The sequence below is a fragment of the Chlorocebus sabaeus genome, chromosome 2 (assembly GCF_047675955.1).
Source record: "Chlorocebus sabaeus isolate Y175 chromosome 2, mChlSab1.0.hap1, whole genome shotgun sequence".
NCBI classification, from domain to species: Eukaryota; Metazoa; Chordata; class Mammalia; order Primates; family Cercopithecidae; genus Chlorocebus; species Chlorocebus sabaeus.
This window is the reverse complement of record NC_132905.1, coordinates 26,025,020-26,152,995: the sequence shown is the minus strand read 5'-3', so window position 1 is coordinate 26,152,995 and position 127,976 is coordinate 26,025,020. Positions and strand designations below refer to the sequence as shown.

The 127,976-nt window shown below is 43.0% G+C and overlaps 2 protein-coding genes across 2 annotated transcripts; one reads left to right on the top strand and one right to left on the bottom strand.

The window, feature by feature from the left end:
* Nucleotides 1-16,451: 16,451 nt before the first annotated feature.
* TTI1 (TELO2 interacting protein 1) lies at nucleotides 16,452-67,492 on the bottom strand. The gene is made up of 8 exons (XM_008017810.3): nucleotides 67,423-67,492; nucleotides 45,379-47,721; nucleotides 39,726-39,926; nucleotides 36,176-36,324; nucleotides 32,685-32,825; nucleotides 30,212-30,416; nucleotides 29,852-29,939; nucleotides 16,452-17,077 (listed from the first exon to the last, which is right to left on the bottom strand). Exons 2-8 carry the CDS (start codon nucleotides 47,678-47,680, stop codon nucleotides 16,894-16,896), a joined length of 3,270 nt encoding a protein of 1,089 aa, XP_008016001.3. The 5' UTR covers nucleotides 47,681-47,721; nucleotides 67,423-67,492; the 3' UTR covers nucleotides 16,452-16,893.
* A 79-nt stretch (nucleotides 67,493-67,571) lies between these two features.
* On the top strand, nucleotides 67,572-125,339 carry RPRD1B (regulation of nuclear pre-mRNA domain containing 1B). Its single transcript, XM_008017842.3, has 7 exons — nucleotides 67,572-68,117; nucleotides 74,423-74,552; nucleotides 82,026-82,159; nucleotides 91,201-91,313; nucleotides 93,075-93,201; nucleotides 99,763-99,938; nucleotides 122,709-125,339. The coding sequence occupies exons 1-7, from the start codon at nucleotides 67,967-67,969 to the stop codon at nucleotides 122,856-122,858; spliced, it is 981 nt and encodes a 326-aa protein (XP_008016033.1). The 5' UTR covers nucleotides 67,572-67,966; the 3' UTR covers nucleotides 122,859-125,339.
* Nucleotides 125,340-127,976: the final 2,637 nt, after the last annotated feature.

Here is a 127,976-nt window from a genome sequence, read left to right as displayed (position 1 = left end):
TTGCCATCTATCTCATTTCTTAGGTCTAGTAGAAATTGTTTTATAAATTTGGGAGTTCCAGTGTTAGATGTATATGTATTTATAATGGTGATATTTTCCTGTTGGACTAGTCCTTTTATCTATGTAACGTCTCTCTTTGTCTTTTTTAACTGCTGTTGCTTTAGAGTTTGTCTTGTCTGATATAAGAATACTTACTCCTGCTTGCTTTTGGTGTCCATTTGCATGGAATATCTTTTTCCATCCCTTTACCTTAAGTTTATGTGAGACTTTATGTGTCAGATGAGTGTCTTGAAGACAGCAGAAACTCAATTGGTGAATTCTTACCCATTCTGCCATTCTGTATCTTGGAAGTGGAGCATTTAGGCCATTTACATTCAATGCTAGTATTGAGATGTGAGGTACTATTCTATTCATCCTGTTATTTGTTGCCTAAATACCTTTTTCTTCATTGTGTTATTGTTATATAGGTCCTGTGAGATTTATGCTTTAAGGAGGTTCATTTTGGTGTATTTTGAGGATTCATTTCAAGACTTAGAGTTCCTTTAACAGTTCTTATAGTGCTGGCATGGTAGTGGCGACTTCTTTCAGCATTTGTTTGTCTGAAAAGGACTGTATCTTTCCTTCATTTATGACATTTAGTTTTGCTGGATACAAAATTCTTGGCTGATAATTGTTTTCTTTAAGCAGGCTAAAAATAGGATCCCAATCCCTTTTAGTTTGTAGGGCTTCTGCTGAGAAATCTGCTGTTAATCTGACAGGTGTTCCTTTATAGATTACCTGATGCTTTTGTCTCACAGCTCTTAAGATCCTTTTCTTCATCTTGACTTTATATAACCCGATGACTATGTGCCTAGATGATGATCTTTTTGTGACAAACTTCCCAGGTGTTCTTTGAGCTTCTTGTATTTGGATGTCTAGATCTCTAGCAAGGCCGGGGAAGTTTTCCTCAATTATTCCCTAAAATACGTTTTCCAAACCTTTAGATTTGTCTTCTTCCTCGGGAACACTAATTATTCTTAGGTTTGGACATTTAACATAGTCCCAAACTTCTTGGAGGCTTTGTTTTGAGGAAAGAGAGAGACCCTCTCATATTGTTTTATACTCAGTACCTGTTTTAAGAAAAAACAAGGAAGTGGCTGGGCGCGGTGGCTCAAGCCTGTAATCCCAGCACTTTGGGAGGCCGAGATAGGCGGATCACGAGGTCAGGAGATCGAGACCATCCTGGCTAACACGGTGAAACCCCATCTCTACTAAAAAAAAAAAATACAAAAAACTAGCTGGGCGAGGTGGCGGGCGCCTGTAGTCCCAGCTACGCAGGAGGCTGAGGCAGGAGAATGGCATAAACCCGGGAGGCGGAGCTTGCAGTGAGCTGAGATCCGGCCACTGCACTCCAGCCCAGGTGACAGAGCGAGACTCCGTCTCAAAAAAAAAAAAATAAAAAAATTAAAAAAAAAAGAAAAAACAAGGAAGTGAAACCAAAGACAGGCAGCCCGGTGTCCAGTCCAAAACTGGGCCTGGGTCTGCCTGGCCTAAACCTCATAGTTAAAAATCAGCTCATGACTTAGAAACCAATGTTATCCATAGATTCCCGGCATTGTACAAAAGAACATTGTGAAACTCCCTGCTCTGTTCTGTTTCACTCTGACCACTGGTGCATGCAGCCCCTGTCATGTACCCCCTGCTTGCTCAAATCAATCATGACCCTTTCAGGTAAAATCTTTAGTGTTGTGAGCCCTTAAAAGGGACAGAAATTGTGCACTCGGAGAGCTTGGATTTTAAGATAGTAGCTTGCTGATGCTCCCAGCTGAATGAAACCCTTCCTTCTACAACTCGGTGTGTGAGAGGTTTCATCTGCGGCTCATCCTGCTACAGTTTTTTTTTTTAAATTCATTTTTCTTTGTTTTTGACAGATTGGGTTAATTTGAAAGTCTGGTCTTTGAGCTCTGAAGTTCTTTCTTCTGCTTGTTCAATTCTATTGCTGAGACTTTCCAATGCATTTTGCATTTCTCTAGGTGTGTCTTCGATTTCCAGAAGTTGTGATTGCTTTTTATTTATGCTATTTCACTGAAGAATTTTTCTTTCATTTCCTGTATCATGTTTTCGATTTCTTTAAGTTGGACTTCACATTTCTCTGGTGTCTCCTTGATTAGCTCAATAATCGACCTTCTGAATTATTTTTCTGGGAATTCAGAGATTTCATCTTTGGTTTGGATCCATTGCTGGTAAGCTGGTGTAATCTTTTGGGGGTGTGAAAGAACCTCGTTTTGTCACTTTACCAGAATTGTTTTTCTGGTTCCTTCTCATTTGGGTAGACTATGTCAGAGGGATGATCAGGGATTCAGGGGCTGCTGTTCAGACTCTGGTCCCATGGGGTGCTCCCTTGATGTGGTGCTCTTCCCCTTCCCCTAGGGATGGGGCTTCCTGAGAGCCAAACTGTAGTGATTGCTTTTGCTTTTCTGGGTCTAGCCACCCAGGGGAACTCCTGGGCTCTAGGCTGGTATTGGGAAGCGTCTGCAAAGAGTCCTGTAATGTGATCCGTCTTCAGGTGTTGCAGCCATAGATACCAGCACCTGCTCCTGTGGAGCTAGCAGGAGAATGAAGTGGGCTCTGTGAGGGTCCTTGGTGTTTTTGTTTAGAGTGCTGGTTTTGAGTTGGTTGGCCTCCAGCCAAGATGTGGTGCTTTCAAGAGTGCATCAGCCACGGTCTACAGGGAGGAAGCAAACTTGCCCTAGAGACAACTGGTTAAGTATTCAGGATTCTCAGGCAGTGGGCAGGGCTGCAGAGCTCCCAAGGATTATGACTTTTGTCTTCGGCTACCGGGGCAGGTAGAGAAAGACCACCAAGAGAGGGTAGGGATAGGCATGTCTGAGTTCAGCTTCTCCCTGGGCAGGGCTTACTGCAGCTGCTGTGGGGGATGGGGGACTGTTTCCCAGTCCAGTGGAGTTATATTCCCAGGGGGATTATGGCTGCCTCTGCTGAGTCATACAGGTCATCAGGGAAATGGGGGAAAACTGGCAGTTATGGGCCTTACCCACTCTTATGCAGCCTGCAGTCCTAAAGGCTGGTCTCACTCCCACCATGCCCTTCCAACAGCACTGAGTCTATTTCCAGGCAGCCGGTGACCAGGGCTGAGAACTTGCTCTAGACCCCGAGCCTCTCTGTTGAGAAAGCAAGCAGACTCACAGGTTTTTGGCATCTTAGGGAGCCTGCAGCAGTGATCCAGTTCCTTTAAAGGGTCTGTGGATTCTCTTGGTTTTCCTGGTATGTTCCTGTGGTAGTTCTTGGAGCAAAAGTTCACGATGTGAGTCTCCACTGGCTGCTCTGTCCATCTGAGCGGGAGCTGAAAGCTAGTCTGGCCTCTTACCTTCCATCTTAATCTCGTCAAATGTAGTGATTTTTAGATTAATCCATATTACTGTGTATATCCATAGTTCATTCCTTTTTGGGTAGTATTCTGTTGTATGGTTATGTCACAATTTTTTAATCCATTCTTCTATTGATAGACATTTGAATTGTTTCCAGTTTGGGCTGTTATGTATAAATCTGCTATGAATATTCATATACAAGTCTTTGTGTGGACATGTTTTCATTTGTCCTGGGCAAACACCTAAGAGTGGGATTGCTGGGTAGTATGGTAAGTATATGTTTAACTTTATAAGAAACTCCCAAACTGTTTTTCTAAGCAGGTATACCATTTTGCATTGCCATCTGCAATGTATGAGTTCCAGTTGGGGAGCAGAAGTTATTTTTAAAGCATGAAGTCAATGCCGTCTTGACTGGAGGTGATGGCAGAAACACTTTAGAATAAAATGCTAGGAATGGTAATGAAGGCTCCAGGAGGGCACAGACTCCAAGCGTCCTGTTTCCTGCTGCATCCCCAATGACTAGCACAGGGCTTGGCTCCTGGCACCCACTCAATAAATGAATCAATGAATAAAAGATTTGCCTTTGACAGACATTAACAGCTTATACGGGTTGGGTCAAAGCTTGGACCTACTGTACCTTATTTAATCAAAGGAAGTTTTAGGGGCCCTGGTGTCTCCTTCCCCAAGTTTCACAAGACACTTAATTTTCAACTTGTTGGCATTTCTACCTGGTTACTACAATATCTGCTGACTCTAGCCTGGCTTCCCTTCACAGCCTAAGATGGCCACTCTGCCTGCCATCACTGAGTATGCACTTCAGCCAGCAGAAAGGAGGAAATGGGAAGAAAACACACCCTCTCTTTACGGAGACTTGGCTGAAGTTGCAGATCATTTCTGCTTATCTGTCATGGGTCAGAACTTGGTCACATGGCCACATCCAGCTGCAGGGGGAACTGGCCACATCCAGCTGCAGGGAATACATGGCCTTTATTTGGATCAGCTGTGTGCCTAAATACCAGGACCCCCTTGCTAAGAAGAAGGGGAGGACAGACAGTGGAACACTTCTATTGAATGAATGATAATAATGGCAGGCCCTATCCTGAGCCTGGCTTTGTCCAGAACTGCTGTAGGAACTTCGAGGTAAAAATGCCACATTATTCAGAAAACATGTTTATTTCTCAACTCCAAGGAGAATCCTTTCAATTCATACACAAAAGAAAGCAAGGCTGGTGAGTACGGAAGGTGTCTCACTCAGCACTTCTCATCCCTGCCCCTGGCCACGCAGGCCAGCCACTTGGATTCCTCCTCAAGGTGGTCTGTTCCAGCTACAAGGGACAGGGAGCATTTCAAGGATGGTGCATTCAAAGAAGGGGGAGCTAATGATGGGATGGGGACATGGACACATACCACTGGCCTCTATGGGAACCAAATGGCTCCCTCTGAGTGACCTACCATAAGAAGCTCTGGTGTGCTAAGCAGACCCCAGCTGGGCCACCATGGTCTACAGACACACTTGGTAAGGGAAGCAAGTGAGAGAGAGGAGAGGATCCAGGCAAGGGTAACTAGGATGTGGAAGGGGCCTGAGATATATCTGTGTCTTGTTTCCAGGATATCTTATCATGAGTTCCTCCAGAAGCAGGTACTGAGACGAAGATTTGAGGGCAGGTAGTTCATCTGAGACCTAATTCCAGGAAGCACCAGTAGGGGCATGGGGAAGGGAGACTGGGAAAGAGTGCAGGCTCAAGGAAGTTACACCATTGGGCCCAAGTGGGGCTCAGTCCTGTGGGAGCCAGTGTAGAACACACACCTTGAAGTTACCCCGCCCGAGAGGTTGGGTGTAAGAGTTTAAGAAAGAGGAAAGAAAGATGAAATGCGGCTCAACATTAAATTGGCCAGAAACCCCTCTCAGGTTTCTCTGAAATAACCTGTCTTTGACTGTTGAGCCACATTTCCTGTTTCTTTTCTCTTTCTTTAACTCTTACATTGGGGAGCTGAGATTTTCACACATCAGTTATTGGCTACGGGTTGCTCCCAAGACCTACTTAATTCACCAGGACTTCTGACCTGTCAAGCGTGGAGACAGAAGGCCTTCCTTACCTGCAGAAAATCCTTAGGCAAAGAAATTATGTGGGGCAGCTGGAAGTTGGCTGGAGCACACTGAGGTGGTAAGCCCTGAGGGATGTGGAGTGGGCACTGGGTACTGTCTGCTACAAAGGATGAAGCCAACATCAATCACACATGCTCTTGCTCTCTGACACACGCACATGCCCCTTGCACACCTCTTACACTGGCTTTTTTCCTGACTCACACTGCTCCCTCTCAACACAGGACCTCTGCATATGCCATTCTGGATGTCTGAGCCACTCTTCTACTCTTTCTGTTCCCCCTTCCATGAGTTAAGTTCTACTCACTCTTCAGATCTTGGCTCAAATGCCCCTTCCTCTTGCCCCCTCCCACCCCAGGACAAGATCACGTCCTCCTGTTGCATATTGTCTCAGCTCCCTGGCCTGTAAGTGTGTCATTATAGGTAAGTTTAGGTGATTAATGCTGTCTCCTCCATCAGAGTGTGAGGAAGGGATCCTCCCTGTCTTGTTTACAGTGACACACAGTAGGAACTCAAAAAATGTATGTTGAATGAATGAATGAATGCCAGTCTGATTGACTAAGGCCCCCTGTAGCTAGAGAGAAGAATTTACCAGCTAAAGATCCCAGGAATAGGAGGCGGCTAATTAGCAATTCATTAGGATCCATTTTCACGTCTATAGTCAATGCTAATCACTTGTTTGTTTAAAACAGGAAGTTCTGCACTCATTAAATCCATTACTAAATGAAAATGTTTCTCATGGAAGTCTGGCCTCCCACACTGGAGTGTAAACTCAAGGACTACACCCTCTCTTTTGGGTAGACTTCCCAGAAATCAGCAAAGCCGGTGCTCACAAGCTGGAAATACCCTGGGTTAGGACCCTAGTGCTTGCTGCCAGTGGGACCTTAGGAACCTGGCCCTTCAGCTCTGGCTGGGAGTGGCCTGGCAAGGGTGAGCTCTGCCGATCATCCCTTATCCACCCTATTCCACCCTGCAGAAAAGCCCCAGAGAAGAACTTCCCTATGGCAATGCTATCCACCCATTACTCACGCACCTATTGGGTGCCCGCCAGATGTACAGCCCAGGCCCACCTCTCAGGTATTGAACAGACTGGCCTCCTTTCCAGAAGTTTCACCTTTTTCTTCAACTTCATTGCCCACTGCCCCCACCTTACATCAACACAAGCAACACCTTAAATGTGTTGTTTGAGCCTTTGTACCTGCTGTTCCCTCTGTTCAGAGGGGGCCTTCTCTGTGTGTACTTGATGGGCAAATACTGCAATGCCAGTTTGATGGTGTCTCCTCCATGAAGCCTCCCAATTGCCTTTTGGTTCAATCTCTGTGCTGCCATTTATCCTCTTGAATATCATCATCTTCGTGGTGGCGACCAACTCTGATAGAGCACTTCCCAGGGGCCAGCCAGTCCCTGAGTCTATCACTCTATCACTCTGGTGTCCCATGCTCCCAGGGAGGTACTGTTTTTATTTTCATTTCGTCAAGGCTAAGAGTCCTGAAGAGACTTTTCCAAGACCACATGGCAGGGTCAGGATTCCAACCTAGGCCATCTTGTCTCCAGAGCCCATGAGCTTAACTGCCGCTCCCTACCTCCTTCCAATGCAGACTTTTATTGCTGTCTTCTCACACTAACTTGCCTTGTTTAGCTCTCCTGTAAGCCTAGCTCCTAAGAGGCAGTATACATGTCTTTTTATCTCTGGGGCTGGCACGTAGGAAGCCTCAAAAAATACTTGTTGAAGTTTCCAACCAGCAGACTTCAGATCCTGTTCCATAAACCCTGTTGTAACTGATCATGCAACTGATCAGTAGCCTCCCGTTAGAATCCTGTCTTTGCTCTTAATGCCTTTGGATCAGTCGCTGGATATGTCAGTCATCATGACCATGAGATGAAGCGGCGAGTCATGACCCTGTCGTGTGCCTGTCAGGTGCTGAAGATGCAGAAAGGAATATGACTCCTACATGAGAAAAAGGCCGCAAGCCCCAGGCAGAGCTGTGGCGAGGGCTGCGGCAGAGGGCGGCATTGCAGTGGCCTGATTTCAGCATGGGTAGTCAGGAAAACCTCCGAGGCCTGACCTGCCTTTTTTGGGGGCTCATATGAGCTAGGGCATGGGCGGGAGATCATCTTCCTGCATGCCCACAGGGATACAATCCATCCCCTGAGAGGCATCCTCTCCAAGATTCCTTTGCTTATTTTTTTCCTTATTATTGCTTATCATTATTATTTTTTAGACGGAGTCTCGTTCTGTCACCCAGGCTGGAGTGCAGTGGTGCGATCTCAAGCAATTCTCTGCCTCAGCCTCCTTAGTAGCTGGGATTACAGGCGCCATACCCAGCTTTTTGTTTTGTATTTTTAGTAGAGATGGGGTTTCACCATCTTGGCCAGGCTGGTCTTGAACTCCTGACCTCGTGATCCACCTGCTTCAGCATCCCAAAGTGCTGGGATTACAGGCGTGAGCCACCGCACCCAGCTGCTTATTTGGATTAAGCATTGATTCCCCTTCTCCCAGCCCTGGTTCCCCTTGAGAAACGCAAAGCACAAGCGAGGGGCCCAAGATGACGTTAAGCCCAATAACACCAAATGTGAGTTTGCCGTAGGATTATAGACCCAAAAACACCTTCTATTTTGATAACTTTTTTTTGTGTGAGTGGATAAGATACACATTAATAGGGTTTTAAAATAGTATCAAGGGTATATGGGGTACTTGTGAGAAGATTTCTCACCATTGATCCTGTTACCCTTCCTAGAAGCTAAAGGCTGCCACTTGGGTGTCCTTTAAGACAGATTCTACACATCAAGTATCCCCCTTCCCCATATGTAGCAGCATTGTTCTGCTTGTCGTTTTCTTTTTTTCTTTTGAGATGGAGTCTTGCTCTGTTGCCCATGCTGGAGTGTGATGGCGCTATCTTGGCTCGCTGCAACCTCCGCCTCCTGGGTTCTAGCAATTTTCCTGCCTCGGCCTCCCGAGTAGCTGGGATTACAGGCGCCTGCTACCATGCCCAGATAATTTTTACATTTTTAGTAGAGACGGGGTTTCACCATGTTGGTCAGGCTGGTCTCGAACTCCTGACCTCAAGTGATCCACCCACCTCGGCCTCCCAAAGTGCTGGGATTACAGGTATGAGCCACAGAGCCCTGCCGCTGCTTGTCTTTTTCTTTAATAATGTATCTTGAAGCTATACAGAGAACTACATTATTTTGAAAGGCTACGTGGTACACTACCCGTGTTTATGAGGCACTTATTTAGCCAGTACTCTCTGGATGGACTTTTAGGTTGTTTCCAATCTTTCATTAATGCAAACAATGCATCAACAAACACTTTATTCATCATCTTTGCTCATGGCAAGTAAATTCCTAAAAGCAGGATTGCTGACTCAAAGGGTATGTGCATTTAAAACTCTGATAGCTATTGCTGTTTTAATTTTTATTCTTTTAAAGGTAGACTACCCCATGTAGCACCTCATTTGAATGTGTCTGGAGCCTTGGAAACTTGACTACCCTATGTTCTCCTACAAATGGACCTTGAGAGCTTGTTTGGAGGTTCTAGCAGGGGGGCTCCGCTACTTATATACCCTTGACTGAAGACCAGTCTTCCTTTATTGGGGATGGTTGTCCTCTTCAACAGTGTGCAGCTTCAGGAGGGACACACATGGAGCAGAGAGGGAGGAAGGGGACACCTGCCTGGCCAGCCAGATCAGCCGAATCAGTCCTGGCAATCAATGGAGTGATAGATGTTGCAGCCAGATCGCTCTCTCATCCAGTTTTATTCTTTTAAAGTGTTGCACAGTATTTTGTTATATGAATACCCAGGAGATCATTTAACTAGTCCATCCCTCCCTCCCGCCTCTGTTCTTTGTAATTTTGTCTTTTCTTTTTTTTTTTTGAGATGGAGTTTCACTCTTATTGCCCAGGCGGGAGTGCAATGGCGCAATCTTGGCTCACCACAACGTCCACCTCCCAGGTTCAAGCGATTCTCCTGCCTCAGGCTCCCAAGTAGCTAGGATTACAGGCATGTGCCATCATGCCCAACTAATTTTGTATTTTTAGTAGAGACAGGGTTTCTCCATGATAGTCAGGCTAGTCTCGAACTCCTGACCTCAGGTGAACTGCCTGTCTCAGCCTCCCAAAGTGCTGGGATTACAGGTGTGAGCCACCGCGCCTGGCCTCTTTTTAATTTTCTATTTAGTTTGAGGAAATAGTTAACAGTAACATTTCAAGACTTTGGAGTGCAGTGGCACAGTCAGCTCACCGCAGCCTCAATCTCCTGTGCTCCAGCAATCCTCCTGCCTCAGCCTCCCAACATGTCGAGATTACAGGCATAAGCCACCATGCCTGGCCTCATGACATTTGATGTATCACTCTTCAGTACAGCTCAGTAGAATTTCTGTGTTGTGGGAGGCATTTCAGTCTCTTCTGGATGAAGAGCTCAGCACTGTGATTAGGTTATTTCCTATCTTTTGCTTCCAGTCTTTGGATACTGAGGAAAAGCATCAAGCATAAAGCCTGGCACATACTAGGCATTCAATATTTGTGACTTTTAAAAAATTTGGAACAATGTCACAGGGAACTGCCTACGCATGTACATCTTTGTGCACATGTGTGAGTATGACATACTTAAGGGGCAGAATTACTGATCAAAAGGTGTGTCCATTCAAATTTGGTTGATACTGCCCAACTGACCTCCAAAGACCTTGTGCCAATGTACATGCCTGTCTCCCCATATACTTGCCAACATTACATTATCAAATTATAGATGCTGAGGAGGTGGAACAATGCTTGGAGACTGATTGGTTCAAACTCTTTACCTAGTAGATTGGGGAGGCTGAGGCATAGGGAGGGGAAGAGCATGCCCAAGGTCACTCGTGAGCTGTGGCACAGTTCGATTCCCTCCAGGGAACTGGGGCAGGGTCTGGGGTGAAACACGTGACTGCACCCTGTGGGGTCCATGAGACAATGAGAAGATGGGCTAACAAGAGGTGGGGTGCGCCGAGGCCTATTCCTCCCCCACACCTACGCCTGGGGAACGCAACATGTTTTATTTCATGAAGGAACTTCTGACTCTTCTCCACTACTTCTCCCTGCCTCCCCCCGCCCATCTTTTCCCTTGGAAACAGCCTCAGAGATTCTGAAAGGTGCTTCCCTTACTTCTGAGCCCGCCTGTGTGGGAGGAAGCTGAGGACGTGAGGGTACTGATTGAGAGAGCAGGTTGAGACCCAGGAGCTGTTGTGCAAAAAGAATGGCAAATTATATAAGGAGGGGAAACGGAAGTGGGTGGCGGAGGCAGCCATTCATCAGTTTTTTAACTCTTTCCTGCTGCAAAAGCAGGCAGCCCCAGATGCCGGGATAGGGCCGCGGCGAGACAGACATTTTCATAAACGGCTGGTGCTGAAAGCTTTGAAGCGAGGAGGGCACTGCTCCCTCCTCGTCCTTTGCAGACTGGCTTTGTACTCTGGGTAAAACTGTCGGAAAAGGTAGAACAGCTCCTAATCTAGGAGATGATTCCTGTGGGAAATCAGGCTGCTTTTCAAGCGTAATTTGAAAAGCCGCAGCCTCCAAACTTCAGTGGTGGAGGAGGGGAGACTGGGGGGGAGATGGGGGAGCGCAGAGAGGAGAATGCCATTTATAAAGCAATCAACGCTTCCACAGAGTCCACCATCACTCAGAATTATTTTCTGAAATTTGGCCTCTATTCCTTACTCTGGAGGAAAGGCAATACGGGCACCTGGCTTCCAATCAAGCCCAACGCACAGGACTGGGTAAGCCACACAAAAGGAGAGGGACCCTGCATTGCTCATCACAGCTGGAGTTGCGGAAAATCATTTCTAGGGCTCCTCAAATCTCCGGAACCAGCCGGAGGAAGCCTCATCAGAGGTTCCATTCATCTGACTTCTTACTTTTAAACTTTAAAGCACATATTTATGTGCCTCAAGTTGCCCATGAACCACGGCATGTCAAACAGTTTGGGGTTGATGGAAGAGGTACATTTTCTCGTCCTGGGACTTTCAGAAATACAATTTCATTGCCAGTCTCTCTCCCTTCCAATGTCTCCCGTATGCTGCCACGAGATGAATATTCCTAACATCCTGCTTTCAATACATTACTCACCTGTTCAAGAACCTTCCAAGGCCACTTCTTGATCCCTTAAGGCCGGGATGCTCAGATTGGCATTCAAGGCCTTCCATAAATGTGGCCTCAGTGCCCACAACCTCCTTACACCCACTCTCCCAGACTGCCACACCACACGTGTCACAGGCCACAAATACAGGGTGGTGAGTGCCTGTCACATATGCCCTCCCCAATCCCGGCATCTCTCTTCCTGGTAACCAAATACAGTGCTTTCTTTTAGGGGAAACCACTCCACCTCAACTCTTTCTCCATATGGTGTGGGTGTCTCCAGACCTGTCCCTGAGAATGCTGCAGTTCAGGGGTTGGCAAACTAAGGTCAGAGGGCAAAGCAAAAACAAAAAACCACCAATGAACAAAAAAACAAAGGCCACTGGCTTATTTTTTGTGAGGCCCTTGAGCTAAGAATTTTTCTGTTTTTTAAAAGATTGTGGCCCGGCAAGGTGGTTCACACCTGTAATCCCAGCACTCTGGGAGGCTGAGGCGGGCTGATTGCTTGAGTCCAGGAGTTTGAGACCAGCCTATTTCGCAATACAGCAAAACCATGTCTTTACTAAAACCACAAAAAATTAGCTGGGCATGGGGGTGTGTGCCTGTAATCCCAGATTACTTGGGAGGCTGAGGTGGGAGAATCACCTGAGCCTGAGAGGTTGAGGCTGCAGGGAGCTGAGATCATACCACTGCACTCCAGCCTGGGCTACCAGAGTAAGACCCTGTCTCAAAATACAAAACAAAACAAAACAAAAACAAAACACATTGTAGGAAAAAAAAAAAAGTCAAAGAAGATGCCAGAGAGACCTTTATGTATAGCCTGTAAACGCTAATAGATCCACTCTGGCCCTTTACAGAGAAAGTCTGCAGACACCCATTGTAGATGATCAAGTTTGGTTTGAGGCTGGGCAAAGCACCAGCTGAGCCAATGAGGGCAAATCCTAGGATTTAGGCTGAGGTGGGAGGATCTCTTGAGCTCCGCAGAGTTCCAGGTCAGCCTGGGCAACAGTGCAAGACCCCATCTCTAAAAATCCAACCCAATCCTAGGCCTTCGGCTGGAGCTGTTAGGAGGTGCCCATTCACTTGGGTGTGTGACGCTGAAGGAACAGGAGCCTGGAGTCAGAGTGAAGCCACCACTGGGGAAAGCAGCATCGGAAGACAGACAGCCTGGGGGAGCTGTGCCAGCGGGGCCTCATCGTTGTGTGTGCCAAGATATTTTTTTGCTCAAGCCAATTTTGAATTGGGTCTCCTGTCACTCCCAACTGAGTTATGATGTGTACAGATACTGGCAGGCATGCCCGCAGGTCTTTGGGCATGTTATTTTTCCTGTCTGCAATGCCCATTATTCTGTCTGCTGAAATCTACTTGTCCGCTAGGAGGTCACCTCCTCCTAGAAGCCTTCTTTGATTCTCTCCCCCTACTGTGGTTCTATTTTAGTTTCTGGGTGGTACATGCTGAGACCTAACCATCTACTTCCTCAGCTGTAACCGTCAAGAGGAGTGTGTACTGCAGCCATCACAAAGAAATGAGCAGCAGGGGAAAAAGACGTTGCTGGAGCCCCAGGCACAGTGCAAAGGCCTAGGATTGGGTTGGATTTTTAGAGACGGGATCTTGCAGTGTTGCCCAGGCTGACCTGGAACTCCCGAGCTCAAGAGATCCTCCCACCTCAGCTTAAATTCTAGGATTTGCTCTCATTGGCTCAGCCGGTGCTTTGCCCAGCCTCAAACCAAACTTGGTCATCTACAACAGGTATCTGCAGACTTTCTCTGTAAAGGGCCAGAGTGAATCTATTAGCGTTTACACGCCATACATAAAGGTCTCTATGGCATCTTCTTTTTTTTTGGCTTTAGAAACACTACTGCATTCATCCCCTCTGATGCAGCTGCCTGAAGAGGCAGAGGCAACAGCTCTATTTCAGAGATGGGAAAATGCAGTTCAGAATTAAAATGACTTGGCCAAGGTCACACAGTTACAGAAAGGTGGAGTCAGAAATGAAGCCCAGCTCTGAGGAACTCCAAATCATCCATGCTCCTCCCACAACACAGTGCCTCCTGAAGACCACAGCCACCCCCCTCCAGCCATCTCCAAGGATCCCCTGGGTCCAGGTCTCCGCTTTCCTGCATCCTCCAGGAGCCTTCTACTGCCTGCAGATCATGACTCAAACATCTCAACCTGAAATTCGAGGCTTTGCAGTATCGACCTATCCATTCTGTACCAACTCCTAACCCCAGCCCAAACAATACTTGAAGTGCTGGTGCGCCCTGAATGAAATAAGAAGCCCCTATTGCTCCACAAGTTTTAACAGGGGGAATGGAGTATTTTGCAAAGCTTATGTTAACAAGGACTAGACTGAGTCAGCTGGACAGGTTCAAAATTAAAGTTGCCTGAATATAATCATAACTGGAGATGCACTCTAATGAGATTTTTTTTTTTTTTTAAATCAAGTGCAACAATCTGCCTGCAAGAATCTGAAAACAACTTCAGATAGCTTAACTCTTTGAGGGAAAAGTGGGTTTTCGGAGAGCCATGGTGTATCCTGTTATGCCGATTATCTCCTGGAGAGCTTTCCCAGAGCCCAAGTTTTTATCAGGATGTGTGTGCACATCTTCCTGGCCTCTCAGGACAGCATCGGGCTTGCCACACCCAGGTGCTCTGTGAAGACAAGCTACTTTAATCTCACCGGGAGAGCTAAGTAATGCTCGGCAAGTCACGCCACCTCCCTGACCTGTTTTTCTCATTTGTCAGAATCTGGAGACTGAATTAGCCTATCAATTTGGGTCCCCAGTGGAATTAGGAACAATGCTGTGAATCCTTTTACCATCTCCGCAATTAGAGGCATTTCCCTCCCTTTTCCAAAGGAAATCATCCCAGAATTTTAAAGCTCAAAGAGAGTTTAAGTGATTATCTTGCTCTTTCAGGGAGTTCTTAGCTCCCCCTCTGGCCCACTCCCTCTACTTTACAGGCTGCAGAACTGAAAAAAGCCCCAAGAGAAGGGTTCCCTGAGGGTTCAGGAGCCAGACCAGAGCCAGGCTGCTGCCACTGAGACTGGAGCTGGACATAACTCTGCCCTTGCAGGGTGGAGTGGAGATGGAAGTGAGTGGGAACTCTCCAGAGCTGGCTGCGGACCCTCACACCAATACGTTCCCATGCCAGGCACCCTCTGGGCTTTTTAAGAGTTTGGGAACTATCTATGTCACTGGAATTGTGATCTAGCCGGTGCCTCACCATGCACCTGTGAGGAAGCATTCATCATCCCTGGGATCCTTCAGCACATGTGGGGGCGCTGGGGTGGGATGTGCGCCTGAATTTACATAATCTGTGTGTTTTAAATTTCTCAGCTAGAAAAAATCAAGTATTTGTCTTGCTTTTTCTTTTGAGACAAAGTCTCGCTCTGTCATCCAGGCTGGAGTGCAATGGCACAATCTCGGCTCACTGCAACCTCCGCCTTCCTGGGTTCACGCTATTCTCCTGCCTCAGCCTCCCGAGTAGCTGGGATTACAGGCAGGTGCCATCTTGCCTTTTCTATACAAACTGTACCAGTAGGTTACCAGATGGTTGATGAAAGGAAGATTCCCCTTACACAGGACTCTGGCTAAAAGCAAGCCAGCATGGCGGAATTAGAACAGCATTACTCTGCAATCACTAATGAGCGTGTGGATCCCAGTGAGATCACCATGGTTGCTAGTGACACAGTAAGAGATCAGACAAACACACCTCCTGATGGAAGTACATAACACCACCTATGGAGAAGTGCCAAAAACAAAGCTAGAAGACCCAGACCTGATCACGACTCTTACTCTGCCTCCCAACGGCCAGGAAACACAGGTGATAGGAGGGGCCTATGAAATGACTTCCATAGGGATGCAATCAATAAATCCAGATGGTGGGAAACGCTATAGGAGAAATGACCATGTTTCCCCACCAAAACACTTACAAGGAAAATGAGAGAGAGGTGGAGGGGGAATCTACATATTAAAAGAGATTTATTTTTTATTTTTTATTTTTGAGATGGAATTTTGCTCTTGTTGCCCAGGCTAGAGTGCAACGGCATGGTCTTGGCTCACCACAATCTCTGCCTCCCAGATTCAAGCGATTCTCCTGCCTCAGCCTTCCTGAGTAGCTGGGATTACAGGCATGCACCACCATGCCCGGCTAATTTTGTATTTTTAGTAGAGACAGGGTTTCTCCATGTTGGTTAGGCCGGTCTTGAACTCCCGACCTCAGTTTATCTGCCCACCTCAGCCTCCCAAAGTGCTGGGATTACAGGCGTGAGCCACTGCGCCCGGGCTAAAAGAGATGTATTAGGGAACATACTGATACCAGCAACGTACATCACTTATTTGGATCCTGATCCAAACACACTGCAGAAATTTAGACACTGACAATATCTGACAATATTAAAGGGTCATTGTTAATTTGGTTAAGTGTGATAATGGTATTGTGGTTTACATTCAAAAAGTTTCAATGTAACATCTGGGATTTGCTTCAAAAAAATACGGGGTGTGGAGAGAGAGGTACATGGGCGGGGCACAGAGGAAGCAAGCCTGGCCACATGCTGACTGCCGGGGAAGTCGGGTTCATGGGGACATGGGACTTCATTACACTATTACCCATAGTAAAAAGTTAAAAAAAATTAACCTCCTGCTTAAAAAGTATCCAAAACTTTGTTACAAGTGTTTGCCTTTGGAGAGAGAAACCAGACGGCTGGGAAATGGGGAGGGGAGATTTACTCTTTATTGTTTTCTGTTTTGTACTGCTTGGATTTGGATTTTACACCATGGTTCTATATTAACCATTCAAGAATATAAACTCATTTTAAAAAAAGAAAAAGAACCCACCCAGTTTAAAACACAAACTTCAAAGTGAGCTCTTGATCATACTTTTCATCCAAGAAGTGTCTTTATTTCTGTTTGTTTCCCAAAGAACAGGTTAGGTACAACAAAATTAGTTCCATCTCATTATTTGAAGAGAGGGAGGTGTATGCAGACGGAGGGGAACTGACCTCTTGTGTGTGTCTGTGTGTGCATGCTACCTGTGAGGGAGCTGGGGCTATGGAGATGGTAGGCTAAGGAGTTAAACGCTTAGAGCCACCAGACAATGTCACTTGAAAACACAAGGTATGAAATATAAATAACAGTCAGCTACTTTCCTTCAATCCATTTCTAAGCAGTTGTGTGACTGATCAATTTACAAATCGATTGGCTGACTAATTCACCTTCTCTGCTGCCACTGCCACCGCCTATGGCCAGGGTGGGGTCAGCCCAACTTCTGGCTGGCAGGGGAGGAGGGATCAGTGGCCTCTGTAGTGGGGGAGCAGGGTCACTGCAGCTCTGTGAGCAGATGGAGCACGTTGGCCGTGTACAGGTTTTGCTGCCCGCTGGCCCCGCGCAGCTGCACGGGGTGGAGGCTGGGGTGGGGAGGTGTGAACTGCACAGGGCAGTAAAGCTCGTTCAGGAGGAACCAGGTGGAGTCTGGGTCCACCTTCATCAAGTGGAGGAAGACGCTGTGGAGAGATGGAAAGGAGTGAGTAGAGGGTACAGGCAGGGAAGGTGGGAGTGCTACAGCCCCAACCAGGAGGCTATTTACCGGGCTATTTGAGAAGAAACCAGTAACCATATCAAGTCACTTCAAATAGTAGAAATAACCCACTTGAATTCATAAGACAAGACCAGTAGTAGGATGGTCCCAAAGCCCAACAGAAATACAGGTAACAGTTTCATATCCACTGACATACAGAAAACCAGTAATTAGTCTAAGCAGAACAATATTGACAGCAAACAAGCTCTTGGCAAAGAAAGAGGCTGAGTTCCAGAGTGCAAAGCAGTTTTCATAAAGAAGAAAAATGACAGAGTGTACTCTTTCTTAAAGGCTTTGCTCAGCTCACAGGCCCAGCCCAGGGTCAGGGGCAGGCCCAGGGCAGGGCTCCCTGTCCTGCTCGGGGGCCCTGAGCAAGCCTCATTATTATGGTCCTCCAGCATGGTGCTGAACTTGGCAGTTGGAGCCTTTCTGGCTGAGAGCCATGGATACTTGGTGGTGCGAACAGACACTCATGGCTCCCGTGTGAGGAGCCCGTTTCCTCACAGGGATCAGATCCACAGAATATGCCGCCTTTGGCAGGCTGGCAAAGGGCTCCTTTATTCTCCTGGGGCAGGACTGGCTGAGCCCTGCTCTGTAACCTTTGGCAGAGATAGAGCACTGATGTCCTCTGACACGTGACAGGGAAAGAGCTCAAGGGCCCGCGCTACTGAACGCCACACAGCCACTGAGGGTGGTTTTTGCTAGTCTGAACTTTGGGGTCATAACCTGTGCCTCTTAGCTGCTCAAATACTATTTCTGAAAGATCAGTCATGTGCCCAGGGCCACTGTGTTGGGCAGTCCAAGTGTGAACTTCATACGCGGTGGCAATTCAGTCTGGCTTGGTAATCCCTGGAAGAATGGGGCCCTCCCACAGTGGGCGGGGCCTCCCAGTCAGTCTGCCCATCTCAGCTCACAATTGCCTGCTCAGAGGCTGGGCTCCCCATGCCATTTTGCCCATACCACTGTGCCCCAGTAAGGCTGCCCCTTACTTTTCTCTTTCGGGACACCTTTCCCAGCACATATTGACTATTGATCATCTCCCTTACAACCCAAGCTCCCCGAGGGCAGGGACCAACGACCACATCTGTTCTGTAGGTTGCTGTATTTCTGGCACCTGGAATGGCATGTGGTCAGCATCCAGTTAATGTTGACTGAACAGGTTCTCATTTCTCTTTTATCTTTTTTTCCCGTGCAATATGTCCATGTAACAATGAATGAGTTCTCATTTTAATGAGGACGTGGCGAGTTACTACATTGCACATGAATGACTTTAGACGACACCCCTCTCTAGAATACTTAAAATTCTACAAAAGGATCTGAAGGAGGGGTTAAACTCTCACCATCAAGGAAGGAAGAAGGAAGATTATTAACAGGATTCAAATTATCAGAGGCATCACTAACCATGTGGCTTTGGGAAGTTATTCAACTTGCCCTGTTTCAGCCTCCCCATTTCAAAAATGGGGGATGTACTTCACTCAGGGTTTTGCTGAGGTTTAAAGCACAGATCAAGCCCTACACAGTCTAGCACACGTGACCCCTATTTACCAATTAACAGTATGTAGTATCTATTTGATAAATTACATTTTATTCTTGGCAATTATTCTGAGGAGCCTCTTGCATACTGTTCGGCATTAAATAGGAAGTTCAATGCCTGCTAAGTGGGAGTAAATTCTGGGTTTTAATTTCACTAATATGAAAGACCTGCACCCTCAGGGGATTTGGGTCTTACCATGAAGCCAGTCTTGGTATCATCCTTAGGTGTAATGGACATACACTAAAGAGGCCAGGGAGGCAGTGGGGGAGTGGGGAGGGTGGACAAGGGCACTGAATTTGCTTTTTTTTTTTGAGACAGAGTCTTACTCTGTTGCCCAGGCTGCAGTGCAGTGGTGGGATCTTGGCTCACTGCACCTCCACCTCCCAGGTTCAAGCCATTCTCCTGCCTCAGCCTCCCGAGTAGCTGGGATTACAGGCGCCCATCACCATACCTGGCTAATTTTTGTATTTTCAGTAGAGACAGGGTTTCACCATGTTGGCCAGGCTGGTCTCGAACTCCTGACCTCAGGTGATCTACCCTCCTCAGCCTCCCAAAGTATAGGATTACAGGTGTGAGCACCGGGCCCAGCCTACTGAATTTTTTCCTGGCCTGTTCTGTGCCCAAACAATTTAAGTTTCCTTTGCTTAGGATAATCTTGTGTTTATAATCTCCACAGTGGTTGTTGGAGAAGTGATTAGAATATTCTAATTCATTGTTTCCACTTCACCGCAGAAAGGAGATGAGGCCTGCGTGGGAGACAATTTTTGTTTAAAAATAAAAATATCTTTGATAATTAGAGTGGCAAGGGAAATTATGAAAAAATGCACCAAAACCGGTGAGCAGATTTCTATTTACACGTGACACAGTTGACAGTTTTCCCTGGTGCCAAAGACTGTTAGAATGCAAATGGTTTCATTTGATTTTTTTTCCCCTTTCAAGAGCTGGAACAATTTCTCAAGCTACAGCATGGCGCTCTCCCAGCTTCAAGGAATATTTTTATCTGGGCAACACCCAGCAAAGTGGTGCCACGCGACCCAGTTCAGTCATAGCTGCGCTCTGACTTACACAGCATGAAAACGCTGCAATGTTCATTTTCTGAGCTCTTTTTTAACATGCTAAATATGAATGTTGTATTCATTGGCAGGAAAGGAAAAGAAAATAAGCCACTGTCTTTGCCCTGCAAGATACCCATATAAAATATTAACAGAAAAGCAAAGGGAAAACATGTGCAAAGTTCACCTTCTTTTATTAAGCAAGAGCCAAACTCTTGGAAGGATTGTTTTGGGTCTCATTTCTTTGCTCTTAAAGGGGCAGATGCCCCAGAACGGCAGGAATGCACGTTCCGTCTCTCACCTCTGTGGCTTGGAGCAAGTTATTTTGCCTCATGAACCTGTTTCCTTTTTCTCCAAAGATGATCACACCTGGCCCACTCTCCTCACAGGTTTGTTCTGAAGCTCAGAGGAGAGGGGGTGCAGGACAACACTTTGAAGTGTGTAACGAAAACAGTATTCCTTCTTTCCTTCCAGAGAGAGAGAAAGAGAGAGGGAGACAGAGAGTCTGAGGCATAATTATCACCACCAACCTTAGCAGCATCGCCATGCCATGGATAATTTTCAGACACCCTGAAAAGGGCAAAACATTTGTCTTTTGTTTCACTCGTAACTTTCTCCATACTGACTTGGTGGCTGGGCGGGGGGGGGGGCGGGTCCCAGTTCTCAGTCAATGGTGTTCTAATTTTCCCCATTATTTTCAGGAAGAAACAGATGCAATATACTCTGTCCTCTGCATGCCTGAGGTGGGGAGCAAATGCCATGCCATGCAACCAGGTGGCTGGCAGGCGTAGCTGTGCTCTCCTCCCCCGAGAGGCATGCGGCCGCGACAAATTCCAAACCTACACCCTTGTTGGCTTTAAGCCCCCGGGAGCTGAGCCTGAGGCCCAGGAGGTCTGATCTAAGTGTTTAGCACCAGGCTTTGTTCCAAACTCTGGTGCCACTTTGTCCTGGGGCCAGTTCCTGCCTAGCCTTAGCTGGGAAGAGGGACCCCTGAGAGTGAACAGCTGAAAGCCGAAGTTGTTGAAAACTCCTTTTGCATAAGCCAAAGCCAGAAGACAAAGACAGGACCTCTGCTTTGAAGTGACTGGGGTAACTGCCTGGAAAATGTTCCCAGTACATCTTGCGATGCGCAGGGATGGCTGTTGAACACGCCAAATGGCCAGTTCCATCTTTTTTTCAAACCCAAAGAGAAACACTTTTTTAAAAATGTATGTACACCATTTAACTCCTGAACAAGAATTTCTTTCTCCTCCCCCAGGCCCAAATCAGTGGCTCCAGGGAGCACAGTTATCAAGAGATTATCTGGTCCCCAGAGTATCGGGAGGCACTCAGCTGTGCCGCATGCCTCCGAGTGTCCTGAGGCGAGTGATTATCTCTCAATAACCTGTAGGGCCGTGTAGCTTAAATGATAACTTGACTTTAAAAAATTTAGAACTCGCTGTTAGGCAGTTTCTAAGCAACCTGTTTCCATGGCAAAGAAGCCTGGTGTTTATACTGATTTTTCACTTAAAATGCGGTTTTATTGAATTTCACTCCATGCAGGCAGCCATTTGCCTGCACTTCAGCCCTATCTACAACTGACGGCTATCAGTAAGTACCTAATAAACTCCAGATGCCAAACCAGAAGCGGCTCCTTCCTTCATGATCAATATGGGGGTGCTCCTAGTGAGCAAGCTGGGGGCAAGGAGGCGGGAATGGGGAGGGAGGAAACGTGCTCCTGGAATCTGGTCAGCTGGGTTTAAATCTTACCTCTTTGTGGTTCATCAAACATTTACTAGAGCCTGGTCCAGCCCAGGCACTAACTGAGGTGCCTGTGGCACAAAGACAGAGGGACAAAAAAGGCTCTGCCCTCGGGGCTCCCTGTCTGCTGGGGTAGACAAGGGATCACAGAGGCCCATGGCGCACTGTGGCAAGGGCCATCCTAGAAGTGATGTGCGGGGTGGCACCAGGCATGGCTTCCTGAGAAGGGGCACGGCAAGTTGCTTCTCTGTAAAGAGCAGGTGGACCAGATCAGTTCTAAGATCCCTGGCAGCTCCTAGAGACCACGAGAGTTTTCAATCATGGGCACTGGATCATTATCCACCCCCACCCTCCCAACATGGCAAAACCAAAAAGAAACCCCTCTGCTCTGCTGCAGGAGCGAATATTAGAGTATGTTCTCACCATCTCTGTCTAGACAACATCTGCTCAAAGGGAGCTCTAGAAAACCACCAGCCAATGAAGGCCCAGTGAAGCTAAATAAACTGTAACTGAAATGCGGGGCTTCCTGCACTCCTGGGTGACATGCTATTCTTCCTCTGTCAATTACTTGCTTGAGGGATCTGCTGTTCTCCGTCTCTTTCTGGATTTATAAAATGCTCTCATGAGCCGTCAGGGTAAATGCCAGTGGTAAAGAACATGTGGCTTTGTGATCTGTTTGTTTGCTTATTTATTTGGGGCTTCTAAAGAAGTTACTCAGAAATGTCTCCTTAGGAACACGATAGGCTCTCTCTATGTGGGCACCGCTAAATGCAGTGGGAAAGTAAGCTCACTTGTGGGAAAGCAGGCATATCCACTAAGTTATTTTGGTGTTCCCGTTGTTCCTTCTCTGGCAGCACAGCCTCCACACTCTCCTTCTCTCTGGCCATCTCTTCTCCCATCACTCTGTACATGCTGATACTGCAGATGAGGCCGTGTGTTTCCTTTTAAACAAATGGATGCTCAGGGTGTCGATGCGTCCTAGCCAGCAAGCAGTGGGGCTATGTTTCTATACTCAGTAATTTACTCTAATGGGTCTCGGTTCATTGGTTAACCAGTATTTCAAGCCTGTCCTTTCTTGCTATTCCATTTAGCTATCTTCCCCTGCACGGAGGTCGTTTTTTGTTTCTAAATGTTGGAAATGGAGGATTATGACTTGAAGCAACGAGTTACTCTCCAAATAAATACTACCAATTACCTTTGCAGCTATACATGCTTGTTAGACTTAACTATATTTACCTGTTCAAAACCATTCATCTATCGATCTAACACCAATATGTGTACTCACACAGAGACTTATATCAAAAATATTTAAATGCAACAAGGGCAGGCTTGAAAACCATGAACACCAGTAGAAGCAAATGATGCTAACCATACCCCTGAAGTGCCACAAGATAAAGTATCATAAATGCAGAGGAATGACTCCATTGCTTTGTGCATATTTAAAAGGATATGGCACTGAGAGGCCCAATCTGTTATAGACAATTCAAAAATAAGCCAGAACCTAGGAGGGTTTAAATCCCACTGGGGCGAGATTTAAAAGCGGCCCTTTCCATCTGGCCAGTTCTCCTGCCTCCAGGAACCCTGCAAGCCTAGATCCCACGACAGTGCTGTTGGGCACAGATTTCAAAGTGGCATTCTGTGCTGAGCACTGGGAGGGCTGACTCGGACCTTTCCCCCAGCTGGCTGCACCCAGTTCCTGCCACATTCAGTTTCCTGCACCTCCCTGGAAGGTATGTACCCTTGAAGATAAAGACATCTTCATAGCAGCCTACCTATCTTGCCCCCCTCCTGCCTGAACTGTTTTCCTGTAACCTGTGCTTTGGCACTAAGCCAGTAGTCTCCACTCACGGATGCCTTCGGAAACAGCTCTAGGAAATGTACTTCTGTATTTACTGCAAGGACGTTGAGGATATTAGTCACAATAGTACCCAGTGTTCTTTTAAGATGACCCATGGAGAAATTTTCCTCAAGCCTCAGTAATAAGGAAATCCATGCTTCTTTCTGAAAAGCTTTCTTTCCTTTTCTTTTTAAAAACTCTTATTCAGGTACTTCCTGTACCATTTTCCTCTTTGCTGTCTGTCAGTATGCACAGAGCCACTCTGAAAGCTCCTCTCTGGCAAGAGTGCAGGGGTCTAACTGGATTGTCTATATTAGCCTCAACTGGGTCTCATCTTGCTTTTGCTGTTATTTTTCCGTTTAAAAAATTTCTTTGCTTCCTTCCTTATTTCTTTGTTGCAAACAATTTATGAGATGTTCCAAGTCATTTTTGGAATAAGAAATTTAAATAATGATTAACAAGTACTATTTAGTGACTTCTACTCTGTGGTGGTATTATGTGCTACCTGACTTTACTGAATCCTTGTCATCGTTGTAGTAGGTGAAATAAGCAAAATAATATATATGCTCTTTTCAGTCTTACGGATGAGAAAACAGAGACTTTGAGAAGTGAATTAATTTGTCCAAGGCTATCTTGCTATCGAACAACAATGTGAGGCCTTGGTAGTTACCTTTGAAAATCTTCAACTCTCAACACAGCACTTGGCTCATCATAAGAGACCTAATAAGAATCTTTTAAAATACACACATACAATAAGACAATAGAGATCATCTCCCTGGCTACTTTACTCAGTACTGAGACAACATTTACTTCCGCGCCTCTGAGGTGTTTGAGAGGGATGACAGAGCCTGCAGAGTGAGGAAATGACTACCCTGTGGTCGACCACAGCCTCTGACGACCGAAACCCACTTTGTGCCGGCAGTGCTGCGACCAGGCTCTATCTGTCATCAAGAGTGTTCTGCTCCCAACCTGGCACGGCCTGCACTGTGCACACACACCCCATGCTTGACTTTCCTACTGGGTGGTAAGATGGTTGACCCCAGCAGGTTATCAGTGACATGACAACACTAAGGAAGTAGGGACAGAATTGGCAGCATTGAATTTAAGTAGATTTAAGTAGTCCAGAGGTCCCTGCCTTCAGTTCTGAAACCCAGCAACCCGCTTGGTTTGTAATCTGCCTGCCAGATGTCTCTTATCTTTGACACCATGAAATCAGGCCTATATATGCAGAGTGAACAGCTTCAGATCTGAGCGTATTTTTAGAACAATGGGACTCAGAAAGAAAAGCAGCAATGCCTGTCAAAAGATGGATAATAGGAAAGCTAACTACTTGGGTTTGGATTTGTCAACTATTAATCAAGTGTCAAAAGGAAAAAATATTAGGTGTGCCCTCATTTCCATGCTGGGTGCAATCCAAGGGGGAACAGCTTTGCAGTCCAAGCTCAGTCAAACTGCCCACACCATTTAAGGCGATGAGCTACTAATTTCAAGCTCAGTTGAACTAATGGATCACCTCTGTGGCTCCTCATCCGTTCAAATATAATAGGCTCATGTGTGGGTAAAGAGAGGAGTTGGGGCTCTGACGGGGATGAAATGGATGAGCCTGTGCCAGTCTGTGTTCGTCCAGGGTTTGAAGGCACCAGCTGGTTCTTTGATGGGTTGGGATCCTACTGCTAGAAAGAGAGCAGGGAAGTCAGTCAGTAAATGAACCTTCAAACCTGGTCCTGACTTCTGCAAACCATGGTGGCACAATTAACATGAAAAAGACCTTTCGAGGTGAAATCTCCAGTTCAGATTTTAGTAAAGATGAAGCAGGCTTACAACTAGAAATTCTGTGGCCAGTGTCTATGTGTAACATATACATCATGCATCACCTATTTGGGAAATTTACATACAATGTACCCCACATAGGTGTGTACACAGATGTAAATATACCTTCAGAGCATAAGCAGAGGGCAGAGGCCCCTATCTTGTTCTAATTCCAGTCCCTAGAACAGTACCTGGAGACTCCCTGAACATACTAATGTGATTCATCCACAAGGACCCTATGAGAATGAGGTTTTCATCTCCCCCAGTTTACAGAGGAAGAAAATGAAATGAAGCTAAATCATTTGCTCAAGGTCACATGGCCAGTAAGATCTCAAACTCGGTTTGTCCAAACCAAGACTGCTGCTTTTTCTCTCACACACAATGGCGAGGCAGAGGGAGCTGGAATGGCAACCTCCCCAGCGCCCCATCAGGAGCTACAGCAATAACAGCATCCAGGACTTGTGTGGCCAGAAGGTATACCAGCTGGTCACCACTTGCTGGCACCCTGCATCCCTATCTGGGCTCTGGGGTTAGCAGGTGGGGGTAAGACTAAGGGTGGAGGCCAAGCATCCTAAAAGCTTCGTTCCTCTATTATGAGACTTATTGCGCACTGTCTTCATCCTTTTTTCTTTTTCTTTTTTTTGAAACAGGGTCTCACTCTGTCACCCAGGCTGGAGTGCAGTGGTGTGATCACTGCTCACTATGGCCTCGACCTTCCAAGGCTCAGGTGAACCTCCTGCCTCAGCCTCCCAAGTAGCTGGGACAACAGGTGCACATCACTGTGCCCGGCTAATTTTTATAATTTCAGTAGAGACAGGGTTTCGCCATGTCGCCCAGGCTGGTCTGGAGCTCCTGAGCCCAAGTGATTCTCCCACTTCAGCTTCCCAAAGTGCTGGGATTACAAGTGTGAGCCTCATCACATGGCCTGACTTCATCTTTTCAAAAATAGGTGTTGTCTAGTTTTGTTTCCTTTTAGCCCAGGGTAAAAAGGTTCATTGGATGATGTAAAACCTCACTGCAAAAGCCAGGGAATCTCAGAGTCTGCTAAGAGACTGGCCCAAGGAGTATGGTTTTAATAGAGTTCAACTAGGCTAAGTACATGGATGGACTTCAAGGAAAAACAAATTTGGGATGTATGCTCTCTTTTCAAATTCCTTTCATGTACAGGAGGGAAAAGCTACATGGCCAGAAAGGCACAGAACCGAGAAGGCCCAGGGCATGCCAGGAGACATCTTGGAGGCTGAGAATTACAATCAGCAAAGTTTGGCACTGCAGTCGGCTGAGATGGGGGCGTGGCTGATCTGACCTGTTGTCTGTAATCCAATGCCTACCCTCAGGGACACTGTCTTATTTTTTAGCTCCTGGTATGCTAAGCCCTCCTCCCACACCACAAATATGATTGGCACATTTGTTACCCATTGAAGTTACTTAACTAGAGGGACTTTGGGGGAGCTGGCTTTTTTTTTTTTTGCATTGCCAGTTAACAGTGACACCTGGTGGTAACACACAGCAAGGTCACACCCTGCCCTCACCTTCCTGCCCCTCCCCCATGCCTCCCCCAGTTGGAAGATTTATGCCCCCTCCATACAAGGCACATTCACTAGATAAAAGCATTAAACTGGAATGGCATCTCTGTTCTTAGCATTTACAACCTCGGTTATATCAACCACCCCCTGATCAATTTCCATTTCTAGAGTTTATAGCCTGGATGTAAAAGCCTGCCACAAAGGCTATATTTAATATGACAAATTAAAAAAGCAAACACTGGTTTGGTCATTCTTTGGAGCCAGGAAAAGCAAACAGGAGCAAGGAAAAACCCAAGCGTGATGCACATAAAGAGGAACTCTCATGGGGCTGCTAAGCCTGCCTCCACCCAAACTCGATGAAGGCGCCCCCTTAGAGGTCCTAAGCCCACCTGCCAGAGGGGCCCACAGACATGGCTGCTCTACAGGGCCAGTGCATATCCATCTCCTTCCAGAATGCATAAGGCCTTGCACCAGCTTCCTGCCCTGAGAGGTTCCCTCACCAGCCCTCTGGCAGACAGGAGAGCCATTTCTAAAGCAAGCTGGTCATCTGCCCAGGGTTGGAAACCCACTACCTCTGGTCTTCTCTGGCTTTTCTGAATACTAAGCCAAGGTTCCCGCTTGGGCCCTTGCAAAGAACACAGCTTTCTCTTCTCCCACAAGGGTAAGCATGTGTAAGTGTGTCATTCTGACTGCGGTATGGAGAATACCTAGAGGGGCAGGAGTGGAAGTGGGACTGGCGGTGAGGCCTGTCGTTCTGGTGGGAGATGATGGTAGCCTGGCCTGACCTAGTGGCTTAGAGGTGTCGTTTTGAGAGAAGTCATTTTGAAAGCAATTTTCCAAGAGGTAGGCAGGCTTTACTTTTGGTCATGGATGTGGGGTGTGAAGGTCAGAGAAGAATTAAGAACAAACAACGGGATGGATGGCAGGGCCATGTGCTAAGATGGGGACTCCACCTCATGCAGGGGACTTGGTTCCTCAGTACCAGTAGGTATGACTTTTCTTTGAGATGGAGTCTCACTCTGTCGCCCAGGCTGGAGTACAGTGGCACGATCTCGGCTCACTGCAACGTCCGCCTCCCCGGTTCAAGCGATTCTCCTGCCTCAGCTTCTTGAGTAGCTGGAATTACAGGTGCCTGCCACCACGCCAAGCTAACTTTTTGTATTTTTAGTAGAGACAGGGTTTCACCATGTTGGCCAGGCTGGTCTCGAACTCCTGACCTCATTATCTGCCTGCCTCGGGCTCCCATAGCGCTGGGATAACAGGCATGAGCCACCCACCGCACCCGATCGCCAGGTATGACTTTTCAATACTAAGTGGCCCACCCACCCACCCCTCTCTCCATGCGGTAATGAGGCTCACAGAGACCAGGCTTCCTATTGTCTCAAGCTGCTTCTCCCACTTAAAGAGATTATTAATTTTGGATCAAGGACAAGACTGATTTTCTTCCCCCCGACTTCAAGATAAGTTTGCAGGTGATATGTGTGAAGCAATCCACCTAGCTCTTCCTCCCGCTCCCTGCCCGTCAGGAGGGAGGCCATCTGACTCAGCCGCTGAACGGAATGTGCTGGAGCAAACAAAGGGAGCTGCAGTCAAGTGGTGGGGCTGCGTGTTCCTCCACCTGAGGCTCCCTGAACACCAGCTCAAGATTCAGCAAGGTCCAATTCTGGGTTTAATTGCTTTCAGCGGCAAAAAAGAGAATTAGAAATGAAAAGATAATGAATTGAGAATATTAGCTTATTTGATGGTTCTAAACTTGAAGGAAGGGATGGGGTGGGTGTAGGAAAAGTAGAATGGAATGGGGAATGTGAAAATTAGACCTTTGTAACTCTTGGTTGTAATAGGCATCTAAAAGAATTTACTTCAAGATAAACTCATTATGTTCTTGAGTTGCACTTTAGGCACAATCAGCTCCAGGGGCACCGCCCAGGGAGAACTATTTTCACCCTATGTTGATTCTCTACTCTACGGAATAAAAATGCCTGGGGACAGAAGCTGGTTAGGATGCGCCCCTGTGCTCACGAAACTATGACTGATTCTGGGACTAAGGGATGTGATGGGAAAGGGACAGGAAGAAAAAAGGAAATGGGAAATCAAGAGCAAAAAACAGCAAAGGACAATAAATCAGTTCAAGAAGATATTACCATCACTCCCAGGGAGTGCAAGGTTTATAAGGGGTAAGCTGGCTCTCCTCACTGCACAGTCAGAGCAGCCTTTCCGCCCCTCAGGGAATGAGGTGACTCCTAACTCCCACCCCACTGAAGAGGATCAGGGATGTGCCTCGAGAAGCTAGGAAGAAGCAGGGATTCTGCTGCAGGCATGAAGCTGGTGAGGCTGGAGGAGCTGCAGGGCCCAGAGTGGCACACAGTGCCAGGCCCAACTTTCGCCCCAGCAGCAGACATCCTGGGATGGCAGTTCCAGGATGCAGGCTGCTCCCCCCTGGAAGGAAAGCTGGGAGAAGAGGGGCAGAGTAGATTTTGGGTCTCACGTCTGGGGAATGCTGTTGTGCTCAGAGAGTTTCAGCTCTTAGTCCTAAAGTAACCAGCAATAGCTTCTTCTCCTAGAGGTGATACAGCTTTTCTCAAATAAGCATGGTCAAACTCTTAGAAATTGGAATCACCTAGTTTCAGAACCAGAAAAGGCCCTTTAAGCCATTAGTCTGGCAGCTCTTAATATTCTTTGGGTCACAGATTCCTATTAGAACCTATGAATGGTTCCTATTAGAAAAAGGCACATGTGCACCTGCCTGCACACGAACAATTTTGCATGGCACTTGTGAGGGTTCACGGCACCAATGCCCATCTAAGACCTGCTGTGGAGTCGACGTATGCCTTATCAGGAACCCAGCACTTTCACTTTGCTGTTGAAGGAGCCAAGGCATGAGGAAGTGCCAGGCACCTGGTCTCCAGGCCTAGAAACAGATTCCCCTCCAACCAGGAGAGTGCTGAGTCTCTCTAGCACACCGTCTTTCTGCTTCTTGACCCTCTGGAATTGTTGCTGACTTTGCAGGAGAGGAAAAGGTTACCGGCAAAGAGAAACACATCTAGTAAAAATACCATCTCTAGTGCTGGCATAGTTAAAGAAATTATCTTAACCTGGCAGGGAGAGAGAGAACAGCAGAGATGCCTCAACTCTGCTTGCCATTAGCAAATCATCTGTAATTTAGAACAAATGTAAAGGGACGTGGGTGATCAGGCAGACGTACCTCCTGGCAGCCTCTTGTAATTTCACGGGCTGTTTGGCGCTGAGGTAAATCAAGCAGGCATCAGCCACTTTATTCAGGTCACCCTCACCTGCAGAAAAGACAAACAAAACAAGCGTCAGCCCTCACACTTCATTTGGGACAAGCAGTGACCAACTGTGTCTGGAGAAACTGCAACAGCTAGGCAAGATGCTCTGGGCTCTCTACTCCATCCCGCCAAAGAACACATCAAGATAAACAGACAAATGAGGCCAAAATAAGATGGAAGGAGGTACCTGGCGGGGCACAACTGAGCAGAGGGCATGATGGCAGGGGTGAGACAGATGCTGAGTGTGTGTCCAGCTGGAACTGCCTGGTACCCACCTAGGTCCAGTCTCTCACAGAGGGGGCCCAGGCCCTGTAGGACAGCCAGCTGCAACTTGAAGGCCAGTGTGTGCGAGTAAACTGGTCCAGCCCTGGCACTGATGGGGGCCTGGGTGACTAGGGAGCCAGCCAGCTTTGGCAGGACATCTTTGCAGAACCGGCTGCGTAGAAAGTCGCCACACTTGCTTCCCAGAGTACGTAAAACCTGCAGAAACAGCCCCCAACCTGGTGAGTGAACATCGCCAAGGCAGCAAGAGAACTAAAGAACGCTTGGTAATTCGATTTCATCTAGGTCTCTGCTTGGAAAAAAAATACAATTACTGCTGTTAATTCCTTGCCCATGGTTTGTGATTCTGACAGTTATGAATTTGGAGGTCTTTGCTCCCAAGGCATGGTTGCTTCTATCCATAAATACAGATTACACACCGAATAATTCAAAGGAATCTTGGGTTGGATGAACAATATGATTAATATCTTGATTTCCCTCCCATTTTTGTTCAAAAAAAAAAAAAAAAAAAGAGAAGAGCTTAAAGCAGTTCACATAGATCATTTCTTGAATCTTTCTAACATCCCTTGCGAAAATACATATGCTTTTAACTCTAGCTAGCTGAGCAACCACGAACACTATGGCCCAGCTGCTGCCACATGCAGGCATCAGGAGGTTAGTGACTGGGTCAAGGTCCCTGGGCTGAACCAAGGCAGGGTCCCTGAAGTCGCAGCCGACTCGGTGTTCCTTCTGTTCAGCTGTACAACCTCTTATGCACATCACCCTCATTCTATCTTTCAGAACAGATAGTTTCTTTGCATGTCTTGTTTTACACTTTCTCTAGCAGAACATATTGAAACGTTTTGCCCCGCTGCACAAGACTGAGTATACAGGATAATAGGAATTTCTTTAAAAATTGGTAAGCAAGGCATAACCAGCACAGAGTGTTTGCTGATTTTGCAGAGAACAAGGCTCTCATTTCAGGTCCCTCAGCTGAACGGCACAGCTTCTATAGACCTCGGTGTCATCATTGTGTCTGTGCATGGGGAAAGCAGCCTCAGTTACCGTGCACACATCTTTATTTTTTTTCATTTTTCTTTGCTTGCTGTTATTTTAGACAACCTAGTCTCACCAACCCCTCTCACCCCCCAGTACATCTGGATAAGATTTAGCAATACCTACCTCCCTCCCCCTTAATCTTCCTCTTTTTTGTTTTTTTTTTTGTTTTTTGAGACAGAGTCTTGCTCTGTAGCCCGGGCTGGAGTGCAGTGGCCGGATCTCAGCTCACTGCAAGCTCCGCCTCCCGGGTTTACGCCATTCTCCTGCCTCAGCCTCCCGAGTAACTGGGACTACAGGCGCCCGCCACCTCGCCCGGCTAGTTTTTTGTATTTTTAGTAGAGACGGGGTTTCACCATATTAGCCAGGATGGTCTCGATCTCCTGACCTCGTGATCCGCCCGTCTCGGCCTCCCTAAGTGCTGGGATTACAGGCTTGAGCCACCGCACCCGGCCAATCTTCCTCTTTTTTTGGCACACATACATACACAAGCACGCGTGTCATTTTGTGAATTTTGTTTTGGGAAAAAAACATTAATTTTTAATATTTTAATTTGGTCTAGTATATGCTGAAGAATTTACAGAAGATCAAACTACTTTGGCCAACTGTATCTGGTGCATTACCAGTTTCATTTTGTGTCCCTACACATCTTTTCTCTCTGCTTCATCTTACGCACCTTCTTCTAATTTACGGTAGCTTGTTGTGGTATGTATCTCTGTAGGTTGCCTTAAGGGCTTTTAAGAACAAGAAAGGATATAAATAAGCTAAAATATCCATGCTAATGTAAGCTAAACTAAGCCAGGGAGAATAATATATATACATACATATAGGACTTACATATATATAGGACTGTTAGCTTTTCAAAGCATTTCACCAAACAGTCCCATTTTATCCCTGACAACACTATGAGAAAGGTGGGCTAGGTGTTCCTAGCCCAACATGAAAATGGGTGGTCCCGGGTTTTGCCAGCATCACTCAGCTGGGCAGAGGACACCCACTGCTAGAACCTCGGCCCCTTCACCTTGACTCCTGTGCAGTGCAAAGAACATGGAGTGAACTCACTGCTCTGGGTTCCTATCACTTACTAGCTGTTTGATTGTGAGAAAATTCCTTAACTTCTCTGAGCTTCTTTCTTCCTTTGCCAAAAGTAAAGACAATATACCTACCTTGCAAAGTGGTTTTAAGGAGACAAACTCCTGTGTGGAGGAGTGCTGAGCTTACAGCCTGGCCTTTTCATCTACTAGTTCATCTGCTTCAAATTCAAAAGGAGACTGTTACCTTCTTCTTTGTGCTTTTCTTATGTTTCTATACTTTCTTCACAGTATGTGACATTGCAATCGGGTGAAGAGAACCAATCCAAAAGGCCCCAGTGAGCTCTGCGCCTACTAACTCTACCCTCATGACAGACCATGGGGGATGCTGGTGCAGTACCTTGAAGGCTCTAAGCACTGCCAGGGGGGCATCCCGTGTGAGTCGGTGCACGAGTGAGGGCCAGGCCCGATGAGCCAAGGGAAGCAGCTGGTTCTTGTGGGACTGCAGAACAACCACACACAGATCCAGCACATCCAAGACCTGAAAGAGACATGATTTCAGCAGATGGTACAGGCTTGAAAACAGATACCCGGGATCAAGTCACCGTTTTCAAAGAATAACGTTTAGAAATGTATTAATTGGATAATTGTTTTCTGAGTGCTGACTACATGCCAAGCACTAGCTAGGTACTGAGGGGACACAGAGGGACAATATACACATTTCCTTGCCTTTGCAGGGTTCATGGTCAGCTAGGGAAAGACCTTAATTAGATAACGCCTAAATGAAGTGATGATTAGCAATTGGGACAAGAAGGAAAGTCAAAGGTGAAATGCAAAGAAACGAGGGGAAGGATCTAAACCACAGACTGTTGGGAAGTCTTCGCCGAAGAAGGAGCTTCTAAAAGAAGACACAAAGGATGAGCAGGAGTTAGTTCTGTGAAGATTCATGCAACTGGAAACCATGATGAGGAAGACTCAGAGGTGGAACAGAGCTTTCATAAGAAGTGAGAGAAGGGCAGCGTGGAGCGTTACAGAGAAGAGGTAAAATGGGGATCAACTACAAAGGGGTTTGTTAGGAACTTTTTTATTTTGTACTAAGTGCAGTGAGGAGCCGTCAAAGCGTTTTAAGCAGGAAAGTGACATGATACAATTCATGTTTTAGAAAGGTCATTCTGGCTGCTGAGTAGAGAAGAGACTTGAAGTGGGAGAGAGAAACAAAGAGGCCCTTTAGGATCCACATGAGAGACGCAAAGTGATGTGGCCACATGATGGCGGCAGAGGAGAGAAGTCAAAGGACTGGAGATCTGTTTTGGAGATGACATGGCTTAAATTGCTGAAAGACTGGATACTGGGGAGGGGAAGTGAGGGTTTTAAAAGAGCTGCTTCGGTTCAGGGGTAGCAACTGAAGAGATGCATGTGCCACTGAATGAGATGCGGAGCATGCAGGAGGAGAAAGTTGAGTGGCTAGGGGAGACCGAGTTCTGTTACCACTACATGGAGAGGCCCAGCTGGCAGTTGAGGTACAGGCTAATCTCACCAGAAAGGGTTGGGCTACCCTGCATGTAAACGGAATATCAGTTACCTTCCTTGTTTCCTGATCTCTTACATCTCAAACTCACTGAAAAGAGACGGCCTGCATCAGTGTTGCAGCGGCCAGTACAACGGTCAGCGCAGGCTTCCCTCCCGCACAGACGGCCAACCTTCACAGGGCAACTTCTCGTTAGTCAGCAAGACAGAGCAAGCCAGCCAACACGAAGCAGTAAACCCTGCTGGGTGCCTACTATGTGCTGGTCCACACTGAAATTAGAACAGAAGAGGCCCTGCCATTGAGAGTTGAATAGTTAGGCAAGGGAGTAAGAGAAAGCTCGGCTGCATAGCGGGGAGCAGGGGAGCAGAGTGGAAATGGCTGTGGTATCACTGACAGGCTTGGAATTTGAGCTCTGTTATTAATGGGACAAGTTACATGACATTTCATTCACTCAAAGATGCACGTTTCCCCTCTGCCTGGAATGTTCTCTTTGCATCTTTGCAGGACAGGTTCCTTCTCAGCCTTGAGAAATGTTACCACCTCAGAGAGGCCTTCCCCGATGACCTCAGAAGGTAAATCAGAAGGTAAGCTAAATCAGAAGGTAAGCTCTGTCTTAGTCAACAGGGTTTTGCACCGAGTAGGTTCCCAACACATACCTGCTGCATGGGTGAATTACTATTTTCTATCAAACAGAACCTGCCTCCTGGGCCTCTCCATGTAGTGGTAACAGAACTTGGTCTCCCCTAGCCGTTTAAGTTTCTCCTCCTGCGTGCTCCCTGACAGCCTTTCTCCAACATGTATGAATCTGTGTATTGCCTCTCTCCCCACAACAGACACGGAGTTCCGTGAAGACGGGGATCGTGTCTGCATCATCCCCTCTACACACCCTCCACCTGACCTGCACTAGTCCTCAATAAGCATTTAGTACATGAATGAGTGTATGTGTCTTTTTTAATGCTGTTTTATATTTATAATCAACAACTCTGTGAGGTAGGTACCATCATCTTCATTTTACAGATGAAGATGCTGAGGCTCAAAATGGTGAATTAAGTTACTCAAGGTCACAGGGCTAATAAGAGGCAGAATCAGGATTTGAACTGACTCAGGTATGTAGGTCTGACTCCAACGCTGATGTTCTTAATAACTATGGTATGTATACAGCTGCTACAAATCCTCTACAAAACGGAAGGTCTTGAAGAATATACAGGAGTATGTTGAATGCATCAGCCAGGCACCCACATTAAAGCTGTGCAGGTAAAAGGTTAAGTGCTTGCTGAATGGAACAACAGATGAATGCTAACAGCTGTCTCGGGAAGACTAAACAAACTCCACAAAACACAGACCCTGAGATTTGAGATAATCTGTGATCAGGGTTTCCTAGCCCATCACCCCTGAGCAAGGCAATGTACCCTCATCACTAACAGTGAGTCACTAAGGAAGTTGTGTTTCTTTTTTTTTTTTTTTTTTTTGAGATAAAGTTTCGATCTTGTTGCTCAGGCTGGAGTGCAATGGCGAGATCTTGGTACACCACAACCTCCGCCTCCTGGGATCAAGCGATTCTCCTGCCTCAGCGACCCAAGTAGCTGGGATTACAGGCATGCACCACCACGCCCGGCTAATTTTGTATTTTTAGTAGAGACGGGGTTTCTCCATGTTGGTCAGGCTGGTCTCGAACTCCCAACTCAGGTAATCCGCTCGCTTGGCCTCCCAAAGTTCTGGGATCACAGGCGTGAGGCCCTGCGCTCGGCTGACAGTTGTGTTTCTCACTCCTGCCTGGGGTTAGGGAGGAATGCTGTTTCCCTTTGGGTGTTAAGATCTTCTCCAAGGTGATTCGGAAAGCCCTGGCCCCCACTTCTACCCCACCCCACTGTCCTGTTATTGCAGTCACTACTGTATACTTCCAGCCCTTGCTGATGGGGGTGCTGCTTGGCAAACTGCCAGCAAGTCAGGCTATATTAGGAAGTGTTCAAGTTTTCCCTAGGATGAAAACAGAAAGAGAGATAAGGGCTAGTGTCAGGCTTGGAAGAATGATCTCTTTAAAGTATTAAAACCTGCATCCTACATAGCTGAGAAAATAATATCCTTCCCAAAGCACATGGCTTTCTTTTCCTTGGAGATTCAGTGAATCCCCAAAACTTGTGGTTTTTAATGCAGGAGATTCAGCTCCCTTTGGCATCTGAGCAGACACAGAAAGATGTAAAACTGTCACCCCACAGACAAATTCCTTTGGATGCCTTCTCTTGGGCACCACACATAGAGTAGGAGATAAGGGGAGCTACGTGCTCATACGTGTAGCCACTGCCAACCAGGCCACACCTTAGTCCTGCTGCTCTGAGAATGCAGAGAAGCAGCTGCGCACTGACCTTCAGGCGGATTTGCAGATTTTTATCTGACAACAAGTGGATGCAGCGTTCCATCACGTCCATGGCTATTTGGATCTGCAACGGCAGTGGTGGCTCCACATCTGGATGGGTGTCATTCTCGTCCACTTTGGGAGAGACTGACTGTTCCTCTGGAAAAAAAGCACAACTGGGGGCAGTGTTGTATGAGTGATAAAACAGAGATACCTAAATTTCTGTTCTTTATAAATTACTCAGTCTTAGGTATTTGGTTACAGCAGCACTGTAAATGGACTGAGACACCTCCATGCAAGGGGGAATGATGGGTACAGAAACCATGGTATAGCCATATAATGGCATTTTATGAGGTCCCTATTTTTTTTTTAGAGACAAGGCCTTGCTGTGTCCATGCTGGAGTGCAGTGGTGTGAACACGGCCCCCTGCAATCTCAAACTCATGGGGTCAAGTGATCTTCCCACCTCAGCCTCCTGAGTGGCTAGGACTACAGGTGCATGTTACCATGCCCGGTTAATTTTTAAATTCTTTTTACAGAAATGGGGGTCTCACTATGTTGCCCAGACTGGTCTCCCAATTCCTGGGCTCAAGCAATCCCCCTGCCACGGCCTCTCAAAGTGCTGGGATTACAGGTATGAGCCACTACACCAGGCTTAGCATGGGTTTTAAAGACAAGAGAAATGTTTATAAAATAATATTGTCTTAAAAAGACAAAAAGCACAACACAAAATTGCATATGCAGCATGAACACTACTACATATGTTTTTGCATGGGAGGAAGTACAGCAAAATATTAAAAGTGACAAGGTAATGAGACAACAGATGACTTAAATTTTTTCCCTATGCCTTTGGTCTTTTCTAAATTTCCATTAATGAATATTTAAGATAAAAATAAGATATCTGGGAGGTTGAGGCAGGTGGATCACCTGAGGTCAGCAGTTTGAGACCAGCCCGACCAACATGGCAAAACCATATCTGTACTAAATTACAAAAATTAGCCGGCCATACTGGCAGGCGCCTGTAATCTCAGTTACTTGGGAGGGTGAGGCGGGAGAATCGCTTGAACCCAGGAGGCAGAGGTTGCAATAAACCGAGATCATGCCACTGCACCCCAGCCTGGCAACAAGAGCAAAACTCCGTCTCAAAAAAAAAAAAAAAAAAAAAAAAAAAGATAGGGTTCTCGTGTGGAGCCTTGAAGCTGGGACGTTCCATGGCTGGCCTCTGCTCTGTCCTTCACTTTTTCATCTCCTCTTGGTTCATCCTTTGATTAAAAGGGGTGCACATCTGTCTTCTCCACCAGGCTGTAAGAACTTCTGATGGCCAGAATCAAACCTTACTTATCTTTGTAGGTGAGATAATAAGGGCAGCTTGGTGTAGTTCACAGGGCATGGAGTTTGGTTAGAGGAGGTTGGATAAGTCTTGCCTCTACTACCTATTAGCAACTTCTTTCATCCTACATTACCTCATCTGGAAAAAAAAGGGATACAGCATGTATACCTCACATGCTACTGAAAGCACTAAATGAGATATTACCAGCCATTATCATTCTCACTGCCTAGAGTGCTGCGTTGCATGAGATAGATGTAAGTTTGTAAATGGAAACATCACAAGATTTGAGAGTTGCATGAAACCCAGGCCAAAATCCCTACCCTGAAAAATTTTCCTGATCTACTTACAGCCCCAGCCTCATTCCAACCCTGATCACCAGCTGTGCTCATTTCCACTGAGCAGAGCACTGCTCCCTTAACTTTTTCCAATTTCAGTTCCCTCTGCTGGAAAGACAGACTCTTACAGTAGAGGATGCACCTGTCTCTAACAGATGCTGAAAAGACAAATGAAAATGCATTTGTAGAATGCTTGGATTTCTTGGAGAAAGGGACCTCAGATATACAAGGTGCTTTTATGTGCTTAAAACAAAAAACTCATGTCAAGCCAGCACTGAGGCAAACATTCCTTAGAATGCCAAGTGTGTGGTGTGTACTTGATGAATGATAAGCATAAAGATGATAGACCTGTGCTTTTTTCCCCAGAGGGGGATTTGTTGTTTGAAATTCACCTATTGCAGAATGTTATTTGAGGGATGTGGATTTTCCTGGTATTGGAAGAAGGGTTTGACTCTTTCAGTCTGCTCTAAGTGAACATCAACTAACACTAGAAGATCCTAATCATGAAGGAATGGATTCACTGACAGTGCTCAAATTTTGAACAAGAATGGCAAATCTGGATTATGAGGGATCAGAATGCCTCCACTGCTTCAGCATTTCCAGGTTTGGGTGAAGGGTGTAGTTCACGAAAAGGATTGGGTTGGCTCAAGAAACAAATCTGAGAAGAAAAAGCCTGATAGATTTCTGATCAGAAAACTCTGTTCTTGGGGAGAGCAATGACTCAACTCTGCATAAATCCTTATTTGGGTCCTGTGATGCTTCTCTGCTATTTAGAAGGCATTTGTTGCAGTGAGTTGTGTCGAGCTACTATTTCATGTTATTCTGTTGGAAGTACTGGCTTCAGTTCACCAGAATCTCACAGTGGAGATCACCAAAAGGAGGAAAAAAACAAAAAAAGGAAAAGAAAAGAAAAAGAAAAAGAAATCTGTTTTATTCCAACCTAACAAACTAATTTGGGACTCAGTTCGATTTAGGAAGGTTCTGAGACCACCAAGCTCATTATGACCTGGCATTTTATATTTGCAGAGGAGATTCTAATAATTTATTAATCCTTCCGTGACCTGAAGCTCCAGATTGAGCTTGTGAATAAAACAACAGGCCAGAGCTTCAACTAGCCTGAACTCCCTTCTTTATCATATAAATTGGTAAGAAAAACACTGCAATCTCCTCCCACCAATAAACAAATGGACAAAGCATATGAATAGACAATGGGCATAAGGAAAAAACCTGTTAGGAAAGAAGCTTATAGAAAGACATTCAACCTTGTTGGTAATCAAAGAAATGCAAAGTAGATAACAAGAACCATTTTTCACCTATTAATTCAGGAAGAAGTAAAACTGGAAATAGCCAATGTTGGTAAGGCTGTGGTGAGACCAGTATTGATCCTGCACTGCCAAAGGAAAAGTATAAATTGACACAACCATTTTGAAAGGCAATTTGGCAAGCATTAAATTATGTTCACATCCTTGACCCAGAAATCCTACTTTTGGGAATTTAAAGAAATATGCAAAAAAAAAAAAAAAAGTCACATGCACAGAATCATCCACTGCAGCACTGTTTATTAGTGTTATTATTAAGCCAGAAGCAACCTAAATGTCCTACAGCGGAATGGACACTTAGTAACAGCCATTAAAGCATGAATTATCAAAATTCAACAGCAACAGAGTTGCTTATAACTAAACACAAAAAGGGTACACAGCTGCAACCACGTAAAAACAGTTTTGCAACAGAAAAGAATGGAAAAAGATTACACAAAACAGGGGAACAGCTATGTTAGCCTGGTAAGGTTATGAGTGACTTTTCTTATTTCTACCCTTTCTGTAATGATGTTTCACCATTTTTACAATAATCTGTTTCAGAAAGAAAAAACCAGCTAAGCCAAAAAAACCAAGTTACCTTCTTCATTATCAAAATCTGAGACATTTCCATCTGCCACATCCTTCTCTTTGAGGTAGTTCAGCAAAAACTGTTCGATGTCTTCAGCTGTGGTGGTGCTCTTCTCAAGAGTTGCTGGTCTTTGGTTCAAATGACTTCCCTCCTCTCCTAAACTTTGCTCTTGGAGGTGCCTGAGATTACCTGTGTCTGGGAACCACTGGGCTGTAAATAAAGTGTTACAATGATCACCTTGGCTATTAACAGCAGGCATGAGTACTTCACACAGAATAAGCTCTTTGCCCTGGCCTGCACAGCCCCCACATGATTCAGTCCCTGCCTGGCTCTCCGGCCTCCCAGTTGACCATTAACCCATTATTTTCCAGTTCCCCCAATGCAGCAAGCATTTTCGTGTTTCAGAACTCTTGCATATGCTGTTCTGTCTGGAATTCCTCCCATCCGCTTCACATCTGGTTAGCTCCAAGTCACATCTCAGAACACATAGAACTTGCCTGATAAGGCTCTCCCTTGACTACCCTGTTTAACTTAGGTCACTTACATGATACCTTATATAGCTCTCTGCTCTTTCCCTTCATATCAGTTCATCACAATATGTGATTATATATTTGCGTATCTATTTATTTGTGTGTCCTATTCAGTGTCTGAGTCTCCCATTAGACTCTATGTTCCATTGGTCACCACTGGAAATCCAATATGCCCAGTGTGGGATCCAGCATCTCTATTCCTTCAACCAACTCAGTTCTAACTGCAAATCATTTTTGTATGTCAGAGTTCCACAAAGGCTCTTAGGAGAGCAATTTGATACTCTCTCAAAAATTTAAACATAAACCCTTTAAACCAGCATTTTTTTCAGGAATTCATCCTATTGATATGCTGAGGCATGTCCAAAATGACCTGCAAAGATATTGGGTGCTCAAAGTTTATGCAAAGGAAAAAATATACAAGACTGGCAAACACGTCCAAGTGACAAAATTCTGAGTACAGAATATACCACTCATTAGCAGAATACAGGCTTTACAGGGCCTTAAGGATGGATGGTCTCACACTGTATTTCTGACATAAAATGCTTCAGAAAGCTGGCTGTTTTCTCTCCAAAGTCTTCCCTATTCGGTGATGCTCAAATACTTCTGATAAGTTACCACAGAATAAACTTCAAACATCACCGGGTCCCGTGGTTTTCAAACTGTGCCTTGAGGAGCCTTAGGGCTTCGCAGAAATGTCTTATGGATCACAACAGGGAGGGCACCAAGAGACGGGGGGCTACGGGCATGGGTTCTAGGGTCTCTATTCCTTCAACCAACTCAGCTCGAATTTCAATCTTTTTTTTTTTGTATATCAGGGTTCCCCAAAGGCTTCATTTCAAAAAAATCTCTCAATACTTAAAGAATAAAACAACAACAACAAATCTCACAGCCTGAAAATCACTGCTCTGGTCCAGTACCCTCCTTTTGCAGACAGTCGGGAAAAAGACTCTGATAACCTTTAGCACCTGCTAATCTTCTTTTTATCAAAGAGCATCTGCACAGAGCAAGAGCAGCAGCAGATGGGAGATGACAGGGCCAGGCAACTGGGAGTATCAGAGAGCAAATGCGTGAGGTGTGAGCCGGAGGTTCCTACATCCAGGGATCCATTATGACATTCTTCAAACCGCACCCCCAGTTGTCTATCAGGTACTTAGTGCACTCTAAGGGACTGGTTCCCAAATAGTTAAAACCCGGACCCAGCATTTACACTGCTAAGACTAGACAGTCTGCAAAGATTATTTCTAGATTCAAGGCTGGTGCCAGACATTAAAATGTCTTTGCTCACAAATGGCTTTTAAACATATGAAAAGCAGCTCAATCTCACTTTTAATGCAAATTAAAACTATAATAAGGTGCTATTTTTCTCCTATTGGATTAGCAAAGATCAAAAGCTTGGTAATATACAGTGTGGGTGAGGGCGTGGCAAAACTGGCACTCTCATACATCGCTGATGGAGTTTAAATTGGTACAACCTCTTAGAGAGCAATTTGATACTCTCAAAAATTTAAACGTTATACCCTTAAACCAGCATTTTCAGAAATTCATCCTATTGATAGACGGAGACATGTCCAAAATGACCTACAAAGATATTCAATGCAGCATTTTTTGTGGTGGCCAAAGACCGGAAATGACCAAAACGTCTACCAAGAAAGGACTGGTTAAATAAACTACGGTGCAGACACATGATGGAATACTATGCAGCCATAAAAAGAATGCAGCAGCCATGTATGGATGGACTTGCACATTCTCCAAGTTCTGTAGTATGTGACATAAACACTTATTTTCAAAGCTACCCTATTTTTTTCTTGTTATGAATAATCAGCCAACCAGCAGTTGGTATTCGCAGTAATTAACTGATGGTTCTTGCCCTTACCGTGGCACCTAATGCTTTTTTAGTCACTGCATGTGACACACTATGTTAATGATAACTCAATTTCCTAAAACTCTTACTGGGTTCTTCTAAGGCCTTTCCAAAGTTCTCTGAGAACACATTTCCACACCCATCTTAAAAAGAGTGGCTGTCAGTTAGATAATTCGATGACAAACAGAAATGACAGCAAAAGGTGCTCCTCTGATTTATGAGTGACTATAGTGACTCCACCTGAGCACTAATTCCTGTTCAAAAAGCAAGTGTATTCTGGGTTATTTCAAATCTTTCAGAAAAGCTAGCTCTAAGTTTGCTTCTGTTCCAAGGAAGCCCCACACTCAATTTGAACCATCCAATTTTCCTTTCTGCAAGGCAGACCCTCTCCCTCCACCTCATTTTTTTTTTTTTCTTTTTAAAGCACTACAAAGCTACACGAGTCTTGACATTCCTCCTTCAGAGATGATCGAAGACATCAGCAATCTAAGGCAATTCAATTTTGAAGGCCCAAATTCAGACACCTCTGGAGAGACATATTTCACAGGGCTTTTCTTAAACTACTTTATAGAAATTTCAAATTGAAACATAGCATAGGTCCCTAAAGCAGTACAGGTGGGATATACTTGGCCCATGGAAGCCAGCCTCAGTCTGCATAAGCAACCTGCCAGTCCTTATGAGGGCCTCCACAAGGGCAGGTCCAGGTGGGTCTTATTCATGGCTGACTCCCCAGTGACTAGCCCACTACACAGGCTTCCAAGTGGCTGCAAAATAAAATCCAAACTCCTTCTCTTGGTCCATAAGGCCCTACCAGGATTTGTCCTTGCCCTTCTTTCCAACTTCATCTTGCAACACTCTCTACAATGGCCTCTTTTCCATTCTCCAAAGACCCATGCCCCTTCTTCCCTCTGGGCCTTCCCACTTGAATTTTTATTTCTATTTTTTTTAAGACAGTCTTACTCTGTCACCCAGGCTGGAGTGCAGTGGTGCAATCACGGGTCACTGCAGCCCTGACCTCCCTGGGCTCAGGTGATGCTTCTGCTTTTGCTTCCCAAGCAGCTGGAATTACAGGCATGTACCGTCACTCCCAACTCATTTTTTCCCATTTTTAGTAGAGACGAGGCCTTACTAGGTTGCCCAGGCTTGTCTTGAACTCCTGGGCTCAAGCAATCCACCCACCTCAGCCTCCCAAAGTGTTGGGATAACGGGCGTGAGCCATGGCACCCGGCCTGAATGTTCTTAAAAATAAAAAAAAAAACGGCCGGGCGCGGTGGCTCAAGCCTGTAATCCCAGCACTTTGGGAGGCCGAGACGGGCGGATCACGAGGTCAGGAGATCGAGACCATTCTGGCTATCATGGTGAAACCCCATCTCTACTAAAAAATACAAAAAACTAGCCGGGCGAGGTGGCGGGCGCCTGTAGTCCCAGCTACTCGGGAGGCTGAGGCAGGAGAATGGCGTAAGCCCGGGAGGTGGAGCTTGCAGTGAGCTGAGATCCGGCCACTGCACTCCAGCCTGGGTGACAGAGCGAGACTCCGTCTCAAAAAAAAAAAAAAAAAAAAGAAAAAAAAAAACAACGTGACAGCCCCGTATGTGTCGATGTGCCCTTCTCATCCTTCAGGTCTCAGCTTTGGTGTTGCTTCCTCAGAGAGGCCCTCCCTGACCACTGAACTTACAGAAGTCTGTGCCTGTTACATCGAGGTGTTTATTTCCTTCACAGTGTTTATCAGAATCTGCAGTGAGCTTGTCTAATGATTTGTTTACTTGTTTATCATCTCTCTTGCAGTGGCAGGGAAGTTCCATGAGTTTATTCGTCTTGTTCTCTGCTCTATCTTCATTACCTAGCACAGTGTCTAACATATGGCAGGCACTCTTGAATGAATGAATGAATGAAAAAAGGAACATTTATGCTGAACGCAAATGCTCATGCATGAATAAACAAACACTGGAAATGGCATTAGCTACACGGCAGGGCACTGTCCCTGCCCCAGTCACCTTCCATGAGAATGCTTCTTACAAGGTCTTGGCTTTTTCAACTGACAAAATGAGGCCAGTGACCATTCCACCTGCCTCAGAGGCTATTAGCAATACTGAGATAAATACTGGAAATACGCTCTTTAAATAAAAGGGACCCAGCTATACAGCTTATTATTTTCTCATTGAAAGATTGACTATCCAGTTGAAAGATTCCTTTTCTTATAATTGAAGTCCAAAATTTTGCCCTTTTTTTTTTTTTTTTTTTGAGATGGAGTCTTGCTCTGTTGCCCAGGTTGGAGTGCAGTGGCACAATCTCGGCTCACTGCAAGCTCCACCTCCCAGGTTCAAGCCATTCTCCTGCCTCAGCCTCCCAAGTAGCTGGGACTACAGGCACCCGCCACCACGTCCAACTAATTTTTTTCTGTATTTTTTAGTAGAGATGGAGTTTCACTGTGTTAGCCAGGATAGTCTCAATCTCCTGACATTGTGATCCGCCTGCCTTGGCCTCCCAAAGTGCTGGAATTACAAGCATGAGCCACCGTGCTCACCCAATTTTGCCATTCTAATAGTGGCTAACATCTCTGGCAAGCACCCAATAGGATCAAAGGGAAGAAGAGAAACTCAAACCAACTCACACAATTAAAAGGTTAAAAGGAAGTTTCTAGACCTGCTCTGTCCAGTGTGGTAGTCGCTAGCTACATGTGGCTATTAAAATTAAGTAAAATACAGAATTCAGTTCCTCAGGTGCACGAACCACATGTGTAGAGTGGTAACTGTACTGGATAGAACAGATAAAGATTATTTCTACCATCACAGAAACTTCTTTTAGACAGTACTGTTCTAGGCTATATGTGGACTGAATAATTCATGTTATATCTCTTCTTCATTAGCATAGATACTGCTAACGCTATGCATCATCAGAAGCAGTTTGATATACTGGAAAGAACAAAACTGTCATAAATCCTGATTTTATCATTTATTAATTGTGTGACTCTGGCTAAGTAGGATGTCACTGACCCTTAGTTTCTCTTATTTATAAAATAGAAATAATATTTACATTTAGTCTGCAGGGTTTATATCCCTGGCATAGAGCAGGAGCTCAATAAATGGTAGAGATTACTGAAAGTATAAAAGATAAACAGTGAAACTCCACCATAACCTATGGGACTGGAGAGACAATGATTCAAATGTCCCCCATAGCATCACTGCAAACAATGCAAAAAACAAGGCTAAGCAAACTAGGAGATTGAGTCCTGTCCCCCACACATCAGCATTAAAAAGGGCTCTCAATGTACCTAATGCTGCCATCAGAGCATGCAGAACACCGACAAAGGAAGCAGCTCTCTTATCGTAAAATTGGTCCAGGGTGGCCAAGACATCTTGAACCACATCTGCCACCAAAGGAAGCAGGTTAGCATCTGAGTTCCGCAGCATGACTTCCAAGACCTTTGGGGTATGAGGGTGCAGAGACAGATGACGCAGATTTAAAGAGATCCCATTCACTAAATAGTCTGAATTTTGGTTGATCAGGTGCTGCAGGGAGTTGTAGCCACAAGCATGACAAATATTCATCATGGTGCTGGTAGCCACCTGACTAATGAGTAGGGTTTGGTCTCCAGCCTTCTCCATTACTGGATAAAGGACTGACATCAAGAGCAGACAGAAGTCTTTTCCTAGTGCATATGCAAACTGGCCAATTCCTTCCAACTGAATGCATATTTGCCAGATGTTGCTGTTCATGGAGCAAATAGTGGGACTTGGCTTTGAGAAGGCTAGAAAAGACGTAACTTGGCAGGTGTGTTCACCAGATGTGATGGCCTGGAGGCCTGGGTGTTCCATCATCAGCTCCTCTCCCATTTCCTCAGTTTCGAGATAGGTAACCAAATACCAATTTTCTTGACTTGTGTATTCTTCAAGTATAGATGTCACAATCTCTCTCAGTTCCTCTGGGTTTGTTTTAATATGTTTTTCGTGAAGATTCTCGACCTCTAGCCCAGCAGCCCCTGTAACCAGTTCATTAAGGATCATGGCAGCTTGCTTCCGGTAAACCACGGATTGACGGTAAAGTTCCATAAAGTGATCCACAAGCAAATAAAGATTCCCATAATAACCAAGTAGCTGACAAACCTGCCTCAAGAGCATGAAGATCCTCTCATCAGTGAAGAAGTGGAAATATCTCCTCTGGATGTGGTTCCAAGGCTGTGTGGCTGAGGTCTTTGGAGAGGCATTCAGATCATCAGAGTTCCAACGCCGTTCCTCAACAATCTTGATGTCAGCCACGTCTAGCTCTAGAACTTGGATGAGTGCTTTGGAAAGGCGCTGGAGATGGGCCAGAGAGTTGAGGACAAAGTTTATTTTTGGACCCAAGAGTTTCAGATAACCAAGTAACAAGGAAAGTGTAGAGAATTTGCCCTGGTCATCTTGGGAGTTCATTAGGCGAGGAAGAGATGTGGCAAGGGAATGCAGGCTTTCTGACAAGATGTCAGCAAGGGCTTTGTTGCCCACCACTACTTTTTGATCTGCAAAATGTCTCAGAACTTTATTGCACTGGACTTGGACTTCAGAACTCTCATCATTTACTAGTCCCACTAAGGCCTTCAGAAGGGGACCAGCACATTCGACCAATGATTGACTGCACTTCAAAAGAAGGTCCTCCACAAGTTCTACCAGTTCCAGCCTCACCTTCCAGTGTGGGTGAACAGAAACACACTCAATTATCTTTTTAATAAGGATAGTCAGCTTGTCGCCAGTGTTTTTGACCCAATCTGCTTCCCTGTGAACCATCAGCTCTGCTACTCTGTGCTCAACTGCAGATTTTGCTTGGACCTTTGAGATTCTTTTGAGCTGTTCATCAGCCATAATGAAGCTCACTGTCTTGTAAAAGATCTTTAGGGAAGATACGACAATGCTGTGACCTTGTTTAAAGTCTCCTGTGATAACCCTGGTCAGTGCAGTTGAGATTCCAGGTAAAAAAGAGGCAAACAAATCCCCCAGCTGCTTTTGTTCAAGTTCATCCAACGACCTTGGATGGTCCTGACAATCACACTGCAAGAGTAGAACCTGTAAACATTTTAAGGCAGCAATTTTAATTTGCTTTGATTTCTCCTGCTCTGCAAGGCCTAACAGCAAAGATATGGCAAATCCTAAACGTGGCAGAATGGAGGGCTCATAAAAAGTCAGAATGATGTCCCCATAAGCTGAGTGCATTAATGTGCTAAGTCCCTGGATCACAGCCAATTTCAACTCCTCAGACACAGCCGCAGGCTTTTGGGAGCTGGGTGAATACAGACAAGCAGAGAGTTCTGAAAAGAGTTCCTGGAGAAGTTCTTGTTCTTTCACACATGTTGAAGAAAGGACAAATGTGAGACATTCCACCACACTCTGGATCAAACGCTCTCTTTTGGGACCTGGGGTCTTCAGGGTAAACCGCAGAGGGAAGAGGATGTACTGCTGAAGTTCCTGAAGGGCACTGTCACTCACAGCTTGTAGTCGAGTCTGCAGATGCTCCACATTCTCCACTGTCTGGGTCTTTGTGAGCTGAACACAGACTGGACGTAAGACACCAAAGGCCTCCTCAGGAGTATCAAAAACTGCCATTGTGCAGCAGCCTTCCCCTCACTGAGGAAACATCCTGCAGGCTGGAGGAAGGAAACTGTTCAGTAAAAATATCAAGTTCAAAGCAAGTATGAAGTGAACTTGCATTCATTCATTCAACAGACATTTACCAAGGGTCTATGTGCCAGTCACTGCACTGGGCACCAGGGGTGCAAACAAACTGAGCCCCGTCTAGTGAGGGAAGTACATGTACAGTTACAATAAAGTATCTTCAGGATTAGGACAGGCCTAGGCTTCCAGTCCTGAGTGTGGAAGTCATATCCTGAGGAAGCCAGGATGGGTCTCACTAGAAAATTATGCTCGAGGCAAGACTTGAGGGAGGAAGGAATAGGAATCTGTGGACTATTTTCAGGAGTTTGGATTTTAACCTTCAGGATTTTGGATTTAAACCTTCAGGTTTTGGCCGGGCGTGGTGGCTCACACCTGTAATCCCAGCACTTTGGGAGGCCGAGGTGGGCGGATCATGAGTTCAGGAGATCGAGACCATCCTTGATCTTCCTCGATGGTGAAACTCCGTCTCTACTAAAAATACAAAAAAATTAGCCAGGCATGGTGGCGGGTGCCTGTAGTCCCAGCTACTTGGGAGGCTGAGGCAGGAGAATGGCGTGAACCCAGGAGGCGGAGCTTGCAGTGAGCCGAGATCGCACCACTGCACTCCAGCCTGGGAGACAGTGAGACTCTGTCTCACAAAAAAAAAAAAAAAAAAAAAAAAAAAAAAAAAAACCCTTCAGGTTTTATCTTTTTAAAACTGAGGTATACGTACAGTAAAATGCACTATTTTAACGTACAGCTCAGTGAATTTTTGTGTAGGTATAGAACAATGTAACCACTACCCAAAGTAAGATACAGAATAATTCCAACAACCTAGAAGGCTCCCTCAGGTCCTTTTGCAGTCAATTCCTATTTCGCCTGCCTGGAGGTAACCACTCTTCTGACTTCTATCACTACAGACATGTTTTGTCTGTTCCTGTCATTAAGAGGTTTAAAGCAAGGGGTGATATGGTCAACTCTATGCACTGAAAAGATCCCCCAGGAGCCTATAATACAGGAGAAGGATCAGAATTGGGTGAGACTGACAGCAACATAAAGTGAAAGGGGCTACCCAGAGAGATGAGAAAACTGGGAGCACATACTATCACAGAACACACAGGAGAAGACAGAGTCCAGCAGGATGGAAAGATGGACAGCAGGCAGGCAAGCAGGCAAAGGAGAAAGAATTACGGGAAAGCAAAAAGCAACTCAATATCCGAGGGTCTGTCTTTTTTTTTGTGAAGAGAAATTCAAAGTCATGGGCTGACAGTGAACAAGGAGGAGGATAAACAGAGGGCTTGAGGAGAGAAATAAAAGTCTCAAATATTCCCTTTGGAGAAGCAGAGCATGCTGGGAAGACATAAAGTGTGGCCCAAGGGTACTGAGGACTGAGCTGAGTTGGAGACCATAAATGTGTGTAACTGTAAAATGTCGGCATTGGATGGAGGCTTAGAGATCATCTAGTCTGGTGGGCTTGTGGTCTTTCTTTTTTCTCTACTTGCTGGGGGCTTTTGAAGAGGTAAGAAAGTGCTTGTGCTGCTTCTCTCTACCCCCAGTTCCATGAATGCTCCTGAACTCGGTGGCTATAGATTGGAAAGCAAGTTGTGCCCAGCAGGCATGAGCAAGGCCTGCTCAGTCCAGAGAGAGAAATAGATGGTGCCAAACTTCCCCTTGGAGGGGACTCTGATACGCTGGAGAGTCTAGCCTACTGAGCTCCCTGGAACCCTATGAGGAAGGGCACTGTTCATCTCTGTGAGGCTTCGTAGGGCTGTATCTCATGCTCTCTGTGGCCCCAAGAAGCTAGAGAAGGGAAGAAGCTTGACTCTTCCCTATCTCAGGCTAGAAAAATGCCATGCATGGCAGCCACAAAGCTTGGCTGGGGACTAATGACATCCCAGGTGCACTGGCTCATACACTGATGAACCAGAGGCTGCTTTGCCACCTCCCTGCCTGAGATACTGGTAGTTGGATGATGAAGTAGGAAGGAAGAGAACTGCTTAACGGGATCCAGCAGTCACGGGTAGAAAAAGCACTTCGCACTCCTTGAGCTGGTGAATCTTAGATTAACAGAACCAGAAAAATAGGCAGATAAGAATTTAAATGATAATAATAATAATAAGACCAAGTTCAATTATGACACCAAAGACATCTCTTAGAATTAAAAGCATAATTTTCCACATGCAAAAAAGCTCCACTGATGAAATTTTTAAAAAGATAGTTAATTGCAGAAACCCAATTGGTGGCCTAGAAGATCAAGTAGACCTATCTTACCCAAAGCAGGGATGCAGAGATGCAAACCGTGAGACTTGGAGGACAGATCTGGGAGAACCACCATGTAAGGGGTAATTTGAAAGGAGAAACATTTCCCTTAGCTGCAAAAAGATTTATCTGGAGACCTAAAACCCTGAAGGATACACACCTGACCACATTCTGGTAAAATCCCTTCACTCTAAATAGAGAAAAATCACATACGTTTTGAGGAGGAAAGGACAAATAACATATAAAAGAAAAATAAATGGCTGTGAACTCCTCATTGGCAACAATGGATGCTAGACGACAGTGGAATAGCACCTACTTACTGCAAATAAAGGATGTGGCCCCCAAATGCCGCTGAAGATGTTCTTCTGTCAAGATGGAAGAACAACATGCAGGAGAGGGTATCAGCCACATATCCTACCAGAAGAAGATACTTACACTGCTGAGGAGTGTTTTTTCTTTTAGCACAGAGAATTTTCTTCAAATACAATGTTTAAATGGAAGCCCAGTATACAAAACAGACAAAATCAGAGGGTGTCTTGTAAAATACAGGGTGAAGGCAATGGCCTAGGGCTCTCTCTCTTATTTCACCGTAGGAGTTTCAAGAAGATAACTTGGAGTCTGCCCCTCAACAGGGTGGTGGTTCCTAAACTACATTCTCAGATTACATAACAAAAACCGTAGTAGAGCTAATGAAACGGGAATACACAGTATGTCTAACATTGACCTCATCGCTTTCTGCCATATTCCCTTGGTGATTTATAGTCAAGCTAGAAACCATAGAATCTGTTTTCTTTCACCCCTTCTTAATCCCAGCATTCCCTACATTTCATCAATTCCACCCCTTTGACACCTTTCAAATCTGTTGATGACAACTGATGTGTTTAATATTGGGTCAACTCTCACAGTTTCCTCTCTGGCCCTTTGGCTTGTTTCTTGCCCTCCTCGAATTCACATCTCACAATGACACTTAAGTAATCTTTCTAAAAGAAAAATCTGATCGCAATTCCCTAGGCTTAATTCTTAAACTGTTCTCCATCCTGCATGAAGGGCAGATACTTCTAGATAGAAACTATACCTAAGCATTACCATGGCATACAGGGTCTTCACCATCAGGCTTCTGCCTGTCTTGCCAACCTCATTTCTCACTGTTCTGTCACTTGATCTCTAACCTGCAATCATGTAAAATTTATAAAACTTGCAATTTTCTAAACAGGTGGTGCTAGTTTACATTTGTCTCCTTTTTCCTACCCCTGTACACACTTCTATGACAGTATTTGGCAAGCTGTATTATTTATGTATATGTCTGTCCTACCTACTTTAGACTAGAGGCTCTGAGATGGCAGGGACAATCCTATACCTAGAAGCCAGAAGAGCATCTGGCACACGGCAAGCCCTCAAAAATATCTGTACAGATTCCGCTTCCGGGTAGGCTCTAGTATGGTTTGGCAGGCTAATACTCCTGCCAATGACTACAAAAAGCCAAATAAATTACAAAAATCATTTCTTAAAGCATCCAATACTTGTGGAAGCAACAAGGACTAGATGGACTAACAGACAGAATGTTCAGAGGGAATCAACAATCAATAGCTTGTGTGTGTGTGTGGGGGTGTGTGTGTGTGTGTGTGTGTGTGGGTGGGTGTGTGTGTGGGCATGCGTGCGTGAACCTTTGGTGCATTTGTTGATCCTGGACGTGGGCTCGGGAATAGGGTGTGGTTATCACTGGGGAAAGAGAAACCACAATGCTTTTAATGGTTACCTGGGGCTGGAGAGACAAAACTGCAGCCTCGAGGGACCTCAAAATACCCAACTTCTGGAAGAAGGCTGCTGTTGGAGACAAGCCAGTAGAGATTTTGGTATTCTTCAAAGCTAGGGTAACAAAACTGGAGATTTGACGGACTTGAAATACTTACTTGGTTGGGGTCTTCCTCAAGACATTTAGTCAATTTTGAAATGATGTGAAGTAGTGATAGGCTAAATAACTAAGTTGAAAATCTTAGGGGCAGAAGTGAACCTCCCAAAGGCTTTCATGTCTAAGGAGACAAACAGCCTATTAGGTTTTCAACTGAAAGCCCTGGAGGATCATACTCTAATAAGGATGAACCAAACTAAGTTTGAGGCTCACCAGGATTGCAACCCAACAGTGACCCAACTCAATCCCTGAAATATGTCAGATTAGACTGAAGTATTTAGTTAACAAAAGAAAGGGGCAAACCTTGATGGAAGATATGTGCAGCCGCTATGATTCTTTTATATAATGTTTGGTATATAATAAGTTTTTTAAGCATGTGTGGAGGTAAATGCACATAGCTGGTAATCAGGAGAAAAAACAGACATTAGAAGCAGATCTGTGGATGGCCCAATTATTGAAGTTTAGTAGTCAAGAACTTTGAAATAACCAAGATTAATAAAGTCAAGAAATGGAGGAAAAGATGACCAAAGTAAATGAAAGGATAAATAATTTTACCACGGAATTGGCTGAAATCTATTTTAAAAAATCAAATGGATACTTTAGAACTGAGAACTACAGTATCTATAATTAAGAATTCAATATAAGATATTAACAGTAAATTGGACTCAGCAGGAGACATGATTAATGATTTGGAAGACAGGTCAATAAAAAATATTCAAACTCAATTAGAAAAATGAATGGTAAACACAGATAAGAACATAAAAGACATGTAGAATAAAAGACGTGAATAAATGAGTCTTAGAAGACAGCATAGAGCAGAAGCAATACTAAAATGTCCAAAACAAATTAAAGGGATCAACCCACAGATTTAAAAAACCCAGCAACCCAATTATTTGGCCAATATAAAGAAAAGAACACACAGATACCATAGTCAAACTGCTGAAAAACAAAAAGAGGAAAACCTTAAAAAGCAGTGAAGCAAAAAAATGACAGCTGACTTCTCAAAAGAAACAACACAATCCAGGAGTCAATAGAATGCTATCTTTAATGTACTGAAAGAAAATAACTCCCAGCTTCGATTTTTTTTTTTTTTAAATCTATGGACTAGAGAACCAACTGTGAATTTTATAACCTATAAAAACCACCTCTTTCAATAAGGTAAGGCTGGGCCTGGGTGGCTCAGGCCTATAATCCCAGCACTTTGAGAAGCTGCAGTGGGTGGATCACTTGAGCCCAGGAGTTTGAAACCAACCTGAGCAACATGGTGAAACTCCATCTCTACAAAAAATACAAAAATTAGCTAGGTGTGGTAGTGTGCAGCTGCTAGGGAGGCTCAGTTGGAAGGATCGATTGAGCCTGGGAGGTTGAGGCTGTAGTAAGCTGTAATTGTGTCACTGTACTCTAGCCTCGGTGACAGAGTGAGCCCGTCTAAAAAAAAAAGAAGGTGAAATTAAGATATTTATGACAAACAAAACCTGAGGGAATTCATTGCTATCAGGCAGCACTAAAAGAAAAAACAATGTAAGAAAATAAACCTAGACAGAAGCATGGAACTGTAAGAGGGAATGAAGAAAATGAAATAGGTAAATATATAAAAAATGAACTGTACAAAACAATAACTATTATGTCTTCTGTAGTTTGTGCATATATAAAACTAAAATGCAAGACAACAATAATTCAAAAAGGTGGGGGGGGGGAAGGAGTTAAGTGTCTAAGAGTCTAGTAGTATAATGAAGTGATAAAATAATCTGTATTAGACCGTAACATGTCAAGATGTTAAATGCATGTTGAAATCTGTAGAGTAAGCTCTAAAATAATTGTAAAAGAATACCTACCTAACAAGATTACAGGGCAGTAAAAAATGGGATACTATTTTTGATTAATCAAAGGGCAAAAATGCAAAAAAACAAAACTAAACTAGTGAGCCAAATTGAAAACAAAAAGTAAGATGGCAGAGAGAAGTCTGTAGTACAACTGAAACAGCGATTACATTTGTGCAGAGTTTGTCAACAGTAGCACTACTGACATTTTGGGTAGGATAATTACTTGTTGGTGGAGGGCTGTCTTGCGCATTGCAGGGCATCTAGCAGCATCCTTGGCCTCTGTATCTTGGCCATCCATCTATCTGCTGCCAGTAGCACTAGTCCAGGTGTAACAAACAAAAATGTCTCCAGACACTGCTAGATGTCCTGTCAAGGACAAAAATGGTCCCTGGATTTGGTACCATTGGTAGAGTCAGCATAATCCTAATCAAATCCCAGCAGGATTTTTGCAGAAACCTGAGTCTAAAACTGATAGAGAAATGCAAAGGACCTAAAATAGAAAAGACAATCTTCAAAAAGAAGAATGCAGTTAGAGAACTTATACTAACTGATTTCAAGTTTACTATAAAGATATAATAATTAAAGGACAGTGTATACTTGGCATAAAGAAAAATGAACAGAACAGAGTTCAGAAATAGACCACACATAGAATACAGAGTCCAGCTATAGACCTACACACCTGACACAGGTGACAGTAAATGAAGGGGTGAAAACAATGGCCTTTTCAATTAAAGGTGCTATGTCACTTGGCTACTCATATGAAAAAAAAAAAATATATATATATATATATGTATATATATCTTGATTCCATCACATCATATTTAAATGTGAAATGTAAAACAATAAAGCTTTCCAAAGGAAACAAACAAAAACATCTTTGTGATCCTGGAGTAGGCAAAGATTTCTTAACTAGGACACAAAAAGAAAAAAGCTGATAAATTGGACTACCTTAAAGTTTAAGAATTTCTGTTCATCAAAAGACACTATTAAAGAGTGAAAAGGCAACTCATAAAGTGATGTAAGACACTTGCTACACATCTGACAAAACACTCATATCTATAATATACAAAAGATTTTTTAAAAAATCATTTTAAAAAGGAAAGACAACCTAATAGAAACACAAAAAAGGACTTGTATAGACATATCACAAAAAAGGATAGCCAAATAGCCAATAAACATATGACAAGACTTTCAATATCATTAGTCAGGAAAATGCAATTTAAAACCACAATGCAATACCATTACACATCCATGAGAAGAACTAAATTGAAAAAAGGGAACATACTAGGTGCTGGCAAGGATACAAAGCAACTAATACTCTCATTCGATGCTGGTGGGAGTATAAATCAGTGCAGCTAGTACAGAAAACTCATTGGCAGTATCTATTATTTCAAAGGTGAATATATATATGCTCTATGATCTAGCAATTCAATTCTTTGATATATACCCAATAGAAATGTATATATAAACTTATCAAAAGATGTATTCTGGAATTCACTATACACAATCACCCTAAAATGAAAACTACCCCAATGCCTATCTATAGCAGAATGGATAAATAAACTGTAGTATATTCTCTCAATGAAATACTATACAGATGAAGATTTACCACAAGCAGAGATCTTCAAAAGACTGGGTTATAGGCTCAGAAATATATAAACCAGCTTTCTCTAAGGAAGACAGCATAACACATTGCTACTTTGGCATAACACACTGCTACTCTGACATGACTATAAAAGGCAATCATATAGCTTTATGGGATGGCCATGAAATCACAGTTGTGTGACAATATGTCAATTACAGAAAGAATTGTTTAGAGATTTAGAGCCTTAGGAATCCTAGATTCTATTCCTATAAAATGCACCCTGATTACTTAGAGTGGTGCTACACCAAAGTTTGATGTTTATAACCAGTAGCAACAGGGGCATTCTGGTCCAGAAAGTTATACTGGGATGAGGCATTCAGAACAAACGGATTCTCTGGGTGAGCAGACAAAACCACCCAGAGGTCAGAGAGTGACTGAATAAACATGAATAAACATAAGCATGAGTAAACAGTTCTTGACTGCTAATGGACATCTAAACCCCTTCTAGTTTAGTGGCCCTCCGCTGTGGTCCTGGAAAGTAGTTGGCAAGTAGCCACTGGGGAGGTGGGAGATGAGATCTGTGATTGGACAGCATAACTGAACTCACTGCCCCTGGCAAGCCTCTTCCCCTCCCCCCGACCTTTCTGCCTTGTAACAGGGGTGGGTTATATAAGATCCTTGGGCTATGGTGTAAAGGTGGTGAAGACAAATGGAACAATCTGTACAGGACACGGTGTTATACTTTACAGATACTTAGATCCCAACGTACTTATTGTATCATACAATCAAGAAGGGAAAAGGGGAGGGAAAAAAGTGCAAAAGGAATTTGGAAACAGAATGAATACTAACAAGGAAGAGGGAGAAGGATCTGTGTTGGGTTAGGGCACTATACACTTTGGGCTGTGTGGGAAGGCTGCTCAAGGTTAAAGTCCTGTCACAAGCAAAGGCCTGAAGGGAGAAAAGCCATAGCACCTAATAAAGGCAGAGATGAGACAGAGATGCCATTGTGGCAGGTGAGTCAGGCCTCACACAGCAATTCAGATGAAATCATTTGCTCAGGGCCTTTGCACTTGCTGTCCTCTCCCCTTTGTCCTCAGGGCTCGCTCCTTTACCACTTTCAGGGCTTTGTTCAAGTGAGGCCTGGTCTGATCACCCCTATTTAACACTGCTACCTATGCTTACTCCTCATCTCCTTTCCTTGCCTTTAAATTTTTCATCCTTAGCACTTCACACCAGCTGTCAAACCAGATTATCTACCTGTTTGTTTACTGTTTCTCTCCCTTCACTGGAATACTAGAATCAGTGATTTTTGACTGGTTTCTTAATTGCTTTTGGCACAAAGTAGGTATTCAATAAATGCGCGTTGAGTTAGTGGTCATAATGCAAGATCTGGTTCTGTCATTTGTAGAGCACTGGTATCAGCTATTCTGAACTGGATTCTAGATGAAACCTACCATGCTCTTCTCTTGGGGTGAGTTTTTCCTAAATATAGTTGCTCTCGTCTACACTGGGAGGGTGCTGCTAGATTTCATTCTCATGGGGTAATCACAGTTCTAGATTTGGCTGTACTCTAGCCCACTTTTAGGCTATTTCCAGAACTGGGACAGAGGGAACATGTATATACTCTCTCTATACATGCTTTCCCCCTTCTGAAGAATAAGTTGTAAGATGACATAGGTATTTGTTCAATAATCCATCTGGGTGCAGTGTTCAGAGTACACTGGAGGACTGATCTGGGTTCTACCCCTGACTTTTACAGTACCTGGCTGTGTGATTTCCATGAATTCTAGCTTCTTCAATATAAAATAAACTTCTGGATAAGACAATCTCCAAAATTTCCACCTTTGAATAACTAGCCTATGGAAAGAACGACTGGGTTTAGAGCCCAGAGATAGGAGTTCAGATGTAAAAATCGCCAATACAAGTTCTTGAATAAGAGGAAAACATTTTTCTTTTGTTGTTGAAAAAAACCCCATCATACATCAGGCAAAGTGCTAGGTATTTAATGTATTCCTCATCCACAAGCTAAGCAGCACAAGGCTCAGAAAGGTTCAGTGATGTTCACACAGCAAGCAGGTGTCACACTTGGGCTTCATCTCGAGCCTGCGTGACTCCAAAGTCTGTATATATTCTTTCCACTATGCTAGAGGTTCCCAACCTGGCTGTTTATCAGAATCAAGGAGGAACAATTTAAGTACAGATTCCTGGGCTCCACACCAGATCTACGGAATCAGAATCAAAGTGGTGGGGGAGCAGGTATGATTGGGAATCCACAATTTTAAAACTTTGCAAGGTCAGCCCCATGGCCAGTGAGGTGTGGGAACCTTGCACTGTATATATTCTCTATGTGCTTTCCCTTCTGAAGAACAAGTCGTATGATGAAATAGGTACTTGTTCAATAATCCATCTGGTTGCAGTGTTCAGAGTACACTGGAGGACTACTATCTTGGGTTAAAATGATGAGTTTATTTGTCTCCCCAGCTGAACGGTATAGTGTCACAGCTTTACTTGTGGTTTCCCCAGCATCTGCTGGTGTCTGCCAAGCAGTTCCCACTCACTGTTTAATAAATAAGTAAAAGAAGCTGGATAAACATTAACCCTTCAGCATATTCTGAAGTTTTGTTGATTGCTACTCATCTTTCCCTCTATCTAGAAAGGTTTCCTTAGCATATACTATTTGCCATACAGTGTGCTAAATTCTTGACAAGGGAAGAGACACAATGTTAACGAGAGAGGCTAACACTGTAAGGGAAGTGTACTGCAGAAACAGGAAGAACATGCGGAGGAGGGGCTCAAGGAGACTTCCCATACATATTTCCAGAAATTACTCTGGGCTCACATAATGCTTAGTTTACAGCTGTCCCTTATAGAAAACATGTGAAGCTGTGTCTTGTATTACACTAATACTATGTGCCTGTTCCCTCCACTAGACAGGACCTTTTTTGCTAGGCAGTACATTCTAAAAGAGGGATTCTTAACTTAGAAGAGAGTGTACATAGAATACATATATGAACGACCTCCTGCCCTCCCCCCACTTATTTATAAATATTAATATAAACAGAAATTCTGCTCTCACACACACATGAATATAAATAGAAAACATAAGCGTCTGGGGAGATGGAGTAGGCATACATTTCCCTATTCTTTTTGTTAAATATAACTAAAACCCCTGGACATTATATATAAAGCAAATACAAGAAGAAAGCAGACTGGTTAGGGACCCCAGGACCTGGGGAGTGACACAGTGCTGAGTTCCCTGGGTTTTCTTTCTGCCTCATAGACCCAGGCCCTGGAGTTGAAGCAGCTGGCAACTGGGAAGCACCAACGGGCACAGACACAAAAACCCCAACCTGCTCTCTCTAGCCAAAGGAGTAGGAGAATGGGCACCCTCGCAAGACAAAAAACTTTTAGACAGCAAACGCTCTACTCCAGCCAAACACTACAGAAAATAAGGCAGCCTCCACCTGCCTTAAACTTCCACTCCTACTTGGCAGTAATGAGGTAGCATCAGAGGAGACCTAGTCAGGACTTTCACCACTGCCCAGTGGTAATGATGCCACCTCCATCCACTCCAATGTTAGTGGAGACCAAGCGGGGAGTTGGGACCGCCGCACCCAGCCAGCAGTACACCTCCAACCAGCAGTAGTGGGGAGACCTTTTTCTTGGGTGTCAATGGAGGCTGAATGACGAACTTAGACTTCTACCTCCACCTGGCAGTGATGAGATACAGACCCCCTTCTCCTACCAGAGTAGGAATGGTGTCAGAGAAAACCATCCTAAACATTAGACTAAACAGCCTAAACAGAAGACTAAACAGCCTCAACAGATGTCTCAGAACATTATATAGAAATGTCCAGATCTCAATATAAAAATCGTTAATCATACCAGGAACCAGGAGGAACTCAGACAGAATGAAAAAAGACAATCGGTAGGCTGTGATGGCTCACACCTGTAACCCCAGCACTTTGGGAGGCTGTGGCTGGTGGATCACCTGAGGTCAGGAGTTCAAGACCAGCCTGGCCAACATGGTGAAACCCTATCTCTACTAAAAATACAGAAATTAGCCAGGTATGGTGGCGCACGCCTGTAATCCCAGCTACTTGGGAGGCTGAGGCAGGAGAATCACTTGAACCCGGAAGGCGGAGGTTGCAGTAAGCTGAGATTGCAGCATGGCACTCCAGCCTGGGCAACAAGAGCAACACTCCATTTCAAAAAAAGAAAAAACAAAAAAGACAATCAACACGTCAACACCAAGATGACAGAGACAAAGATGTTAGAATTATCTAATGAAGACATTAAAGCAGCATGATTAAAATGTATCGATAAGCAATTATGAATACACTTCAAACAAATGAAAGAATAGAAAGCCTCGACAAAGAAATAGAAGATATAAATAAACAAGTGAAAATTTTAGAACTGAAAATTTCAGTAACAAAGAAAAAGCTCAGTGGATGGGCTCAACAGCAGAATGGAGGGAAGAAAAAAATCTGTGAGCTGGAAGATGGAACAATAGAAATTACCCCATCTGAACAAAAGAGAAAAAACAGACTGAAAAATATATAAACAGAGCATCAGGGAACCTGTGGGACCAAGAGGGCAGGTTGAAAAAGTACTCGAAGAAATAATGGCTGAAAATGCCATAAAGTTGGCAAAGACATGAATCTATATATCAAGAAGCTGAGTGAACCCCAAATAAATTTATCCCAAGACCCTTCATAATTTCATTTCTGAAAACTAATAACAAAAAATATTGAAAGCATCCAGAGAAAAATTATACCTTGTCTACAGGGAAGAAACAATTTTTTATTTTTATTTTTTTTTTGGGACAGAGTTTCATTCTGTCACCCAGGCTGGAGTGCAACGGCGCCATATACATTCACTGCAACCTCCACCTGCCAGGTTTAAGCAATTCTCCTGCCTCCATCTGGGTACCTGGAATTATAGGCGGGCACCAGCACTCCCAGCTAATTTTTGTATTTTTAGTAGAGATAAGGTTTCACCATGTTGGCCAGGCTGGTCTCAAACTCCTGGCCTGAAGTGATCCAACCACCTTAGCCTCCCAAAATGCTGGGATTACAGTGTGAGCCACCCTGCCCAGAAGGGAGAAAACAATTCTAATGACAACAGATTTCTCATCAGAAATCATGTAGGCCAGAAAACAGTTACACAATAATTTTTGGGTGCTGAAACAAACAAACATCAATGCAGAACCATATACCCAGCAAAAAATGTTCATCAGGAATGAAGCGGAAATCAAGACTTCTGAGGAGAAGGAAAACAAAGAGAATTTGTCACCAGTCAACTTACTGTAAAAGAATGGCTAAAGAAAGTTCTCTAAACAGAAAGAAAATAAGAAGAAAGAAAGAAAAAAAGAAGAAAAGCAATCCTGGAACATTAAGGAGGAAGAAAGGACATGGTATACAAAAATATGTGTAAATGCAATTTATAAGGGCTTTCCTTATCCTCTTGAGTTTTCAAAATCATGTTTGACAGTTGAAGCAAAAATTGTAATGCTGTCTGATGTGGTTCTAAATGTATGCAGAGAAAATGTTTCAGACATTTATATGATAAATGGGGAAAGTAAAGAGACATAAAAGGAAATAAAGTTTCTATACTTTGCTAGGTAAAGATAAGTTATGTACACACAATGTAACACCTAGAAGGACCACTAAAAGGGCTACATACAAAGAGATACACTCAAAAACATCACAGATAAATCACACGAATTCTAAAAAACGTTCAAGTAATCCACAGGAAGCCTAGAAAAAGAAAGCAGATAAATGAAAAAGAGAATAAACAGAAAAAAACAAAATATAGTCATCTCTCAGTATTCACCAGGGATTGGTTCCAAGACTCCCATGGATACCAAAATCAGAGGATGTTCAAGTCCCTTATAGAAAGTAGCATAGTATTTGCATATAACCATGCATATCCTCCCATATATTTTAAACCAACTCTAGATTACTTACAAAACCTAACACAATGTAAATGTTATGTGAACAGTTGTTATACTATATTGTTTTTAAATCTGTATCATTTTTATTGTTGTATTGTTATCTTTTTTTATTTTTTTCAAATACAGTTGACCCTTGAACAATGTGGGGGTTAGGAATGCAAACCCCCTCAAGCAGTCAAAAATCTCTATAAATTTTGACTCCCCAAAAACTTAACTATTGACAGCCTACTGTTGACTGGAAGCCTTACTGATAACATAAACAGTTGTTTAACATAATTTTATATACTGTATGTATTATATGCTGTGTTCTTACAATAAAACAAGCTAGAGAAAAGAAAATGTTATTAAGAAAATCACAGGCTGGGCCTGGTGGCTCACGCCTGCAATCCCAGCACTTTGGGAGGCTGAAGTGTGCAGATCACGTGAGGTCAAGAGTTCAAGACCAGCCTGGCCAACATGGTGAAACCCCATCTCTACAAAAATCCAAAAATTAGCCAGGCATGATGGCAGGTGCCTGTAGTCCCAGCTACTCAGGAAGCTGAGGCGGGAGAATCACTTGAACCCAGGAGGCAGAGGTTGCAGTGAGCCAAGATCGCACCACTGCATTCTAGCCTGGGTAACAGAGCAAGGCTCCATCTCAAAAAAAAAAAAAAAAAAAAAAAAAAAGAAAGAAAAGAAGATCACAATTACTATTCATTCAGTGGAAGTATATGGTCTTCATCCTTGTCTTCACCTTGAGTAGGCTGAGGAGGCCGAGGGCTGGCAGAAAGGAAAGAAAATCTGCATATAAATAGACCACCACAGTTCAAATCTATGTTGTTCAAGGGTCTACTGTGTTTACAACCCACAGTTGACAGAATCCACAGAAGCGGAACCCATGAATACAGAGGGTCAACTATAATTGTATTACATATAAAAGGTCTAAATACATCAGTTAAAAGACTGAGATTGTCAGAGTGGATTTAAAAACATGATCCGACTATATGCTGTCTATAAGAAACTCACTATGCAGAAAGATAGAGGCAGGTTGAAAATCAAAGGATGGAAAAAGATATTATCATGCAAACATTAATCAAAGGAAAGTAAGATTAGCTATATTAGTATCAGATAAAGTAGACTTCAGAGCAAAAGAAGAAAAAAATTACCAGAGACAGAGTACAATGAATAACAGATATATCTACTAAGAACATATTGCAATCTTAAAATGTATATGCTGCAAAATGTGTGAAACAAAAATGGATAAAACTAAAAAGAGAAACACATAAATTCATAAGAATAGATGGTGGTGACTTCAATACTCCTCTCTCAACAATGGATAGAATAAACAGACCAAAAATCAGCAAGGATATGGAAAAACTTACCACCACCATCAACCAACAGGATCTATGACATTTATCGAACACTCTATCCTACAACAGCAGACTACACATTCTTTTGTTGTTGTTATTTGTTTTCTTAGACAGGGTCTCACTCTATTGTTCAGGCTGCAGTGCGGTGGCTCGATGATGGCTCACTGCAGCCTCAATTTCTCGAGCTCAAATAGTCCTCCCACCTCAGCGATTTTGAGTGTCTGGGACTCCAGGAACATGCCACTATGCCCAGCTAATTTTTGTATTTTTGTAAAGACCGAGTTTTGTCATGTTGTCCAGGCTGGTCTTGAACTCCCAGGCTCAAGGGATCCTCCTGCCTTGGCCTCCCAAAGTGTTAAGATTACAGGCATGAGCTACCATGCCTGGCCTACATTCTTTTCAAGTGCTCATAGAACATATATTAAGAGAGATGATTATCCTGCCATAAAACAAACCTCAACAAATTTAAAAGAGCTGAAACCATACAGAGTGACATTCCCCAGCCACAATGAAATCAAGCTTGAAATCACTTACAGAGAGATAACAGGAAAATCTCCAAATACTTGGAAACTAAACAACACGTTTCTAAATAATCCACGGAAGGGAAATTAGGAAAAAAAAAAACACATGGAAATGAATGAAAATGAAAATATAACACACCAAAATCTGTGGATACAGCTATAGCCATGCTGAGATGTAAATTAATAGCACTAAGTCATATATTAGAAAAGGGGAAAAGTGTCAAATAAAAAAGGTAAACTCCTACCATAAGAACGTAGACAAAGTAGAGCGAAATAAAGCAAGCAGAAAAAGGAAATAATAAAGAGCAGAAATTGACGAAACTGAAAACAGAAAACAGAGAAAGACAATGAAATAAATAACTGGTTCTTTGAAAAGGTCAATAAAATTGACAAACTTCTAGCAAGATTGACAAGCAAGTGAGTGAGCGAGAGAAAGAGAAAGAGAGAGAAGAGAGAAGAGAAGAGACACTGATATTGGAAATTACCAATATCAGTAATGAAACGGGATAGTACTACAGACCCTGCAGACATCAAAAGGGTAATGTGGGAATGCTATGGTTTGAATATCTGTCCCTTCCAAAACTCAAGTAGAAATTTAATTCCCAATGTATTGGGAGGTGGAGTCTTTATAAGCCCTCATAAATGGATTAATGGGTTATCATGGGAACAGGCGGCTTTATAAGAGGAAGAGAGACCTGAGCTACCACACTCAGCCCCCTGGCCCTGTGATATCCCGCACTGCCTTGGGACTCTGCAGAGTCCCCACCAGCAAGAAGGTTTTTTTACCCAATGTGGTCCCTTGACCTTGGATTTCTCAGCCTCCATAACTGTAAGAAATACATCCTTTTTCTTTATAAATTACCTAGTTTCAGGTATTCTGTTATAAGCAACAGAAAACAAAGACAGGGAATACCACAAATAGCTTTACCCATATAAATTTGACAACTTTGATGAAGTGGTTAATTCCACAAAAAACACAACCACAATATGAAAGAGATTATTTTAACAGCTTTATAACTTTTAAAGAAACTGAGTTTGTCACTTAAAAACTCCAGAAAAAAAAGAAAGAAGCAAAGGAAGGGAGGGAGGGAGGAAGAAGGAGGGAGGGATGGAGGGAAGCGGGGAGTGAAGGAGGGAATCTCCAAGCCAAGATGGTTTCACTGGAGAATTCCACCAAACATTTAACAAAGAATTCACACCAATTCTGCACATAATCTTCCAGAAAAAGAAACACTTTCCAATCCATTTTATGAAGCCAGCATTATCCTGATGCCAAACCAAAGGCAATACAAAAATTTAAATAATCTATAGACCAATTTCTCTCATGAATATAGATGCAAAAGTCCTAAACAAAATATTAGGAAATTCAGCAGTATATAGAATACACACAGATACACACAGACACACACAGACACACACACACACACACACACACACCCCTCATGATAAAGTGGGGTATATTTCAGAGATGAAAGGCTGGCTCAATATTTGAAAATCAGTTACAGTAGTTAATATTAACAAGCTATTAACAAGCTTAAGAAAAATCACATAATCTTATCCTCATCTTTCAGACCTCTGTATATTGAAGTGTCCTAGGACTCAGTCTCTTTTTACACCTTATTCCCTGTTACGACGCTCACATTTTTATCTCTAGCCCAGATCTCTCTTCCTTGAATTCTAGACCCATAAACCCAACTGCCCCTTAGACATCTATACTCAGATAGGCATTTCCAAATGGACATGTCCAAATACAAATGCTTGCTCTTACTCCCCAAACCAACTCTTCTGTAATTCAGTAAATGGAAGCTCTATTCTTACAGTTGCTTAGGCCAAAACCCTTGGAGCTATCTGAACTCTCATATATCTTTCACACCCCATATCCAATCTATCAGCAAATCCTGTTTCCTCTTCCTCTAAAATATCCCCAGAACTGTCCCTTTCTTACCACTTCCACGGATACAACCCTGGTTTGAGTTATCCTTTCACCGTTACTACAACAGCTGCCAGACTGGTTCTTCCTGCTTCTACCTTTGCACCCTTACTGTCTTATTTTCTACCTAATAGCCACAATGCTCCTTCTTTGTGCAAAACTGCCCAATGGACTTCATTTCATTCAGAGTAACATCTAAGTCTACATTATTGCCTACAAGTCCCCATGTGATGCAGTCCCTTTCTACTTTTCTGAGTTAATTTCCAGCCACCCTTCTGGTTCATATCACTCCAGCTTTATTGTCCTCTCTGCTGTTCCTCCAAAATGCCAAAAATGGTATAACCTTGGTTTTCCCTCTTCCTGGAACCATGGCATATGGCTTGTTCTCTGAAACGTCACCTTATCAATTAAGCCTTCTCTGAGAAGCATAAGTAAAAGACTGCCCACCTACACATATACATTCCTTATCCTCCTTACCTTCTTGATTTTTATTGAAGTTACTTACCACATTCTGACTTATTCTAAACTTGCATGTTTGGTTTTCTATCTTTCTCAGTAGAAGGTAAGTTCCCAAGGACATGGATTTTGTCTGTTAGCTTAGAAGAGTTCTTTGGACACAGGTGGTGAAAAATTATTTGCTGAATGAATGAATAAACCATTGGTTCAGGAATCAAGAATTTGGGATCAGATATAAGATAAACCTAAGTTGACTCCTGCCTCTGCTATTTCCTAGCTATGTCCAAGTACATAGGGTACTTAACCATGCTTTATGTTTTCTCATCTATCAAATAGTGATTGTAATAATAATCTCAACTCCTAAGACTGATGTAAGAATTAAATTTAAAAAGTATGTAATTTGCTTAACAGACAGTAACTTGATATAAAAGCGCTCAGCATATGACACTGTTACTTAATATGGAAAAAAGACCTAAATTTTGACACAAAAGCCCTCAGTTATGACTAGATACTCACTGTATGATTTTAGATTATTCACCTCTTTTACACTAACTCACTTGATAAATAGGAACTGCAGCCAAAAAGATGGCTAAGTTGCAGCCCCTTCCCTCAAATCTTAGTAAAGTGATCTTGGGTAAGTCACTTAACCTCTCTGAGCCTAACCTCTCTTTACCTCTCCTAAGCTGTCAAAAGGGGGATAATATAATACCTCATAGCTTTGTTGTGAGGATTAAATGAGTTACTGTGTGGGAACCGTGTCTAGCACCTTGTAACCTCTCACTGTGTTAGCTATGATTATGATTCTAGTCCGGAGGAGGGGTAAAAGCAAGTAAGCAAAGAACTGCAATACAGTGCAATAAGAGCAAAAGCAGGCATCAATTAGAAGAACGTCTCCTAAACTAGAGTCTGCCCACAACTAGGAAGTTATACCACGATCACGAAATTTTAAAACTCTCTTACGTCTATAACTTAACTCCCTACCATCACGCCCGTGGCAGTAAGAAAGGTATTTCTCTGCTGCTTTGATAACTGGGATTTAAACACTCAAAAAAAAAAAAAAAAAAAAAGGGTCAGGGTTGAGAGTCTCACAGAGTGTTTTGTTTTGTTTCAGACAAGAGTCTTGCTCCGTCGCCCAGGCTGGAGTATAGTGGCACGACCACAGCTCACTGTAACCTCTAACTCCTGGGCTCAAGGGATCCTCTCGCGTAGCTGGAACTACAGGTGAGCGTCACCATGCCTGGCTAATTTTCGCTATGTTACCCAGGATGGTCTTGAACTCCAGTCCTCAAGCTATCCTCTCGCCTTGGCCTCCCAAAGGGTTGGGATTACAAGCAAGAGCCATTGCTCCAGGCCTCAAATAGCGTGTCTTAACATGAGGTCAGCAGACACATTGGGAAGGGTAAGTTAGTTCCCTCCACCTTTTCCCTAAAGTTAACACCTCACTTAAGTTCGAAAAAGTCAACTGGATCCCCAGAAGGCAAAAGCAGCATGTAATAACACCCTGAGAACCCACTTAAGAGCTGAGAGCCCAAATGTGTTTCATGACGGCGCTGTTACAGACTAAAAGGTCAGAATCGGACATTAAAGGGTGCTCCGGCAGGCTGAGTAGGAGCTCACCAGGTGAGAAAGGGGATGTCACTTTCGGAGAGAGAACGAGCGCCAGGGCCTGGAGGCGTGAAAAGGACACGTGGGTGGCTTGGAAGAACCAAAACTAAGTGTTTTTGGGGACAGCCAGAGAGCCGAACACGTATGGAGGAAAGGTGCGGCCTGGGGCCCGCCAGATTAGAAAGGAAACCCCCCTCCCATACCCAGATCATGATCTCTTAGCCTCAATGTCCCCTCAGGATACCCCTCTACAGGGTCCCTGCTGTTGGGCTCCCTCTGGTTCCCGCCACTCTTCCCTTACCTCGTCTTCCAGCCTTTCCCTCACTCTCCCGCCTCCTCTGCCTCGCCGGAAGTGACGCACTAAGTAGCGCGCCGTACCGCGCCAGAAAGGTTCCGAGGGAGCGGGAAAAAGGGTTCCGGCGAGATCCACTGCGCCGGCGTGCGGGCTTGAGCGGTCAAAGCCCTTTCCGGGGGCCCGGGGAACTACATTCCTTCCCTCGCTCTGTCTCCTTCGAAGTGGTCTGCGCGAGGTTCAGACAGGCCGTCGCCTTCAAAGGGACGGTTTTCTAGAGCTCCGACGCCTCTCGGTGCCCAGCTGCTCTGGCCCTTGCCCTTTGACCCCGCTCTCGCGGTAGGGTGAGAGGTCGGGTGGCCATCTTGTGGCGGCGGCGCGGGCGGCTGTTACTGCGGAGACCCATCCCCTCCCCCTCCTTGCACCCCTGGCCGTCTGTCAGTCGGTAAAAAGTCCCGCAGCCTGTCAGGTGAGGCCCCGGCCTCGTGCCGTCGCTCTTCCCGTCGCACTGGGCGGCCCAGGCCGCTCCCTGCCGGGCCTCACTGCCGCCACCATGTCCTCCTTCTCTGAGTCGGCGCTGGAGAAGAAGCTCTCGGAGCTGAGCAACTCTCAGCAGAGCGTGCAGACCCTGTCCCTTTGGCTCATCCACCACCGCAAGCACGCGGGACCCATCGTCTCCGTGTGGCACCGCGAGCTCCGCAAAGGTAAACACCAACTCCCCACCCCTTGGACGGTCCCCGGGTTGTCCTCTCGCCCACCCACACGTTAGGCCCTTCTAAGCCTCTTCATTGAGCCTTGCTTTCCAGGCCTGATCGAGCTTCTGAGATGGGAGACAAGGTTAGCCCCATTTCTCGAAGAAGGAAACTGAGGTCCGGGAAGGTTTAAGGTACTTGTCTGAGGTTCCACGGACTGGGACTCAGGTGTCCACACTTAGAGTTCATCAAGCCATTTTCCCTTCAGTTTCCGCCTGACATCTGTGGCTGTTATTATCTTGGCTGCATTCAGCGCCGCACTGGCCCTAGCATGTCAGGCCCAGTGCTGGGTATTTGGAGTAAAAGCCAGTGGGCTCCGGAGTTAGACTCCGCAGATCGAGTGCTGGCTGGCTCAGCGACTTGCCAGCTGAATAATAGTGGAAGAGTTTCTTCATCTCCCTGCGTCAGTTTTCTCATCTGTAAGAGGGAGGCAAGGATAGCTACCCCCTACAAAGCCTTTACTCCATACCAGTCACTATCCTAAGACCTTTGTATATATATCCTCACACTCAGTCCTTAGAACAGCCCTGTGAAGTAGATAGTCTCTCCCGTCTTAGGTTAAGGAGCCACCCGACCCAGACCTTACCTCTCCTCTCCTCTCATGCAGCTGTCATTGATTTCAGGGCCTGCTCAGGTTCTGACATTCATTGAACTCAGTCTGTTATGTGCCAGGCACTGGCTTGGACACTTACAGCGTGTTGCCTCTGCAACTGTCTAGAATTTAAGTCTTTGCCGCCTTACTGACCCCAGCAACTTAACCTGTCTGTCCCTTCATTGTCTTATATACAGAATGGATAATTGATACTTACTATGTCTTTATTACATGCGAAGTGCAGTACTGATATCTTTACATACATTGCCATCAAAAAAAATTATTGAAGCCCTATAAAGTAGGAACTTTGCAGAAGAGGAAAAATTGAGACTCATCTCGTGGTGAGAAGTAAACAGGATAATCCAAATGAACGTTTAGCACGGGGTCAGGCACATTGTAGGCATTCAACAGATTATGGTGAGATGAGACTTTTGATTACTCACTGTGAGGCATGGTCTTTGCCTTCAAGTTGCTTACAGTCTGGTGGGGAAAGATGGGCACCTGCACTCCCTGATGAGTTTCATAATGGAAGACTGAAGAAATGAAACTCCGAGCTGCTCCAGACACCCTATATGTGGTAGGCCTTTATAGCAAAGGAAGTGGCTTTACAAGTATTCTCTACTGTCGGTGAGTTGAGGACACCACAGATGTCCTGCTCTACAGGCGAGGAAACTGAAGTGGCTAAGTGGTATTTTCAAGGGTTTTGAACTGTTGAGGCTCAGACTACATCAGGCTGGCAAACATCAAAATCCATGATTTTTTTTAGGAGACCCAGTTCTAGCCCTTTAGCAGGGACCCTCCAAGTATTGCGTACTGTACTAAGATAGGGATCCCCGCAGCCTTTTGGGCAGTTGCGGGGAGAGGTAGAGCCTGGAGTTTATGGGGCCTTCTTCATGTACCCCAGTGTGCCATTCAGATATTATTTGTAGAGTCTGCTGAGATGTGAATTGCCACTGTATAGAATTCTATTGGGTGGGACCTCAAAAAGGCAGTTAAAGTCCATCTCAAGTGGATGTACGGGGTCTCGCTTTGTTGCCGGTGCTGGAGTGCAGTGGCACAATCTCGGCTCACTGCGAGCTCCGCCTCCCGGGTTCACGCCGTTCTCCTGCCTCAGCCTTCCGAGTAGCTGGGACTATAGGTGCCCGCCACCACGCCCGGCTAATTTTTTATATTTTTAGTAGACACGGGGTTTCACCGTGTTAGCCAGGATGGTCTCCATCTCCTGACCTCGTGATCCTCCTGCCTGGGCCTCCCAAAGTGCTGGTATTACAGGCGGGAGCCACCGCACGCAGCCAGGTGTCACTTCTTTTGTGACTCTTTCTTGATTCCTCACCTCACACTAGTTGAGTTACTGAAAAAAAGCAAATTAGAGAGTACATTTGTGTATGACGCTCCGTTATCCCTAATCTTATATGGTAGAGCCTTATGTTGCAAGTAGGCCAGTGTTATTATCCTCATTTTATAGATGAGACGATAAAGGTATAGAGAGATTAAGTGCCTTGTCCAGAGACATATAGCTAGGACATGAGCCCAGGGCTGCCTGATGCCAAAATGTGTTCTTTTTCAAGTATTCAGTGTCTCGGTGCATTTAATAAGTGAAGGTGGTCACCTGACTCCAACCAAACTGTAGTGCTTTCATTTTTTAGAAATGAAAGGCACCTAAAAAATTATTAGGTGCCTTCCACTCCGTCATACCAGGTTAGCATTTGATTTGTTCCTACTAGCTGTTCATTTGAACTGGTTACATCTTTGTCATTAGATTATGTTTTGAGGGAGAAACTAGACCTTCTTGTTTATTTGTAACACCACAAGATATAGCCTGGTGCCTGTTACATAGTTTAAAAATAGGAATTAAATCATGGTCTCTGATAGAATATTCATGGTTGGGTAAAGGATCTAAACAGCGCTATCCAATACAACTTTCTATGATAACAGCGTAAGGGATCTAAACAGTGCTATCTAATACAATCTTTTGTGATAATAGCAACGTTTTCTATCTGTGCCATCCAGCAGGTAGCCACTTGGCATATGTGGCTATGGAACACTTAAAATGTGTGACTAAGGAACTAAAGTTTTAAGTAGATAGAATTGAAAATTTAGTTACCAATTTTTACCAGCTACACTTCAGGTGTTCCAGTAGCCACACGTGGCTAGTGGCTAACCTACTGGACAGTGCAGAGTTAAAAAAAAATGCTCTTCCAAGCATCAAGATCTAGCTTCCAAATATCCATGCTGCTTTCTTGAACTGAAAATGCCCCCACACTAAAGGAAAAGGATACTGTGCCCTAATGTTCAGATTGATTAGCCCGTAGGTTCTATCTAGGGTGAAGTCATTTTTCCTAGCTGAGATGCTCACAGACTGTCTCTGAGTTGCCTTCAAAATATATGAGATTTACAAAAATTAACTTTTTTTCTTGCTTAAATACTTCTATTCCTGATGTGTTATCTTTCCATTTTCTAGGAATAATTCTTAATTTATCCCATTTGAGCTCCGTTCTAAGTAGAATGTCCCCCCTTCTTTATGGAATAGTTTTGGTGTAAAGTGCTCCTAAATGAGTATTTTTAATGGTGTTTTGTATCTTGGCCTGAGTATAGGTAAATGGGCTTTTATCCCAGAATTACTTTAAGACTTTCTCTAGATGCCAAAACCAGTCAACAAGTAAAAAGTTTTGATTAACCAGTTGTTTAAATTTTACTCAACAACTAGTTTGACCAGTTTGGAGTGGGCATGGGTAGTGGGTGAAAGGACCTGTTTCTGTCGTCTAGGAAATCTGAACAAGTGAGCTGTCCCCCAGGATTGGAATGGAGGGTGTGCATGTTGTGTGTATTGTGACTGTGTGCTCAGGAGCTCTAGGGTTTTGTCATATCACTTTGTCACACATGGTGCTTATGTTGACTGTTGAGGATGTTGAATATGGAGGGATACAGTTTATCCTAAATAAATCCCCATTGTTAAGTTGTGGGGTGATGAAAATTAATTGGCATTGTAAACAGTGAAAACCTTGGCTCTCAAGGCCCTTAGATACCTTGTTTGTCTACTGAAAAGTATATCAGGTCTTGAATGTCCGCATTGACATTTTACAATATGGATTCTAGGTTTTTTAACATAAAATGTATGGAATTTTAAAGCTCCTCTTAATGAAGTTTGCTTTGTTGAAGTTCTGTTTTGCTTTTGAATCTGCTAACTTGCATGGGATTACAGGTGTGGTAGTTTCACTTACATCAACTTTGCAGAGCAAGGTTTGCTTTAACAAAAAAGCGCGATTTGCCGTAATCATATCATACCTTTGTAGCAACAGTAGGTATTGTAACTACTGACACTTTTGTTCTGCTTTTGAATAATAATTAGAACAGTTGAAGAAAGCGCTAGGTTCCTAGTATTATCAGTTGGCCTTCTAAACTAGGCTATTACCAAAAGATTAAAACAATTCAGGGTATCCATATTTAATTTTATGAGCATTTAAGACATCAGTTTCATCAGTTTAAACTGTAATATGCCTTTAAAATCTTGTTTTTAACTTGGGTTATTCTCCTGTAACTACTTTTTTTTTCTTTTCTTTTTTTTTTTTTTTTTGAGATGGAGTCTCTTACTCTGTCGCCCAGGTGTACAGTGGCGCGATCTCGGCTCACTGCAATCTCTGCCTCCCGGGTTCAAGTGATTTGTCCAGCTCAGCCTCCCGAGTTGCTGAGTTTACAGGCACCTGGCACTACGCCTAGCTGATTTTTGTATATTTTTTTTTTGAAACGGAGTCTCACTCTGTCGCCCAGGCTGGAGTGCAGTGGCGTGATCTCGGCTCACTGCAAGCTCTGCCTCCCGGCTTCACGCCATTCTCCTGCCTCAGCCTCCTGAGTAGCTGGGACTACAGGTGGTCACCACCATGCCTGGCTAATTTTTTGTATTTTTAGTAGAGACAAAGTTTCACCCTGTTAGCCAGGATGGTCTCGATCTTCTGACCTCAGGTGATCCACCTGCCTCAGCCTCCCAAAGTGCTGGAATTACAGGCGTGAGCCACTGTGCCCAGCCTCCTGTAGCTATGTTTTAAAATGTCAGATCTTATGCCTGCTATGTCAGACATATACATGATTTGTACATTTCAAGAACTGGTTTCAGAGAGAAATAGAGCAAGGACTACTCAGGTGTGTTAAGGTTAATAAAGAGCTTGTGTTTTTCAGGTACTTTAGCACTGGAGAAAACTCTGTGTTTTGAAACATCTAATTATGTTCTTATTTATTTCTTTTAAAAGAAAACTGGGACCAAAAATCATAGTGATGTAACTTTATAGTTGAGAAATTATGTGCATAGAAGCCAGGAAATTCAGTAATGTTCCCCAAAGCAATTGTAACTCAGACTTGTTGCATGAGGTTTTTATGCTTTAACATATGATACATATAAAGTAATAGTGAATATAACCACATTTCACATAAATAAGAGAGAATTACGGTTTTTGTGAAAGCCCTAATTTTGCATATCTAGATTTCACATGTGTGTAAATTTTCATTAAGAATGTAGTGTTAATGTATACTTGTATTTGAGCTAATATCTATTGGTGCACCTAGAGATTCTTCTGTATTATTGATTATGGTTATTGGAGTATCAGAGAAATTCTCAGTTTAGGAGCAAAATTACAAGAAACCTTTTTTTTTTTTTTTTTTTTTTTTGAGATGGAGTTTCACTCTTGTTGCCCAGGCTGGTGTGCAATGGCATGATATAGGCTCACCACAACCTCTACCACCTGGATTCAGCGATTCTCCTGCCTCAGCCTCCTGAGTAGCTGGGATTACAGGCATGCGCCACCATGCCAGGCAAATTTTGTATTTTTAGTAGAGACGGGGTTTCTCCATGTTGGTCAGACTGGTCTCGAACTCCTGACCTCAGGTGATCCGTCCACCTCGGCCTCCAAAAGTGCTGAGATGACAGGCATGAGCCCCCACGCCCGGTGAAACCATTTGAAAATTGAAACCTAACTCAGTCTTTTTTTTTTTTTTTTTTTTTTTTTGAGACAGAGTCTTGCTCTGTAGCCCACGCTGGAGTGCAGTGGTGCAATCTCGGCTCACTGCAACCTCCACCTCCTGGATTCAAGTGATTCTCCTGCCTCAGCCTCCAGAGTAGCTGGGACTACAGGCACCCACCGCCACACCCAGCTAATTTTTGTATATTTAGTAGAGGTAGGGTTTCACCATGTTGGCCAGGCTGATCTCAAACTCCTGACCTCAAACAGTCCACCCACATTGTCCTCCCAAAGTGCTGAGATTACAGGCATGAGCCACCACATCTGGCCAACTCAGTCTTTCATTCTGGAATATTTGATAATTAAAAGTGAGTTAGAAATTGCTCATTTTTGCAATAAATAAGAGCCTTAGTTTTAACATTAATATTGACTGCTTAACCTTTAGGAATTCTCTTTGGATTATCTTAATTTTTACTATCAATTAATTACCCTGGTTTAAACAACAGAAATGAAGATGGCCCATTGTTTTTCTTTTTCTTTTCCAAAACGGTATTCCCAAACCTATTCCTTAGGTTGTCTTTTTAAACATATCTACTTGACCCCCCCAGGTAGAAAATACTTGTCTTAATGGTTTTTTTAGGAGCAGCCGAGCAAAAGAATTGTGAATTGAGAATTTCTTTGGTGTAAGTTAAATTCTTTTCTTTTCTTTTTTTCAGCCAAATCAAATAGAAAGCTTACTTTTCTGTATTTAGCGAATGATGTCATCCAGAACAGTAAAAGGAAAGGACCTGAATTCACTAGAGAATTTGAATCTGTCCTTGTGGATGCTTTTTCTCATGTTGCCAGGTATGTTGTCTGTTTTTGGATTTGTTTTTAAATTCATTACCTTTTCCACCTTTTTGTTTTTTTTTTCTGTGATAGCCTTTGTAAATTGACAGCTTCCTACTTTACAGAGAGTTGTGGAGGCCAAATTGTGGTTTTATGTTTTGTTGAGCCCTCAAGAACTATCGAGACATGTAAACACTCTGATACATTTAAGAGATTCAGCCTGGCATATCTTTTCTTCTAGATATATTCATTTTCATTTTTTGAATTTATTTCTTGGTTATGATATTTTCCTTGGTTTGGTTGAGTTGTCTCATTAGCTTATGATTAAAAAACATAGCTAACTAGTAAGGGAACCTTTTAGTAATATAATAGCAAGTGATTAATTGCCAAATGCCTTCCTTTTTATTTCTGGATTTCTAGATGTCTAGTTTACTAAAAATAGTAGTCATTACTGTAACTGCAATAATAGTAATTATTAGTGTGGAAAGTATGTGTTTGATCTGGCTATTTTGTATTAAGCCTGATGCTATTGTGTTTTATGGTGGAGAGGAGTGGCACACACATAACTAATACCATAGAAAGCATACATTGGATTAAAAGTCTTATAAATTACTTCATATGAAAACAAAAGCTTTCTATAGGCTCAAATTAGATGCCCAGGAAAAGCAAAGAAAAGCTATCATTCATTAGAATATTATGTTTATAGGTAAATATATAAACAGATATTTGCAAAAGGAGTTGGGAAACATGAATGGGGAGACTAGTAGGTTAAACATAAATCATTATTAGGTCTAAAATATAGTGAAAGGCCTTAAATGAGAAATGAAGTCCTGCTTTCCTTACAGGATTTGAAAAGTTTGAAGGAATAAAATTAGAAATCCAAGAGAAAGAAATGACACCTAGCTTTGTAGAGATGAAAAAGATGGTTTTTGTTGGTCAGCTACATAACTGGCTCACCTTTTGATCACCATGGACACTGAAGTAGGAAAATGTGTTATTAACTTGAAAAAAATACTGCATCTTCATAACAGAGTAAGCTTAGAACAGACTACTAGAGGAGCTATCTGAAATAGACAGATTTTCTTGCTTTGATGAGATTTAATTCACAGTTTCTTAGAAATTGATGGTAACTCTGCCTCAGACACTATGTGAGTGACCTGGGATGTGTTACTTAACTTTTGAACCCAAATTTCCTAACTGGCTAAAGGGGGAGGGTACCACTTATCTCCTAAGAGTTGTTGGGAGGGTAAAGACAGACAATATGTTTAAAAGTACGTAATACAATGCCTGTTCCACATTCTTTGCTCATTCATTAGATCATATATTTTTTCCTATATTCCAGGCACCTAGTAAAGTGTCTGGCACAGAGCCACTTAGTTATATAGCTTGAAGGAATACCATTTATATAGCCTCCACGTAAATGGTGTCCCAGGAGCTGGGCAACAGTATGGTCTGCCCTGACACAGAGTAGGCGTTCAGTAAATATTTGTTAAATGGGTTGATTAATGTTAACTCATTATGGAAGAGGTTTGGTCTAGGGAATTGGCTGGAATGATTTCTTGTAGCGATAGTAAACATAACAATTTTATTTATAAATTTCAGCGTGAGCAGCATAGTGAGACCCTGTGTCTACAAAAAACTTTTTAAAAATTAGCCAGGCATGGTGGTATGCACCTGTAGTCCTAGCTAGTTGGGAGGCTGAGGCAGGAGGATTGCTTGAGTTCAGGAGTTCAAAGCTGTAGTGAGCTATAATTATACCACTGCACTCCAGGTTTGGTAACAGAGCAAGACCCTGTCTCTAAATTACAAACAGACAAACAAACAATCTGTAATCTTTAGCTGTTCTGAAACCAAAAAGTAAATAGAAAGGGATGGAAAAGGGGGTGGGCAATACCAGGGTTAAAAATTCCTTTTCACTTGGGAACACCTTAAAAACTAGCCAGGTTTTAGGTGTCTTGGCAGATTCAGTGGCAGTGCGGGGAAGATAAACCTGGTCCTTCTGAATAAAATAGCCCAAATTCCTTTCTGTTTGCTTTCTTCTGGTTCTTTTAAGATCCTGCTTGGATATTATATTCAGGATACCCATGTTTCCAATCTCCTTTCTTATACCCCATTATTAGGACAGAAAGTCCAACATCTCTGCCTCAACCGTGATGCAGCTTGTCCACAGTAGGAGTAGCCTAATTAATATATACTTTCTGTATGCTTTTTTTTGTGGCCAGTTGATGAACAAAGATAGTTGACCCGTCACTATTGACTAAATTGATGAGGGATATCTTTATGATAAAAGATACCTCCATCCCCAACAAATAGTAAAAAAAAACTCTCAAGTCTGACAAAGCTGCCAAGTTGATAGGATAGATTTGATTTGAATAGCAATTTAATTAACCAGACTGCAAACTCTTTTTCATGCAAGTGCCTTGTTTTCTTCCCACTGAGGAGACAGCTGTCCATGTCATTTTTCATTCAATATGTATTGGAGTGCCTTCTATATGCCAAGTACAAATCCAGACACTGGGGGAGCAGCAATGAACAAGGCAGGCGAAGACAAGTAAATGAGCAAGACACTTTCAGACCAGGATAATACAGACATAGTAAAATGGAGTGATGTTCCAGAGTAGGATCTCTCGCTGGCAGTGTGGTTCAGGAAGGCCTCTAAGGAAATGACATTTGAGGTAATCGTGTGAAGCAGGAGCAGCTATTAAGAAAAACTTAAGGCAGAAATAATCTTGGCCTTCTAAGAGAAACAGAATGAAGGCTGGTGTGGTTAGAACATAGTGTGCAAAGGAAAAGTGGCATCCAGATGAGGTCTGAGAGGTGGACAGGCACCAGTCACGTACACCCTGTAAGACTTGGGAGTTAGGATTTTTTTCTGATGGGATGTCATTGAAGAGTTTTAAGCAGGAGAATGATATATTCCAACATACATTTTTAAAAGATCCCTTTTTAAAAGTGGCTTAGTGTGGAGGGATGGATTGTAAAGGCCAAGGGAGGGGCGGGGACGTGAGTTTGGAGGATATTGCTGTGGTGCAGGCTAGCGGTGACATTGGCTAGGACCCAGAAGCAATGGGAAGATACTAATAGCTTCCATTTATTGAATGCTTCATTCGTGGGAGGATCCCCACCTCTCCAGTGTGAAACTGATAGGATTTATAGGTGTTGAGTGGGAGCTGGTAGTGAAAAGAGAAATCGAAGACGATTTCTAGCTTTTGACATAAGTGAATGACTGATGGTGCCCTTTACTGAAGTGAAGATTGGGGAAAAGATTTGGTGGAGGAAATCACGAGTTTTGTTTTGATCAGGCCGAGTGTGAGATGGCTAGTGAATATTCCAAGGAGTGATGCCAGATACGTAGGTGGATAAAATAGTCTGAAGCTCAGTAGAGAATTGATTTCTGGAGACATAAATTTGGGAGTTACCCACATGATGTTTATTGTTGTGGGCCCCAAGACCACTCCCAGGTTTGGTGATTCCTTAGAAGGTCTCACAGGACTCATCATGTAGTCATAGTCATGGCAGTGATTCATTACAGCTAAAGGATCCAAAGCAGCAGCAGCAGAGGGTGATGTGCATGCAGTGCCTGCAGCAGACTGGAGCACTCTAGGTGTAAGCTTCTGAGTCCCCTCTCAGTGCGATTACACAAACACACTTAATTCCTCCAGCACTGAGTTGTGATGTGTATGCCGTGTAACCTACCAGGAAAGCTCATTAAAGACTCCGTGCCCAGAGTTTTTATCGGATTGGTCATGTAGACACCCTCTGCCAAAATTCTAGGCTCCCAGAAATAAATCAGGTGTTCATTAAGAACTGTATTGCTTGCACAAACAATTTAGGCCCAGTAAACCACCCTTACCAGTTAGGAAATGGTAGGGACGCTCTGAAATCCCAAGTTCCCAGACGCTAGCCAAACACTTCCCTAAGGGTGGCAGTCTGCCCTTCTATGTTAACTCTTTTCTGAACCAGCTTTACATGAGGTACTGTTGGAAGTGTAGGGAATACTTAGAATTCCTGCCCTTAGTAGGCCTACCATAGGCCTGCTGTGCATGGGATAAGACAGAGTTGTACAAATTACTGTGTTTGTACTGAAAAAGTGCCGTAGAACTGTAGAGGAAGAAAAGGCCCCCAAGGCTGGCTTAGCAGGGCCTCAGGTGTCCGGCTGACACGTCAAGCAGCAATTCTGTTTGTGTGTGTCATATGCATTTTTCACTCTCAAAGGTCAGTTTTGCTATCTATATTGAAAAATGAAGGGATTGAATTTGTAATTAATCAGAATTAAAATACTAAGTGTTCAGTGTAATAAGTTGTGTATGTAATTATTTGCCATCTTCCACTTTATTCATAGATTGATGGCAAAGATGGTTTAGTCTTTTTTTCCATTTAAAGATTTCTCAGTTTAGATTGGAGTTGTTGTATACTGTATACAGTATACTAAAAATACTGCTCTTTCTGTTATAAAATGGCTTTATTACCTTGGTTGTGTCTGATTCCAGATGCCAAAGTGACTTCCATTTCACTGGAGCTACTTCCTTCAAAACCTAATCAGTAGAAAGATTTCTTGAATATTTTATTTATAACTTTGAAACTTATCTAGCAAAACCTTGATTTGCCACAATGCTCAAGGACATATCTGTCCTGGTTAGTTACATTCGCTAATTAAACTGGAACCCCCCTTTTGGCCTTTAGTAGTAAAAGCCTTTTGAAAATGTTTTGCATTTATAACAGGTTTGAACATCATTTTCCATTGTGCCTGAAACTGTACACAAAACCTGTCTTAGCCTGAATGGAGTCCCAAGTATCCCCAGGAATGGTGGATGGTGTGTGTGTGTTGTGATACCCACCTATTTTTTAACTAAATCCTTGATAAGAATTTATTCTCATGATAATGGTTTCTCCTTGTTTTAAGTGAATAGAGAATCTGCAGCAAACAGATTGTATGTTAAAAGTACCAGCTAGTTCGTTAACTAAGTTCTGATTAGTTGCAATTTGGTTTTATTAATTATAATGACTTTATTTTTCTAAGCTATACATTTGATCACATCAGGGACCTCCCGTTGCCTGCAGGCCACATGCTTTAATGTGGCATTCGGGGCTTCCAGATTCTTCTGCCGTTTCCCCACATTCCCCCATATACTTCAGCTACCTGAATTACTCCTTTCCCTTTGCCTTGTTCGATTTGGCGGTTCTATTTGAAGAAGAGATAGCATGAGCAAAGGCACATACATGCACATGAGAGAACAAATTCTGAGTAGCAAATACATACGGGTGGGTGTTGCTGTAATGCAAAGTTCCAGGTTGGGTAGGGAAAGGAGACTAAACAGGTCTGAGGGGTTGCTGAGTCGAGCCCTAGAGGTCAGGACCCAGGCCTTCTTATTCTTTGTATTCTGTAAACCTTCATTGATGGAGCCGAGGAATGCTTAGTTGATTTCTGACATGACCTTGATACAGTAAGATGATTGTTGAAAGTTGAGTAACTGTATAACTTACTGAAACCCATATACATTTTTTTGAAAAATATTACAATTTAACAGATATTTATTGTGCTTGTTCAAGGGCATATAGCAATGGGAGAGAATGACAAATCTCCACCCCTGTGGAAATTACATTCAAATGGAAAGCATGTAAACAAAAAGTAAACTATTGAATATACAACATACCAGAAAAGTTGTATGGAAAAAAATTGAGTAGGGGCAGGGAGTGTCATTTTCAACGTGGAGATTAGGGAATGACATGCCAAAGGTGGTGTGACTAAATATCCGCCTGAAGGAGTAGAGGGATGGAGCTTTGTGGCCACATGGGGAATGTAGTTTCAGGCAAAGCAAACTTTTCTAGTGCTAAGGCTCTGAGGCCATGCTAGGGTAGCTGTTGAGGCAGGAGGTTACAGGATGGGAGTGGGGAAGAGTGGGTAGGAGATGAGGCCAGGGAAATAACAGCTGGGTTGGGAAAGGCCTTGGAGTCTTTATAAGGACTTTTATTCTGAGGGATACTGGGAAGAAATGTTGGCAATTTTAAACAAAGGAGTGACGTGGTCTGCCTTAGTACAGCAGCTAAAATGATATTTTGAAAATTCGAGAGTAGATTGTAAGAGGACAAGGGTGGAAGCGGGGAGACCAGTAATGAGGCTACTGTAGTAGTCCAGGCAAGAGATGATAGTGCCTTGGGCCAGATTGATAGCAGAGGAAAAGATGAGAAGTAACTCATTTCTGGATATATTTTGAAGGTGGAGTAAAAGTGTTTTATCACAGATATCAAGTAATTGGGTCATATTTTTAAGCTTTTTAAACTTAGTAGTAGAAATGTTTTCCTCTTTTTTTTACCAGACCCTCACTTCTGACTTTAAAACGTTTAACAAAAAAAGAATTAATTGTTATGTACCCTGATTGAGTCCTTGAATCAATCAATCAATTACAGGTAATCAGTGAAATTGACTACCTGTAATTCATAAGAAAGATGCTCTGACTGGGTGAGGCTGAAACCTCCGTTCGCCTTGAGTTTACTAAAGTGTTGTCACGGTTGGGTGTGAATAGAGTTCCCATTTCAGTTGAATTTGGCATGGTTTCTTCTTGAAGTTCCTACTAAAAGCCATTTAACTGAGATACTAAGATGTCGAGGTATCCCTTCTTGTTTAAAGTCATTCAATATAACATCGTTGCTATTTAAACCCCCTCACAAAACAGAACAATTCACGGTAACAGTGGGTGGTGACTGAATTCCCTTTGCTTTCAGAAAGTCTAACCCAATCTTCTGTTTGCTGTCTGACATTTTATTGTAGGCAATTGGTTCTCAGTGAGTGCTAGTTATAGTCCTTTATGTCCTGTTTCAGGAGTTAACATGTCAAGGGAAAACATTTTACTTCTAACTCATATCCTTTGATATAAATTATGAAGGACTGCATTATTAAGTGTGTCCTGAGATTATCAGATACCTTTGTGTGAACCTGGACTATGGACTTAGCCCACAATTAAAATAATTATGAAGTGGTTAGAACTGGAATGAGTCTTAACATATACATGTATATGATTGTGTTTGTACATGTAGAGGTGTTGGTGTGTTAGAATTGATGGGTTGTGGTGAATTTATTTCCTGTTTTAAACATCTGGTTTTTTAAAATCAGTTTTCTATCTGTAAGAGTTCTGATCCACTTTTAATTTCCAGCAGAATGTCTGGCAGCACATTTTAATTAACGTTGTCTTTAAAAAGCAAGCTATCACAATTGATAAGATGGAGTTTTGATAATTTTCTGTCTAAAAATTGGCCATTGACTTTTGGTCCTATTTGATTTCGATTATGGCATGATCCCTCCCACTACAGGAAGAATGTAGTTTGTGGTCAGGTTTTGGGTATCCAAGTATTAGAATATGTACCTTATTCTTTTGCTTTTAAATGTGTAAATCATTTAGTCAGTTGTTGATTTTTTTTTTTTTTTAAGTAGATCTGTCCTAATTAAAAACAAAATCTTAAGCTTATATATATCTTTTCATCTTTTCTGGGCAGAGAGGCAGATGAAGGCTGTAAAAAACCTTTAGAAAGATTGCTGAACATCTGGCAAGAACGAAGTGTGTATGGCGGCGAGTTCATACAGCAGCTGAAGCTGTCTATGGAGGACTCCAAGAGCCCTCCCCCCAAAGGTAGAAACATCACCACATGTTTACAGCTCTTGGTCTTTGCCTACTTTCGAATCAAATATGAAAAGCTGCAGTGGGGTTTGCTGTGAACCACCAGCGATTTTATGATTCTTCAGAGAGATGATCATGAACGATGGTGAGAATTTATGTAGTGCTCACAGCGTGTAAGCCTGGTTCTAGTATTCATGCTGTTCATCCTCTCACACCCTGACTTTTGCTCTCTGTTCTCCTTGGCTTGCTTCTGTCTTTCAGAGACTTTCCTTGCACGGGGAAAGGAACAATGAAGTTATTCAGAGTTGTGGTGAACTAGAAAGTAGCCTGGACTAAGATTTTGTCCTTGCTCTGCCATTAACTACAATAGGACCTTGGATAAGTTTCTTAGCTTTTTAAGAACTTGGTTTAATTAAGTGTAGATGTGCGTTTGAAACATATCCTTATGATTGTCAGCATGGTGTCTGTCTAAAATTGATTGTTTGTTTTGGAGACAGAGTCTCACCCTGTCATCCAGGCTGGAGTGCGGTGGTATGATCTTGGCTCACTGCAACATCTGCTTCCTGGGTTCAAGCCATTCTCCTGCCTCAGCCTCCCGTGTAGCTGAGATTCAGGCACCCGCCACAACACCCAGCTAGTTTTTGTATTTTTAGTAGAGATGGGGTTTCACCATGTTTGCCAGGCTGGTCTCAAATTCCTGGTCTCAAGTGATCTGCCCGCCTCGGCCTCCCAAAGTGCTGGATTACAGGTGTGAGTCACCGCACCCGGCTGAAAATTGATTTTGATCTTTATTGAACCCAGGGTGTCTTTAGGAAGTGCATCTGTGTGTGAATTTTGCAAAGCCCTTAATAAGAGCTTATATTCTTTTTTCTTTTTTCTTTTTTTTGCTCTGTCGCCCAGGCTGGAGTGCAGTGGCGTGGTCTTGGCTCACTGCATCCTCCACCTCCCGGATTCAAGCAGTTCTTTGCCTCAGCCTGCTGAGTAGCTGGGATTACAGGCACCTGCCCCCATGCCCAGCTAATTTTTGTATTTTTGATGGAGACAGGCTTTCACCATCTTGGCCAGGCTGGTCTTGAACTCCTGACCTCGTGATCCATCTGCCTCGGCCTTCCAAAGTGCTGGGATTATAGGCATGAGCCACCGCACCCGGCCTATTTTTTTCTTTAAAGAGTAAGATCACGTGGTGTTTAGTTGCTTGGCTTCTGGTAAGTTGTGGTTTAATTCTAGTTGGCATGACATGTTTCTAAGCTATAGGTCTGGTCTGCCTGCATACATACTTGTTTCCTGGAGGATCAAGTCCAAGTACTGATAGTGTTGAAGATCCTTTCTATCTGAACTAGCCTGTTTTTCCAGATTCTTCTCCTGCCGCTTCCTCACTTACACTGTATTCTTTGGCCAAACTGAATTGTCGACAGTTTCCCCTCTGGATGCTCTGTTGGCACTGCTTCCTTTGCATCTGCTGTTACCTCTGCTTGATGTCCTTCTACTGCTTTCACTGTGTGGTGAACTCATTCTCCAAGAATGCAACTCTCATTCTGACATCTTCCTTGGCTTGTCAGGGCTCATGTGGTCATTCCCTCCTTGTTCTCTGGTACTTTGTACATGGATCTGCTATAGAACCTAGTCACGATTAGCATGTGTGACAGTATCCTTCACTGAGCAACCATTTTGTGTACCCTTGGTGATCCTTTCCAGGTCTGAAATTATTTGCATTTTACTGTGGGTAACTTTCCTGTGAAACCAAAGGTTAGAGGCTTTCTGTGAATGACATAAGTGCTTTCAGACTGCAGGTCATTGTTGTTTTACTTGGTGTTGCTAGAAGATAATTTTAGGATCACTCAGGTGGTAGGTAGCTTCTGAAAAGCAAGATGCTTCCTGCTTTGGATTCTGGTGTTTGTATTGTGTCCTTTGGAGGTCTTCAGTACAGCTTTGGGGAATTGCTCAGCATTCTTTACTCTGCCTTAGAGTTCATTGGTAAACAGTGCTGATTTTTAAAAACACCTTTGGGCAAGTAGGAGAGCCTTGAAAGAGGATGTTTGAAGCTAATGTTGAATTTCAATTTAATGTACATTTGCTGGACACACACTTTGAGTAAACAGCTATACTAGATGCTATAGGAAAGAGGGAGAGAAGAGTGAGGAATAGTTTTGCATTCTGGGAATGTGTGGAATTTGTGGCAGTGATAGTATTGGAAATAGCTTCATTGGATTTCTGATTTTTTTTTGAGAGTCTAGACAGACATTAACAATAACAGAGGCAGTTTCCTCTAGGTAGAGGATAATGCTGATCTAAAGATAATTTCTCTTTCTCTATTCTATAAAGATGAAAACACATATCAAAAGATTTCAGCATGTGTGTTAGTCCCAGCTGACTCACTCTGTCTTCACTCTCTTCTCTGGACCTGAGTTATCAGAATATTTTACCAGAGTCCTTTCAAATATTGATGAGTTCTCGAGAAGTTTATTTCCAGATTTGAGTAGTCCTTTTATATTCCAGCTTTGATTCATGGGTAATTCTTTGTCTTCAGGCAACTTCATAAAGTTTACCTCTGAAATAAAAATTTTTCTGTGGAACTTTGACAGTTCTTACAACATTGGAGAATGCATGAGCTTAGGAATTCTGTTGTAGAACTGGGTATTAAGTTTATAAACCTGTCTCTCGAGGTGTTCTAAAGGTGTCTCACCGTCACACTGTACCCCATAAATATATACAATTATTATTTGTCAGTTAAAAACAAAATTTTTAAAGTAAGAAAAGGAGAAAAGTTCTCTACTCTTGAGACTACTCAAGGTGTTGCTTGACTGAATGAAACTTTTTTTATTTGAGCCACATGTGACTCATGTAGTATACAGTTGTAGGAGGATTTAGAGAGAGAGGGTAGATACAAAGGAACTAGCATTTATTGAGCATCTGTTATGTACCAGCCTCTGCTGGCTACTTTTCATGTTAATTTGTTTTAGATCCTTATAACTACTCTGTGAATTTGGTACTATTTTCATACTTTAGAGGAGGATACTGGCTCAAAAAGGTATAGTAATTTTATTCCGAGAGAAATAATTGATAAGTGGTGAATTCCCAGGTCTATGTGACTTTAAAGCTGATATTCTTCACACTGTCGTATTTCCTGAAAGCACATGATTTCAATATAGACTTGAATTTTGATAGGAATTTGTGAGTAGGTTACCCAGCTTTCCTGGATCTTAATATAGTTTAGCTATTCAGGCTTCCACAGTATGAATCCTAGCTGTCATTTCTTTTTCTTTTTCTTTTTTTTTTTGGAGACGAATTCTCGTTCTGTCACCCAGGCTGGAGTGTAATGGTGCAACCTCGGCTCATCGCAACCTCTGCCTCCTGAGTTCAAGTGATTCTCCTGCCTCAGCCTTCCAAGTAGCTGGGATTACAGCCATGTGCCATCACGCCTGGCTAATTTTGTATTTTTAGTAGAGACATGGTTTCTCCATGTTGGTCAGGCTGGTCCCGAACTCCCAACCTCAGGTGATCCGCCCACCTCGACCTCCCAGAGTGCCAGGATTACAGGCGTGAGCCACCACACCTGTCCCCTAGCTGTCATTTCTAAAGTTCTATGACCTTGGCCATGGCATTTGACCTTTCTGAAGCTCAGATCCTCACTGTACAATATGGCTATTAATGGTAATACCTTATAGGGTTATGATAAGGATTACTTGAGATAATGCAGGTAAGATATTATCAGTGGGGTGATGATACGAGTTTTGTTTGCCCTGCCAGTGCCCCGCCAGTTCTAGTATCTAATATGCTGAGTTTCTATATATGAACTGGTAGCAAAAGTAAGAAGAGGTTTTTAATATTTTCAGTCCCCCAGACTTTGTGCGAGGCTGGAGAACATGTTAGCTAAGAGTATGGGTTCTAGGCACAACTTCCCTGGGTTTATGCCTGGATTTGGCTACTCAGTTCAGTGAGATGATAAGGGTAGACAGCTTGTAGAACTGTGCCTCAAGTGTTAGACCTTTATTTGTTGCAGGTTCTTTTCTTTCCACAAGTAAAGTTTAATGTGCCTTATTAAAATGTCCTTTATTATGCAGGGATGGAGCAAAGAATGAGGGAGCTGTTGCAAACAATATTTCCTGATCCTCTTCTCATTATAAAAGTAATACAAAATACATAGGTGTGTTTTTTGTTATTGTTGTTGACTAGTCAATTGAAGCAGTGGGAGTGGAGAAGGAACAAAAAAACCTATAAGTGATTGCAGTCAATTAGTTGTAAACACCGCTGCATTCAGACAGGGTGTTTTGATTTGTTTTTTAAATCACAGAAAATTTCAAGTGGATCCTCTAGAAGATCCAGCTTTATGGTAGATGGCTACATATTATAATGTGATTTGGGAGCCTGCAGGCCAGCTTTTTGCCTTAAGATTAGTTTCACAGTCTGCCACAGTGTCTGAAATTCTCCCACAATCAGGTTGTAAGAGGCATACTCTAAACCCTTAGGTAACGAGGATTACTTAAGGTTAGCTGAGTACAAGGCCTGCTGGAGACACAGGGACAGGTTGGAGGGTAGAATAGAAGGTACCCAGTATGAGGACAGAAGGACTTTGGCTACCCCCCCAGTTTGTCCTGCCTGTGAACAGAGTGGTCAAGTGAGTAAAAAAGGGAGTGTAAATGTATACCGTGGTAGAAGCTGAATTGATAGTGGAAGGCTTACCTTGAATTCAGATGTAGAAATGGGACTGATAAATATTCTAGTTTTTAAGATAATTTTAATTTTTAAAACAATGGATAACTTTTGCAAAGGAAACCTGGAAATCCTGTTATTTTTAATGGCTGTCTGACTAGACTGACAATACTGGGCACCATAACTGCTGACTTTGTAGCAGCGATAGTCATTTCTGGCCTAGCACTAGCGTTTTCCAAGCTCTGTGACCCCTCCCTTCAAGTGGTTTCAAACTCTGACCTGTCAGCCCTTTCCTAGGTACTGTAGGGATGTAGAGGAATAAGACACTAAGTGCTCCTGTCAGAGAAGAACGCTTGCCAGTGGCCAGAGTAGCAAGGCCAGGTGCTTTAAGAGAGGCCCAAGAGCCGTGGGAGTTGGAGACCATTGCCATCATTAGGCTTTGAACTTAGGAGGAATCTGTAAAATCATTAGAAGCCCCTTAAGGTTTATGAATAAGGACACGATGGAGTGGGCACTCCACTTTAGGAAGATTAATTTAAAAATAGAATACAGTCTTCCATATTTACAGGTTCCACATCTACAAATGCAACCAACTGCATTTTGAATTTATGTTGGGGAAAAATAATACATATTTTAAAAACAAAACAGTGTGACAATTATTTACATATCATGCACATTGTATTAGGTACTGTAATCTAGACATAAAATATATTGGAGGATGTGTATGTAAGTTATATGTAAATACTATGCCATTTTGTAATGGGATCTTCAGTATCCCTAGATTTTGGTATCCATGGCAGTCCTGGAACCAATCCCCCATGGATACTGAGGGACAACTGTATAGTCTAACTTGGGAAAGGAGCAACTAGAGGTGGGGAGACAGTGGTCTCAACCAGCTGTGACAAAGGACAGATTGCTGGTAAAAGGCTGTGTAGGGGAAGGAGGAGAGAGAGGGAGTATGTAAGGCATCCTTCTGAGGTATGGAATCTGCTAGAAATTGGGACCTTGGGATAGATTCTAATGGTTTCTAAGGCCTTGTACCTGGAAGACGGGACAGTGAAAGTGTTTGTAATGGAAATAGGTAGCTCAGGGAATGAGGAGCCCTGTGGGGGAAATGATTAGTAATTCATGTCCAGAAATCTTAGGTTTGTAGCACCAATAGGTCCTCCAAATGGAAAGAGGAGGAAACTGGAAAAGTAGGATAATGGTTAACACCTATTGTGTCCTCTGCCATCAGGATGGCAAAGGACATAAGTGGTCCTAAAATGATTTCTTATTTTAAGTCTTGTAATGCTGTTCGTGAGCAGCAATGTGAAGTGGCAAAGAGAACTCCAGGTAAGGAGGCTTTGATCTGTAGTACCCAGATTTACACTAACAAACTCTCTGACTTTGGGCGAACTGCAACTTGTGGACCTAGATATTTTCATGAAAATTTGAGTTGGGGGAAACAAAGGCATAGGTCTGTCTAAGTCCTCCCAGTGCCAAAATTCAGGAATTCTAAGTATCTTGAGGTAGTGTTTGGTTTTTATATGTAATAATTTCTGTGTGAGAGTTTGAAAACGGAAGGATTTCAAGTTTTATAATTTTTTTCTGCTTTCTTTGGTGTATCTAATAGTTACTGTATCTAATAGTTACTCCTCTAGGTGCTTGAAAGCAAACACAACAGTATAAAAATTTTGAAGTTTGTACTTAGCTTCTAATGGCCACTCCTTCCATGTGACCGTTTTGATGCCATAGTAGCTAAATGTCTGCATGGGTCATAGCACACATTAATTAGGCAGCTGCTATGTACAAAGTACTGTTAGGTGTTTCTTATGTAAATTATATGCTAATAAGATTGTTCATATTAAAAATAGAGCAATCTTCGCTTTGCATAGTAGTGCAGGACTGTGACCATGACTGTGCAGGCCGAACCCAGGCAAAGCAATCTTTATAATCAGTGGGGAAAATTATCATTGTTCTGTGACTTTTACAATTTTTTTGTCAAAGAATTAAGAACTCCCTGTTGATTCCAAATGTGTAGGGAAACAAAAGAGATAGTAAACTAAGAGTTATTTAATATGCTGTAACAACAAATTAGAAACATTGAGAATTAAAGTGTGTTTTCTTTGTAACAAACTTATCAAGAGTAGTTTGAACAAGGGTTGCCTTCTTCTGGTATAATTTATATATATATACAGAGCAAACATCTTTTCTGTGGCTTTGCACATTGTCATACTGTATTTTGTTTGAATCAGCTTGCAACATTTTATCTATTATGCTTTCAGTGTTGTAAAATACCTCTCAGTTTCTTTAGCATGCAGTTTTTTTTGTTAGCATCTCTTCCTCTAGGACGTTGTCATTCTTTTCATCACTTCACTTTCTTCATTGCTAGGTTGGCCTCTACAAGTTCCTCTGGCCATGGATCTAGGCTCCCTCTGATGCTGGCAGTGGCAGCATCCTGCAACCTGCTGTTTCTTCTGTATCTCCACTGATGTGCCTTTGGGATTTCAGTTCCAGCATTAGCTTTTGTTTCAGTTTCTTTGTTCCACTTTCATCTTTATGATCAATACCCTCTTCTGATCATTCATTTTTATAAAATGTCATTGGTGTTATCACTGGGAGATAAGGAGACAGCCCAGTTAAGCGCTTTGCTGTCTTTGTGTGACCTGCATGACAGGTGTGCAGTGACCAATCACTGATAGACTTGAAGAATGATGTGATTGGTCACTGATCATGATTTGGGGGCTGAAGTTAATAGCAAAATTTGTACTTCATGCAGTTACTCAAGTTAATATGCCATGGTAACTGAAGTTCAAACTTGTTTTATTGAGGGACTGGTGTCATTTAACGAAGCCATGATAACAAATCTGTGTACAATAGAATGCGCAAAGTGAGGGGAGGACGTCCTGTATTGCAGATGTTGCTGTCTCCTTTTTTTGTAATAGACAAAAACATTAAGAAAAAATGAAACTTGGCCAGGCGTGGTGGCACACACCTGTAATCCCAGGATTTTGGGAGGCCAAGGCAGGTGGGTCACTGGAGGCCAGGAGTTCGAGACCAGCCTGGCCAACATGGTGAATGAAACCCTGTCTCCACCAAAAATACAAAAATTAGCCAGGCGTGGTGGCAGGTGCCTGTAATCCCAGCTACTCGGGAGGCTGAGGTGGGAGAATTGCTGGAACCCAGGAGGCGGAAGTTGCAATGAATTGAGAACATGCCACTGCACTCCAGCCTGGGCAAGAAAGCAAAAACTCCATCTTAAAAAAATAAAATAAAAATAAAACTCATAATATTGACCTGGCTTTCACTTCAAACATAAGTTTGGTCAGTTAGTATATAATGTATATATGTAGAGAACAGGCTTGGTTCTACATGGCTTGGTTCCAGAAGAAAATGTATAAGCAAAAAATGTGTATATATCTGAAGCAGGTGCCTGGTGTCCCCCTTTTTTTGCTAAATGAGAGGGTACCTGTATGGTGCTAAGTAATTTGCAGCGGAAGGAGGACAGGTTTTGGAGTCATACCATAAGTGTGTCATTTAACCTCTCTGGCCTTTGTTTTCTCACCTGTCAGATGGAGATGCTGTATCTTAAAATTGTTGGAAAGATTAAAAGGAAACTTGCAATGCCAGGCACAGGCTGTGTCCAATATTTCTTTACTTTCTAAACTAGAATTTATCATTTAGATTTATTTCCCACAGTTGTTTGGCATTTATTTTGTATTGTCTAATTTGATGCAAAAAGAATGATTTTGGAATTAACACATCTATCATAACAATGTAAAAACATACGGTGCAGATAGATAATAAATAATGTAACCTGTCAGCCTCAAAAGTGGTTAAATTTAAAATGGTAACTTAAGTAATTTTTCTCAGTAGTATCAATCATATGTCTCAGTAATGGTTATTTTAATTTTAAGGTAAATTAGATTTATTTTGTTTTTAGGGGAATAGTGTAAAGAATATTTGCGTTTGGAATTTTTGACACAATTTTATTGATAAAATTTTCTCTCCTGTTTTCTGACATGATCCTTGGAAAGCATAACATATCCCATTTTATACGCGATATGTTCTCTATGTTCTCTGTAAACCCTAGCACATGTTGGCTTGCTTCGTTGTATTGTCCCATGAGTTTCTTACTCAAGTGTGATAGTTGGGTAAGTTTCACTTTAGATGCCTGTTTTCCATAGTATTTTACCAGAGAATCAATCTGAGATGATGGACAAAGACCTGTTTGACTCTTTTCAGTAATGTAGGGAACTACAATCAATTTAAAATAACTAGCATAAAGGTTATTATTAAGCCATTCCGAAAATGTGCACCCCTTCAGCCCTGTTTTTACATGTGGCCCATTGTGCATTGCATGTGACTCTTATTACTACAGGATATGTGGCTCAAATTTATCCCTTTTACCTTTCGTCTAGCAACAGAAGAGAAGAAATCTCTGAAACGAACTTTTCAGCAAATTCAAGAGGAGGAGGATGACGACTACCCTGGCAGCTACTCTCCTCAGGATCCTTCTGCAGGACCCCTCTTGGTAGGTCTTGACCCCCAGAGAGTAGGGAAGAGTGGCTTGAAGTGACCTCTAGTTGAAGACTATGGCCACAAGGTGGCGCCAGTGACCACCAGTATGGCATCTTCAGAGGGCACCTCTCAGGGGCCCTGTGCATCATTCTGCCCAGAGGAGTTTGCCGGATGGCAGGTGTCACTGTTTCTTTGCGTGCCATGACTCTGGGATGGGCTTATGTTTTATAAAGTACTTGGACTTGGTTTTTTCAATCCTAGAAATTAAGAGTATTCTTTAAAAACAGATTTTGGAGAAAGGGATAGATAATATTACAAAGACATTCAAAAGTCTTCTACCATGGCCTGTCTCCAGTAGCATGGTAGTTTTATAAAGTAAATAACTCATTAATATCTAAAGACAGTCTATGTGTCAGTAGCAAATTTGCTGCACTATAGCCTATTAAATATTAAAACAGGGAGTCAGTCTTTAACCATGTGTTCGTGTTATTTGGCTATACAGGTTAGCTTATAAAATCTGTCTTGGTTCATTTTATCTATTTACAGTCAGAGAATTTAGGTGCAAGGTGACAGTTTAAGTAACTTGACCAGTGTCTTAATTTAAATCCAGGTGTGTCTGACTTCAGAGCCCATGCTCTTTTCAAGGGGGGCTTCATCTTACTTTGCCTAAAACAGCTTTATTACACATGGTCATACTTAAAGCCTATGTAAATAGGAAGCATGTCTAGTTTGCGTTATGTTACAACGTTGAGTTAGACTAGGGATTAAATGACAGCAGTGTTAGGTCATGTATCTTTGCATTTAAACACTTTAAAGACGACAGCCTACATTATTACCTTTCGGGGTAATCTAACTACCGTTTACGGAGCTAGCTACTCCTTGGTCATTATGGAGTGGCCTGTTAGCATTTTTTGTTTTCTGACAGTTTAAGAAACTCCTTTTTGATATATATAGAAAGTGCATCTTTGTTTTACTTTTCTTGTTTTTTCCCCCATTTGTTTATAATAAGTTCCATGCATTTAATTTTGGGAATGACATTCATTTTGTCAAGAAAATCCAAGAAAGACTTGAAGTAGGTTGATCAGTCAACATACAATTTTTTCCTTCTTCTTCTGGCGACAGGATCTTGCTCTGTTACCCAGGCTGGCGTGCAGTAGCATGATCACAGTTCACTGCAAACTCAACCTCCCAGGCTCAAGTGATACTCCTACCTCAGCCTCTCAAGAAGCTGGGACTATAGACACATGCTGCCATGCCTGACTAATTATTTTATTTTTATTTTTTTCTAGAGACAGGGTCTCGCTATATTGTCCAGGCTGGTCTTGAACTCCTGGGCTCAAGTGATCCTCCTGCCTTGGCTTCTCAAAGTGCTAGGATAACAGGTGCGAGCCACCACACCTGGCCACAGCACACAACTGTTAACATCTGATATTTATACCTTTATTCTATACTGGAAATGATACATCATTTGAAATTAAGCAATACAAACTTCTTTGTTCTGAATTGCCAAAAACATGTTCTTTTAGAATTAAAAAATAATAATAATTATTCAGAATTTCATTCGTGTCCTGCCATGGACTTAGATAACTAATTTTGTAGATTTTCTTAGAATCCATGATATTGACTTGCATGTAAGCTCTGGGGCTAAGAACAGTTTTTTTAAGAAATGGCAGGAATGACTGTTTTTAGAATTTGCCTCCACCTCATTTAACTCCAACTAATTTTCTTTAAATCCTGTGTCTTAATGGATAGTGTTTGTGTTTTCATTTTACAGACTGAGGAACTAATCAAAGCTTTGCAGGATCTGGAAAATGCCGCATCAGGGGATGCTACTGTCCGACAGAAAATTGCTTCTCTGCCCCAGGAAGTGCAAGATGTTTCTCTATTGGAAAAAATAACAGGTGAGAAGGTAGAGTTTGGGTGAAAGGTGAGGAAAGAGTGACAGAACTAATGCAACTAACCCTAGGCCATACTTATGTCTGCGGGTATAGACTACTTTCCATGTTGTGTTGGATGCTCTACCATCTGGGGATTTGCAAACATAACTTACATGGTGAACAAAGAAACTTGAAATAGTCAGATCTTGAATAGTGATTCTAGGAATTATTGCAAAAATGCTGGTGTACCACAACCTGTGGCTCTCTAAATAAGGTCTGTTAAAAACATAGTACAAATTGTGTGCGTGTGGGGTGGGTGGGGAGAGATTAGGTATTATTCTGTCTATTAGACTCATAACCCTCTTACTAAAAGAAAAAAAAATATGATTCAGGGCTGTGTGATTTGTACCCAGCTCTCTGACAAGCCCTGTAGATGATAGTGCCTTCAATGCCAGGAATTTCAGGTGTGTGTTAGACATGTCATTTTGCCCTAATCGTGACCTCCCTAGTTAAACAGGGAGGGGCAGTTGACACGATTCCTGCTTTCTGCATGAGAAACGGAAAGGAAGGAATGAAGCATGAACTAATCTTGACAGTATGCTTTGCACCCGTACTTCTGTTCTTTGTGATAGTCTTTGGAGATGACTGAATGTATGTCTCCATATTGCATAGGACATTGAGGCTTTGAGAAGATAGGTGTCTTGCCCAAGGTCACACAAGTAGTGGATCTTGGGATTCTAACCTAGGCTGCAAAGCCTATGTTCCTCCCCTTACAAAAACTCAGACCTTTCATTCCACTGTCTTCTGAATCCTAGGCTTTATCTCAGGCCACCATTTTCCCACTTCAGTCCCTTGACTTGGCTGCTTCTCTAACTTATTCCATATCTATCTAAAGGAAATAAAGGTCACTGATGAAATATTTCCCTCAACAAATATTTGAGGCCCACCTATATCCCCTCAAGTGAAGTGTCAAGAAGAAAAATAAAGCAGGGCGGTGGGAGCGGAGAATGATTGAGGGCGGTATTAATAGTATTTTAAAGGTACTTGGGGAAAGCCTTTCTGATGAGATGACCTTGAGCAGAGAAAAATTAGGAAGCAAGCCATGAGGATATCCAAGGGAAGGAAGCGCCACCAGGCGGAGGAAGCAGCACAGGGAAAGACCTCAGGCAGTGGGTGTACTGGGTTGGAGAACACTGCTCGGAGGCCTTCTGAGTCACGCAAGAAACATCTTAGCTCCTCACTCTGCTTCCCTACCCCGGCAATTCACCCCACTGGGACCTGCAGTCTCTTGATCCCCCCTACCTCTTGCTGGCCCTCAAGTCCTCATTTTCTTCTTTACTCAGATTGGAGTGGTCTTCACTTCCTCACGCACACCTTCAACCCATTTTCTTCTCTTTCCGTTCAGTGTAGTTTCCTGGCAAAATCCCTAAACAGGTTAAATCACATTTAAAAAATACTTATTACTAAAAGGACTACTTCATTTATTCTTACTATCAAAATCATAATCTGCAAAAATTGCAAGCAAGTTAATGTAAAGCTAGTCATGTATGTAATTTCATTTCTCTATTTCACTGACCTAAAGGTCTCATGTAGCTTCCTTTTAAAATATTTGTTTTATTTTGATTTTTAATTGTGGTAAATTACATATAAAATAAACTACATATAAAATGGTAAGCTACATATAACATAAAGGTGTGCAGTTTAGTTGTGCTGAGTATTCTCACATTGTTATACAACCAGTTTCCAGAATTCTTTTCATCTTGCCGAACTGAAACTCTATACCCATTAAACAATAACTCATCATTTTTCACTTCCTGTATCACCTGGCAACCACCATTCATAAATTTAGCTTTTTGTCTCTTCCTTTCCCATACCTGTGCGGTGGAATGTGGCTGGGAAAAACTAACATGTCTGAGTTGACTTTTCCTCCTATTTCTCTGCATGGACTTGCTGTTTTCTAAACCCGCCTCTCTGTGTGTTAGATCTGCTCCTTCTCATCTAGCCAAGGCCATTGCTCCAACAGTGCTCCCCTTTTCTCCTGCATTTTCCATTTTTTACTCTTTACTGGATCATTCTCAATAGCGTAAAAACATGAAAGTTTCCCCCACATGGGAAGATGTTTTTCTTGACCCCATATCTTCCTCTAGCTACTGCCTCATTTCTCTGTTCTTTTTAGCCAAACCACCTGAATGGATTGCCTGTGCTCTCTCTCCACTTCCCGTCCTCCCAGTTGCCGATGACTTCCTTGTTGCTAGACTCAGTGGTGGATTCTATGCCCCCATCTCAACTTCACCCCAGTAGTATTTGGCCCAGTAGATTATTTCTTCTTCCTGAAAATACTTTCTTCACTTGGTGTAGTAGTTGGAATAATGCCTCCTGACCCCCTACCCCGCAAATGCCCATGTTTTAATCCACAGAACCTGTGTGTATGTAATCTTATATGGCCAAGGGACTTTGCAGATGTGATTAAATATCTTGAGATGGGGAGATTACCCTGGACTATTTAAGAGGGCCCAGTGTAATCACAGGGTCCTTGTAAGAGGAAGGTGGTAGAGGGGGAATGAGAAGGAGGTATTACCGTGGAACCAGAGGTTGGAGCAGTGTGCTTTGAAGATGGAGGAAGCAGCCGTGATAAGGCATAAGATAATTAATTGGTGATATTCTAAGCTACTAAATTTGTGGTAATTTGCTACAGTAGCAGTAGGAACTAGGACCCTACATTGTTCTAGCTTTCCTCCTCTCTGTGTCTTTTCAGCCTCCTTGCTGGTTTCTTCACTCTTCCTTGACCTCTTCATGTTAGCCCCCTTCTTTAGCTGGTTTCACTGGCAGCCATTCTCACCCAATTTCATGACTATAAATAAGAGTTTTTCTGCTGATGATTTCCTAATTTACATCTCTAGCGCTGACCCTTCCACCTTGAACTTGAGACCCATATATCCAACCTCCTACTCAGTTTTATTAGTTGGATATCTTGATAGGCATTTCAGGCTTACTCTGCCCCAAACTGAACTTCTGACTTTTCCTCTAAAACTTGTTTCACTCATGGTCTTCCCCATCTCAGTAAATGGCCCTCATCATTCCTGTTGATTGGGACCAAAACCAGTGTCTGATACCTTGTCACCGCCTCTACCACTGCTCCCTGGTCCAGGTCTCTGCCATGTTCAGTTGATTTATTGCAGTAGCTTGCCAGCTGGTCGTGCTGCGTCATTGTTCCTCTTGCTCAGCCATCATTCTATTCTCAACATAGTAACTAGAGTGATCCTCTTCAGTAGAAGTCAGATCATGTCTCCTGCTCTACACGACACCCCCATGACTCCCCCCATCACCAAAGTAAAAGCCAGAGCCTTTTTTTTTTTTTTTTTTTTTTTTTTTTGAGATAAGAGTCTCATTCTGTCGCCCAGGCTGGAGTGCAACGGCCTGATTGTAGCTCGTTGTAACCTCAAACTCCTGGGCTCAAGCAATCCTCCTATCCTAGCCTCCCAAAACACTGGGATTACAGAAATGAGCCCCCTGCCCAGCTTCAAAGCCAGTCTTTCACTGGCCTCTGTTACCACATAGACTTTTACTATTTTCCCCTCACTCACTGCTCAAGTCATATGGGTTCCTCGCCAGTCACTCTTTCCTCTTAGGGCCTTTGTACTTGTCCCCTCTGTCTGAAATATTCCTCCCAGATAGTTACGAAGCTGGTTCTCATTTTCTTAGGCCTTTGTTTACGTATCACCTTAGCGAAGCTTACCCTGGCCACCTTTTTGAAAATGTTGATCCCCTTCCGCTTCCAGTGCCCTACTCTTTCTCCTCTGCCTTATTTTTCTCTGTAGTTCTCTTCAGCTGATAAGTAAGCATAATATTGTATATTGATTCTCTTCTTACCTGATAATATAAATTTGAGGGCAGAAAGTTTTTGTCCTTTTTATTCTCTACTGTTTCTAAGAGCCTAGTTATAAGAACTGGAATTTGTTAAACTAATTGGAAGGTTTTGAGCAGAGGATTGGTGGGCATAAAGCCTGGTTGGGGTGGGCTCAGGAGGAGAGCAGGTGGCTACACTTCTCTGAAGAGTTTAGCTCCAAGGGGGAGCAGGGAAGCAGGTCAGTAGTGGGATAGTGGTATGTGGGTGGAATACATGGCAGCAGGTTTGTGTGCTGGTGGTGGTCTTCAGGAGGGAGAGAGAGAATTTGCTGAGGTAGGGAAGACATGGGACGGCTGCAGAAGTTGAGTCTTTGAGGAAACGAGAGGAAATGGGATGAGAGGAAATGGGATGCACATGCCGCTGGGACTGGCTGAAAGAGGCACTTGCCACTCTGATGGGTGAAGGAGAGCAGGGAGCGTGAGGACAACGTGGGTAGGTCCCCTGAAGTGAGCATCTGGCTGCTGCATTTTCACTGCATATTTTGTGTAACTCACTAAATTATTATAAGTTATTTTTCTGGGTTGTAATTATTTGTGTAAATGAATTATTTCCTTTGTAAAAGTTCTTGAGGCTGCAAATTGATTTTCTTTTTAATCTTAAAAATTAGTATTTGCCATTTTTTGCCACAGGCACCTAAACATCTTAGTGAATTAACCATTTTTAAAAAGTGATCAGTCAAGCAATAACAAAACTAAAACCAACCTAACCACCCCAGGAGCTTGCTCATGGAATGAGCCACTGAGCTGGGAGAAGTTTGGTGGTCCTTTATCCTCTGTGAATGAGGTGATCGCTTTCCTTTGTGCTCCATTCGGCTCACTTCTTCCCTTTCACCAAGGACATTCTTTTGTTTCCCATCCCTGAGGAGGGTAGAGGTGCCTAATCTTTGGCATCCCACCCAATCTGGAATCCTTCAGCAGTTCCTCTTGCAATATTCACATTAAGAAAGCATCTAAAAGCCACATGGCTGTTTGTCAGAGATACTGTGTTGGGAATTCTGAAATCTAGTTCCCCAGGAGAATGCGAGCTCTCCCCTCTGACAGCCTGTATCCATAGGGAGTGTCATGGAACTGTCCCATGGTACTGCAGGAGTCTCTGGTGCCCTTTGTTTCAAAGCACCAACCTACTGTTTTGATCCATTTGGGCCTTTTAAAAATGAGGTATACGTATTTAAAATTCTAATCTCACCACCACCCACACATAATTAATTATGTCAATTCTTTGTAAATGCAGATCCTCCTTTGTTCATCACTTCTTCCCAGTAATACCCTTTCTTAATGTTTTTCCATCCCCAAACATGAGTTACAACCCATTAATTGGATATGAAATCAGTCTGGTAGCTAATGACCAACAGTTTTTAAAAAATGGAATAAAGCCATCCTGGCTAACAGAGAAACCTCGTCTCTACTAAAAATACAAAAAAATTAGATGGGCGTGGTGGCAGGCGCCTATAGTCCCAGCTACTCGGGAGGTGTAGGCAGGAGAATGGCTTGAACCTGGGAGGTGCAGCTTGCAGTGAGCCGAGATCATGCCACTGCACTCCAACCTGGGCAACAGAGCAAGACGCCGTCTCAAAAAAAAAAAAAAAAGGAAAAGGAATAAAATAGAAGATAGAGCACACATAGTAAGAATGGGTATATGGGTATTTTATGAAACACTACTTTCATTTTTCTTTGTGTTTACATAAGTGTATTTCTGCTGTGAGTCATGTTCAGAAACATTTACAAACCTCCTCCTCATCAGACTTTACATTTTGTTGCATGCAGGAAGAAATTCATCCCCAGGTCCAGGGCTTATATAGTTTAAGAGATAGAGTTCTATAGATCATTTTAGAGATCTGGCTTCAAGTCCCAGCATCTTAGCTGACTGCATATTGAAACCTGTCATGTAGGGGTTTTTTTGGCGGGGAGGAGGTCTTAGTTCCCACACCCAAGAAATAAGGTGCACGCTATTTTTTATTCCAGTGGAAAGTGAAAAGACTACTTAATGAAATACGGTTGTCCCTCCATATCCATGGGGGTTTGGTTCCAAGACCTTCTGAGAATACCAAAATCCAAGGTTGCTCACGGCCCTTAAATAAAATGGTGTCGGATTTGTCTATAACCAACGAACATCTTCCCATATACTTTAAATACTCTCTAGATTACTTATCATAGCTAATGCAATGTAGATGCTGTGTTAATAGTTGTTATTCTGTATTTTTAAAATTGTGGGGTTTTAATCGTTATTTTTATTGGTTTGTGGGATTCTTTGGTCTGAGTATTTTCCATTTATGGTTGGTTAATCCACAGATACAGAACCCACAGATATAGGGGGCCAACTGTAATATAAATGAAAGCACTTGAAATTCTCAGAGGCAAGGAATGATTTTTTCACGGATGATCTTCAATATCTCTTTCTGCTTGTTTTGTCTGGAGAGCTTTTGCAGGAACAGGCATTTAGAAAGCCTTTGCCAGATTCCTCACCTGTACCACTTCCTTACCTCGGGTAATTGAGTAGTGTCCTGTCTTGTTGACCTTTGGATTTCTTGATCAATCAACTCATTGTTTGTCCACAGGTTCTGGCTTATTCTTAGACTCTGTATATTGGGAGAGAAACCGTTAACCTCCCCCAGAAATGTTTGTAATCATACCTATGTGATTTGTATATTTTCTCTATTTTTTGATCTCATTTGTACTTAGACAAAGAGGCAGCTGAACGTCTTTCAAAAACAGTAGATGAAGCATGTCTGTTACTAGCAGAATATAACGGGCGCCTGGCGGCAGAGCTGGAGGACCGTCGCCAGCTGGCTCGGATGTTGGTGGAGTATACCCAGAATCAGAAAGATGTTTTGTCCGAGAAGGAGAAAAAGCTAGAGGTGAGTCCATTAAAAGGCAGTCCCAGACTGCCCACGTTTCCCTTCCTGTAGCCCACATTAGGAGGTTTTTATTATGCTTTAATTAACAACATTTTTATCATTTAAAAATTCATGATGTGAATTCTGAATATCCATCAGATACTGTAGTTATTTGAGCACAGTTAAAAATTGAAGTCATGTTCTTATATGTCCAGGACAGAACAAACTGGATTGTAGGAAACAAATAGTGAACTCTTAATCACAGCCTTAGGATCTTAATACTGCTTTCGTTTGAACTCATGTTTAAAAAAATTATAAATTGAGGTACAAAAACAATAGCGAATCAGTGAAAACCAAAGAGTATGTTTGGTGGTAGTTGGGAAGTGCTGAAAAACGTTTCTTTTAAGTCATTTGGAAGGTTTTTTTTGTTTTTGTTTTGTTTTTTGTGTGTGTGTGGTTTTTTTTTTTTTTTGAGATGGAGTCTCGCTGTCGCCCAGGCTGGAGTGCAGTGGTACCATCTTGGCTCACTGCCTCCACCTCCCGGGTTCACGCCATTCTCCTGCCTCAGCCTCCTGAGTAGCTGGGACTACAGGCATCCACCACCACGCCCGGCTAATTTTTTGTATTTTTAGTAGAGACGGGATTTCACCATGTTAGCCAGGATGGTCTCAATCTCCTGACCTCGTGATCCGCCCGTCTCAGTCCAGAATGCTGGGATTACAGGTGTGAGCCACCGCGCCCGGCCATTTGGAGGTTTATTTCTGACTTGTATCCATGCTGTGGCTGAGAAGTTGTCTGCCTCCAAGATCTGTCTGTAGTCAGCTCTTAAATTTCACAGTAGTATTTATATAGCACAGTTCTCAAACTGTAGAGGAAGAACTCATTTCTACCCTGGGTTGAGGACATTAGTCTGAGTGACGTTGGGGAGGGAGTTCAGAAACATTTCCTCACCGTACACTTGTTTGGCTTTGTAGTTAAGTACATGGTGGTTTACCCTCAGTGCTTGGTCCCATGGGATAACAGAGCCAGCAGTGTGAATGTTTGGGAACTTTTGCTGCCCCGGGCTGCTGCACTTCCTTTTCAGGAATGTCTGCTCTTCTTTTTTCAAGAGATATGGAAAAGAGTTGTAGCCAGTGGTTTTGTGAAGGAGGACACTTCTGAGTTAGAGAACCGGTCATGTTGTATTTCAAGAAATACTTCTTAAATCCCTCTCAGAGTAGACAAGGGACAGGGAGAGCCATGTCACCTCTGTGCTCAGGAAACATGCTCTGGCACAGAAGGAGGGAACATTGAGCTAGCTCTGAGGCTGAGATCAGTGTATTTGCCTTTCAGCACGGTCATCTGACTTGAGGGGAAATGAGTGGCAGGCACTTTTTACCGTATCCTTACCTGCAGTGATTCTGGGAACCGTGTTGCATAGTGGTAGCAGGAAGTTCACATTCGTAACCTGCTTGAATGTGGAAGATGCGAAAGGGCTGTCAACATCCTATAGCTTAGATTTAGACGTCGGCACTGACCAGAGATCCTAAAGGGAGTTTCACAGGCAGTACCAGACGGTCATTTATCTGAAATGCTCATCTTTCACTGAGGAAGCATTTTCAGCACTGTGCCCCGGGACTAATAAGAGAGTGTAATTAATGATTCTGGTTGTAAGTCACCATGCCATCTGTTGAACTGCCCCTTGGCGACACATTAAGGGCTTTCTCTGATCTGTCAGACATTGATTATCATGAGCAGCTGTTGTTGGGTGGAACGTGGCAAGCAACCATAGAGGGCAGAGTCTTTGAGGAGATCGGGTTGGTAGAGCTGGTTAACTCTTTGTTCTGTTTTCCCTCCCCACAGTTGCACTTTCCTCTGTGTATTGTTGGGGAATCATTCTGGTTTTTGTAGAACTAGTGGTTTGCTGGACACCACGAGAGGGCATTAAGGTGGAGAAACAGATTAGAGCTTTGGATGCGTCCTGTAACTTTCTAGTCTGCGTTGCTCTGCCTGGTTCATTCCGTGGAATGGTTTTGGCATTCCATTGCCGAAGAAGCGGAACAGGAAGGCCCCACCACTGGAACCAAAGTACAGAGTCTGAACTGAAGGTTCTTGTCTCAAACCATGTCTCCCAGGCACATGAGCAGAACCATTTATTGTAAAAATAGAGCCGATTTGCTGCATTAAAGAAAGCAAATGACTAGATACAATGTAAGGTTTTTTTCTGAGATGGAGTCTTGCTCTGTCACTCAGGTTGGAGTGCAGTGACGTGATCTCAGCCCACTGCAACCTCCACCTCCCAGTCTCAACCAATCCCCCGTCTCAGCCTCCTGGGTAGCTGGGATTGTAGGCATGTACTACTACGCCTGGCTAATTTTTTTTTTTTATTTTTAGCAGAGACAGGGATTCACCATATTGGCCAGGCTGGTCTCGAACTCCTGACGTCAAGTGATCAGCCCACCTCACAATATAAGATTTGAGAGATGGTTTTAGTTCTTTTCTTTATCCACGTTTGCAAAAAATGTAAGCAGTCTGCTCTCCTGAACCTAAGATTTTTCTCACATTCTGTAATAGACTGGTCCTGTCCCATCACATCCCTATGGTGGTGGCCCAACTTGATAAATGTATGCCACTTGAAAGATGCATGAATACTGTGAATTCCTTCAAATTGTCCAAAAGTCTGTCTTGTGATAGGGCAGTACATAAAGTATACCCACTTTTTTAGCATTCATTTTTGTAACACAGCCAGTCCATTTTAAAACTGCCAAATCAGAATGCTAATTAAATATTTTATTTTTTAATCCTTTCATTGCCTTCAGTGTATACATACATGGAATTCTCAGAACTCTTTGGAGAAGTGGTTATTTGCTTGGGAGTCTGTTTTCTTCCCAAAGCTCTAATATACTTAGGTTTCTTTGTGCTTTCCTTTTTAACTTTGTATCTTACTTTATGTAATAAGCATCTTTTTCTCTTTCACTTGGGAATTTTACATCAGTGGTTCCTACATGTCAGGATAGGGCGTGTGATGATTCAGAGCCTAGGATGTAAAAGAGGGAATTACGACTCAAAGTAGGAGGTTGTGTTTCTTCCCTCCAGGAAATCATATTCTGGCATAAACAGCACAGGTGAACATAAAACCAAACCACTTGATTGTACATAATGTAGATTAAGGAGGCAGTTGGTGGTTCTGTTTGTGGTTTAAGTAAGTTCAAACTTCCCGTCAAGCAATAAAACCTTTTTGTAAAAGGAACTAGCAGTTGAAGAAGAGAAGCGTGTTTATAAATGGGGAGCAGTTAGACTGGACCAGACAGTATCTGAAGAAGGACAAAGGCAGATGTGGGAAGGAGGTGCTGGAGACCACCAGGGGGAGATTAAGGTCTGTGCTCTTTAGGAAGCTACGTATTCATTCAGGGAGTCAGCAAAGTCTGTGCCAACCAGTTTTACAAAGATGGGCAAGATGCACTTCTCCCCTCAAGGGGCTTATGCTCAAGTCAGGGGGAAACAGCAGCAAACAAGGGGTTAAGGTAAAATTCAAGAAAGGTTATCAGTAAGGAGAATATTCTCACTTGTGTCTACACTGAAATAGACCAAGAAAAAAATGAAGATGCTAATAATAATTTGATCAGATGCTTATTAAAAATGTGAGACTTACCAAATCATGGACAGTTTGTGAAACTATAATGCCTTCAGCAGGTCTCCCGAAGTTTGCTAGACTGTGTGCTCTTTGAGTGCTCTCGCAGTGCCAGGAACATATTTGTTCTTCAATAAATATTTGTTCTTTGACTGAAATCCATCACTTGATGTAACCTTTTTCTATAGAGAAAAGGGGTTTTTCTTAGTTTGCATTAAAAGTGACTTAACAAATCTGATTTAATGATTGGTTGTAAAGAATATGCTAGGTCGGAAAGGTAACCATTTTTAGAAATTTCTGTGTGTTTTCTCCTTTGTGCTACTTTTCTTTTTTCCTTTAAGTAGAATTATGCTTTGTTTTGAGATAATCATCTTTTTTTGTTTGTTTGTTTTTGACTTTTGCTTCTGGGTGTCATGATTGACTTTGGCCTGTGATGTTGGCCCTTAAACACCAGGCAAGGGTAGAAGGAATGCTGCTGAAAATCTGTTGCTAATGTTTTTGTCATGAGCATAAGAAAATCTGGAAATGGTAAAGAAGGCATGTGGAAGGAAGCACAAATAAATAGCAGCCCAAAGAGGAGGTTAGAGAATGTGGAGGGTATAGAAGAAAGCCCATTCAAAAAGGCTGAGGCCAAAGGTACCAGAAAAGCCTTCCAACTTCACTTCCAGAGCAAAGAGAACTTTGTTTGTGGTTCACAGAGGTGACTGCATTACTCCCAGATGTCTGCTCAAAGCTCATAAGACATAGTCTGAGTGGGTTGGATAGGGTTCCTGTCTTGTCAGTGTGAATAAAGCATAATACGGACATGTTCCATTAGCATGATCAATGCGTGGGGAAGAGTGTCTGTGTGTGTGAGAAAGAAACCTATTTGTACAAGTATTAAGGAAAGAAAAAAATGTCAGGAATCTGCAATTTTACCTTCTTAACTGTGATTTTTGTTTGTTTGTTTGGTTTTTGTTTTTTGTTTTTTGAGACGGACTCTTGCTCTGTTGCCCAGGGCTAGAGTGCAGTAGAGCAATCGCAGCACACTGCCTCCCAGGTTCAGGCGATTCTTGTGCCTCAGCCTCCCTAGTAGCTGGGACTACAGGTGCACGCCACCACACCCAGCTAGTTTTTGTATTTTTAGTAGAGATGGGATTTTGCTATGTTGGCCAGGCTGGTCTCAAACTCCTGGTCTCAGGCGACACCTGCCTTGGCCTTCCAAAGTGTTGGAATTATAGGCATGTGCCTCCTTGCCTGGCCTTAACTGCGATTTTTATTCAGATTGTGGTGTCTGTCAGTGATCTGGAACTGAAAGGAGATAGTCCTGTGTTGACACACGTGCCACATGGTGCACACACAAAGATGATATGTCACACAGGGAAGAGCTCTTGAGAAATTTGTTACAAGCTGCAGATTTTAGTTAAGATGAAATTCATATAACATAAATTAACCATACACTTCAAAGTGCACAGATTTTTGTTGGCATTTAGTACATTCACAGTATTGTATCAAGTTCCACAACATAATTGTGTCTGGCTTCATTCACTTAGCATGATGTTTTCAAGATTCATCCCATGTTGTAGCATGTATCAGTACTTCATCTCTTTTATGGTAGAACACTAATCTATTGTATGGAGGTGACACAGTTTATAACCTGTCTATGGACATTTGAGTTGTTTCCACCTTTTGGCGCTTATGAATAGTGTTGCTATAAACAGTCACGTGGAGGTTTTTTTGTGGCCATATCTTTTTGTTTCTCTTGGGTATGTATAGATCTAGGAGTGGAATTGCTGGGTCATGTGGTAATTCTATGTTTAACATTTTGAGGAACCATCAGACTGTTTTCCACAGCAGCTACACCATTTTACATCCCCACCAGCAATGTGCATGGGTTCCAGTTTCTCCGCATCCTCATGAACATTTGTTGTTGTCTGTCTTTTTATTCTAGATGACCTAAATGTACAGGTTTATCTCATTGTGGTTTTGATTTGCATTTTGCTAATTACTAACAATGCTGATCATCTTTCAGTATGCTTGTCAGCTGTTGATGTATTTTTGGAGAAATGTGTATTCAATTCCTTTGCCCATTTTCAAATTAGGTTGTTTGCTTTGTTTGAGTTGTAAGAGTTCTTTATTCTGGATAATATACCTTGATCACATATATGACTTGCATATATTTTCTCCTATAAGTTGTCTTTTCACTTTCTAGATAATACCCTTTGATGTGCAAAAGTTTTTTATTTTTATGAGTTCCAATTCATCTATTTTCATTGTTGTTGTTGCTCATGCTTTTAATGTCACATCTAATAATCTGTTGCCAATCCCAGGTCATGATAATTTTTTTCTGTATTTTCTTCTAGGAGTTTTATAATTTTATCTCTTAAATTTAGGTTCTTAATCTGTTTAGAGTTAGTTTTTGTATGTGGTGTGATGTAGGGGGGGACCAACTTCATTCTTTTGCCTATAGATATCCGTTTGTCCCAGCACCATTTGTTGAAAAGACTACTCTTTCCTCCATTTGAATGCCTGGTACCCTTGTCAAAAATCAATTGGCCATAGATGTATTGATTTATTTCTGGATTCTCAATTCTATTCCATTAATGTATATGTCTTTCCTATGCTGATCCCACACTATCTCCATCACTGTAGTTTTGTAGTAAGTTTTAAAATCAGGAAGTACGAGTTCTCAGAGTCCTTTTTCAGTATTGTTTTGGCTATTTAGGATCGCTTGCAATTCCCTGTGAATTTAACAATCACCTTTTCCATTTCTGCAAAAAAGGTAATTGAAGTTTTACTAGGGAATGCATTGAGTCTGCAGGTCACTTTGGGCAGTATTGCCATTTTAGCAGTGCTCAACTCATGAGCAGGGGATGTCTTCACATTTATTTAAGTCTTTAATTTCTGCTGCAGAATTTTAAAACACTCTTGGAGAGTGTCATTTACTGATGCATTGGATATTTTAAAGGCCCTGTCTAGGTATCAGGACCACAGATGGGGGGCAGTGATATCACCTTTCAATAGTGTTAACCCCTACCTCTAGAAGATATGAGTATTTCTTGTATGGACTCAACAAAGTCACCAGGGCACAGTCACAACAGCAGCTTTACAAAGTAAAGTGACACATAGAGACCTGGATATCTAGGTAAAGTGATTAGCAGGATTATTGAGCTGGACAGAACCTTAGAGATCGTATAATCAGACTTCTGAATTGGTGAAGAAACAGAGAGAGAGAGAGTTAGCTGCAGACCAGGATAGAGTCCAAGGCAGACATCTGGTAACTTCATCAGATTTGTACTTTTGTTTTTGATTTCAGAATTTTGATTCTGCAGCATCAACAGCAGGAAGACATCTTACACAGAATAGTAGCCAAAGTTTAATCATTTAAACAATTTCCAAGATTCTTGTTGTAGAGAAATGACATTTTATATGGGGTCATAAAATGGTTGCATGAAAGCATTCTAAGTGTGAAGGAACCTACTCTGCCACCGAGGTTCTAAGTACCTCCCTTGCTGTACCCATGCTCATGCTCTTGTTCTGATAGGAGGGGAGAAATTGGCTCATGAACTTAAAACTGCTGGTGTTTCTCCTCACTTGGCACCTCCCCCTTGGCTGTAATGACTACTCGGGAGTAGAGCCTCTAACTTCAGGCAACACAGCTGGGAAGGGGGAAATGGTTCAGACTCTAACATTGCCTTATGACTCTTCATATTTCTGTTTGATTGTGGTTATAACAACTTGAGAAATTCTTTGGCTACAGTTGAGGGAGCGCTAAACCAAAACGATGGCAGATTGTTGTTTTTGGCAGCACCTCCCTGCAGGGTGCAGATGGTTAGAAGCTTTTGTTTCAATATTAGGCCAGGCAGTAGGGGGAGATAGAGAGCTCCTTTTTTGTGAACTTTGGAGTAAATTCGTCTACCCTGTGATGATCAAAGCCAGTAACTCAGTGTCCTATTACGGTAAGGACAGATGGGAGCAGGTGATCTAATCGTCATTTTAGGTAAGAGCCCTTGGGTTTATATGAGCAATTCAGGGTCACAGAGGAAGCCAGTGAGGACCAGGATCTTCTGACTCCTAACTACAGTGATCATCCACTGTGTTCCCCTGGGATCTGAGAGGCCCTGCCTAGTGCTGGCCCCCTCCTCTCAGTCCTCTAAACTCACTGCCCTTCCATAGTATTCAACTCTGTCCTCTGTAGGCTAGCAGCTCTGTCAGCACCCAGGTTGTTAGAATAGTTGTTGAAACAGGTCAGTCTGCTGCCAAGTGATTATGGGGCCTTGCACTCAGTCCCTTCCCACGAAGCGGGCCGTAGTGTGCTCACTGCTCTCCCTTGCCTTTTCATCCCCTACTTTGATATGGGAGCCTTTTTTTTTTAGTTGATGCGTGGGCTTCTGTGAGCGATTTGGAGTTTCCTGGATTTCTTTTATTCATTTTAGTCTGCTGACCCTATTGCTCAGGCCCAATTTATAGCTGGAGCTTTTATCTCAGGTGTGTGTGTGTTTCTTTATTATGGTGTGAAACCTATGATTTTTTCACCCCAGGAAAGTAATGCTGCATTATAATGTACTTCTTATACTTAGTGACCTAAGAACATGATTTGCTAACATTTGAGACTTTGAGACTTTACATTGAAAAAGTGACACGGTTTTAAAGCTTTCCCAGCAAGAATTCATGCTTTTAGCCATAGTACCATTTTCATATTTGTAGCCCAACTTTTGTAGGCAGTGTAACTCCTGCTTGATGGAACTGAGTTTCAGCTGGTGTATGTGGCACTCATTTTTCATATTTATGAAATGCATATACATATGAAGTTAAAACAGCACCTGGGCCTCTTATTACTCCTGCCTGCCAGAACATTCACTCACATTCAACTAGTACTCAGGGTTTTGTTTTGTTTTTTTTAATAAAAATAATACATCAGAGGAAATTTAGCAAATAAGTATAAAGAATAAAATTAGTCTCATTACCCAGAGATAACTATTTTTAATTTTTGCATATTTCCTTTTCCTCTTAGTTTAAAATTAAACTGAATGATAACGTGCAGATAGTTTTCTGTCATGCTTTTTTCTTAACATGATTATTTTCCCTTGTAAATAAAAACTTTATAAACATTGTAAATGATTGCTTGAATACCTGTGGTTGGATAATTAATGATTATTTGTATTAGCACTTGTATGTGTCTGTCTCTGTCTCTTAGCTTTAGGCTAACTTTCAGTATTTGGATTATTTTCTTCCTGTAGATTTCTAGAAGTGGTTCTATGTATATGTGCAGATGTCTGCTTGTCTTTTAAGTACACTGAAGGTCATATACATTTCACAGTCTCTGCCACCAGAATGCGTTCCTGCTGTAGGAGTTCCTGTCTTTTCCAAAGCAACTTAACCAATCTAGGACTTCATTGAGCTTATTTTGTATAAACCTCTATACAAGTAAAGGAATAGTCTTTTGTTTTATGAAGGAGTAAACATGGAATAGTTTAATTAGACTAATGGAGCCCTCTTCTGGCTTTTAAATGATCTTGTTTACATTTGAGACAGCTGTGTGAAAATAGCACAGACTTCTATAACATTGACTTAAGTGAGCATAATTTTGAGAGCAAGGTTCAGATTGCAGAAATTTGAGCTGCCTGTTTGACCTAGTGGACGCATGTTACTTTGAGCAAGATTCTATTTTAGTCTTTATAAGTGTTCCTACTACTGTTAAGGTGGGCTTTCTACTGCCACTTAAAATTGGGATTTTGAAGAAAGTTAAAATTGGATTGTGGCATACTTTACAATCTTGAAAGTGAATCTCTGACTTTTTCTGTCTCTAAAATGTTAGACTTGAAATAGATCAGAAAGAGTCATTTTCTGAGATCAGGCAAAGTATTCTGGTTATAATCAGGAGTCAAGTGAAACCTTTGCAGATGAAAGCCATAAGCCCTAAAGATATGGCATGCTTTATGTGAAGAGGGTGGTACTAGCCAGCTGTCATGATGGCTGTGCAAGCCTCCTTATTTGTTTTTTTCCTTATTCAGGTCCTTTATCTTTAAACATCTGTAGGAAGAGGTATGGTCAGCTCTCTCTGCTTAATTCAACCAGTAGCTACTTTGAGAATTTCAAGCACAATAACTTAGCAAACTTCAACCCAACAAAAATTAACCAGCAGCCTTTCTGAGAATTCTTGGGGTTGGAACAGTAGTTATGAATGGATACATCCCCCTTTTACTCATGATGTTCTTTTTCCAGTCCTTTTGCTCACAGTGTGTCTGTTCTGCGGGGCATAGACTCAGTAGGAATTGTTCCCTTTAAGATACCATTACCCCGATTATGGTATAGTGATGATGATCTGCTATGCATATTCCAGGTTCTTTCTGGCTTTTTCTGTTGAAGCCAGTTGTACTCCCAGCCTTTTTTCTTTGATGTGGCTTTTCATTGATAAAGTAACAATTTACCTTCCTGGGACAACAGATTCCAACACCTTAACTAATCTGAAGTTGTTAGCTTCTGCCTTCCCTTGTCACATGGGACCTTTAGGGCCAATTTATTTTCCTGTCCGCGTGAGAAGTCTCCAGTAAACAAGCCGAAGGTCCTCAGCGTGTAGCATGCTTTGTCTCTCCAGTGTTTAAAAGAAATCATCACATTGACATGAGCATACCCTCTGCACCACCCTCCCTTTATAACTGCCACCATATCCACTTCCCTTGCTGCCTCTGCTTCTCAGCCTGTTGAAGCTTGGCCTGCATGTCTACATTCCACCCAAGTGGCTGTCTTCAGAATTTCCCTCTTCCCCCCCACCCCTGCCCCCAGTGGTCTAATCTCAAAACCCAAAAGGTACTTCTTGGTCTCTGCCTCTTGGCTCCCTTTCTCTTTTTGGCCCTCTCTGCAGTATTTAATACTACTGTATTACAATGTGTTTGCCTTTTCTGGTTTCTGTGTACCACCCTCTGCTGGTTCTGCTTTTTCATCTTTCAATAAGCTTTTCTCCATGCCTGTATTGTAAATGTTGCCATTCCTTTAGCCTTTTCTCATTCTGGACCTTTTTTTTTCTTTTTTTGGGGATGGAGTCTTGCTCTGTCGCCCAGGCTGGAGTGTAGTGGCGCAATCTCGGCTCACTGCAGCCTCTACCTCCTGAGTTCAACCAGTTCTTCTGCCTCAGCCTCCTGAGTAGCTGGGATTATGGGTGCACGCTACCACGCCTGGCTAATTTTTGTATTTTTAGTAGAGACGGGGTTTCACCATGTTGACCAGGCTAGTCTTGAACTCCTGAGTGAGGAAATACTGTTTGATATGAGATACAAATGGTGAATGGGAATTAACTAGGTAAAGATAACTGATGGAAAGTAAACAAGGGGAAGTGTGTCCTGGGCAGAGAGTGGCAACAGCATATGTAAAGCCTGAGATCAAAGGCCAAGTGCAGACAAAATGCCATGGGACACAACAAGAGATGTGGCTGAGGAGGTCAGCAGGGGCCAAGTCATGGGGCCCAGGAAGGTGCCAGGTCACCAGCTGGGCCCATAGTCTTTTTTTTGTTTTTTTGAGACAGCCTGCACTCTGTCGCCCAGGCTGAAGTGCAGTGGCACGATCAAGGCTCATTGCAGCCTTGGCCTCCTGGGCTCAAGTGATCCTCCTACCTCAGCCTCCCCAGTAGCTGGGCATGAACCACCATGCCCAGCTAATTTTTAAATTTTTGATAGAGACGGGGTTTTGCCATGTCGCTCAGGATGGTCTCAAACTCCCGAACTCAAGCAATCTGCCCGCCTCAGCCTCCCAAAGTGCTGAGATTACAGGCATGAGCCACTGCACCTGGCCACTGGGCCCATATTCCAAGAACTAGGAATAATGAGAAGCTATTTAAATGTTTAAACAGGGGAATGACATGCTCAGAGCTGCATTTTGAACACATCACAGGGCTGCCTTGTGAAGAATGGGTTCTAGGGCATAAGAGCAGATGTAGATGATCAGTAATGAGGCTACTGCAAGAATCCAGGGGAGACGTGATGGCAGAGTGGACTAAAAGGTGATGGAAGTGGAGACAAAGACGCAGAGAAGGGAGGCAGATTCACGAAAAATTGAGAGGGAGCAAAAACCACGCTGGTGTGGCGCCTGCTCAGCTATGGAAGATGGTGGTGGGAGGTCAACCTGGCAGAGGCATAGGAGAGGAACTGAAGGAGAGGCTGCAACAGGGAGGCCAAAGCAACAGATCTGAGCACTGAAAAAAATCAGGATAAACACTAGATGAGGCCTAGTGTCTGATTTTGATGGATGGCGCTGCCACTCTCCAAGCCAAGGAAAGAGAAGGAAAGGAGAGGTGACCAAGTTTAAAAATTCTGTGATTTTTTTTTTCCAGTATTCCAGGTAGACTTTTAAGGAAAAAGAGGTGCCCTTGGTCAAAGACCCTTTCCTTTTCTCAAGGCAGCTTCTAGTAAATATGCTAAATTTTAAGGATATAGTCAACTGGTTTCTGGGAGAAAGGATCTTGCATCCCATTAATTCTTTTTCTTCAACTCTGCATGTCTTTTCCTGACATATTATAAATCAGGAAGATTAAGTATTGCTCATAAAATAATAGAATATGGGAGGGGTGAGAATTTCAAGCACAGTAACTTTGCAAACTTCAACCCAACAAAAATTTACCAGCAGCCTTTCTGAGAATTCTTGGGGTTGGGACAGTAATTATGAATGGACACATCCCACTTTTACTCACGATATTCTTTTCCCAGTCCTTCCCTTTTGCTCACAATGTGTCTGTTCTGCGGGGCATAGACTCAGTAGGAATTGTTCCCTTTAAGATACCATTACCCCAATTATGGTATAGTGGTGATGATCTGCTTTCTCCATCAGATCTGTTGATTTAAATGGAACCGTTTAGCAAGTGCCTGTTCTCACCCAAGCTTCCCCCATGCCATAGGCATTGTTTCATTCCCATCTCATATATAGGAGCCCAGTGAGTTTGTCACATGTTATATCCTAGGCACATGGAAGTGTAGGATGTGAACTTGGATTTCTTTTTTTTTTTTCTTTCCAACTTTTATTTATTTTATTTATTCAAGGGGTACATGTTCAGGTTTGTTACATGGGTAAATTGTGTGTCACAGGTATTTGGTGTACAGATAATTTTGTCATCCAGGTAATTGGCGTTGTACCTAATAGGTAGTTTTTCAGTCCTCGCCCTCCTCCCATCCTCCACCGTCAAGTAGTCCCAGGTGTCTTATTTTTCCCTTCTTTGTGTTCATGTGTACTCAGTGTTTAGCTCCCAACTTGTAAGTGAGAACATGCGATATTTAGTTTGCTTCATCCATGTTGCTGCAGAGGACATGATCTCATTCTTTTTTATGGCTGCATAGTATTCCATGGTATATATGTACCACATTTTCTTTATCCAGTCTACTGTGGATGGGCATCTAGGTTGATTCCATGTCTTTGCTATTGTGAATAGTGCTGTGTTGGAACATAGGCATGCGTGTATCTTTATGGTAGAATAATTTATATTCCCTTGGTTATATACCCAGTACTGGGATTGCTGGGTTGAATGGTTGTTCTGTTTTAAGTTCTTTGAGAAATCTCCAGACTGCTTTCCACAGTAGCTGAACTAATTTACATTCTAACTAGTCCTTTATAAGTGTTCCTTTTTCCTCACAACCTCCCCAGCATCTGTTATTTCTTGACTTTTTAATGGCCATTCTGATTGGTATGAGATGGTATCTCATTGTGGTTTTGATTTGCATTTATCTAATTATTAGTGATATTGAGCTTTTTTAATATGCTTGTTGGCTGCATGTAGTCTTCTTTTGAAAAGTGTCAGTTCATGTCCTTTGCCTATTTTTAATGGAGTTTTTTGTTACTTGCTCATTGACTTGTTTAAGTTCCTCATAGATTGTGGATATTAGGCCTTTGATGGTGGCATAGTTTGCAAATATTTTCTCCCATTCTGTAAGTTGTCTTTTTGCTCTGTTGATAGTTTCTTTTGCTGTGCAGAAGCTCTTTAGTTTAATTAGATTCTACTTGTCAGGATTTTTTTGTTGCAATTACTTTGGGAGTCTTTGCCAGGGCCAATGTCCAGCATGGTATTTCCTAGGTTTTCTCCTAGGGTCTTTGTAGTTGGAGGTTTTACGTTAAGTCTTTAATCCACTTTGAGTTGGTTTTTATATATGGTAAAAGGAATGGGTCCAGTTTTAATCTTCTGCATATTCTGCATATGGATAGCCAGCTATCCCAGTACCATTTATTGAATAGGAAATACTTTCCCCATTGCTTGTTATCATCAGCTTTGTCAAAGATCAGATGCTTGTAGGTGTACAGCTTTATTTCTTTTTTTTTTTTTTTTTGAGACTTTAGTCTCGCTTTGTCCACCGGGCTAGAGTGCAGTGGAGTGATCTTGGCTTGCTGCAACCTCCGCCTCCCAGGTTTGAGCAGTTCTCCTGCCTCAGCCTCCTAGGTAGCTGGGATTACAGGCACACGTCACCACACCCGGCTTATTTTGTATTTTTAGTAGAGATGGGGTTTCTCCCATGTTGACCAGGCTGGTCTCGAACTCCTGACCTCAGGTGCTCTTCCTGCCTCAGCCTCCCAAAGTGCTGGGATTACAGGCATGAGCCACTGCGCCTGGCTGGTGTACAGCTTTATTTCTGAGTTCTCTACCTTGTTCCATTGGTCTTTGAATCTGTTTTTGTACCATTTCCATGCTGTTTTAGTTACTGTAACCTTACCGTATAATTTGAAGTTGGGTAATATGATGTCCTGGGCTTTGTTCTTTTTGCTTAGGATTGCTTTGGCTATTTGGGCTTTTTATTGGGTCAAGGTCAGTTTTGGAATATTGTTTTCTCTTTGTTTTGTTTTTACTTTTGTTAGTAGATGCTGTGCATGCAAGAATTTTTTTTTTTTCCTAATTCTGCGAAGAATGTCATTGGTAGTTTGATAGGAAGAGCATTGAATCTGTACATTGCTTTGGGTAGTATGGCCGTTTTAACAATATTGATTTTTCCTATCCATGAGCATAGAATGTTTTTCCATTTGTTTATGTTGTCTCTGACTTCTTTGAGCAGTGTTTTGTAATTTCTTGTTGTAGAGATTTTTCACCTCCCTGATTAGTTGTATTTTATTCTTTTTGTGGCTGTTGTGAATGAAATTGTGTTCTTGATTGGGCTGTCAGCTTGGACATTGTTGGTGTATAGAAATGCTACTGGTTTTTGTATATTGATTTTGTATCCTGAAGCTTTGCTGACGTTATTAGAACTAGGAGCCTTTGGGCAGATATTATGGGGTTTTCTAGCTATGGAATCATAATATAGCCTGCAATGAGAGAGAGTTTGACCTCCTCTCTTCCTATTTGGATGCTTTTTATTTCTTTCTCTTGCTTGATTGCTCTGGCTAGGACTTCCAGTACTAGTTGAACGGGAGTGGCAAGAGTGGGCCATCCTTGTCTTATCCTGGTTCTCAAGGGAAATGCTTCCAGCTTTTGCCTGTTGAGTATGGTGTTTGCTATGGGTTTATCATAGATGGCTCTTATTATTTTGAGGTATGATCGTTCAATGCCTGGTTTGTTGAGGGCTGTTAACGTGAAGGGATGTTGAATTGTATTGAAAGCCTTTTTTGCAGCTATTGAAATTTGAAATGATGATGCGGTTTTTGTTTTTAGTTCTGTTTATGTGATGGATCACATTTGTTGATTTGCATATGCAGAACCAACCTTGATTCAAGGAATAAAGCCTACTTGATCATGGTGGATTAGCTTTTTGATGTGCTGCTGGATTTGGTTTGCTAGTATTTCATTTATTTTTACATCTGTGTTCATCAGGGATATTGGCCTGAAGTTTTCTTTCTTCATTGTGTCTTTGCCAGGTTTTGGTATCAGAATGATGCTGGCTTCATAGAATGAGTTAGGGAGGACCCCTCCTTGATTTTTTTGGGAATACTTTCAGTAGTACGATTGGTACCAGCTCTTCTTTGATATCTGGTGGATTTTGGCTGTGAATCCATCTGGTTCAGGGCCTTTTTTGGTTGGTAGGTTTTTAAATTACTGATTCAATTCTGGAACTCGTTATAGGTCTGTCCAGGGTTTCAATTTTTTTCCTGGTTCAATCTCGGAGATTCTGTGTTTCTAGGAACTTATCCATGACTTCTAGGTTTTCTAGTTTGTGTGCATAGAGGTTGAACTTGTATTTTCTGACTTCTGCCACAGCCGTCTCCCTCCAGTAGAAAAGATGTGACATATTCCCAGTGATTTGGAGGTGCTAGGAAACATAACCTTCTTGTTTGTTTGCTAATGGAAAGGAATTGAGTTTTTTGTTGTTGTTGCTGCTTATAGAGAGAGCTGTATTCCAATGTAGTACAGTAACCTACAGACTGTCTTACCCTGGGCGGACCTGCCAGCACTTAAAATTACAATAAACATTGCTTAAAAGAATTTTATGTGATACCACCAAATACACAAGTACAAAAAAATTTTTTGTGTGTTTGTGTTTTTCCTTTCTCCCCTTTGTTTCTCAGCTGTCCTCCAGGAATGCTTGACTCTACCAGTATTTGGCTTAAAATGAGAAACTTTTGTCTATCCCTTTGATATTTGTCTGCACAAAAATAAATAACCTGGCTTTCCATTAAAATAGTCCTTAAAGAAGCTAGTTTGTGGAGTCTTTGTTACTTGTGTAAAGCATACATTTTTGATGGTTTACTTTTAAAAGAACTAAATGGTTTCTCTTATACTTTAGTATTTTGGTTTTGCTAGTTTTATGTAATGAGGGACCCCATTCCATAAATGTAAGGATTTGTGAAGGATCTAGGTCCATTTATTAATCCGTATCTTTTTGAAGCATTTTATGAGCATCTGTTAACTTGAAAATATTTAGCTTTATGATTATATTAAGGCTCAAAAATTGTCCAATCCTAAAATGTATTTTCCTTTTTTAGTTTTTTTGTTTTTTTTTTTTAATTAGTGTAGACACTGACTTTTCATTCTCCCCTTGGTGCTGCATGTCCCTGTGCGATCGGGGTTTTGTTGTGGCAGTAGAAGCTCCCTTATCACCTTTTGTGTAGAGGAGCCTCTGGGGAGAAAGCAGCACCCTGAAAATGCTTTCTGGTGCAATTTCAGGTTTAAGAAGCTTGCTCCCATTTGGCTTTTCCTGCGGATGGCTGGACTGCTCCAAGAACATTCCTCCAGTTATAGCCATTTTGTCGTTTTTCCTTTTGGGAAATACTTTGTGTGTACCTTTATTATGGGTTTTGATGGTGGAGCTGAGAGGCCCTAAGTTTTGGGATTGGAGCCACAGTTTCTTATCTTACTTGTATCTTCCCCAGCGTCTTACTCAGCAGCTCCCACTGTGCTGTGACACCCTAGAATGTATCATTTCGAAATGTCACAGCTGCCACTAGGTCATATGGGAACGTGGAGCTGGCTGGGGGAGAGGTGCAGGTCAGTAGTGGTTTTTTGTTCCCGCATTGGATCTTTGAAGAAGATGTAAAAGCGGCACTCTTATTTTCAATCCAAATATTCATATATTGTATTTTCCAGAAGCATAATGAGTGAATGAAATTGTGGTTTAAGAGGCTGTGCTTTTCAAGTGTAGGTCCTGTGGCCTTAGTAGCAAGGGGTAAGCCTCCTGGCAGGATGAGGGGGCTTGGCAGGTGTGTTAAATATTGGTGGGGTGTGGGTCAGCTTCCCGTTTGGACTTGGCTCTCTCAACCTCCATACTATGAAACAGTCCTTTGACTTAAATTCAGTGTGGCAGGTCACCTTTAAAACTGGGGCCTTCGTAAACTGCTTCAATAACCCTTTATGACTCTTAATTGGGGGTAGCCAAGCAGTGGGTAATTTTGATATACCATATGTCCTGTAGCACAACGGGGCAAGATGATGGAGATTTCCAGGAGTCTTCTACTGGAAATCTTGTCTTACCAAGTCAAGCCCCTGCCCATGGCGTTATTTCTTACATATTTTTTTCTTATGTAAGTACTTCTTAGCAAGAAAGAAAATAGGTTTAATAATGTTTACATTTTGATCATTGTTTCTTACATGTGTTGCCAGAGGAAACGCTTATAGTTTTGTTTTGAAAATGAAATTGCTGTGGAAAGGGCATTACAATGCCAGCCCCTATCATTTCTAGCCCTCTTATCCCCGAGCTCATCTGCAGTGTGTCAGGTCTGGCTTCTCTAACCAAAAAAGGCAAAGAATGTGTAAGCCCTGCTCCCTTCAGCAGATTGTCTGGGTGCTCCGTGATGGGTGGAGTTCATGGTGTCAGCTGGATCCACAGGAAGCAGGGAAATGTTATAGACACGTTTTCTCCTGCAAGTTTAGAGAGTCTGCGCAGCAAGATTCCAAAGCTTTGCCAGGAGCATAAATCCTAGGCTTTATCTCAGAACTACACATTGGGCCTTACCCTCTACATTGTAAACATTTCTCGACAGTCAAATAAACCCGGGCAGTTTCTCGAAGGTGCCTGCCACCTTCTCCACCTCCCCTTCTTGAGGATCCAGACACAGGTTTGCTGCAGCAAGTCAGATATGATTCTTCCCTATTCAGGGCCCCCCCAACACCCCACGGCTCTTCTGGGCTGGAGCAAGGTTGCCACAGTAGATACTTGCCGCTGAATGGAAGGCCCACCTCAGTCCCCCACGTCTCAGTATAAATAATGCATGCACTGGAGAGGAATAGCAACCAGACTGCCTGGGCTTGCCTTGTCTTCTCTTGCGTAAGATTGGTCGTGGAGGAAAGGCACCCTCTGAAGATGAGAGTACTGGAGAGAGCCTTGTGCACTGTGGTTGAGAAGAGTGTGCTGGTGGGGAGAGGAGACTGATGGGCAAGAACGCTACAGTAGGGTCATCCTGCAGCTGTAAATGGCACAGGACTGGAGCTCTTGAATTCCAGTTCTAGGCAGGGAGCGTGGGTGTTGGATGAAAGGCTTAGTCCTGTGTTACATACAAGAATAAAGTGTCTGAAACAAGAAGCATGTGACCACCTGGGCACATCATTTTTCTCCCTGAGTGGTACTTGGTGTACTAAAGAGATCATGCGATGCAGCACACTTAGACGAGGTAGAAGAATCTGAGTGGGTTTTGTCACGCTGGAGTTGGTTTTTGTGGGATGTGGAAAAGAGGCCCGGATTTCTTCTGAGAGCAGGAGTAGCTGAGGAGGCCTCTGGCAGCAGAGCTCGTGAACTGCACGTGTGTGAGAAGGCAAGCTGGGTAAATTGAGACACGAGATTCTTGGATTTTCCTGAGACCTTTCTCCTTCATCTCTCGAGACCCAAAGAGAATAACCTGAAAAGGCAGCTAGTGAGGATCTGCAAGACCCAACTGAGAGAGCTTAAGAACCGGAGAATTCAGAGGCAGGTGAAGGCTGGAGTTGTGTTTGGGGGAGTTTTGTTTGGAATCACTCCTTTGGCTCACTGCAGTCTCCGCCTCCTGGACTCAAGCAATCTTCCCACCTCGGCCTCCTGAGTAGCTGGAACTTATAAGCGTGTGCCACCACGCTTGGCTAATAATGTAGCATTTTTTGTAGAGATGGGATTTTGCCATGTTACCCAGACAGGTCTTGGACTCCTGGGCACAAGTGATCCACCTGCCTCAGCCTCCCAAAGTATTGGGATTACAGGCGTGAACCACCTTGTCTAGCCCGGAGTCACTGTTAATTTCTTTTGTTGGTCCATGGCAAGGTTTGCAGATGACTTTGTTTGGAAAGCCTGAGTCTGTTTGTAAAAGCAGGGGTGGGGAGTGGGAAATCACAGTGTTACTACTTGAGTCTGTTTAGTGCACTATAAAAATTACTATAGCCTTAGTGTAACCTAATGAGAGCTTGCCATGAATTCCAGCCTGCTTGCCTCTCTTCAGGAAATTAATCTGGGTCATTTGACTGTCCCAGTTAAACAGGTACATGTTTTAACAGTTTAAAAGGCAATTGCTACCTGTATTTGGTTATTCCGAGTATATACCCAGTTGTCCTTGCCGATACATTTAAACCTCTTAGCCTACAGATCTTTTCTTTGTACCAGCCTCAGTGTTTTGTGTTTTTTATTTTTTTGTGGAGACAGGGTCTCACTGTATTTCCCAGGCTGGTCTCGAACTCCTGGCCTCAAGCAGTCCTTCTGCCTCAGCCTCTAAAAGCACTGGGATTAAAGGCATGAGCCACCGTGCCCAGGCCAGCCTTGATGTTTATTAATCCTTTTCAGTGACAGTCTCACTGTCACTCTTGCTTTTCTCTAGTGATTCCTTCCTCCTACCCCTGCTCTTACAATAGGCGTCCCTACGAGAAGAGTCACCCAGTGGCATATAGAGCTCTGGGCAGGATCCGTCCACTTCCAGAGTGGCCCGAAGACTGGAACACATTTCTTTTTAGTTAAATGAGTTTCTTCGGTAATGTCTGGAATATAATATCAGCCTAAGCATGATATATAGGAATCCCCTGTACCCCACCCTATACCCCCTTCCAAACAGAAAAGCGTTTTTTGGGTTTTTTTTTTTTTTTTTTTTTTTTTTTTTTTTGACATGGAGTCTCGCTGTTGCCCAGGCTGGAGTGCAGTGGCGCAATCTCAGCTCACTGCAACCTCTGCCTCCCAGGTTCAAGCAATTTCTCCTGCCTCAGCCTCCTGAGTAGCTGGTATTAACAGGCACCCGCCACCCCACCCAGCTAACTTTTGTAGTTTTTAGTAGAGACGAAGTTTCGCCATATTGGCCAGGCTGGTCTTGAACTCCTGACCTCAAGGGATCTTGCCCGCCTCGGCCTCCCAAAGTGTTGGGATTACAGGCGTGAGCCACCGCGTCTGGCCACAACTGGGATTTTTAAGAAATTCCCTAGGAGAAAGTTAGTTGAACTTAAGGTGGTGTCTAATTAGATCAAAGTGCCTTCCATTTTAGCTTCAGTGAACTTGCCAGGTTGGTCTGATGATAACTCAAGAGTAAGGAGTCTTGGATTCTGATCCCAGCTCAGCTTCTAGAGACTCAGTGGTTTTCAAACTGTTCTTGAGGGACTCCTTCAACTGAAGGGCTCCCTAGTTGCCAAGAGTGATTGGCTCTGAGTCGAGGTGGCTTTGATTTGTCAGATTTGATCAGAGAATTCAGGTGGGGGCAGGAAGTCCCTGTTGTGTAGTTGTTTTGCCATTTTACCCTTTTTGTACCTTCAGTTCAGGAGAAGTTTATTAGATGAATCCATGTCCAGAAATAGAGAATTAGTCACCTTCATCCTATATATTAATTTCCCTTGAAGTATAAATAGCCAAAGAAGAAAAGTACTTGTGGGAGAAAGGATGTTCAGATCCTCAAATCTGAAAATAGTTTTCAACTTCAAGGGCGTGAAAGGTGACTGTTAACTGAAGTCTTAGTCTCAGGAGTTACTTCATGTGGCATGCTTATGCCTGATGTTATGTTTTAGATATGGCTCATTCATTCGGCACATGTGCTGGGTGCCTACTGTTTGCTGGACACTGCAGAGCCTGGTGGATGCTGGGGGAAGCAGATGGGTCTCGTCCTGGCCTCCAGGAGCTTACTAGTTAAATGTGGGAGTCATTGCTAATCATTTACGTAAGTCATTGTTTAATTTTAGTTGTAGTAAGTTTACAAAGGAAAGAAATGGGCTGCTAGGAGAGCTCACTCTCTACCGTTTTCTGTTCCTTTGTGGACTGGGTGAGGAGCTGTCATTGTGGATGGGAGACCGATTGCCTGCAGTAATGGGGAGAGGATATGCCTGGTTCTCTCCTCTCACTCCTTGCTTGGACTTTGGTCTTTACAACTTGAACTAAGTATTCTTCATTTGACCTTTTTCCTGCCTCATTATTCTTCCCAGACATTCTTTAGCTTCTACTTTCTGCCTCTTTGGTGTGCATCAGGGATCTGGTATCAAGGAATTTAGAAGTTGAAAAGAAGTGTTATGGTCCAGTTCCCTCACTTTCAGATATGAAAAAAGGGAACACATCCACGGCCACACAGCAGGTTAGAGGTAGAACCAGGACTAAGTCTAGGTCTCTGCCTCTCAGCCCAGTGCTGCTTGTTACATTCCTGCAGGAAGGGCTTTCTAAGTCAGCAAGGGCCCAGCCTCAGGGACCTATGTACCCTTGCAGAGACACCAAGAGGACAAAAAATAAGCCCAAGGGGGCCAACAGCCCCAGACTTCACATGGCCTAGGGTTGTTTTCTGTATATCTTGGCAGATGTATCAAGAGTACCTTTTTCTGGGAGCTGAGGAAAGAAAAAAAAATGCCCCATTCCTATCATTAGGGAATTCGTATTCTAGAGGAACATAGAAGTCTCACATGTGTGGAGAGAGCATAGAGCAGCTTGCTAGGGGCTCAGGTACACTCCCTGTGTGAGGAGGAGCTCTGGAGCAGGAGGAGATGGGGAGTCGTTTCCTGGATGCAGAGCAAGGATTTTCCTAGAGAGGTGGAGTCCAGATAATCCGAGGAGCAGAGGAGTGGAGGCCAGGCTTTCGTAGGGCTAGGAGAAGAGAGAGACCCCCTCCAGGCTCGCAGGGAGTCCTGAAAAAATGGTCCACACAAAGAGGGTTAGGAGGTTGTGAGAAACACCTTGGCAGGGGCTGATTTTGCAAGACCTTGAGCTCTGCTCTGAAGGACCAGATCACGGAGCTAATGGGTGCTGTACCTCACTTTCTCAAGGGAGTGGTTTCGTGAAAGCTGGGCTTTCGGGAGAGAAGTCTGATGGCATTTTAGGAGCCCTAGGGGTCAGGAGGCCTCACCAGGGATTTACTGCAGTGACTCAGTCATGGAATGAGGATGCCCTGGTCACAGGGAGTAGCAGTGGGGTATTCTGAGCTTCTATAGTGTTTGTTTGCAAAACATGATAAATTTAGGTTAATCTCCAACCTTTGACATAGAAAGTATAACTTCACTGTGTTTTTTCTAGCCGTGTCTAGGTGGAGTCCGCAAAGAAATTGTGAAGCTCAGGTGTCTGTATTTTATTGTATAAGGCATTTTGAAGCTTTTGAGAACGGACAAAAAGAGAATGCAAATACTAAGTGTCACTTCTTTTTACTTCCAAATCTCAACCCTAAGTTGAATACCGTTTAATTCACTGTTGCCAATATTGTACTCTACGTTCCTTTTTTGATAGAAAGTTTTGCCTTTTAAGCATTTGAAGCCCTAGCTTTGTGATATAGCTGAACAGGGTGGGCAGGCTGGTTGGGACAAGGAAGAACATGAGGATGAGAGTAACTGCCCCAGCTCCAGCAGCACCCAGGCCCTCGGCACGCACAGACTTAACGGTATTATCTTCTCTTTGTCTCCTTAGGAATACAAACAGAAGCTTGCCCGAGTAACCCAGGTCCGCAAGGAACTGAAATCCCATATTCAGAGCTTGCCAGACCTCTCACTGCTGCCCAACGTCACAGGGGGCTTAGCCCCCCTGCCCTCTGCTGGGGACCTGTTTTCAACTGACTAGGATGGGTGTCATGTCCCAGATTTCTGTTTGTACCAGCAGAAAGAAGAGGTCAAGTCATGGTTGGAAATAACCTTCTAGCCCTTGGTTCTATCCCTTCTTCCGCCCAGCCCCCCAGCCTCACGAAAGAACCTCAGACTCTGATTCTCCTCTTCAGCCTCTCATCTTGAGCACAGTTCAGAACAGTGGCGACTGGAATCTGGTTTATATTCATATTTGCAAAGACTACAGACTTTTTCTCCCACTTCATATTTTCATGTGCCCCTGTTGGTTTTCCATTCGTAACTCTCTCCTTATACCTAAGAAGTTATGAAGATCATGTGTACTTCTGGAAGCTTTCAAAAGAATCTTGTCCCTCATGACAGCATTTTGTCATGAAAGCAGCTTCTCCTTTCTGAGCTGGGCTTGTTCAGGTTCGGTGTGGGCTTCCACTAAGGCACTTGTCCTGGAGATGTTGGCTCTCCCAGCTACATCTGCCCCAAAAGGTTGGAGGCACAGCTGTCGTAGCATTGCCATAAAGAGTTTGCCAAATCTCTGATCCTCCCTTTCCATTACTTCTGCTAGTGATGCACAAAGATTAGGTGCATTTATTTTGTAAACAGATTGGAGAATCTAGCAATAAGATTCAAAGCTAATCTGGAGCATAAAGGCACAGTTCAGAGACAGAGTAACAGGGAACACAAGCATGAATTAAAAGTAATTTATTTGCTTCAAGTTCCTAGATACAACCTTCCCACACCGCACTGCTCCACTGTCGGAGCACGTTCTGAAAAACAGGATGCCTTGATCCCTGGTGGGTGCGAAGGCAGTTGTTAGGGGTGGCAGACATTGGTGGGCTCCAAAAGATGAAGGCCCCACACACAGGTGTGCTGCATTTGGGCTCTGTGCGGGTGTTACTTGGACCCTTTCTTCTGGGAGTAGGGTACACACTAACGTTTAATCCACTGTCTGGGTGCATGTCCACAGTATGGTGACTAAACTCGAGTATCACTGCAAATAGGACGCTGAGCAGGTCCGTCTGTCAGGTCACACCACTGCACAGGTCTTTGTCCCCACACGATGGGGAGTACTTGCATCAGATATTATTGAATAGCTCGGGCAGGGGAAGCGGGGAGTTGGGGATATTAATTGGGGGTTTTAATTCTATTATCATGTCAGCTGACATTATGACTATATAATGTAGTTAGAGACGATTTTTATCTTGCTTATAGTAAAGGTTCAGCCTGCCAATTGTAAATCATTCTAATTTTGGCAGGCTTATTTTTGACATTGGAAAGGGCAGAAAGCGATTTGCCCCAGTAGTGTAATAGGAGTTATAGACCAGAGGCTGAAACCCAAACTATATAAAAAGGAATTCCGTGGAGGGGGCTTTGTAATCTCCATTAATTTGTGTTGCTATCTCCAGGATCACCAAAAATTACATGTAATTTTACGTGTTAAACACATTGAAACATAATCTATGTTTATAAAGCGTAACAGGCTTCCCTTCCAGAAGCTCTCATGCTTGTCATGAAGTGAGAACAATGAAAAGTCGTAGCAGATATTCAGTTTAACTCTGTGTAGAACCTAGTAGTGTTTGAGCTGTTATTCCAATTTGAATTCAGACTGTGTGTTGTTTGCTTATTGACACTGCCGTTGTTCTGTCACTGTTAAATTAATGAGTCTATAAGGTTTTTCTTCCAGAGGCCATAGGTGACATCACTAAAATTGCAAGATCAATTGTAATCTTTGCTGCTGCTGCACTCCCCAACCTCTCCCCCGCCCCCTGTGGTGTGCTGCTTTCTAGATGAGCGTGTTTCGGAGCAGGCCCATCTTGGACACTCTGTGCTTTCACCAAGGAAGTGAGATCTGACCAGCCACAATCCAGCCGAAAGAGGATCATAGATATTTGCTCTGATTAGCTAGATGAAAATGTAACAGAATGGATTTAGCCCACTGCTCTGTTTTATCCAACTGAGTCTCTGACCAGCAATTGGTGCATAATTATTACAGCAAAAGTAAGAAATGAAACTAGCAATTATGTAAATGAATGTGTTGGCCTCTTAATAGCTGTTACTAGTGAACTTCCTGTGAGGAAGTTAGTTTTTTGTTTTGATGAAATGCTTTTGTTTTTTAAATCTTAATTCTGCTGTCCACATCCTCCCAAAGTGTGCTTACTTCATTTGTTTAATTTAAATGAACCTTCCTCCTTGTATGTATGAGGTGACTTGGTGGGTGGGGTGGGTGGTTTTTGTTTTTGTGTTTTTTCTTTCTTAGCGCATCTGTAGGCCTCAAAGGACCTTTCCTTTAGGTCATATTCCTCAGAAAGTCTTCAATCTTCCCTTGTTTTTGTTTGTTTGTTTTTCTTAAAGAATATTTTCAAAGCTTAAATTTGTATATTAATTTAGGACTATTTAGAAGTATAGGCTGTCATTGGCGGCAGCAGTATATTCTGAAATGTCTCATAGATATATATTTTTGAATAAAGATGGTGTTGTTGAACAACATTGTGTGATTTTTTTTTTTAACCTACCCTGTTACTGAAAACAGTGCCTTTCTTTGTAAGCGGTAGTTGATTAGTAATCACCAATAGAGAATGTGCTGTCTGCACAGAATATTGTCCCTTGGGAGTTTTTGTGTCTGTTAGTGGCACATAAATACTCAGCACTTACATAGTATTTTCTGGTTCTTTCCAGGGGCTTAATTAGCTTTAATTAGGCAATCCACACAGTACCCATGAGAGGTGCCGCCATAGTTTTACCCCCGTTGTACAGAAGTGGGAACCAGTGGAGAGAGGTTCAATGACTCTTCCCCCGTACTTCACAGCCAATCTCTGACAGATTAAAACTTGGAAGTTCTTTGATTTTCGCGCCTTTGTTCACACCCGTAGGCCTCCTGAGAGCGATTTGATTTTGGCAGTGCAGGGAAAGCCACTCTGAACAGTAAAAAGACAAAAAAATGAGATAATTGTGAACCCAAGTGGTGTGTCTCCTAAAAGCAGTCATAGCTCTCCTTTGTCCTTTTCACTGGTACATGGAGTGAAAGCATATTGACTGTGTATTGCTTGTTAAAGCTCTCAAAATAACAAAAAATGGTTTGAATTAGGTCCTTTTGAAGCAAGCGATATGTTTGAAAGGATCATAAACCTGTCCACTGGGTAATGGCAGCATCTGCCAGAAGAAATGGGTTTATCTGTTTGTCTTATGGTACAAAAACCTTTGTAGTAAGTGTGGTTCAAGACTGCAACCCAAATAAGTCCAGTATTAGGAAAACTGACACTGCATTACCCAAGTTCTGTCTTAAAATATGAAAGTTCGATGTTATGTGTGAACCTCAAGAGACAAGATCTCCTTCTGTGTCCCCAGGTTTCATGGCCTAATTTCTTCACTTCTGGCTATAAATAGTAAGTCCATGATTCTTCTGGTTTAATTAGCACTTCAGGCTACAAAATGACTTTGAGGTCCTCAGAGCTGAAGACAGAGCTACCGGAGAGTCCATGAATCTGTCAAAATGCTTATCCTTTGTGATTAGAGCCATTAACTCTGTGACCTTCCTGGGCAAGGTATTTTCCTCTCTGGGCCTCAGTTTCCTTTCCTTTTCTTTCTTTTCTTTTTCTTTTTCTTTTCTTTTCTTTTTTTTTTTTTTTGAGACAAGATCTAACTCTTGCCCATGGTGGTGCAGCCTTAACTCACTGCAGCCTCAATCTGCTCAGCTCAAGCTATCCTCCTACCTCAGCCTCTCAAGTAGCTAGGACTACAGGCATCTACCACCACACCTGGCCAATTGTTTTCTTTTCTTGACTTTTCTTTTTTAGAGATAAGGTCTCGCTATGTTGTCTAGGCTTGTCTCGAATTCTTGGGCTCAAGCAATCCCCCTGCCTTGACCTCCCAAAGTGCTGGGATTACAGGCATGAGCCACCACAGCCAGCCTCAGCTTTCTTATCTGTGAAATGTAGTATTGGACTAAATTATTTCTAGGCTTGCTGCGAGCCCTAAAGGCATATGATTGTTGTGCTGCATAAGAAGCATACGGGACCGAAGTCTCTGAGAACTGTGGATGGCATATCCTGGGCGCGCAGTACTATTTGTTAAAGAAATGAGTAGTATCACCATTGTGCTGTATATACATAGGAAACCCTGGAGACCATAGTCTGTAAAGATCAGGACACAGGAGACAGTGCCACGACCAGGAAGATGGGAGTAAACACAATAGTATGTTCACTGCACAAAATTTGTGTTTGGTTTATTTGGGATCTTTAAGAAAAAGCCATTTGCTAGCATGGTTTCCTTTTACTTTCTCGTGGAATAATTCATCTGGCTAAAGCTCATCTCTCATTGCTACCTCTGTAGGATTTTCCATTTAAAAATCATGCTTCCACTCTGAGGCACAGATTCAATTAAGAATCCATTATTCTCCTGTACAGTAGGTTGGGATGCATACAGCTTTATGTAGTGTTGAAAGCCCAGTGTGTTCCATTTGTTTAGACTCTGAAATAGTTATTTTGCATTAAAAATTCATTTCCACCCTTGGTTTGATAAATATTAAAATTAGCAGCAGGAACCCATTTATCTAGTATTTTTTGTGAATAAGAGGCAGCTGTGGTGAGTGATAACTCATATCTTCTCATCTCCTCTCACTGTGACAACCTTGGGCAAGTCACTCAGCCCTTGGGGACCTCAGCTGCTGCTTACAGGAAATGAGTAGGGTTGATGACGTAACCTCTGAAGTCCTTTCCAGATCTGAAGTCCTGTGACTAGGTTTTCGGAATATTTCTTCCCACTGAGAATCTTAAACTCAGTACCTGAATAACGTACTCCGTAGATTTAAAAATACTATCTATACAAATTCTTAGTTATGAAATAGATAAAGTAGTTACGAACATACTTGTTAATAACTGAGATGTTTATAAAAAGGGCCTAGTGCTTTGGTACAAATTAGGGACTCAGTGGTGGCTGTTACTATGTTCAATAACGAATGCAGGTATTTATAAACATATGTAACGATTAAAATAGATGTTTTCTGGAAGGAGTAATAGAGACCACATGGCTAGACCATCTGCAGCATGTACAACAGAGCGGTCAAAAACCTGTCATTCTCAACTCCCCTCACCCACATTAAGGGTGTGAAGAGTCAGGAGTTAAG

What these genes read in the sequence shown, in the direction of transcription:
- TTI1 (XM_008017810.3), bottom strand. Translation starts at nt 47,680, where the DNA reads ATGGCAGTTTTTGATACTCCTGAGGAGGCCTTTGGTGTCTTACGTCCA. An exon ending in TGCTCTGATGGCAGCATTAG is followed by an intron (nt 39,927 to 45,378) that starts GTACATTGAGAG and finishes CTTTATTTACAG; the next exon opens with CCCAGTGGTTCCCAGACACA. An exon ending in ATCTGCAAATCCGCCTGAAG is followed by an intron (nt 32,826 to 36,175) that starts GTCAGTGCGCAG and finishes TGTCTCTTTCAG; the next exon opens with GTCTTGGATGTGCTGGATCT.
- RPRD1B (XM_008017842.3), top strand. Translation starts at nt 67,967, where the DNA reads ATGTCCTCCTTCTCTGAGTCGGCGCTGGAGAAGAAGCTCTCGGAGCTG. An exon ending in GCACCGCGAGCTCCGCAAAG is followed by an intron (nt 68,118 to 74,422) that starts GTAAACACCAAC and finishes TCTTTTTTTCAG; the next exon opens with CCAAATCAAATAGAAAGCTT. An exon ending in CAAGAGCCCTCCCCCCAAAG is followed by an intron (nt 82,160 to 91,200) that starts GTAGAAACATCA and finishes CCTTTCGTCTAG; the next exon opens with CAACAGAAGAGAAGAAATCT.